General features: G+C 37.1%; 2 protein-coding genes across 6 annotated transcripts; both read right to left on the reverse strand.

Annotated features, from left to right (window-relative positions):
• Positions 1 to 22,177: 22,177 nt before the first annotated feature.
• Positions 22,178 to 29,942, reverse strand: VCPKMT (valosin containing protein lysine methyltransferase). Of its 2 annotated transcripts, XM_019451879.2 has the most exons (6): positions 29,141 to 29,942; positions 28,934 to 29,044; positions 28,693 to 28,765; positions 27,757 to 27,876; positions 26,395 to 26,499; positions 22,178 to 23,291 (listed from the first exon to the last, which is right to left on the reverse strand). In XM_019451879.2, exons 1-6 carry the CDS (start codon positions 29,404 to 29,406, stop codon positions 23,277 to 23,279), a joined length of 690 nt encoding a protein of 229 aa, XP_019307424.1. In that variant the 5' UTR covers positions 29,407 to 29,942; the 3' UTR covers positions 22,178 to 23,276. The 2 variants fall into 2 exon arrangements, with proteins under 2 accessions (XP_019307424.1, XP_053745382.1); XM_053889407.1 differs by lacking the exon at positions 28,693 to 28,765 and having other exon boundaries at positions 28,945 to 29,044.
• Positions 29,943 to 30,055: 113 nt separating this feature from the next.
• Positions 30,056 to 121,294, reverse strand: SOS2 (SOS Ras/Rho guanine nucleotide exchange factor 2). 4 transcript variants are annotated; one of them, XM_019451875.2, is made up of 23 exons: positions 121,089 to 121,294; positions 95,513 to 95,638; positions 92,751 to 92,882; positions 91,694 to 91,858; positions 87,486 to 87,689; positions 84,182 to 84,325; positions 81,158 to 81,268; positions 77,264 to 77,362; positions 65,001 to 65,128; positions 63,629 to 64,284; positions 62,097 to 62,178; positions 60,592 to 60,714; positions 56,836 to 56,939; positions 54,790 to 55,012; positions 51,496 to 51,615; positions 51,165 to 51,327; positions 47,338 to 47,455; positions 46,178 to 46,350; positions 42,953 to 43,069; positions 41,411 to 41,672; positions 40,841 to 40,882; positions 32,384 to 32,493; positions 30,056 to 31,791 (listed from the first exon to the last, which is right to left on the reverse strand). In XM_019451875.2, exons 1-23 carry the CDS (start codon positions 121,173 to 121,175, stop codon positions 31,282 to 31,284), a joined length of 3,999 nt encoding a protein of 1,332 aa, XP_019307420.1. In that variant the 5' UTR covers positions 121,176 to 121,294; the 3' UTR covers positions 30,056 to 31,281. The 4 variants fall into 4 exon arrangements, with proteins under 4 accessions (XP_019307420.1, XP_019307421.1, XP_053745374.1 ...); XM_019451876.2 differs by lacking the exon at positions 77,264 to 77,362; XM_053889399.1 differs by lacking the exon at positions 40,841 to 40,882.
• Between the last annotated feature and the right edge of the window lie 602 nt (positions 121,295 to 121,896).

A 121,896-nucleotide genomic window follows, 5' to 3' on the forward strand; every position in this document is an offset into this window, starting at 1 on the left:
CCCTCTGATCCCAACATTGCCACCACACACCTGAACACACACACACACACACACAACACACACACACACACACACACAGTAAAATAATAACAGCTCCCATTTACTGAGTGCTGAGTGCCAAGTGCTTTACATACGTCATTGCACTTAATGCCCATGATAAACCTCTGAGGCAGTTATTGATTTTTCAGACACCCAGAGAGGCCAAGGTGAAAGCCAAAGAGGAAGCCGGGATTCCAGGTCCTCCCAGCTCTGTATCATTCTCTGTATCTAGATCAGTGGTACCCTCAGGCCTTCCAAGTCAGCCATGTGTGCAGTGGGGGGTCCTGGAATGGATCCCATGGGACTGCCCCGACATTCAAGGTGTGAAATGGCACCATCACCCTTGGATTTCTACTTTTCGAGTTTGTTTTGTTTCAGCCATGCTGGTGTTAGGAAGCAGCGTCCGAGGAGTTCTCCGAGAGCCCTCCCAAGAGTCTCCGCGGCAGAAGAGAGATTCTGCACATTTGATTCCAAACCTCTTTCCTTCCTCGCAAAAACTCAGAGCCCTCCACAGTTCCACTCAGGAGGGAGATGCAGCCGAGTTCCCCTCCTGTGAGTTCCCAACTTGCGGCAGACCTCTGGGCAAGGCTGACCCAGAGTGTGGAGGGAGAAGACCTCACTTTCCGTGTCTGGCTACAGTGCACAGATTTGAGTCTTTGATTTTACCGCAGCTGCACATTTTCTGAACGTTTATCCTCCTTCCCAGCCTTAAGCATTTCAGTCTACCAGCCAATCCCTCTCTCTCTTTCTCTCTCTCCCTCTCTCTCTCTCTCTCTCTCTCACACACAGACACACACACACACACACACACACACACACACACTCATATCCTCATTCATTCTCTCTTTGAGGATGTTTCATAGCTGAAAATAAACACATCAAAATTAAGACTGTTGCCTGTGACAAGAAAGCGTATCCGAAAGAATTACAAGCCAGAGTTCTTAAAACCTCAGTCATTAAGGAATGTCTCTGGAACCATCCTCCTCTTTACAGGGTAGAGAGCTGCAATAAATAGAACTCATCAGAGACTGAGACATACTCAGAATAAGACATGCACACATTTATTATGAGCAGCTGCATTCAGCTGAGTTCCTGGAGGGATGTGGGAGAAGTCTGGCATTCATTCACTGCTCTGGAAAAGGCTGATACCAACAGCACCCAAAGGAACAAGTTCCCGGCACCGTGGGTGGCGCCCATCAGGCAGCAGCATCCACACGGGCGGGGCCAGCCTCTCCCTGGGCCTTGGTGCCCTGGGCCTCCTCGCCCCCACCACTCGGCTACCCCGGGTCGGTCACCAACCCTGCATCCTCCTCTCAGGCCTCCAGCTCCTCAGAAGTGGGGTGGACTGTGAGGAAGGGCTTCCTGAGCCGCTCCCCTAAACCCTCTGATGAGACCGTCCAAGGGCCCTTAGATGCGGCCTGCCCGTGGGGTGGGAGAGGGGCAGGGCCCAGCCAGGCAGCCTGCAGCCCTCTCATCAGCCACTCAGGAAGGAAATCCTGCCATTTGCCACATGAATACACCACTTCACTTCCCACTGGGCCTTCACTTCTGTGGGGCCTTACCTCTGGATCGCGATGAGCCACAGAAATAGAGAACACCCAGCTGAATTTGAGTTTCAGATAACAAATAATGTTTCAGTATGAATATGCCCCGAATACTGCATGGGCAAACTTATGCTAAAACACCTTGTTATTTATCTGAAATTCACATATAACTGCGTGTCCTGTGTTTTATCTGGCAGCCACACCTTCTTTGTAGTCTTCCCTCCCTCCAGCCCTTCCCAGGGAGTGTTTATTCTAGAGATGGGCTCTTAAGCAAAGATTTGTTCAGTTCTGGTTCTCTGCGGATTCCTGGTGGAAAGGAAAGGCTTCAGGACACATCTACTGAATAAAATCTCCATGGGTAGGTCCCAGAAATACACATTTTATCAAGTTGTTATTCAGGTGATTCTGATGCACATTTGTATTAGTTATCATAGCTTCTGGGCAAATTACCCTCAAACGCAGAGGCTGAAAACAACCAACATTTATTATCTCAGAGTTTTTATAGGTCAAAAATAGGGAGTGACTGAGCTCTGTGATTCTGGCTCAGGGTCTCTCATGATGCTGTGATCCAGGTGTTGGTTCAGGCTGTAAACATCTCCAGAGTCCACTGGTGCTAGAGGATCTACTCTTAGGCTCACTGGCATGGCCTTTCGTAGGGCTTCAGGTCTTCTCTGGCTACCAGCTGGAAACTTCAGTTCCTCACCACATGGGTCTCTGGCTTTCCCCAGAGCTAAGGATCTGGGAGGGGGGGAGGAGGACGTCCCCAAGACAAATCCAAATCTCGACTACACTCAGAGGAAGAGAATTACACAAAGTCATGAATACCAAGAGGCAGGAGTCATTGGGGGCCACCTCAGGGGCCGTCTACCACAATGTTCAAGTTTGATGATTACTACAGATCAGTCCTCAACATACTGCAACCGAGATCACATGTTAAAAATGGGAGCAAATGTCTTTCTTCACCTATTTTTTTCCTGTTTCTATCCTTCTTCCACATCCACCCGTTGGATATTTGGGGTAACAATGGAGAAGAAATGGAGAAGAAAAAATAGATTGTCAAAATGACAATCTTAGAATAGCAAAATATTAAATTTTAAAATGCTTGCAAATATTGTTTGAGTAGAAGTAAATTACATGCAAATCGCATGCATATATAACTGTCCTCTTAAAAATTTTACCATTCAATGTGGCTTTTGAAGAATATCCTATGAGGACTTCTGGTAACATAACAAGTAAGGTGACCAGCTGTCTCAATTGGCCCAGGAGTCTCCCATGTCCTGGAAACCCTTCAGTCCTGGGCAAAATGAGATGGTTGGTCTCCTTGACAAGGAGTCAACAAGGAATCCCATCAGCCACTCTACCCCTCTCTAGAGACTGAGTGGGTCAACCTTGTGCTGAAGTAGAGAGAGCATGGGCTTTAAGTTAGAATGTGTGCCCCAGGGGCACCTGGGTGGCTCAGTGGGTTAAGCATCTGACTCTTGATTTCAGCTCAGGGCATGATCTCACAGTTCATGAGTTCAAGCCCCCCGTCGGGCTCTGTGCTGACTGTGCAGAGGCATTCTCTCTCCCTCTCTCTCTGCCCCTTCCCCACTCTCTCTCAAAATACATAAACAAACAAACAAACAATGTGTGTCCTTAGTTGTGGCCTTACATTATCTCATCTAGAAGATAGGGACCATATGTCTGCTTTAGTGAAGCTTGAATATAATGATGCACATGGGATTGCCTTGTAAACTGAGAGGTGCCATACAGATGATGCTCTTGAGTGCTATTCTGAAAAAAGCCACTCCTAGCATGAAAGGGGAGGACCAAAAAGGTCACCCCTTTACACTGTTGCAACCAAATCTGACATTTTCTCGTTCAACTAGGCTGGCTCTGCTGACTCCCTGAAAAGGTAAACACAGCCCACAAAAGCCACATTACACACCTTAATTTTTGCTTTAATTTGCAATTTAATCCCCCGATTGATTTACTGTCTCCTCTGGAAAACGCTCAGCTACCAAAAAGGACAGTCATGTCTATTGTATCCTCAATGACAAGTTTCCCAGAAAATCCTTGTGAAGCCTTGATAGAAAAGACATGATTCATTTTCACAGCTCTGCTGGTGTGACTCCCGCCTCTCAGGGAGAAAACCTGTCAGCAGTGCTGCTCCTTCCGCCACCCTCCTCCACCTCAACTCCTCAAGGTTTGGGAGATTTTTTTGTTGGTGAGAAAAGCAGTAATCTGCAAATTGTGTTAACATGCTCATCCTCTATTCTTTTCTTCTGCCTTTACCGCTTCTGGGCAGCCCTGCACATTTACAGGATGCAAAGTCTCTAGTTCAAAATAGACAGTGCCATTTTTGAACGGACTTCCTTTGAGGTGGGCCTGTTAGCAAAAATGGCCTTAATTTACTTTTTGTCCATTATTCTCCTCCCACTCGCCCCTGTATCCTGGCTGTGTGTCCCAGGCACCCAACAAAGATGCTGGATTGAATGTGATGTTACAGAAAGACTACGTGGGTCTCATCTCTTCCCTGCCATTGTGCAGCCATAGGACCCGGAACCTCTCTCAGTCTCAAGAAGAAAAATGGTGTCTTGGCCTTCCTGCATCATGGGGGTGATTAAATATAAGGGTTTTGTTTTTATTAGAGTCCTTCCTCTGGCATGTTTTAGATATCTGGCCAGCTGAGTATTCCTATAACATTGTTATTTGCATTGTTTACTAGATGACAGTTTCTACCTACTGACCTTAGCAAGCTTACCTAATAATTATAATAATCTTAATACTGCCACACAGCTGTTGCCTTATGATTTCTGTTTTATAGTTTTAACACTTAAAAAGCTGATTTTTGCCCCTTGCACTGTAGTCCGGTTTCCAAGGTGCGTCTTCCCCTGACATTCAAGATGGTGAGATTTTAGTTGATGCAGACTTTAGCTTTGAGTTTCATACCCTTTCTACATAGATACAGCGTGTTTAAAAAAAAAATCTTTTTTTTTGAAGTCAGCAGTTCTACCTCAATAATATTGATTTTTAAAAAAATGAGCAATTGCTTAAGCAAACCTTAAGCAAGTACCATAATTAAAGAGAAGATTATAAACACATTTTCCCTCTGGTTCATTAAGTTGCATGTTAGCTTATAGTTAATAAATAATGAAAACATTACAACCATATCAAAAGAAATGATGACAGAAAAAAAAATGTTCACCTACAACCCTACCAGCCTGATACAACACAGTAAATGGTTTCATTCCAGCATTTTTCTTCTGTCCAGAAAAGATGGAGAGCCGGACTCAAGACTCAGACTTCTCCCGCAACCCCTCCTCCCCTTCCCAGGGCATCAGGGGCATAGGGTGAGGTTCAGTGACACATGTAAGCTCTCAGGAAATTCTTGATGGAGCTGAGCAAAGACATCGTGATGGTTAGTTAGTCTTTTATTTGTCAACTTGGCTAGGCCACAGCGCCCAGATATTTGGTGAAACACCATTCTGGATGTTTCTGTGAAGGAAGATTTTTGGAGATTAAACTGGTGGACTCTGAGTAAAGCAGATTGCCCTCCTTAATATGGGTGGCCTTCGCCAATCAGCTGAAGGCCTAAATAGAACAAAAGACTGGAGAGCCCCAACTGAGTCCCTCACTCAACTTCTCTCGGCCTTGATTTCCTCATCTCAAAAACTGAAAGCACTTCAGAAACATTGCTATATAATGTCTTATGTTATACTTATCATATTTCCTAAATTGATAGCGATAGCTAACATTAGAGGACTTTGTACGTGCCAGGCTCGGAGCCATGCACATATACTGTTTCATTTGATCCATTCGACAAGTCCATCTGGTGAATAGTAGTATTGTTCCCATTTTATACATGAAGAAACTGAGGTACAGAGAAGCTAATCCACTTGTCTTAGGTCACACAGTTGGGACTTAACCTATCTAGAACTATCAGAACTTGGGAATGTTCTCCCTAATGATTAGCTCTGTGACCATGGGGAGTTATTTCACTGCTTTAAGTTCTTATATTCTTGCACGTACCACGGGATACCGTCTATCTCCTAAGCCTGTTGTGAGAATTCAGGGAATCACATTTGGGGTGTGCACTCAGGAAGGGCAATGAGAATTTCCATGTAGACCCCCCACCCCCCACACTGTCAGCCCCTCTGTACAGAGGGCCGTCTAATCGCACGTACGCACAGGGGAAGCAGCCAGATTTGCTGTAGATCAATGACCAATCTGCCACATTTATCAAAATCTTGGTTTAAGAAATATTCTTCCTGCAAAGAATCAATGATTTTGAACAGATTTATGTGAAGATTTTAAAAATGTTAAACGAATATCTTCTTCTTGAATATATTTGAGAAGACTACTATAAAACTCAAGCCTTTTGACAAATTCAAACATTCCTTTAAATACTGAGGAAATATATCTTCTATTTTAAAATATAGTTATAAGATTATTGTGTTAGTTTGCTGGGGCTGCCTTAACAAAGGACCACAGACTGGGTGGCTTATACAACAGAAATGTATATTCTTACAGTTCTGGAGACTAGGAGTCCAAGATCAATGTGTTGGCAGTCTTGGTTTCTTCTGAGGCCTCTGCCCTTGACTTGTAGATGGCCGTCTTCTCCCTGTGTCCTCACATTGTCTTCCTTCTGTGCCTGTGTCCTAATCTCTTCTTGTTCTTTTTTTTTTTTAAATAAAGTATAGAGACTCTTTTTTAAAAATTTTAAATGTTTTTATTTATTTTTGAGAGAGAGAGAGAGCAAGTGCATGAGCAAGGAGGGGCAGAGAGAGAGGGAGACACAGAATCTGAAGCAGGCTCCAGGCTCTGAGCTGTCAGCACAGAGCCCGATGCAGGGCTTGAACTCATGAACAATGAGATCATGACCTGAGCCAAAGTTGGATGCTGAACCGACTGAGCCACCCAGGTGCCCCTCTTTTTCTTTTAAAGACACCAGTCCTATGGGGTCAGGGTCTACTTTAATGACCTCATTTAACACCCTATCTCCAAACAGTCACATTCTGAGGTATTGGGCATTAGGACTTTAGCATATGAATTTTGGAGGGGCACGATCCAGCCCATAATAAATACATGTTTATTAACTATAGTCACAATAAAAATACATTCCTATTTGTTGAACATCTTCAGAATCATTGACTATGCATGAAGAATATATTTATATTCACTGACTCTATTTGAGAAAAAATATATGCATGCATATATTCATACAGAGAGTACTCCTTGAAACAAGCTTTGGGAAGTTGGTTATTTTGGTAAATTTGACAAGTTGGCCATATGGTAAATTGATACTTCGTTGAACTGTCTCTCTGAGAATTAACAATTGGGTATATTGATCCAGAGCTGATGTAAAGTCTGTGCGAGCCAAAATCTAATGGGACCTCCTGACCCGCCAAGAATATCACACTATTATCTGAGAGAGAAAAGTACCCAATTCCATGAGCTACTGAAACAACAGCAACACTTAGTTGACAGGTAGAAGGCAAGGGGCATTCTGAGGGAAGAGGGGAGGTTGGGCCTGGGGTACTTGGGAGCCTGGGGAAGGCCAGTTCAGTGGAGTGTTCCCTGGGAGCTTCTGGATCCTGGTACGTGGGGTGAGGGCAGGGGAGGGAGGGAAAGATGATCCTAGGGATAACTCTGTTTCCCAGCTTTGCTTTTCTTTCTCTTCCCTTTTTCCGGATCTCCCCCAATCAGGCCACACGGCCATTTCTGTGTCACAGATGCCACTGCCAACTCACCCCAGCCACGGAGCCTTAGCAGCATAAGCTCCTTAATGTCAGGACTCATGTGCCTTTGATTCATTTAGCAGTGAAAACCCAAGGACATTAGTGGTGATCCCCTTTCCCCTCCACATCCATGTCCAAATGTAGCTCCATCCTCTTTCCTTCCTTAGTCTACTGAAAGGGTGACCCTCTTCTTTCCAGAATCAATTCATCTGTCTGTGCTCTGGATCTCATTCCTTCTGTCTGGGATCCTCCGCATCTCACTTCATAGATTAGGTAGCCTCTCTGGACCCCGGTAAACCTCTTTTGTCTTCAGCTACCACCCCTCCCCTTTCACCCTTTCTTATCTGCCTTCTCTCAACCCTAACATTCTCACTCACACCAAACTCTAAAGCTACTACTCTTTTTCCACTCCATTGCCTCACTTTTCACTGACATCTGTTCATGTCTGTGTTCTCTCAGGACCTATTCAACACACCGTAGGAGCTCAAGAAAAGATAACTGGAGTAATTACTGAATTGGACAATGGAATATTCCTCTACAAATAAGTGCAAGGATCCTAGAGGATGCACGATATTGTTCTTGTATCCAAGGAGGGGGCTGTGGAGTTAGCAAGACACATGAAACAAGACACATGAAAAACTGTCACCAAAGCCACACTGTGAACAAACAGAACACAATCTTTAAAATGGAGGAGGCATCTAGAGAGGCCTCTGGGCTAGACAAACACCTTCCTGTTTCCACCCAGCACTTACGTAAATGCAAATCAACAAAGTCATAGAGAAGTGCAAGGACCAAAGGGGAACCCCAGCCACTGTGCCACAACCGGGGGTTTACATAAAATGAATATAATACGTATTTTGGGTTCTCTTTGGTCGAAAAGAACGGTGTCCTAGGAAGGAGGAAGGCGCCAGTGGACAAATGGGCTCTGAGCAGTGGTCAACTCAGAGCATGAATCAGCATCCGCCGCACTTGCTCAGTGTCTGGAGGACTGAAGTGGGAACCAGGAGCCGGCTGGTCCTGGCTCTCCCTGGTGGGGTGCCACAGCCTTGCCAGCTGCCAAGGGCGGAGTGGTGCTTTGAAGACCGGAGCGTGCAAGGCAACCTCAGAACAATTTGCACTCTGCACAACGTCCTCCACCCCCTGCAGGACCCGCCCTTCCAGGCAGCCACAGAACTTCCTCTCTGAGCAAAGTTGGCAGCTGAGAGCTTACCCAGTGGGTTCCTGCAGCTGAGCTCTCCTGTGAGCTTCAGCCCCAGGGAGAGCCCTGTCCAATGAGCCAGGCCCTGAAGGGCCCTGGCAGCCCTGCAAGCCCAGGGTCGAATGCCTCGGTCTCTCCAGCAGGGTTTCCAATGCACCGGGAGCTCCCATAATCCAAAGCAGCGTTTGATAGCCTGCCTTGGTGACCTGCAACCCTAATTTTTTTTCCAGAAACGATGGAGTAAGACACAGTGTTGAATTGAGGAGTCCTCTCATTTGATAAGCTGGAGAAGTCAAAGGAAACATTTGTAAAAGCAGGCCAATCCTCTATGCTCCAATACTACGATTACTACTACTAGTATTTATAAAAATGGCTGGCATAGCTTGGACTCTGTCCTACAGCATCTAACTCCTTTCGGGAGCTGGCTCCTTTACATGCCAGCAAGCAACTACAGCTCGCTGGCCTCCCCGGCCCCCACCATGAGTCCTGGCCCACTGAACACAAATGAAGAGAGATGGTGACTCTGTCTCTTCATTCATCCTGTGAAGAGGAAAAGTGAGGGAGAAGATTGATAAGATCTGGCCCAAGATCAACTAGAGTCTGAGAGGAAGAAAGCCTGAGAAACCAAGGGGAACTGATCCATAGTCTTCCTCCACTCGCCTCTGCAGACCTTCGGCTAAGAAGCCCTGCTCATTCAATGATGCAGCAGATCCACAAACAGCTGCTGAGAACCAAGAAAGCTAGCGCTCCTGGAGAAATGACTGTTCCCGAACGGAGCGTGCTGGGCTGAGTAGGGGGAAGAAGGAATCACGCCTTTTGTCAAAGGTGAGCACCAAAGGCAGTAACTCACATTTCCATTGGGCTTTGAGGTTGACATTTGTCTCTCACACCCATTTTCCTATCTGAGCATCTTAAGAACTCCGTGGGTGGACAGAACAAATGTTGCCACCACCACCACCACCACCACCACCATCATCATCATCCCTATCTTACAGATGAAGAAACAAAGTCAGACTGAGGGACCTGCCCAAGGACTCACAGCCTGTCCACAGCAGAAGTAGGAGCTCAGCCTTCACCATCTGGTCTTCGTCTAGCCCAGAGAGCTTTCCCCAAAAGGTGCTGATGGAAAATCTTTAATCAGGAGAGGGACAGTGTGACCTGAGGGGACTCTGCAAATCACAGTCAATGCGTGGTAGCAAAACGCTCTGGGAACTCATGGATCAGCCGGAGAGTCATGTGAACTCTCCTGTGGCTGGAGAAACATTTCTCAGGAGATACATAAGCTGGAGCCATTTTGTTCTCCTCCTGAGCACAGGAGGGTGGGCAGGCCAGCATCCTTGGGTCTCTCTTTAGAAAGAATTCCACCCTCCTTGCCAGGTCCTCATGGAAGGACAGCAAACAATGCCATTCTTTTTGCTCTGGAGTAACAGTCACATTTTTCAAGGCTATCTGGCAAGATGTGACTGTGCTCCAGACACTGGTAAGAAAAATAAAGCTGTAGAATTCTTCCAGCCTTTTATCAACTAATTAAAAACCTGCTTATAGCCTCCACCCTTCCTTATACACACATACCATCATTCTCTCTGCTCATATTACACAGGTCTGGGGAGAGATCTTTATCTAAACGCAAAACTCTGAATTGCTAAGTGGCGATATTAGCTTGAGTCTTATGTTAGCCCTGATCACATTAAGCAAGATCACATCAAGTGGCACTTATATCATTTTTGACAGTCCTGAGCCCATCCATATGCAGCCCCAACATTTAATCTGGTTTCCTCCTGGTTGGTAATTTAATTCTCCTATAACTGCAGTCAATCATCTGTCAATCATCAAAGCTGTATTTAAAATCAATCTAGGGCTCCATTGTGGGAATAGTAAGTGAATGGTTCTTTGGTCTTTCATAAATTACCCCTTATGAGACTCAGGGATCATTCTGGAAACTTTTAAAATCATGCTTTTATTTTAGTTTTTTTTTTCTCTCAATTTGGTTTTAGGATGCCATGTAGTCGCAACAGACAAATTTTAGACAGCCCATAAAAGAACTCACCATTTTCAAAACTACCTTACCAATTTATTTGGAATAATATGATGTGAGTATAAATTGTATTGACAGCTTCAAATCTGGTGATAGAAAAAAAAATTAGGCTCATTGCAATCTTTTCAAATACTTTGCTCTGAACTAGTACATCTGAAGTCCAGTAAAATATGTATTGTATCTTTAACATCTGCATCCCAAGGGTCAGCTCTGCATCTATTACAGGGCCCCCCTCTGGCATATACTGGGAAAGGGATTTTATCTCTGAGTGACCCACCAGTGCAGGTGCTTTCCCTAGTCCTTCCAGCTCTGCCCTGTCCATCAGTAGGCTCTGCCTGGCCTTTCCAGACCTGTCCCCATGCAGAGAATGCTGCTTCCTTCCTGTGGACATCCCCAGAGGGAAATGTGGGCAAATATGTTCCTTACACTGGCTTATTCACTTTCTGCCACCACAGGTAGGCTATACCCAGGTGTTGCTTTCCTGAACCCTGCGTAACTAAAAGGAATTACAATAAAAGAGATAAAAATTGGGGGCGCCTGGGTGACTCAGTCGGTTAAACATCTGACTCTTGATCTTGGCTCAGGTCATGATCTCATGGTTTGTGAGTTCAAGCCCTGCCTTGGGCTCTGCACTGACAGCTAGGAGCCTTCTTAGGATTCTCTCTCTCCTCCTGTCTCTCTGCCTCTCCCCTGCTCATGCTCTCTCTCTCTCTCTCTCTCTCAAAATTAATAAATAAACTTAAAAAAGATAAAAGTGAAAACTCCATGCTAAATGTGGGCTTTTCCTGTAACCCAGGAGAAAAGCAGTAAGGAATTTTAAATCTTTCTGAGATGACACTTCCCATTCCTAATGTTGCTCTCTGGATCTCCTTACTGCCTAAGGACCTCTCCCGATGCATGTGGTAACTTTCCCTCCACTTTCCAGGCATTCCCTAACCTTGAGGGTTAGTCCAGCTTCAGAATCTACCCTCTCTCCTGAGCAATTCATCTTCTTGAGTTAATCCCTCTAAATTATAATCCCAGGATTGGGATAGAGGTGGAGCCTTGAACATTTTCTGGATGCAAAGTGCTGGATTTGCTCTTTTGTTAACACATTAAATCAAACCATTCCCACAATGGGTTTTTTGTTTCCTCGCTTGTGCTTTCTGACTAGTTTTGTGATGTTTACTTTTGTAGTTTGATAGGTTAAGATTTCCATAGTATTACCAGCAATGAACACTATTCTAGAAGGCTTGTAAATCAACTGCTGACATAATTTGGCTGGTATTATGGACTAAATGAAGACTTAAAAAAGCAGATCACTTCCTGAGAAACGTAGTCATTGAAAAGGATCTTAAGATAGGAGTAGGGTTTAAAGAGCAGAAAGATTTGAACACTCCACCAGTTAGGACCTGCTCCACTACAGGGAAGAGAAACCTGATCCCAAACCAAAGCTAACAAGGTTATATAACTGGAGAGTCCAGAAAGTATAGCTGGCTTTAGGTGTGACTAGTTCCAGAGGCTCAAAGTGAATCCCAATTTCTCTTTTTGCTTCTGGACTCTGCTTCCCTCTGTGTTGGCCTTTATTCTTGGGTAGCTCAAGGCTTACTTTATCATTAGCATTAGCTATCCTGGAAAAGAAGTGCTTCTGATCCAGGAGGGCTCTTTGGGGTTAGCTTGGGTCATGTGACACCCATCCCTACACTGCGATTGGGCAGGGTTTGGTTACAGGGTGGGCAGAGGGGTCAGTGCAGTGGGTTCTTCTTAGCCATTTGGTCTTTATCAGACAGTTGGGAGAAGGTCTGCTGGAGGACAGAAGGTATTGCTACAATTGGCCACTACGTGGAAAGATGATGGGTAAAGACAGAAGCAGGAAAACACACTGTATATCCAGAAACTTTGGTAAGAGAGCAAGAGGCAGGCAGATGTATTGTAAAGGGTACTGAACACCTGGCAGGGAGTTTCTACTTAACCTAGCAGGCTCTGGGGAGGTTTCCAAGCAGGAGGATGAACGGTTTGGAATTCCCAAATTAGGACAGTGCTCTCCCACCATTGTTTGCACGGATGTGTGTGGAAAGATACTCCAAGTGGGAGCATAAATTAGAGGTAATGAGGCCCGACCTGAGGTGGTGGCAGTAAAAACAGAAAGGGGACAAAGACGGTGAGTCTCTCTGATAGGGCATCCTAAGATACTCCAGTTTTAGGTAGAGGCAGAAAGAATTAAAGACCATGTGAGAATGATACTATTAGTAAAACTAGAAAACAAGGCAGGAGAGTCTAAATGGCAGAGATTTTGCTTGAAATGGACCTACTGCTGCTTGAGCAAGCAGAGGAGGAGATCAGGCAAGCAGCTAAGAGGCGAGGCCGGAGCTTAGAAGAAGGGGCAGAGCCAGAGGTCAAGACAGAGAGAGAATCTCCAATGAGCTTGTGGTTGGAATCACGAGAACTGCACCATCCGTGAAGGAGAGTATGTAGAAGTGAGCTGTCGAAGGACAGAAGTCTGGGCAATCGTGAGGCAGGCAACAGAGAAGGAACAGGGACTCAGAATGGTGACTGAGAAGGAGCCGCCAGACGCTGGGCAGAAGGAGAAAGTAGAACCTACTGAAGTCAAACAGGAAGGGAGTTCCATTCCCAAAGAGAAAATGAATTAGATCTCCATGGTCAACATCAAGATTTCCAGTGTTGGTTCTGTACTCTTTATTTCACATTTTCCTTGATCCTTTTTACAGTGAACTCACAACCAAACTCAGTCCAATGAGCAGCTGTGGACGCTAAAGATTTACAGCTTTCTGAGAACCAGTATTTCCACTCTGGTCTAAGTTGCATTAATTTGAGACCTAAGCATCCTATCATTAGTAACACCATATTCTCTTTTGGGTTTTCTCTCATTTTTATAGCATGTGGACCAAGTATTAAAATAATTATTCGCTGTGCTGCAATGAAACTATTGACCAGTAAGCATTAATTACTACGTTGATTTGGGGACAGAGGTACAGAATCTGAACTTGGCACATGAAAGGCAGGTTAGAGATCTTGGTGTTTGAAATACACAAATAGGAGTTATATGACCATCAAATCATTTAAATTGAGAACTGCTTGTTCCTGAGGCCAAGGGAAAAGACATTTCCAAGATTTCTCTTTTATTGGCTCCCTTCTTTCCAATTATTCCTTGAATTCAGATATTTCCCAGGATATTATCTTGGATGTTTTCTTCAATCTATACATTTGGAGTGATCTATAAGACCTTGCCTTTCACTATCTACCCTCTCCTGTACCCCCAAACCTATATATTTAGCTGCCTATTACATTATACCTTACCAGGGCTGCAATGTGTGGTTGTTCAGGTTGTGTACTGCAAAAAGCACCATTGAAAGGGGACACCATTCACATTGTGGATATTGTTTTGAATAAAAAAAAATTTTAATTATAATTTGATTCCAAATTTATACAATTTGTATACATGACAATTTTCTGGTAGATGACAGTAAAATCTCTAGTTCGATAAAATTAACATATTACAACACTTTTCAAATAGAAAGTATTAAAAACATTTTTTTAACATTTATTTAGTTTTGAGAGACAGAGCATGAACAGGGGAGGGGCAGAGAGAGAGGGAGACACAGAATCCGAAGCAGGCTCCAGGCTCTGAGCTGTCAGCACAGAGCCTGATGTGGGGCTCGAACTCACAAACTGCAAGATCATGACCTGGGCCGAAGTCGGACGCTTAACTGACTGAGCCACCCAGGTGCCCCAATACAAAGTATTTTAAGGAAAAAGAATCCTATCTGATGTGCACAAGGGCACTATGTGGGCTGTGGAGGCCCTGACTCTACCAGGATGCGCCATGGTCACCTTTGTCATTTCTTGCTCTGCCTGCATCCACAATGGCTCTCAAATCCATCCCATCCTGTCCATTCTCACTGCTACTGCCTGAGTTGAGGCCCCTTACTTCCACCCCAACATCTCTCTGCTGGGCCATTTTAATGCCTCCTTCTTGATCTCTTGGCCTCATGTTTTGTCCTAGAGGTTAGTGTCAGAACATCCTTCTAAAATGATTTCACTTGACTAATTTCCCGTTTAATATCTTCTCATTGCTTAGAGAATTCGACTTACACTCCTGAATATGCTATATAAGACTCCCCATGTCCTTCCCCTGCCCTCCTGCCTACCAGTCAGTCATCTATACACCTTATGCTCCAACAACACCAAACCTCATTTGATGCAGTTGAAGGTGCTGGTTTGGAGCACCTGACGGTGCATCACATTATGGATGAGGAAGCATCTTAAGGGTATAGATCGCATTTTACCAATTTGTTTGCCCCTAGTACCTAACAAGTATTGATGTGTATACTGGACACCTAAGGGATACCTGTTTTGTTCCTGCTTCTGGACCTAATTGAAAGAGTTGAATAAAATGTGTCAAATGTTTCATAGAAACCACGGAGGGTGGATTTGATAACAGGAGAAGGGAAGAGAACTTAAGTGTTTTGAGGATCCTTTTACATCAGGTGTTATTCTAGATACTTTACATATGGGACCTCAGCTTTCAGTTAAATGTGGAAGCACAGCAACAGGCCATATTTCACTTGCTGTTCTCTTTAGAGTATTTTGAAGAGTCTCCAGTAACTTCTCTGCTAAATTCTGCTTCTGCTAGTCTGCAGCAATGGGATCTTCATGGCTTCAAGAGGCTATTTCTCTGTTTCGTTTTGGTTTTACATTCTGCTGGGAAGTACCAAACCAGTAATGCCTAATAGCTTATTAAAGCCTTACAGGGTTTTTTGTTTTTTTGTTTCTTGTTTTGGTAAGAGCAACCTCTTTTCTTCTCCCCCATGACCTCCTACTCCCTTCCTGTGAAGGTGGAGTTAGAGAGGAGGTGAAAAAGTCAGAGTGGGACATAAAAGTAATGGATAGACATACTGCCAAACAGAATCGCTTCTTTTTGACAACTGAGGCTTTGTTTTCCCCTGGACCATGTTATGTGTTGTTTACTTGGGATGACTTCTTTCACACTTCTCCAGTTTGCAAGAGTTGACCAGTCTCAATTTTCAGGAGAAGCCTTCCTCCCTGCTCTCGTGCCCATATATTACCTGGTTTAACCGTCACCACAGTGCCGGCCAGTGTGCAGCATTCTCAATTTATGGAAAGGGACATTAACATTAAGAGAGGTCAAGTTGCCCAAGGACATACAGCCAGATTAGGTAGTAATCAAGTGAATGATTTTTCTCAAGAGAAAAATAATGTCCAAGCGTGGGTGCATAAAGGGAAAATGACTGGACACAGAATGGAACTGGGGCTGTCTTCCAGGGCTAATGGGGGATTCTGTTCCTACTGGCCATACTAGGCTGCTACTGGGCTCTCCTCTGCCCTGGGATCTCAGGTTAACAACCACTTACTTTGGACAGAGTAACAGACGAACGTGGGTGTCACATACACGCTTGAGAGTGCAAAGAGAGTTTTGAAACAACAAAAAAATTTTTTTAAATATTTGTGACAATATTTAGAAAGAAGATAGCTATTTTAAAAGCATATTTTTTGTACCTACGTTCATAAACGTCACAGAAATCCAAAGACATGCTCTGGTTAAACAATGAACACACTCACATGAGAGTGTGACTTGTTTTTCCTGTTTTTAAGTTTCAAGAAACCAGGCCTACATTTGATGTGAATTATATGCCACAAGATTATTCTTTACACTCATTCTAAATGTAAGGATAAACCTTCTCATCTAAGTTTTGGATAAAATATGCTATTTGTATTTGGAGCACCCCAATACTCAGCTGTACCGTGCATTGCAGTACAAGCGGGTTTTCAGGACAGATTCCTAAAGAACAAAGTCAGGTACTGAATGTGGACACATGGGAAGTTTGTACTGTATACTCTTAACTCCAGCAATCATTTATTAATTTATTAAAGCAATGATGAGCCAACAGGTAGACCTGAAACTCACCCTGTTGATGCCTGGATTTCAGTAAATTAACAAAATGGAATAAAAGTTAACTTAAAAAAAAAATTACTCAAAAGTGTTTAAAAGCACTGACCCATCAAGGGTTTAATAGACTGCCAGTAATACTTTATTAGAGCTAATAACATGAAGGAAATCTGATAACTATTCAAACATTTAAGCCTGTAAGCTCTACATCTATAATAGTTCTTTTCCAAAAGTCTTAATTTTGCTCTGCAAGGAACAAATGTCAGTTTTCAACCTTGTGAATATTAAAAAGTGCAAATTACTCTTCATCAAAATAAGTTAGTGCATTATAGGTAAGTAATAAATGCTCCTAAAAATTAAAACCAGCTATTTAGGGTTCATGACAATCTTTTCCATCACTTAAAAATAAAAAGACCTTGGAAATTTAATAAATGTAGGTAGGCCCATGTGCCTCTTTACACTGGCTGATGAGGAAGCAGATACAATTCCTTTGCGCTCTCTCATTCTTGTCTGTTGGTACATCGTCAGGTAGTTTGAGGGATTAGTTAAGCTAAACTCCTGGAACCCATCATTCACATGACATGGTAAAAAATTGTTCATCTGGTTGGTAACTGCTACAGAAGTGTTTTAGACTCACCTTGCTTTTAGAGTTAATACATCTAAACTTTGAAAATAGTTATGTGGATACATCAAGTCCTAGACTTCAGAAAAATGGTCTGCTGCTATACGTTTAATTACCTATTACCTAACTGGTCTCAGTTTAACAGATATGATAATAAGAATCACAGAGCAAAGAAGTGGCTAAAAGTCCAGGGAGGTGGAATGTTAATCCTGGAGCACCAGACAGCAAGATCAGGCTCCTGTATTTAGAAATGAGGAATTCTATTTGAAATGAGGATTCCTTTGAATGCCCATGACACATACTTTAAAACCATAAGAATGAGGGGCGCCTGGATGGTTCTGTCAGTTAAGCTTCCAACTTCGGATCAGGTCATGATCGCCCAGGCTGTGGGTTTGAGCCCCATGTTGGGCTCTGTGCTGACAGCTCAGAGCCTGGAGCCTGCTTCAGATTCTGTGTCTCCCTCTCTCTGCTCCTCCCCTGCTCATGCTCTGTCTCTCTGCATCTCTCTCAAAAATAAACAAATATTCAAAAAATAAAATAATACCTTAAAATGAATAGCAAACAGGGGTGCCTGGGTGGCTGAGTTGGTAGGAGCATCCTACTTCGGTTCAGGTCATAACCACATGGTTTGTGGGTTCAAGCCCCACGTTGGGCTTTGCCCTGACAAGAGGGAGCCTGCTTGGGATTCTCTGTCTCTCTCTCTGCCGCTCTCCCACTCACACACTCTCTCAAACATAAATAAAATATTAAAAAAAAAAACAACAAACATGAACAGCAAACAAATGTTTTTCTTCCAGTCCATTTTCTTCCTTTTCCTAAAATTGCTTACGTGTTCAAATAACAGTGCTGTGGAACAGTGCTCTCAACCTCCTCCTACCCCAACCACCATTCCCACCATGATGGGGGAGTGATGTTTACGCGGATCCTATACTCTCAAACAGATGTCCAGACTTTATACTGTCATATAGATAAAAATAGATTTATACCATACACATTTTCCTAGTCCCTACACGTAAAGTAATTCCACCTCTACTATAATCACGATATATATTGAACACTTACTACGTGCCAGGCACATGAGTGCATTTCGCATATTAAACTGACTTAATCCCCATGGCAAACTGTTTGGTGGATACTATTATGATCCCCATCTTACATATGAGAAATCAAGCACACGGAGTTTAAATAACTTCCTCAAGATCACACAGCTAGTAAATGGCAGAACTGGAATTCAAGCCAAGATAATCTGGTCTCTAGGCCTGTGCTGACACATGGTTTCCAGAATGCATGAAAAAAACATTATCATGGAGATAATTTGCTCTAACACATTTTTAAGTCTATTGTTTGGAAACTATCTTGTTAATAAAAATTTACATAAAATCTATCTCACAATTGATGGGCTCACTAGATCTTCACAAAACTCCAACTAATACTTAAGAACCTAAGACAATGTCTTAAATGACTCCAAGTATGTAACAGTTTTAACCTACCTAATTGGTGTAAATGGTTTGAGAATTCACTGCTTTCTTACTCAAAACTATGTAAAGTGAAGACTTTGCTTTTCCATTACTTTTCAGTCAGATTTTGTTGCCACATTTTTTTTTCTGTATTTGAATTAGCTTGAAGGTCTCCATGGTATGAGAACTGAATATTCTACTTTTACAATGTTTATTATCAACGAATCAAAAACTCTTTCAAACCCTGATGTTCCTTGAGGAGAACGAGAAACTGAATGTCAAGAAGCTGGCCTAAGCCTACAGGACGATGGTACAGCCAGACAGAGCTTCAGTCTTGTGATGCAAAAGCTACTTATTACTCTAGTGAAGAAAGTACACTGGTTTGAAAAGCTAATTAAAATTAATTAGAAGGTTCAAGTACCTCAAACATAAAATCATGCATTATACAAAAGGTACTTTCAAGGTCAATTTTTCAGAACTTGACCAACTAATTTAGTTTCTTAAATGTCTCTCACAGAAGATATCAATAGCAGGGAAATGGTTTATGAATTGCAATTTCTGTAGCTTTAGGAATAACACTCAGAAATTCAAAAGGTATATCAGAATGCAATCGGGGCACCTGGGTGGCTCAATCAGCTGAGCTTCCAACTTTGTCTCAGGTCATAATCTCATGGTTAGTGGGCTTGAGCCCTGCATCAAGCTGTGCACCGACAGTGTGAATGAAGCCTGTTGGGATTTTCTCTCTCTCCTTCTCTCTTCCCCTCACTCACTGTGCACAAGTGCTCTCTCAAAATGAATAAACTTTAAAGAAAAAGAATGCGATATACATCACGATAAATCAAATATAATTTTATAAGAAAAAATTCCACTTTACTTACACTGTTGTTACGGTCTGAATGTTTGTGCTCCCCTCGCCCAGCCCAAAATCTTATGTTAAAACTTATTCCCCCAATGTGATGGTATTTGGAGGTGGGCATTTGAGAGATGAGTACGTCGTGAGGATGAAGCTCTCAAAAGTGGGATCAGTGCCCTATAAAAGAGACCCCAGGGAGATCCTTTGTCCCTTCTGCCATGTGCAGTTACCATGAGAAGACAGCTGCCTATGAGGAAGTTGATCTTGGACCTGGAAGCTGCCTTCATCTTGGACTTCCAGCCTCCAGAACCATTAGAAATAAATTTCTGTTGTTTATAAGCCTTCTAGTCTGGGATATTTTGTTCCAGCAGCCCAAACACACTAAGACAACCATGTTATACTGGAAAACAACTCATGATAGGTAGGTTTATTTTATTTATTTATTTTTAAGTAGGCTCCACACCCAATGTGGAGTTTGAACTCATGACCCTGAGATCAAGGGTTGGATGCTCTACTGACTGAGCCACCCAGGTATGTTTATTCTTTAAAATCTAATTTGGTTCTCCTTTAAAATGCAAGTGTGATTCTAATTCAAAATATTCTATTTTAGCAACTTTCTTTTTATAAACTGTTTAAAGACAAAGTCAAGCAATGCCATCTACAGGGAAACTTTAGAACAACAGTCCTATTTCTATAACCCACGCTTCTTTAAATTAATAGAGCATTTATAGTCTGAGTTATAATACTGCATTTGGTATCATCTGGCAAGAAAAAAACAGCAGCTGTGTAAAAAAAAATCCCACTAACAATCATTCTGGATTAATATTTCCTAAAATAATTAAAAATAACCTAACTTCACTCCCAAGTTTATCACACTTTGGTTATGAACCATACCTGATTGAGATTCAAGTTATGCAACCTCAAGAAACTTTAGTTTTAACTGGTATGCAGGGGAGACTCAAGTCATTGGAGACTGACCTGCAGCAATCTCCTTTTTCCAACTATCGAACTCCCCTCCCCCTTCCTCTTGAGTAGCATCACCTTCCCCTTATTGGATTCTCTAAATTTTCAGGTAAATAGTTTCTAAAGTTCAGTCCTGTTTAAACCCTATTTCACAGACCAGTCCACATTGGATTCAAAGCTCTTTCCTTCCCTATGCAGTACAGGCCCACTCTAATCATGGATGGGTTGTTTTCTTATTTCTCCTCCTTTTTCTCTGCTCTCTTTCTCTTGGGAAGTAGATGCTGGAATGCAGTGGTTCCCAATTTATACCAAACACCCAAACCACTTGGAGCCCTTTGACAAAAATTCCATGCCTCTTACTTAATTGAACTGGTACCTGAACATGGCTTTCGTTTGCTTTTAATTTTCTAGGTGATTCCATATGCAGCCTAGTTTGAGAATCACTGCTTTACAAAAGGGGCTCCCTAATTGGCGACAACTGCATGCTGATAACGGGCCTATAGGTTTCACGGTGCACAGTGGCAACCCCTCCTTCCCCTCCCCTGCAACCCAGCCCTGGCAGTCCCTGGAGGTTTGAGAGTTGGCTACATTCTGGCTGATCCCCAGTCCCTGGCATCACACCTCTCATTTATAGCACCTGCCCCTGAACTTCCTCATGTGATTGCACACGTCCTTCAGCCTCCAACTCTTAGGCTGACAGGACCCATCTTTAATACCTCCCTGCCTGGCAGCCCCCGCCCTCCAATTCTATTCCTGTGCTCTGGAATAGCAACACAGATATGCTAACCTGCTGAGTAAACACAAATCCAACCAGGTGGAGAAAATGCTGGGTTCCCCTTCTTAAAGGCATCCTGAATCTTAAGGTGTTCCCTTAGGCCTCCCTCTCGTGGTTTCTGAGTACAGATGCTCCCTGTCCCTTCTCTCATGACAGCCCAAAGGACTAAATCCCATTCCCCAACACTGCCTCCCGCTAGCCTCCCAGCTGTCTGTGGAATGGTGGTTCGGGACAGGGCGTTCCACGAACTGGCAGCCCTCGGTAAGCCCTGCAGTGCTCATGGGTCCTAACCACCAGTGGTGCCCTGATCTTACAACGTGGAGACTTGCTACCTTGGTACCTTTTAGTCTGTTTTGGTCTTACTCCAGAATAGGAAAAGAAAAATCCCATGATTTAATGTTACAAATTACTTAAATCTGCAGTCAGTAACTTACGTCAGTTCTCTAGAACAGATGTCAATGAATGTATGCGAATGACTTATTAAGGAAGAAGGAGTGGGAATAGGACAGGGAAGGAAGCACGCCCAAGCAAAGGGGTGATTCTGACCAAGCAGTAGAGGCTGACCTCAACCCAGCTCCTCCAGAGAGTTCCGGAGTGTAAACGTACACCTAAGTGAGGTAATGGGAGCTGGGCTTTCATACAGAAATGTCAAGGAATACTTCAGGCCGAAGACCCGGAGGTACTGAGTATTAGAAGCATAGTGAACAGGGGAGGAGGGTGAACAGGGATCTGAGGAATCTGGGTGGATCACTATAGCTGGTCAATGTCAGACTTACTTTTACAAGTTCTACAACGTTATGAAAAAGGCTAAATAGACTTCACTGATAATAACTGGTGCTATCTGTAACTAACAAAGTACCATATATTTAGTTTACACTGTTTCGTAAACTGCTTAATAAAATGCTAAGGGCAGTATGAACAATGTATTTTGAGAAAGAACAGCAAAACAAATTTTAAAGACTGAAGGAAGCCTGGAGGAAAGAATGGTTCTTTTGCTGGAAAGCCTGCTTTAGACATTCATTTTCTTCAAAACTATCTCTGAAACATTCACAAAATCACAGGATCTCAAAAACAATGTTTATTTTAATACATAAAATGTGCCACCAAGCACCAATGCCTGTAAGTACCAGAATCCCATCCAGTTAGTATTACTCTTCACAACTGGTATGACTGAAGTCCTTGACAGATCCGAGTCTGAGCAGATGATTACCATCACTAACATAAAACAGACGACACAGAACCAAAATCATTTGCTAAATGTATACAGAACTACATGTGTAGTTACTTAAAAACCTTTCTCTGTTCCATGTAAAAACACCAGTGATTTTAGTCATTTTCCTAGAAGATACACACAAGGAGAAGTGCAAGAGCCACATAAGTGCACAAGCCTGAAAGTGGGCTTTTTATTCTCACTCCATTCTCAAATGGAAGATTCTGTAAAGATACCTTTCCCCACTCCTGATTTCTTACTTTCATTCTTACCAACTCATTACAGTATAATTTACTATCCAACTCACATAGACATGTATGGTGGAGGAAAAGAATAAAACTTTGGCTAATTTAAATATAGAAAACAGTATTTTTTTTTTTAAATAAAAGAACATTTAAATACTAAAGCTATCTTAATAACGGCAATGAAGTGGAAGGTATATATAAAACCACTGCAGAATTATGTTAAAATAAAAATCTTTTTTTAGATTTATCTATCTTGAAGACAACTAAATTTTACTAGTTCCAATTTAAACATAATTACATAGTAATAGATGTCTCTCTTTAGAAATTGGATCAATTTATCCCTGGTTTCCTGAAGATACACCAAGTCATGGTTATGCTGCTTCACTGTTTATTTCTGGCAGACTTTGGCAAATCGCAATACCTATTTTCATTTGAGGAGTGACTGATATGCAATTTTCTTTTAAGCAGAACCTGATGCTGAGCTAAAAGTAAACTAAGTTGGATTTCAGGCCCAATGGCAGGCAGGCAGTCAGTAATCATTTTTCGAATTGCAGGCAGCCCATGGTAGTTTTCATTTATATATCAAATCTCTATGGATATGCTGGAATAATCTGTGAACACAATCTTCCCATGCTGTATTCACATGCTCCACTCACATCTTTAGCTTACCCAGGTTGTTAGAGACTTGGGTAAGATGACTAAAGATTTCACGATGGAGATTTCTATAAGAAAAAAAAAAAAAAGAAACTTTAAGTACTTACTGGGTACTTAATACTAGGTAATATGCCTAGTAATGGCTAAATGCAATTCAAAGGAATAGCCATGCATAATTTTTGGAGATGGTTCGTTGCTGATACCTAAATGCAAGCAACCAAAGAAAAATGACATACACTGGACATCACCAAAATTAAAAAGCCCTGTGCTTCAAAGGACATACTATCAAGAAAACAAAAAGACAACTCACAGAATGAGAGAAAGTATTTGGAAGTCACGTTCTGGTAAGGGTCTAGTATCCAGAATATATAAAGAACTGTTACAACTCAACGATAAAAAGACAACCCAATTTAAAAACAGGCAAAGTACTTTTGTAAAGATATACAAATGGCCAGTAAGTACATGAAAAGACATTCAACATCATTAGTTACTTGGGAAATGAAAATAAAAACCACAATGAGATACCACTTCATACCTACCAAGATGGCTAGAATCAAAAAATTGACAATGACAAGTGTTGGTGAGGATACAAAGAAATTAGAACCCTCGGCTATTGCTGGTGGGAACGTAAAGTGATACAGCAGCTTTGGAATACAGTTTATTAATTCCTCAAAAAGTTAAACAGAATTCCCATATAACCCAGCAATTCTACTCTAAGGTACATACCCAAGAGATCTGAAAACACAGATCACACAAAAATTCTCACATGAATACTCATAATAGTATTATTCATTATAGCCAAAAAGTGAAAACGACTGAAATGCCTATCAAGTGATGAATGGATAAGGTGTAGTATATGCTTGCAAAGAAACATTAAAACTATATTTAAAAAAACATATTATACTTAAAAAAACTGTAAGGAGTTAAGTGCTGATGATGTAGGCTCCAACATGGGTAAACCTTAAAAACACTGTGCTGTTAGAAGCCAGATACAGGAAGCCACACAGTGTGTGGTTCCATTTATAGGAAATGTTCAGAATAGGAAAATCCATAGAGAACAGACTGGTGGTTGCCAAGGGCTAGGGAGAGGCAGGAATAGGAAGTGACTGCTAATAGGTATGGGGTTTCTTTGTGAGGTGATAAAAATGTTTAGAATTAAAAAGTGGTGACAGCTGTGCAACTCTGTGAGTATACTATAAAACCAGTGCATTGTACATTTTAAAAGGGTGAATTTTATGGTGTGTGAATGTTACCAACTTTTTCAAAAGAAACTGATTCTGGGGCATCTGGGTGGTTCAGTGGGTTGAGCATTGGACTCTTGATCTACTCAGGTCATGATCCCAGGGTTGTGGGATTGAATCCTGCATCAGGCTCTGCACTGAGTGTGGAGCTTAAGATTCTCTCTCTCTCTCTCTCTCTCTCTCTCTCAGGGCCCCTGGGTGGCTCAGTTGGTTGAGCTTCTGACTCTTGATTTCAGCTTAGGTCATGATCTCACAGCTGTGAGATCAAGCCTGTTGGGCCCCAGTGTGGAGCCCACTAGGGATTCACTTTCCCTCTTTCTCTGCCCCTCCCCTGCTCATGCTTGTGGGATTTCTCTTCCCCGACCCCTGCCTGTGCTCTGTAACAATTAACAATTAAAAAAAAAAAAAAAAAAAAGTGATTCTTTGGGGGAAAAAAAAGGAAGCCTGTACATTTAGGAAACACAAAATCTTTATGCCTCAAAAAAATCCTACTTTCAAAACTACACCACAAGGGCACCTGGCTGGCTCAGTTGGTAGAGCATGTGACTCCTGATCTCGGTATTGTAAGTTTGAGCCCCACGCTGGGTGCAGAGATTACTCAAAAATAAATCTTTTTTTTCTTCTTTTAAATGTTTATTTATTCTGAGAGAGACAGGGAGAACGTGAGCTGGGGAGGGGCAGAGAGAGAGGGAGAGAGAGAATCCCAAGTGGGCTCCGTGCTACCAGCACAGAGCCTGATGCAGGGCTCAATTTCACAAACCATGAGATTGTGACACGAGCTGAAATCAACAGTTGGATGCTTAACCACTGAGCCACCCAGGTACCCCTAAAAATAAACCTTTAAACAAACAAAAACCCTGTACAACAGCCTGAGCTAAAACCACATTCCTTAAGACCTAAAACATTTTTAAATTTATCTTTATATCTCCAGCACCTTGCCAAATAAAAGTTAGTAGATCTGAATTACTAACCCCACTAGTCCTCTTTCTTTATAGTCCTAACACCTAGCCTTGATCTCCCAAATTGCAAGTTATTTGCTTTTGGCTAGAATTCACATAATGAGAAAACTTCATCAACAAATTCAACAAATTCAATCAAAGCAAAGAGAACAGAAACAAGTGGGATTTACTAAATTAAGCATCTTTAATGCATAAACTTGACCATGTCTTTGCTTTATACTAGTCACATATACAGAAGGTGATACAAAAATGGATGAGACACAATTCTTCCTTTCTACAGGTTCAAACTCTAGGCATCACAGAGGCAACTTGCATAAAATATAATTACTGTAACAGGTAAAGAAAGCAACAAAAAAGGGAAACATACATAAATTCTATTTAACAGAGTGCATTTTTATTTACTGTACAGACCTACCTTATTATATTTTACTTTGACAATTTAAAAGAATTTGGGGCGCCTGGGTGGCTCAGTCAGTTAAGCATCCAACTTCAGCTCGGGTCATGATCTCACAGTTTGTAAGTTTGAGCCGTGAGTTGGGCTCCGTGCTGACAACAGTGCAGAGCCTGCTTGGAATTTTCTCTCTCCCTCTCTCTCTGCCCCTCCCTCACTCACTCAAAATAAATAAATTTAAAACAAATTTTGAATGATTGGAGAAAGTTCACAAAAGTCAGAACTAATAAGAGACAATACAAACTTATAAATAGCTGAGTTCCTTGCTTAAGCTGATGCCCAATTATAAACCTCTATTACTTACAGATGGAAAGGACCTTTATAAAAGCAGCCTGCCTAATTTTAAAGGAAGAATCCAAGGCCAGGGAGATTATCTTAACATTGAAAGTGCCTTAGTTCAGTGAGTTATCAGAGCAGTTTCCCCACATCACAATCAACATCTACACCACACATTAGCTCAGAGACCATGCCCAGCTAATGAAATCTCCTCAGAGGATAAAGGAGCTAGGAATATATTTACCGGTTTTTTCTTTCTGATGTATAAAATATGAATATCTTCGCTTCGATATTCTTCATCATGTTTCTCCAAAGGAATTTTTTCAAAGTCAAAGTCTAGTTGGAGTAGCTATAAATTTAAAAGAGATATACTTTAAATTCAGTAATATGAAGTGTCCTGTGGTGACAGAAGTCAGAATGATGGTTAATTTTAGAGTACTGACTAGGGAAGGGCATGTAGGAGCCTTCTGAGGTCGTAAAAGTGTTCTATAGCTTTATGTAGGGTGGTGGTTGCTTGGGTGTATACACATGAAAAAGTGAGCCGAGCACTGGATATATGTGCATTGTACATGTGTTTTAATTCAACTGAAACAGTTCAGCAATATAAAATTTTCAATTATACTCTCAAAAGTTCATTAACTTTAATTGTCAAGAAAATATAAACCATTTTGGCACATATCTGAGGCAGAGTCATATATTTGTTTTCTCATTTAAGTAAAGTAGTCCTTTCAGGGCTGTGTAGATGTACCCTCAAGAGGAGTCACTTGTAAAGTGATGGACTTTTGCCCATCAAAAGCGTTTGGGTGACAACCAGGGGAAGATGGGTGAAAGATACATGGGACTCTATATACTACTCTTGCAACTTTGTGTGAATCTTTATTTCAAAGTAAAAAGTAAAAAAGAGGGAGAGGGGGAGAGGGGGAGAGGGGGAGAGGGGGAGAGGGGGAGAGGGCGAGAAACTGAAAGTAGATAGGTTTTCTTCCAGGACACGTGGGTGGCTCAGTCAGTTAAGTGTCTGACTCTTGATTTCAGCTCAGGTCATGATTTCATAGTTCATGGGTTCTTGGGATTGAGCCCCATGCTGGGCTCTGCCCTGACAGCAGGGAGCCTGCTTGGGATTCTCTCTCTCACACTCTCTCTCTGCCACTTCCCTGCTCACTCTCTCTCAAAATAAATAAGTAAACTTAAAAAAAAAAAAAAAAAGTAGATACGATATCTTGGTCAAAGCTTTCATAAAAACATAGAGAAAACCACAGAGGTAAAAACATATCACATATCAATGTTTCCATGATGTATACTCCAAAAGTAATACATACATCAATATGTTCCCCAAAGTTAGCACAGTGTTTAATCAAGAAACATTATTTTAGGTTGTTCTCTAAATACCAGATCACCTATTTAGAAAGAAAAAGAAATAAAGGATTAGAAAAGATGAAAAAAGCAGACGGCTTAATAGAACGGTGGGCAATGCAAGATCCTCTCCTTGGGTTCATACAACCAGAATGTTTTCCCCACTCAAGAGTACCATAATATACTTGAACACACAGTCACATACAGCCTCACAGAAGGGTAATCAGTACAAAAACATATCTAGTACAGTACTTACCTCAAAATACTTTTTCTCAATTTCTGGATTTTTTCCCATTGTTCGTTGTTCATAACAACATATAATACAAGTCTCAAATCCACTAAGATCTTTTAGAGTTTTCAACAATGGCTCCAAAGACTGTTCAAAAAAGGATATAGTTTTTATTTACGATTTTTAAAAATTTATATTTTTACTATAAAAAGGGGGCAGGGGAAGTGGAGGGTAATTATAATTCCCCTCCAACTTATCCATCTTTGAATCAATTCAACAAAGTACATGTGGTTAAAGCTCTGTAACTAATGACTGGTAAACTTCTCTTAACTAATCAACCATTACAATGATTTCAATTTCCAAAGAGAGGAGTTAAGTGATGGCATTTTGGAATGCCCATGGGAAAAGAAATGGAACTGACTTCACCCTTAAAAAATTAATTTTATTTAATCTATTTTAATTTAGGATTTTGCCCACAAAGGCAAGTCTGACAATACCTTGAACATAAGTTAGCTCAACCCTCGTTATTTTAAAAATGAGTGATGCCCACAATGCTATGCAAACGGATTTTTAAAAATCATTCTGAATAATTTTGCCACAGAAAAATGAATTCTTTACAAAGCAACTTAATTCTCAATGTCATGGTCAACATGTTCACTAGGAAGAGCTTTAAAAAACTTGGCTTTTCATAATATCCAAATGGCAAAATCCTTTTAAAATCTTACAGAAGCTTCTAGTAAAATGCACATGACACTTTTCTCAACTGTTTCAGAGGTATGTATGTTTATCATGAGTGTACATATACAGTTCCTTAAAACTTATTTTCTCTTTACTGTGTCATCAACTTTAGGACAAATATCCTGCATTTAGAGATGTTAAAATGTGAAGAAATGTGCACTATGAAATCCACCAGTCATGGTACCACTTCTAAAGGAAGGGCACTTCGCTCCACTGAGTACTTACCTCTTCGTAGTATATGCAGTCAGCCATCAGTATGTAGTCTGGTGGAGAAGACAAGTCTTCTATTTCTTCCCCCCTTAAAAATGTCAACCAAATATTTTAATTGTTGCTTTAATAATTTAAAATACAGTTTTTATAAACAAGGCTTGAAAAGTCCCCTTCGTATTAACTATGCTTTTAGTGAAATGCAATTTAAAGTAAACTACAAATCATTACTTAAAACAAGCTGAAAGGCCATACAAACCATTTCAGTACCTTGGCTTGAATAGAACCAGTGACAAGATGCTCGTTCATATTAATATTCATCTTCAGCAAATCTTGCAATTCTTCAAGATCTGTGACTACAACATCAGCCCTGTAAAATAAGGTGGATTGAGGTGTAGGCACAGTATGGTAAACCAGTAATGTGGGTTTCCCGAACAAAGCGGCGCCCCCTCCTGCCAGCTCTTACCCGAGGGTAGCGGCCATGAGCCCCACGGCCCCTGTGCCAGAGCCCAGTTCCAGCACCGACCGCCGGCTCAGAGCGTGGGCCCCATCGCCGGAAAACTCGGGCGTTTCCAGGTACTTAGAAAGAACAATGGCAGCATCCCAAACAACGCAGCCCACGCCGCCAGAGCCATACTGCTGCAGTCGTAACACTGTGCCATCTCGCTTCTCCAAAACTCGAACAAAGTTCCGCAGTGGGTCCTCCACGGAGGACTCCAGGGTAGCCGCCATCGCTGCCCGGCAACAAGAGGCGGCGTGCGCGGTGACGTCACATCCACACGCACCGCCCCAAGGGCCGACCTGAAGAGGGCCCGGCGCCTCCTAGCGGCGAAGTTGGGCTCCACAGCGCGTGCGCAAAGGCACAAAGCCGGGAAGGCAGCATTACCTGGGCGTGGTCGAGCACGAGGCCACCCGCTTCCCCAGCGTGCTGGTCTGCCTCACTCCGCTCAATTACAAGTCAGGCCTAACAAACAGGTAGTTTAAATCACTCTTCCAAAGCTAAGGTTATAAACTGCTCTTTAAAAAACAAAGGCAACCTCAGAGTGTTTTTACCTGGAGACTAATTCACATGGTAGTTATTGGCCTTAAACCCAGGCAGGTTCCAAGATCCTACCAAGGAAGGCTACAATCCTTATCAAAGTTCCCTAGCATGTTTCTAATTTTTCATCTGAATGCATAAAAATAGTTGCTGGAAGCTTGCTGACTGCATTTTGACGGTTAAGACAAAAGTAATCCCTCTAAAATTTACATCACTTAAATTCTTTGGGATTATGTAAGGTAAATTGCACAAAATATTGTAAATAATGTAGGTGTATTTATTTCCACAGAACTCAACAATCTCTCCCCTTGTTTCTTAAAATGAAAACACATACTTTAAAAATCTTTTAAAAATTAAGACTGGGGTAATTTATTAATCTTGTTAAGAACTCTGATACAAAGCACAGTAAAAGGCCACAGACCAGTAAATAAACAACGTGGCTTTTGGCTACTTTACAACTGCTGCTACAACACTATTAGCAAAACATGCTTTTTCATCACTTTGAACCCAGGAGTCCAAATGGCAAATAAAAGTTTTATTCACTTCTCTGAATAAAAAGTTTAATAAAGCTTTAAGTATTTGCTGGTTTAAATGTTACCAATGTAAAAAAAAATATTTTAAAAATTTTTAGTTAACATGAAATTTATAAAGTTACTAGGTTTTGAGGGCAAAGCAGTTGGTTCCTATGCCATAAGAATTTTTACTCTGAATTTCTGAATTAGTAAAGTAGCAGATTGTATTATAGGCCTCGAGTCACTTAAATTTATATAGGTTATTAGCATTATCTTTAAATATACAATATAAACAAAACTGTACATACATGGCATATTAACTTTGTTTTCCAAAACAATAGGCAACTCATTAGCTAAAGACACCATAGTCTGCAAAAACAAAAGGCACATCTGAATGAGATACATGCCCTTTCTCCCTCTATGATTGGGTTAGGTAGTCTCTGTATACATTTTGACAAAATAATAAACACTTACAGTGCATTCTACTATTTTCATTCTATTTTTCATTTTTGTCTTCAGCAGCAAATTCTGGCATTTAAGACATGGCATTAAAGAGTTTAAGAACAGTGGGTGTTTTTCACAATTCTCCTACATGTAAAAACTATAAGTAAAAACTAGAAGATGGTCAAAGAGTTTTAAAAATCAGTAATACCATACACCCCCTAAATCTGTGTAAATTCATTGCCTTAAAAAGGCATCTATTACTCAAATTTGAAAAATTCCACAAATGCACTATCCCCTTTTTCAGTGCAATCAATGTCACTTTAAACCATATTTTAGCAGAGTCTACAGTGCAAATATAAATTCTTTATACTGGCCTTTTGGCAGCACTGAGGATCCAAAACAAGGCAATGCTACTGATCACCTGAGGATCATGGTAAAGGACTTCTGTATTTTTATTTTTCTGATTTTTAAAAGCTTATTTGATCAGTAGCATTTTTGTAAGAGCATTATTTGTAAAAAGTACTAAAATACTATGCCTTTTTCTGAATAAATTAAAAAAAAAAAAACCTTTACAAATACCATTCCAGTGTCAATGACTACATATGGCTAAGGTCATTGAGGAGTTTCTGCATTTTCTAGCAAAGGCAGTCTGTACGATGGGGGGTGTGAAAGCTCCCGTTTATAAGTCTTTGGTGGCAGTTTTGGTAGGTGAGGGCTTGAATTCTGCCTTGGTGGAACAGGGGGAGCTTGAGGATGAGCAAGGTTATTGTGACTGGAACTGAGCGCATAGCATCGTCGTGGTACTCTTGGAGAGGGTGTGCTAGGAGGAGTATTTGGTGAATTTGGACAGGTACTAACGTCTCTGAGCCACTCTGGATCTCTGTGAAGATGTCCTAGTGGAGGTGGCTGAAGATTAAATGGACAGTTTATAAAGTGTTCTGGAGGCCGAAGGGGAACTGGTGGAGGGGTATCAGGAAGAGGATCTCTCGGCGGTGGTGGAGGTGGACTATGCAGAGGCCCGTCAAATGCACCAGTAGGAGCAGGAACTCTGGGTTTTACCTTTGGAGGAGGAGGTTGTCTTGGTGGAATAGCAGGGGGGTCATCATCAGATTTCGTATTTCCCTAAAAAAAAAAAAAAATTAAATTATACCTCCATTCTCCTGAAAAATCTGTTAAGAAAGGTTTCAAAAGACTGAAAAATTCTTATGTGTTCAGTTAAATCCAGAGGTTCAAAATAGGTTAACCTAATTTAATGATCAGATTTATCAATAAATTACTTGTAGTATAACTTGGGGCCCAGTTTAGAACTTGTTAAAAAATGCAAATTGTTGCCCACCCTAGACCTACTCAATCAGAAACTCTGGCAATCTGGTTTTAACAAGCCTCCCAGGTGATTCTGAAGCAGTAAAGTTAGAGAAGTGCTGGTTTAAAGTTTCAAGAATGCTTTGAATACTAAAGTTTTTTCCATTTCTACCAGAAAGAAAACATACTTCTAAGTATATGTGAATCTGCCCAGCCTCTTTTTAGAAAAAAATATTCCAAGAATTAAGCAATTATTTAAAGTATTTTTCAAATAAAACCAAAGTGTTTTAAAACCTTAAAGGGTAGCCAAATTATAATTGACAGACTTCTTATAAGAACAAGCACTGTTCTGAAGATTCACAACTTTGAATAAGTTGAGTAAGTTAAGGCAAACCTAAGTCCTGTTGACTACCTTGGAATTTGAAGCATCGTGATCAAACTTTTTTCGAGGAGGAAGTGGAGGAGGAATCAGTGGCTCTTCATTTAGTTTATGTAAACTACCACATGAACTGAAGAAAGACTCTAGGGGTAAAAAAGATTAGTTTAACCACAATTCACAGTGCAATCATAAGACAAGACTTTATTTCAATACGTGATCAACTCTGCTACAGCAAATGTCAGAATGTATTGTAGCTGATGGTTGGTTTACCTATCCTCTCCACTAAAAACCGTAAGCTTTTTGAGGGTAGTGTGTATTTATTTTTGTATCCCTAAGCACTAGTACAGTGGTAGTGCTTGATATATGGCAGGTACCATGGCTATATGAAGACATACAATTTAATTAAAATTAATGATGAGATTCTGTATCTCAAAAGCCTTTTTAAAATCTAAAACAAACAAACATATTTGCATATATTGTAGTAACTTCCAGAGAAAGAGCATACATAATCATACATAATTCTGAAGCAGCTAGTATCAGATACATTTCTACACAGGTAATAAAACCTCCAAATAGGAGAGCAAAAGGTATGGTTGTATCAAATAACCCTTTCTCTTTGTTAAGTTTCTCACTGATAAAGGACATGTTATATAACCACATTAAAGAGAATTAACAAGATGATAAAGTATTCAGGAGAAAATTCTATGCCAAATAGACATAGAGTATGAACTGTTTTCTGGGGCGCCAGGGCGGCTCAGTCGGTTAAGTGTCTGACTCTTGATTTTGGCTCAAGTCATGATCTCATGTGAGATTGAGCCCCGCATCAGGCTCTGCACTGACAGTGTGGAACCTGCTTGGGATTCCCTCTCCCCCTCTCTCTCTGCCCCTCCTCCACTCTCTCTCTCTCTCTCTCAAAATAAACAAACAAACATTAAAAAAGTACTATTTTCATTTATTTCTTTTGTTTTTCATATGACAAAAATGCCTATAGTTAAGGACCAAGTCTGTTTGATCTCTCTCCATAAACAGTTGTTATAAAAGCAGTGACCATGTCTCATTTATCATTATACTAAGATTGAGTTCACAGGAACTAGTTGGGAAAATTGACGAGTTTAATTTTAAACACATTGTGTGTGAACTGCTTATGCAATATCCAAGTAAAGATGTCAATCTCGTTACTCCACGTAAAAAACTGCTGTCCTGATCATGTGACTCTGCAGTCACCTCATGGGTCTTGTTACCTCAGGGTGTCAGTAGTGGAAAAAGTATGCCTATGGGGTCTTGGCAGATGCTGTGGGATGTTAGGCAGAGCACTATGTGCTGTGGATATATTCCTTTGGCCTGCCCAACATCCTTTGCCCTGTCTTTGGATGCAAACTACTCTTGGTGATAGTGAGTCTATCTCATGTGGTTTAGTTGGCCAATTCGGCCTAGTGCACCCCAACTCCAATCAGAGAAATAACAAGTGTTGGTGAGGATGTGGAGAAAAGGGAATCCTTGTGCACTTTGGTGGGAATGTAAACTGATGCATCCACCGTGGAAAACAGTATGGAGTTTCCTCAAAACATTAAAAATAGAAATACCATATGATCCAGTAATTCCACTACTGAGCATTTACCCTAAGAAAACAAAAACACTAATTGAAAAAGATATATGTACCCCTGTGTTCAGTGAAGCATTATTTACAATAACCAATATATAGAAGCAACTCAAGTATCCATCAATAGATGAATGGATAGGGATGCCTGGGTGGTTCAGTTGGTTGGGCGTCCAACTTCGGCTCAGGTCATGATCTCACAGTTCATGTATTCAAGCCATGCATGGGGCTCTGTGCTGACAGCTCAGAGCCTGGAGCCTGCTTCGGATTCTGTGTCTCCCTCTCTCTGCCCCTCCCCCACTCATGCTCTCTCTCTCAAAAATGAATAAACATTTTAAAAAGTAGATGAATGGATAAAGAAGATATGGGGTGCACGTGCGGGCATACACACACACACACACACACACACACACACACACAGGAATATTACTCAGCCACAAAAAAGAATGAGATCTTGCCATTTGTGACAATATGGATGGACCAAGAGGGTATGCTAAGTGATAAGTCAGACAAAGAAAAAGCAAATACCATATGATTTCACTTTTATGTGAGTTCTGGAAAAAAAAAAGCCAGAAACAGACTCATAAACACAGAGAACAGACTGGTGGCTGCCAGAGGGGAGGAGGGTAAGGGAATGGACAAAATAGGTGAAAGGGATTAAGAGGCACAAACTTCCAGTTATAAAATAAATAAGTCCAAGAGATGAAAAAAACAGCATAGGGAATATAGTCAATATTATAACAACACTTATGGTGAACATGGAGCAATATAGAGAACTGTCAAATCACTACGTTGAATATCTGAAACTAATATAATACTGCATGTCAACTATACTTCCATAATAAATACTTTTTTAAAGTAAGCTCTATGCCCAACATGGGGCTTGAAATCATGACCCAAGATCATGAGCTGCATGCTCTAATGACTGAACCAGCCAGCTGCCCCAATAATAAATATGTTTTTAAAAGTAAAAAGGAAAACAAAGAAGGGGGCACAGGACTCACTCTTTTAACATGATAGATTTCTAATCTACCTTCCTTTCATACATGTAGCCCTGTGCTTCAGGGAAAGCTGACCTTATCCCTTAAGTCTGGAGATGGGGCCTGATTAGACCAAATCAATAGAGTAATCCAATCCTTCAGCCACAGTGACTGGTTTAGCTGAAGGCATGTGACCTAGTTCACATTTGGAAGATGTGCTAGCAACTACTGAAAACAAAGTTCCTTGCCCTTCTGGAAAAGTACTCTGCCAGTCTGTCTCTCTTTTCTGTACCTCTCTTTTCTTCTTACCTGATGGAATAAAGAAGCAAAGCACACAAACTGTTATGCTCCCGCTACCACTCTTATGACCTTGAAGAAAAACAGTCTTAGATAAAGCTGGTAATTTAGCCAAAACAATGAAGAGTTGAAAAGAAACCTGGTCTTTGGTAACATCACTCAGCCACTGATTCAACAAATCTTAAAGTAGCTTTCCTCTAGACTTCCAGTTATGTGAATCAGAATGTTTTCTTACTGTTTAAGTCAGACTTAGGTGGGTCTTCCCTTCCTTACAGAAACACACACTCATGGAAGTGAAAAATATCTAAATGATGGTAGAAAAGCTGTGAGAGCTTCTGAATATAGGTCTGACTCTACAGTCAGACCACAAAACCACTATGTTATACTTCTCCATAGCAGGCAGTCAACAATCCTAGCTGAAGCATCAACACAATTTTATTTTTCTATCAAGAACACTTCCTTGGGGCACCTGGGTGGCTCAGTTGGTTAAATCTCTGACTTGGGCTCAGGTCATGACCTCACAGGTTATGAGTTCAAGCCCCATGCCTGGCTCTGTACTGACAGCTCAGAGCCTGGAGCCTGCTCATATTCTGTATCTCCCTTTCTCTCTGCCCCTCCCCCGCTCATGCGCTTGCTCTATCTCTATCTCAAAAAAATTAAAAACAATAAAAAAAAAAAAACCCACTTCCCTACAAGATTAGTGTTTGTGAGCATTTTAAGTAGCTTCAGTGTTTAAAACTAGAATGTAGGATAATTTACTAAACAATTTCTGTAATATTAGCTATGTAAGTTACTTCCAATTTTTTTGCCATCCGTCCATACATTTATTCAACAAATACTTATTGTGCACCTGCTATAGTGCCAGGTGCTGTTCTAGGCACTATGGCAATATAGTAGTGAACCACAACAGGCAAAAATTCATGTCTTTACAGAGCTTATATTCTGCATTGGGGAGAGAAAGTGGACATGGTAAATAAGTAAAAGTATTATGGTCATAAATTAGAAGAAGATATATTAGGTAGGGAAGGAAGATAGGAAAAGATAGGAGGGGAGCAATTTTAAATAGGGTGACTAGGGAAGGCCTCACTCAGGTAACACTGGACAAAAGCCTGAAGGAGGCAAGGGAGCCTGCCATGAGGCCAACTGGGTAAAGAGCATTCTAAGCAGAGGGAATGGCAAAGGCAGAAGTCCTAATGTGGGGATGCATCTATTGTGTGCATCAGGCAGAGTAGCTGGAGCAGAGTGAGTGATGGGAGAAAACAGTAGGTGGTGAAGTCTGACATATCGAAAGAGGCTAAAATGCATAGGACGTTCTGGGCCCTTTGAAAGAACTTTGGCATTTACTTTGAGATGGAAAGCCACTGGGGGGCTATGAAACAAGTCTAACTTACATTCTAAAAGGACCTGGATGCTATATTGAAAACAGACTGTGGGGAAGGTGGGAAGTTAAAATGCTACTACAGCGGTGGCTTGGATCAAGGTGACAGCAGTAGAGATGGTGAGAAACAGTTACATTCTGGATATATTCTGAGGGTAAACAAGACTTATTGATGAATCACATTGGGGGTATGAGAAAGAGAAATAAAAGATAACTCTAATATTTTTGGCCTAAGCAATTAGATACAGTTAAAGCTGGGATAAGGGGCTATGGGAAGAACTACTTTGCAGGGGATGAAAACAAGTTTAGTTTTGGAGAAGTTTGAGATTCTTATTCAATCTCCAAATAGAGATGTCGAAGGTCACTGAGTATATGAGTCAAAAAGTCAAGTGGTTCCAGGTAGATTAAAAAAAAATGGGGAATTATCAATATAGAGATAATATAAGACTGAATGGGCCAAACAAGTGAGTGAGAAGAGGTCCAGGGACTGAATCTTGTAACCTTCCAATCTTTGCTGACTGGAAATATGAAGAGAAACAAGCAAGACAGACTAGTGAGCTGAAAGTAAAATAGAAGAACCAAGAGAGTGGGAGGAACAATGTGATCATGTATGTGACTTCTTCCCAAAATTGGTATCTTGTATTAATGAAGGCAGAAACTTGATCTTTCTGGTTTGCCACTGAATCTGTAGTATCTAGCAGGGTAGCTGTTACAAAGTACTCAATTCCCTATTGCATGAGTAAGCCAAAGGGTATGAACATTTTTATGGTTTGACATATTGTTTACAGATTTCTTTCCAAAAGGGTCATACTAATACACCAATTTACAAGGGATAAATAACATATGAGAGTACCTTTTAACATAGGCTTGCTCCTACTTTCATGTGAACTGTCTATTCATGTCCATTGTTAATGGAGTCTTGCTGTTTTACTCACTGTATGTGAGCACTTTTCATATGTACAATGTTCTTTCTTTCAGGATTTGTTTTAGGGAGTCAGAATTTTATGCAGCTATTCTTAACATCCTCCATTAAATTTCAAGATGAAATTTTCTTTACCATATGGAAAGCATATTTTATTGCCATCCAAAATAATGTCTAGAACTGCTGGTTCTAAAATGGCATGGGGGCGCCTGGGTGGCTCAGTCGGTTAAGCGGCCGACTTCAGCTCAGGTCATGATCTCGTGGTCCGTGAGTTCTAGCCCCACGTCGGGCTCTGTGCTGACGGCTCAGAGCCTGGAGCCTGTTTCAGATTCTGTGCCTCCCTCTCTCTGACCCTCCCCCGTTCATGCTCTCTCTCTGTCTCAAAAATAAATAAATATTAAAAAAAAATTTTTTTTAATAAAATTAAAAATAAATAAATAAATAAAATGGCATGGTGTTATGGTTTGAATTGTGTCCCCTCAAAAGATATGCTGAAGTCCTAACCCTCAGTACCTGTGAATATGACCTTATTTAGAAATGTGGTCTTCACAGCTATGTAATCAAGTTAGGATCAAAGTGGGCCCTAACCAGTATGATTGGTGTCTTTATAAGAAGAGGAGTAGGGACAAAGAAACAAACAGGGAGAAGATGGCCATGTGACAACAGAGGCAGGGACCGAAGTGATGCACCTATACACCAAAGGATGCCAAGGATAATTAGCAAATACCAGAAGCTAGAAGAGGCAAGGAAAGACTCTCAAAGGTTTCAGAGGGAGCAAGGCCCTGTCAACACCTTGATTTTTGGACTTATATCCTCTAGAACTGTGTTCTTTTAAGTCATTCAGTCTGTGGTACTTTGTTATAGCAGCACTAGAAGAAACAAATATACATAGTAAAAACATTTCCACCACAGAACAACAAGGAAAAAAAGAAACATACAAACTTCACTGAAACCAAGAAACAACTGAATCTTGAAGTTTCAGTACATGAAGGTGGACTACAATGTACATGAAGGAGACAAATGGAGGAAGATGAAACCCAAATGTCTATAGTTAGTGATACTGTCAAACAGCAGTTAATGTGTCCACAGAATTAAAGGAGGGATCAGGACTTAAAGGCACTTGGTATAATGGAAGGCATGGACATGAAAACAAAAGACTTGATTAAATCTATGTAAGGAACAATTAAAACTTGATAGGAGATTGGGGATTTTACTTTCTGGTGAATCTAAACATTGGGCTGTGCTGATAACACAGATTTTTATATTAAATGCTGAGACCACCCAGGCAGAAGACTTGAAGATCTTTCTTTGGAAAAACTAAACATACCTAGAGAAGAGGCCTCACAGATTCTGACATTTGGGGATTTCCTAAGTAAAAATTTCTCATCACTCTATTCACAGTGAAACCTAGAAGTCAACAAGCTTTGCCCATGGATATAGTATTTCCCATCACTTTATCTTGCCTCACTCTAACATATGAAAAGCTAAGGATACCAAACAAGAAAAGAAAACCTCTAATATGAAAGACAAGAGACTACAACTAATAGAAGGAACTCAGAAAGGAAATAATATAAGAAACAAAGCAAAAATTTTTTCCAAAAAACACCAAATCCTACAGGAGATAAGACAGTGAATCCACAAAACCAGGACAACAGGGTGACATAAAATTGGCATGATCAGAGGTAACTAGAAAGAATTTCTCGGAAATTCAAAATCATGATAGATGAAAAAAAAAAAATAGAAGAGTTGGAAGATTAAATGAGGAAATCTTGTGGAAAACAGAACAAGAAAACAAAGATGTGGACAATAGGAGATAAAAGAAAGTTGGAGGCTCAATCTAGGATGTACAATATGGAAAAGGAGCTCGAAAAAAGGAAGTCAGAGAACTTGTTTGGGAGGAAATTATTAGCAATGATACAAGGAACATTTTATAGACATCAAAGACATGAATTTTTTAAATTTAAAGGGCTTAATAAGTAGACAGTAAAATTAAAGAAAAAAATGACCCATATCAAAGCAGATCATTGTATATGTGTAGAACATTAGAAATAAAAACAGAAGATCCTAGAAGTTTCTTGAATATATTGTGGTAAACACTGCTAACTGTCCCCCAGTGCACCTTTCCTTTTCTTCCTTTCAGTAATAGGATCCTATGTATTTTAGCAAGACAAAAGGCTTCCCAGTTACAGACAACATCTCTTAGCCTCCCTTGTAGCTAGGAATGTCTGTGTAACTAAATTTTGGGAAGAAAGCAGAGTAATGTGAGACAGCAACTCCCAGATCACGTTTTTCTAACAAAACTCCTTGACCTTCACCTTCTTGCTGGCTGGAAAATGAACCAGTTGGTCAAAACTCAAAGATGGAAGACCCACTTTGAGAATCCTGAATTGCCTTGCTAGCTTGTGGAGCAGAGTTGTCTACTTGGCCTGCAATTGTGAGAAACAGATTTCCATTTCATTTAAGGCACTGTATTTTGGGGTCCCTTTGCTACCACAAGTATACTCTAGTTTAAAAAAAAAAGGACTGAAACTATAGGGTCACGGACAGAGGATTTCTGTTTATTTTGTTCAGTGTTCTATCTCCCGTACCCTAGACTAGTGCCTGCACATAGGCCTTTAAAAACTGTGCATGAGCGGTGCCTGGGTTGCTCACTCAGTTACTGATTTTGGCTCAGGTCATGATCTTATGGTTTGTGAGTTCGAGCCGCACATTGGGCTCTGTGCTGGCAGTGTAGAGCCTGCTTGGGATTTTTTTTCTCTCCCTCCTTCTGGCCCTCCCCCTGGCCCTCCCCATTCTCCTCCTTCTCAAAATAAACTTAAAAATATAAATAAAAATTAAAACTATGCATGAATAATTTATGAGTGAATGACATTGTACTTCTAAAAAGCAAGCACGAAACCAAGAGGACAATGGGAAAATGCCTTCAAAATTCTGAGGTTTTTTTATTAAAAAAATTTTTTTAACACTTTATTTATTTTTGAGAGAGAGAGAGAGAGAGAGAGAGCACAAACAGGAGAGACGCAGAGAGAGAAGGGACAGAGGATCTGAAGCGGGCTCTGTGCTGACAGCCCAATGTGAGGCTCGAATTCGTGAACTGTGAGATCATGACCTGACCCAAAACTGGACGCTTAACTGACTGAGCCACTCAAGTGCCTCCAAAATTCTGAGTTTTAAGCAAATAATTACACTTATTTATAAGAATTTTATTCATTTATTAAAAAATTTTTAATGTTGCCAAAACCCAAATACCCATATACAAATTTAGTCAACCCGATTATTATCTGTACAGTCATTTCATTAGAATCAACTCACTTACTTGAATGTGGCAAGAGGACTGGAGCAAAGATGCTATTGCTGCCTATTGGAATGAGAAAAGTTAATTTGAAAAGAGAGGTAAAATGTATGGTTTTACTTTAAAAATATGTTTGCATAAAGTAACAAATGTAGTAACAGAGAGAGTACAGAATTTTATCATCCTCTATTGCCATATTTTAAAAGAAATGAACCTGCATAGTTACCTTTGTAGGTTGGATGTTTTTCCTTTCTTAGCATGGGTAGTTCTCTCTCTAGCACAGACTCTTTTTAAACTTCTTTCAAAACTTATCTCTTGTTTTCTTACTGTCTATTGCTCCCTTTAGAGTAGTAGTGGGGCCCAAAAGGTACTAAATAAGTATTTGTTTAATGAATAAATTAGAAAATAAATGCATAAACAATACACAAATGATGCTTTAGTCCCTTGTGTTAATCATTATTTTCACATTTAAATGCCACTTTCCACACTAATATAGTGTGCAAAGGATTCTAAAGTTCCCTAATTAAAATGATGAGAAGAATTATCTGAAACATAAGATTCCTTTTTTACCAAATGGTTTTATCAAATACATACCACAGGAACTGTTGAGATCCACATCTAAAAACACACTAAGGTCTGAAGAAGCAGATACCGGTGGAGTAGATGGCGTATTTGGAGAGGTTGGTGCTGACACAGTTGATTCAAGATCAGTTTCAGCAATCCGACTAAAGCTTATCTTATATGGTTCTCTTTCTAATGGTGTTGGATGACCTCGTAAAGTGCCTGAGGTAGAGCCATGTCGGCCTGTATTAGGCCTTGTTCCAGGAGATTTTAAGGAGAAAGTTGATTTCCTAGGCTAGGAAAAGCAAAATAACTATCATTACTAATTTGCATATACTTTATTTTTAAGGCTTAGCACAACCTTATTAATTCTTATCATATAGTTAAGACAGTACAGTCAAATCCCAATCTGCAAAACACCCTGTAACATTCTAGTAGAACACTTCAGAATTTGATTGCCTTAATTTTAAGATGGACTTGAATACAAGTAAACCTCTTTTCATACTGCAGAAATAAAAATGTTGAAAATCTGTGTGAAAACTTGTTGCTCCCCAAACAATTCAATTCTTCAATTCATTGATATCAATTTTACACATATTTACTGTAGACACAATATATGCAATCTATGTTAGGTGCATCAGGAAAAAAAAAGGTCTTTTTTTTTTTCTTCCTAACAGTAAATCGCCAACCTCTATGATGGCACTTTAAAGTCTTTGGCAAAAATGCTATCATTGTCTCCTACCCTCAACTTCCACCCCTCTTTTTAAACTCTCACAGTGGTAACCTAATAAAAAAACATGTAACTCAGATTCCAGTAACTTGAATTAAAATCTCAACTGTGCCAATATCTAGCTTTGCAGCCTCGAGAAAGTTATTTAACTTCTTTGAGCCTCAGTTTTGAGATTTGTAAAATGAGAATAAGATCTATATTTACAATTGCTGTCAAGAGGAGATAACATGAAACTACTATGCTTACTTCTTGGCCTAAAGTAGGTGTGTTATAAATGATTTTACTTTCTCCCACATTTTGCTTCCAGTTCAACTACTTAGAACTGGTCTTCCACTACTTCTGTTGCCACTATAAACCCAGGAATAACTAGGAACTGTAGCAGCAACTTTTAGCACGAAGTTCGTTCCACTGGCAACAATGGACTATGGTGCTCTAACGACAGGAGTCATGGTTAAGCCAGAAAAACCGGGATACACTTGCTCACTCCTTTTCCCAGGTCTTTTCATTTCCTGTTCCATTCAGCTTATCTATCATTTTAGGTTTTCACTTTCTCACAACTTTCCCCCTTATACTATAAAGGATTAAAAGCTGACAGATAAATAAGTCCTACTAAGATGAACGATAAACCAGATTTTATCAAAAGGCTAATAACATTGCCCCCCCACAATATATATAACTTTAGAAATAGTATAGTAGTGTAAAACAAAAAACTGAAAAATAGTTATTCAAGTAAATTAGAATTTTAACGGTAGTGTTATATTAAATATTGAAAACTGTTGTAAAAAAACAATTTTTCCAAAAAAATTTTAAAAACCACAATTTTTCCAGAATTGTAATGAACTTACAAATCGAGGTGGCTGTTTGCAGTTTCGGGGTTCAATTTCTAGTGACTTATTGAACAAATAATCTGTAAACTCCTTTTCAGAAGCACTTCCCATGGGGTTAAGGTTTTCAAAGAATCTCTGGAATTAAACAAATTTCTGTAAGTATGTTTTAGATCTTTTTGGAATATGCATTTCACCAGTTTAAAACAAAAAAAAATTATCAACATACTAAGGGATCATGTCTTAGAGTTCACAAGATTGTTCCAATCTCCCTCCTTTCAAATAAAGTTGTATAATTTCTATGGGAGCTGTATATTCTAGTCTTCATTTTCTATAAAGATGAACAGATTTTTATTTATTACCATCTTAATGGCTCAGTATCCCTCAGTTAACATTACTTCTATTCAGTATAACAACAAGATGATTATCACCAATAAGCTATCAAAAGTGTTTAGGGGGCTCCTGGGTGGCTCAGTCAGTTGAATGTCTGACTATTGATTCCAGCCAGGTCATGATCCCAGGGTTGTGGGATGGAGCCCTGAACCATAAGGGTCTCTGCACCGAGCGTGAAGCCTGCTTGGGATTCTCTCTCTCTTTCTCTGTTTCTCCCACTCTGTGCCTCTCCCCTGCTCACGCTCGTTTTCTCTTTCCAAAATAAAAGTACGTAGGGGCACCTGGGCCGCTCAGTCAGGTAAGCATTTGACTTCAGCTCAGGTCATGATTTCATGGCTCGTGAGTTGGAGCCCTGCGTCGGGCTCTGTGCTGACAGCACAGAGCCTGGAGTTTGCTTCAGATTCTGTCTCCCTCTCTCTGCCCCTCTCTGACTTGCACTGTCTCTCTCTCTCTCAGATATAAACATTAAAAAATTTTTTTAAATAATAAAATAAAATAAAAGTATTTAGAACAGAATTATAGTTAAAATTCACAATGAAACTTTTTTTTAAAGAAAGATTTTAAGTAATCTCTACACCCAATATGGGGCTCAAACTCACACCTCCAAGAATAAGAGTTGCATGCTGAGCCAGCCAGGTGCCCCACAATGAAACTTGATAATTGGGGAGAAAAAAAAAGATGAGTTGGATTAAGTTCTATTCAAATTCAAAAGTAATTTCAAGAATAACTATAAACTTATCTGTGTTAACCTCTAGTAAAATAACTTTTCTTGTCTTTAAGGAAAAACATTTTCTAAGCTTAAATTTAAGTTTTTAGGTAGGAAATTTAGATGATTTAGCAAAGGGCAAAAAGGAATATAAATAGCAATCTCACTAACCAGAGATCTGTTAACATTTTACTAATAGAATATAGTTCCAATGTTTTTACTGTGTGAATATATGCATGTATACATATATTAGTTTTGGGGGGTTATTTTGCAAAATTGGGACCACACCACAGTTATTGGTGGCTTATTTATAAAACACAAATTTTAGCTCTAGTGTATTTAATCATATGGATGTTCCAAAATATATTTCACTTATCTCCACATAGGCAGTTATCCACAACAGTGCTGTCTAATTCTTTGTTATTACAATAATTAGTATTATTATTATTAACTTCTTGTGCATAGTTTTCTGTACATTTCTGATGATTTCCTCTGAAAAATTCCTTAGAAGCAAATCATTAGATTTAACTTTATTTAATTTTGAAGTGATTTAGAAGCATATGTAAAAATAAGTATTGTTTTTCACTTTAAGGGTAGGAAAAATGAGCTTTAGAATTTCTGATATAAAATTCTCCAATTTTCAGGCTTTCTGCCAATGTCAAGAAAATTATATTACTCTAACAATATTGAATCAACTTGTTCTTATATTCAGGTTAGCCAAATTAAATCATATGAACCAACAGTAATTTAAAGACTTTAATAAAGTTATAATAGCAATATTCTTGATTTTCTCACCCTTTGCTCTATTTTTAAACACCACTTAACTATGGCTTGAAAAGTGAATAGCTACTTTGTCTATGTTTAAATTTACTTTGACTTAATCATAAAGAAAGCATTCTTTGCTCCCACATCTCCAAGAAGAATGCTATAAATGATGGTAGGAAGTCTAGACCAGATCACAAAAAACTATTAGGAGTTACTGAGATATGAATGTTAAAAGTTCTATTTGAAATATACCCAACTACAATTTAACATTATTTCTCTGGGAAAATGTATTATAAACTCTAATCTGGGCTTCAAGAACGTATTTCTTTAGACCTATGAAGTTGCACATCACAGAGGGCTGGCCTAATGTTGAGGGAAGAGAATGAAATATGGGACCACCAGCATCATTTTCTTTAAAGCAGGTATCTGTCTATGTTTTCATAATGGCATACCCTAGGTCATTCTTTCTTAGGACTAGGGTATTTTGTTTTGAACTCAGAACAAAGAATAGTTACCATCTTATAATTTAGGAGGGTGGGAGTCATGGTGGCCATTTTCACTTAATATGCCTAACCTGCAGATTAAGTCTGAAAGTTTAACACAATTTTTAATGTGACAGGTGAACTTATTCCAATAGCTATTATTTGTTCTGAATTTCAAATAAGTGTAACACAATAAAATTCATTTAACATAAACATAGTATCATAATTTACTATGAGTTAGACGCTATCCCACATCTTATAGTGCTACAGAATCAATGTTATGAACCACTGCTCAAAATAGAATATCAATTGATAGAATGTTAAAAAAAAAATAATTTTTTGCTATGCATACATACAACCAACCTCTTCCCCTATTTTAAACCCAGCGTTCTTATGAAGAAATTAATTACTTAATGTTACATTGGCACATGTAAAATATCTAAAATGGCTATCAATCAATGATAGCACTAGTAGCGGACTTTCTCTTTACTACATGGACATCAGAGTTACATTCCATTTCGTCACTCATTTTTTGAACGTATTATTTGAAACAATTGCACAAAGAAGCAATACTCTCATGAGAAACTATCTAATATATGTATTTTTAAGATTTTATTTTTAAGTAATTTCTACACCCAACTATGGGGCTCGAACTTACAACCCTGAGATCAAAAGCCACATGCTCTACCAACTGAGCCAGCCAGGCCTCCAGTACCTAATAATAATTACTGCATATTGTTAGCACAGAACATCTAATATTTACTTCTATCTATTAATTATTAACTTACTATATTATTTTTATAGTAAAATAGGTGGCATAACGCGTGGTTATGATATTTCTTACAGATTGCAGAGGATTTATTATGTTCTCTTTTAAGGATAAGCAAAGAAAATATTTACCCTCATTTCTGGTTCTATCCGTAAACAGTAAGGTTGATTCTGATACTGCTGAATTTCTCCAGTAATTTCAGCTACTTTCCTCCTCTTACTGAAATTGATTAAATCTTTCCCTTTCTTTTTTAAAAAATCATTATTCCCTTCTTCAGTTTTCAGAATATTTGTTAAATATATTCCTAGTAAAAAAAAGTATTTGAAGTTATAAAATTTGTTACTTAATCAACCATTTGAAAAAACAACTGTTCTAATAAAGTTGAAAGACATCCTATAATCCAGCAATTCTACCCCTAAAATGTTAAGTCTCTGATAGGCGTATTAATCAATTTTACATTAGGAATTTTTTTAACATGGGAAGAATTAAAAATAAAAAGAAAATTAGGGTTTAGAAAAGGCTTAATTTCTTTCTTAGACTAATAGCCTAAAATAAAAGGATTCATTCACAAAGTCTAAATTATAAGTGTTATATATGTTCTAACCATTTTAATATTTGATTATAAATATTTAATGCCAATGATCTTAAATAATGATCAATAAATAAATTTTAAGCCAATTCTGGTGATAAGACTACAGATTTATAAACTAATCCTCTGTTTTCCCAAAGCCCATAATTTAGATAGAAAAAGAATTATTCCTCACTCTGGGATAGTAAGAAAGTTTTTAGCTCCTTTTTCATACATAATTATGGGTTCATTTAAATCAGTAGCTCTCAATGGGGGGGACAATTTTCTCCTATAGGGGATATTTGGGATTGGCTAGAGATGTTTTTGGTTAACATAACTGGTTGTGTATGTGTGTATATACACAGGCATACATGTTTGTTCAAAATTCCTATGTTGAAATCCTAATGCCCAATGTGATAGTATTAGGAGATGGGGTCTTCAGGAAGTGCTTAAATCATGAAGATGGAGCCCTAGTGAATGGGATTAGTGCTTTTATAGAAAGACTCTACAGAGCTCCTTACAACTCTATGAGATAATTTTTATAACCTTATGTTAAAGACAGGGAAGTAGAGACTTTAAGTTTTATTTATCAATATGAACAGCTACTATCTGAGATATGCTCAGTTATAAAAATTGGGACAATCTGCCTTTAAAGGCTGGTATCTCTTGGCTACAAAAAACTGTACCTAAAATGTAAGCATAAATCTATATTTAGTAACTTACCAAAAAAAGGCACACAAGGTGGATTGATTGACTTAAGTTTTACTAGATATTTTTTAAAGTGATCTTGACTTAATTCCACAGCTTCATCCAAAATTCTCCTTTTTCTTTCCTGCAATGCCTTTAAAATATATAAAGTGAATATAATTTGTTTTTTACAATTCAATCATATTTTATGAACACAGAGTTTGGAATTTTATAAAATTCTGCAAATATCTGAAAAATAACTTTTTAAATTAAGGATGTGTAGTATTTCTTTCTGTACTTGCCTGAAATGATTTATCTATAAATATAAAACTTTTTAGTTTTTTTGATGTAAATTAGATGATTAAGCAATAAAAAATTCTTCCCAAGACCTTATTAGTTATATTTCTGATTAGCCAGAGTTTCAAGTTATAGCTATAGGAGAGAAATATAGTCCCAAAGCATTCAAATATTTTTGTACTTTCTACTGAAAGGTCTTTTGGGGTTAAGGGTAAGATTTTGCTAAGGAGGAGAAGGGTGTGGGAGGGAGAGAAGAATTGAATGAAAATTTAGTAAAGCAAGTAAGCAGAGTCATTTCTTTTATATTTCATTATTACATTTGTTACAAATTAATTTATTTTTAACCTTGTAAGTACACACACACACACACACACACAGGGCAAACTTTATACTTGACAGAAACTGTTCAATGCATTTCCTTTAACTTAAGGAAAAAGCAAAGGTGACTGCATTGTTAACTTTTATTCAGTACTATACAGAAGTCCTAACTAGCATGAACAAAAAAAATAAAGTTCTAGAAAATGAAAAGAAAAATTGTCAGTATTCACAGAGGAAATAACTGTCTGTGAAGAAATAAATCTACATATAGAGTATTAATCAGAGAATTTAGCAAAGTTTCTGGATATAAAACTAATAGGCAAAAATCAATTGCATTTTTAGATATCATCAATAAAGAAAACAAGATATTAAAAAATATTCTAATATAAATCTAACAAAAAGGTATGAGATCTTCATGAAGAAAACCATAAAACTTTATTAAATGAATAAATAAATGGAGAGATACACATGATCATGGTTTGGAAAACTCACTGTAAAATTGTCAGTTCTTCATCAATTGAACCAACTGCAATTTATATAACCAATGCAATTCCCATCAAACTGTCAATAAATGTATGGAAGCAACTGGCTAGCCAGCCATATGGAACAAAACATGAAATTGAACTTCAACCTCACTCCATACTGAAAACTTATTTCCAGCTATGGCGGCGTACCTGGGTGGCTCAGTCAGTTAGGCGTCCAACTTTGGCTCAGGTCATGATCTCGCTGCTGGTGGGTTTGAGCCCCACAAGGGGCTCTATGCTGACAGCTCAGAGCCTGGAGCTTGCTTCTATGTCTCCCTCTATCTCTTCCCCTTCCCCACTCAGGCTCTCTCTTTCTCTCTCTCTCTCTCTCTCCCCCCCCCCAAATAAATAAACATTTTTAAAAATGTAATAAAAACTTATCTTCAGCTGGATTAAGGACTTAATGTGAAAGACAAAACATTAACATATTAGAGGAAGATCAATTAAACAAGACACCCAAAAGCACAAATTATAAAAGACAAAATAAATAAATTTGACTACATTAAAAACTTTTGTTCATCAAAATACATTTTAAAAAAGATGAAAAAGGAAGATCTGACAAGAGATATTATCACACACTAACTGACAAAAGACTAAGTTCCAGTATATAAGAGAACTCATACAGATTCAAAAGAAAAACTCAACAATTAAAAAGTCAAAAAATTTCCATAAGAAGAAATACAAAGAACTAATAAATGTTTAAAAAGAGGTTCAAACTCATTAGAAATCAGGGGCTTATCAACCAAAACCACAAGACTAGAAAATGAAAAGGACTGACAATGTCAGTACTGGTGAGAATGTAAAACAACCAGAACTCACACATTTCTGGTGGGAGTATAAACTGGTACAATTACTTGGGAAAACAATTTGGCATCTTCTAGTATAGCTAATGATACCCATATCCTATCATCTAGTAGTTCTAGGTAAATAACAGAGAAATTTGTGCATGCATGCACTAGGATTTATTTAGAGAATGTTCATGGCACCATAACTGATAATAGCTTCACACTGGAAACATGCAAATGGCCATTAACTAATGAATAAATACTTAAAGTTTGGTAAATTTATTCTTATAATATGATACAGCTATGAAAAAGAATGAACTATAGCAGCAAGAAACAACCTGGATGAATTTTTTTTTTAAGTTTATTTATTTGGAAAGAGAGAAAAAGAGAGCGTGAGCAGGGTAGGGGCAGAGAGAGAGGGAGAGAAAGAATCCCAAGCAGGTTCCACACTATCAACACAGAGCCTGATGCGGGGCTCTATCTCACGAACCGTGAGATCTTGACCTGAGCCAAGATCAAGAGTTGGATGCATAAATGACTGTGCCACTCAGGTGCCCCAACCTGGATGAATTTTAGGAAGATAATGTTGCATAAAAAAAGCATTTGAAAAACTATATTCATATATAATTAAGAAACATGCAAAACGAAATAGTACATTGTTTAGAGATACAAATAATAAAACTATAGGAAAATAATAAGCAACAAAATTCAGAATGGTAATTGGCTCTGAACAGATGAAAAAGGAGATGGAATTGGGAGTTCTTAAATTGGATACCAGGTATACAGGTGTTGTTTGTATTTTTATTCTTTCGGCTTTAGACATATTTTATAAATATTGTTCTATACCTAATATTAAGAGACTAAAACTTAAACCTCTCAAAATAAATACATTACACTTTAGAGTTTTTCAAAGTCAGAATTAAAATTATTAATCTATTAAATAGATTAATATTTGGCAATAATCAACTGTTAATATCCTTCATATATGAAAAATTCATACAAATAAATAAAATGCAAACACCCAAATAGAAAAATACATACACGAAAGCAGTTTGCCTTCCACTCCCCTCTAATCATAACCAACTGAAAGAACCAATGTTAAGAAAAGAGTATGTATCTTTCCATACTCTTCTCAATGCTCATGCAATTCCATTAACATGTTTAGGGTTTGCTCTGTTTTGTTACATAAAAATGAAATCGTATAATACTCATTGTTCTGAAGTTTTTCCCCTGTAATATTACAAATATTATTTTAAGACAATACACAGATCCTACTCACTTTTTTTCTAGAGCTGAATAGTATTCTACACTGTTGGTGTAGAACAATGTATTCAAGTCATTCTATTTATGGACATACAGGTTGTTTCTACTACTAGTAGTACTACTACTACTAGTGGTTTTCTGCTACTACAATTAACGCTGCAGAAACTACATCTTTGTACATTAACCACACAGTCTGGCACTTTTATTTCTGGATCCAAGAGTATGTGTTTTGTAACATATACTTTCTGTATCTTCTGAATTTTCTATAACAAACACTAAACATGTACTCTTATATATAATTAAAAAAACCAAATTTTAAGTTTTAGAAAGACTTCTCTCCATGTTTCTCTTTCTTTGACTGTATACATTAAACTAAAGGTAATTGAAGTAATTTGTATACTTATGTTTAAAATGCTTGTCATTTATTTGAAACAATCGATGTGTCACTGGAAAAATCCGTTTGGAACTTCATTACATTTAAGTAGCATATTAAACAGAGTCTCAAGCCTCACATTCCTTGAAGAATCCTAGGCTTACCAGTGTGTACTGATACATTTAAGGGAATAAGATGATCTATAAAGGATTCATTCAAAACTACTGGTGGTAGAAGCAGTGTCTTTTACATCAATTGTATCTCCCCCCCAAAAAAGATAAAATATTTAAGCCTAAAACTTACCTCAAAAGTATGGTCTAGTCTGTACACTGACACTGAATTTACTGCACTGACTATCTCCAGTACACCATTGAAATTATTCAAATCTTGAAAAACTTGCAGAATTTCTATAATTCTACTTAGTACTGCCACCCGTTCCTCAAAATTTTCTGCTTCCACAATGCACCTGACCAAAAAAATAAAAATAAAAAAAATCATGGCTTAAAATGCAATTATGCAATTTCCTCGCCTCATATAGAAAAGAAGAAATGTATTTTTAGCCAGAATTTAAGCTTATAGATGACTTCTATTATGATTATTAAGAAGTAATAAGACAGAATAAGTAAACACTCACTTTTCAAACCAGAGGGTGAGATTTGTGGTATGGCGAATCATTTTTAATAAATTTGGAGAATTTATTTCTTTATCTTCTTTGGTCCACACACTCCCTACAAGTTCAGAAGGCTGGACTTTCCTGTGGAACCAAAAATCAGTCCAACTTAACTTACAAATGATTAGTATCAAAATTATTTAAAGATCTCCTAAAACTTAGTAAGGAAAAGACAACCCAAAAGATAGATGGACAAACATATAAACAGGTTTAAATCACAGAGGACTGGACCCAAATAGTCACATAAACATGAAAAAAAATTTTATCTCTTATTCAGGGAGAAGAACATTAAACCACAACAAAATGCCATTTCACTCCTGTCAGACTAACAAAAGTCTAATGATACCAAATGGGTAAAGATGTGAAAAAAACAGCACCTTTCCAACACTAATGTGCAAGTGAAAACTATAACAATCACCTTGTAAATAAATTTAGCAATTTCTCAAAATACTGAAGATATACATATTCAATTACTCCACAATTCTATCTAGGTATATATTCTAGATACACCAGGTTATAAGAAAACATGAATAAGAATATTCAGTGAAGCAGTCATTATTTCCAAGAGTGAAAAATCACAAACAACCTAGAGGTTCATCATCAAGAGACTAGATAAATTATGGAGCATTCATATAATGGAATATCACACAGTAATTAGAATAAGCAAACTAGAGCTGTATTCACCAACTTGAATACCAGAAACAATTTAAGTGCAAAATATGTTGCAGAATGATACATAAGTATAAACTATTTTAAATCTGCAAAACAATATTATATACTGTTGATCAATGTGTGTATGTATATAAATTATAAAGACATACATAAGAACAATAAACACCAAATAAAGGATAGTCGTTATTGGGAGAAAGAAGAGGAATGGAATTGAGAGGAATTAGTGTAAGGATTTCATTTTTGTAATGCTTTTGTTGTTCATGAGCCCTCCTTATGTAATTTTCTACATTTTTTTTAAATACTTGAATTACTTCATTAAAAAACCGGACATAAAAGCAGATTAAATCATTGTATACAGTCAGTCAGGATTACATATTTAAAAAATTGACCAGTGGCATACCCATCAATGTCCTACAGACTGGCTATTAATTAATTAAAAAAAGGTTTTTAATCAGTAGATTCAAGTATACATGGATATTTGCTAACAGTTTTTAAAATAAGTTTTCTTATGTGGTTCTATTATTTCACCAGAAATTCAGTTTACAGTGTCAACGTTTTACATGTTAGTCTTAATCCATAATACACATATCACTTAACAAACCTATTTTCTGTGTTCTGAAGGCAGGTCCACATAGAGCTAAGTGTTTTTGTTTTGTTTCTGATGTCCACTCATGTAAAGTTACTTTATGAAGAAAAACTTGATACAGTACTATTTGCTTTTTAATCTCATGTAACAAGTCCCTCATTCCTACCTTTACAAAAGCAAAAAACAACCTGAACTCCAAATTACTTAAAATACAACACAACACTCTGAATCAGATGTTGACAACTTCTGATGTGTGTGCTAAATTCTGAATGGCACAGCCAGGGCGAACCAGAAGCCCAATTCTAAAGAAGGAAAAGTTTTTATCTCTGCTGCCTTCCTACATTCTCCATTAGCACTAAATTTTGGATATTCTTGCTTTTCCCTTTAAAAAAAAATGGCTGCCAATCAGGATAACTTCTTAAAGGTATTTGTATTTTGGAAGGGATTCCTAAATGCAGAAAAGTTTTTGATGGAATGATAGTGGTGGGAGGTCATTTTTTGACAGAGTTGGGGGAGGATGCAGTTACCTGCAAGGCCTGTACTCTTCATAGGAGCCTGGGTTGTAAATGAAAGAAGAAAGCTTAAATTAGGAAGAAGACAGAATAGGGCTAATGTAATGGGAAAGGGACAGTGGTTTAAAAAAAGATGGTAGAGGAAGAAGCTGATAAAAGCAAGCTGAAAGGAGAGAAGACTATAGTTAGAAGCTGCTTGAATTAGTAATTTTGAAATAAGAATGATTTGGAGTGATAACAAGATATGGAATATGACCACGAGAGGTGTTTTGATTTGGAGTGGAGAATGACATTGGAAGTGATGAAACCATGAAACTGTAAAGGTTAGGTTGTGAATGGGTGATCTGCATGGATACAGGGTAATGGCAGGAAGTGTTTTACAAGTAAAGACATGATGGGATACAGATCAAAGTAAACAGCCAAGCACATTTCTAACGAATTTCACAAATGAAAGAAAGTGGTTCAGAAGTTTTAAGCATGGGTCATCATCACACTTAATAACTTTTCTTTAAAGTTAATATGAATTTTTAACTTAAATAGAGGGGCAGAGGGAGGACAGAGGATCTGAAGTGGGCTCTGTGTTGACAGCAGAGCCCAACATGGGGCTCGAACTCACAAGCTGTGCGTGAGATCATAACCTGAGCTGAAGTCAGATGTTTAACCAACTGAACCACCCAGACGCCCCTTAAGTTAATACTGACTTCAAACAGCTGAAATACTTAAGACTCCTTTCAAAAAATAATGGAATCTTTATTCTTCTAAAAATTTTGTTATTCAATTGCCTAGCAAACCTAACTCAAACTCCAAATTAAAATTTTGATTATGTAGAACCTGAAAAAAGAAAATAAAGCTTGTCTCACTCAATATTCTATTTACTCAGCTGCCTTTAAGAGTCTACCAATCCATACTGACTGATTTAGCTGAACCAACTCCAACTAAAGCAATCTGAGAAAGTATCAGGAGCAGAAGCTGGGTGACTGCCTTGAAAGTGTTGCTATTCTGCTGCATAGTTTCTCTCCACCACTACTCTAGTGAAGGATTTTTAGGACCTACTCTAGGCCTAAACAGCAATATAAGACTTTTATCTATAGAAAAAAATTGTAGTTAAAAACTGTGCTGTGAGCTTTCTTCCAAGCCCACAAGAAGACATGAGGCATTTTTTAAAAAAAATTTCTTTTAATCTTTATTTATTTTTGAGAGAGAGACAGAGTGTGAGCAGGGGAGGGGCAGAGAGAGAGGGAGACACAGAATCCAAAGCAGGCTTCAGGCCCTGAGCCATCAGCACAGAGCCTGACGCGGGGCTCGAACCCATGAACCGTGAGATCATGACCCAAGCCGAAGTCGGATGCTCAACCAACTGAGCCACCCAGGCACCCCGACATGAGGCATTTTTAAGCATTCATAAATAATTTGCAAAATGTTCTGAAAATAGACAGAGGTATGTTTAAGATTCTTGAAAACAGCAGCAAATGAACATTAATTGTTTACCTGTAGAGATCAGATTCCAAAAGTGTCAGCTGACGTGCAATTTCTATTGGATGAAGTGTCATAAGATCAAATGTTTCAAACTGTCCTGGTCTGCTAATATGCCATTCAATTGGTGGAGGTGGACTCTCAAAGGTAATATTATGGCTTATTCCATTTGCCTGAGCTTGTTTCTTCCTCTTGATGATCTTAGCAATTGACTCTACCCACTTCTTCATAGCTTTCCCTATGTTTGTGTTGCAGAGTACAAATAAAAAAATACCTTTTACTTGACAGACTGACTGCAAATCTTTGTATAATCTCTGATCTTCACCCAGCTTCAATAATTATCAACTCATGGCCAATTTTGGTTTCATCTAACCCCACTCATGCCCTCCCTCCACCCCCATGTTATTGTGAAACAAGTATATCATATTATTTCATTTGTATTTAAGTATGTATCTAAAAAATTAAACACTTTTTTTAAATGACCACAATACCATTATCATATATAAAAATGACAATAACTTAATATCATCAAATCTAATTAGTGCTCAGATTTCCCTGATTCTCTCATAAATGCTTTCTAATAGTTGGTTTCTTTGAAATAGGGTTTTAACATGAACTATAAATTGCACTGAGTCAGTGTCTCAAATCTCTTTTCATCAATCTACAGTCTCTCCTTTTCTCTCTCATTTTTGCTTGCAATTCACTTGTTAAAATGGAACCATCTGCCTTGTGGTATTTCCCAACTCTGAATTTTTCCAATTGTTTTTGTGGTATCTCTGTTCCCTTTTTTTTCTGTAAATCATACACACAGAGATGTGATACGATATAGGATCAATTTTTTGACATGAATACTTGCACGAATAGTTCCAACAGCCAGCATATAATGTCCAGTTACTTCTCTTGTTACAATATTATTAGGGAGTTGAAAAATAGTAATATTCTAATTCTATCATTCCTTCTCCGTTTATTAGTTAAAATATTTTTATAAAAAGAAACTTTCCCTCATCACTATTTGGTTATGCTGTGGTATAACTTACTTCAGAAAGGCCTTACGACATCAACTTTAGACATTAACATAACCCTTTACTTGCTTTATTCTAATACATATATGTATTTTATTTTTTTATTTTAGAGAGAGAGAAAGAGTGAGTGTGAGTGGGGGAGAGGGACAGAGGGAGAGAGAGACAATCTTAAGCAGGTTGCACACTTAATGCAGAGCCCAACACTGGACTGGATCCCATGACCCTGGGATCATGACCCGAGCCAAAATCAAAAGTCAGATGCTCAATCCACTGAGCCACCCAGGTGCCCCTACATATATGTATTTTAGGAGTTTCTTAGATCATATATAATTTAGTGTCCTCATTAAGAAAATAATATAAAAAAATTAATTTACTACCAAAAACAAGTATCAAGGCACACATGATGATAATGTATCTTAAACATCTCAAAGCTGAAACAAAGGAATCACAGTCTCTATTTTAAATAAAATCCCCCTTAAGTAAAAACAAGCAGGAGAGAAGTTAGGTTTAAACTATTCTTAATTAATGCCTTATACTGTTAGATAAATGATCTTGATTCAATAATATACATTTGCTTAAATGTTCATGGTGCAGAATTTAATTTCATGGGCTGTGCTCTGAAACTTCAGATAGGAAAGTCCTATCTTTCAGGTGCTAAAAATATACAAAGACTTTTCCAGAAGAAGTAAATATCACTTTGAAAAGCTGTTAACCATTCAAAACTAAAGAATAAGATTAAGGAGAACACGAAAATAGATAAAATTAGTTGAAAGAATGGAAACCTTGAGATAAAATTTTAAATGTTTATTAAAGAAGACTTATAACTTCTTTTAAAGAAAGATTCTCCTAAAAAACTTGAAAAGGTAAGGTTCTCAGACTTCCAGTGGCTCTAACATGTGAGTTCCTTAGAGTCTATAAACCATACCAAATGTTATTTCAACTGCTAAAATACATAAAATAGTTTAGCTTATTTAAAAGTCAAATTTAAAAATCAACTCATGTGCAACATAAGATTCAATCAAACCTTTAAATAATATACCTCTTACACTTGAAATGAAGGATTCTAGTCTCTCAAGCAACTCCAAATCTCTTTCAAAGTCATAAAAATGATGTTCAACCCAGTGCCGAAACACATTTAAGATCCTAAAAAAAAATGGAAAGAAACACATTTTAGCAAAACCTCAGCTTCTTCTACTTCTCTAATATCATAGTGACAACTTTATATACAAGGGCCAATATAACACTCAGAGTCTCTATTTTGTATTTAGTTAAAACCTTAAGTACTTCAATGATGTGAAAACCGGTCTCAAGACTAATTTATTGTTTTAAAATTATACTTTAAAAATATTTATAAGCATAAAAATTGTAGTTTCCATATTTAACCACCCCTTTATGCTTAGGAAAAGTAACTTTTCTTTATAGATATGTAGAAAATTCATCTTCTGTACAGTACAAACACTATTTTAAATTCTTAAATTGAAAAGGATTTTTTTTAAAGATCTAAATTGATATATTTTTCACATAAAATGGCAAATCAAATAAGATTAGTGTATTTGTTTCTAAACTCAAGTGCTATCATCAGACTTCTGTTATCTACAGTTATGCCCACATTTCCTTATTTTATGTCAAGATAAAAATATTTCTGACAGAGCTGTTTTGTTTTGTAGTACCTCACAAATGACTCTTACAACCTTGCAAACAGAGATTTAATCTATCTGTATAAATATAACATTATATATAACAAATATAACACTACATAATGATAGTGTAAATTAATTACTTTAGAATTTTTTCTTCATTATTTTAAAAAATGACCATTTGTAGGTTAGCTTCCCTCCCCCCCCAACCCCACCCGACTTTAGTTTTTCTCCCAGTTTTTTTTTAAAGAAAAAACTTTAAATTCCCAATCTCTGTCATGTTATCTATAATTAAGCAATCTTAAGTTACTGTGTGCCTGGTAGACTCAGTGGCTTAGAAAATATTTCAAAGAAACAAAACTGTTAACTTCTAGTTCACACTTAGGTTAATCTGTTGCCAATTTCTGTCCTTCATAATTTCTACAGCAGCTAATGTAATTTTAAAATTAGTATCATGTACAGGAAAAAAAATCTCATAAGTAGACTTCATCAAAATTAAAAACTTCCATTGACCAAAAGACATTATTAAGAAAATGTAAACAGATGGGGCACCTGGGTGGCTCACTCAGTTAAGCGTCTGACTTCCAATTGGGTCATGATCTCACAGCTCGTGAGTTCGAGCCCTACATCAGGCTCTGTGCTCAAAGCTTAGAGCCTGGAGCCTGCTTCAGATTCTGTATCTCCCTCTCTGTCTGCCCCTCCCCCACTAGTGCTCTGTCTTTCAAATATAAATAAATGTAAAAAAAAATTTAAAAAAAGAAAAATGCAAATTAAAACTACAAAGACATACCACTATACCCCACCAGTTCAGCTAAAATATAAAGACTGACATAACTAAATGTTGGTGAGGATATGGAGCAACTGGAACTCTCATACATTGGTGGTAAGAGTGTAATAAAGAACAATCACTTTGGGGAAAGATTCGGCAGTTTCTTTTAAAACCAAAAATATAAATACTCTACAAAGCTAGCCACTCCACTCTGAGTTATTTACCCAAGACATATGAAAAAATATATTCACAAAAGATTTATAAAATAAAGTTCATAGCAGCTTTATTCATAGTAATAAAAAACTGAAAAGAACCCAGGTGTCCTTCAGTGGGAAAAAAAATTGTGGTATATTCATATTGCTACCTTAGCAATAAAACAGAAGAAACTACTGACACAAGCAAAAACATGCTCAGAAGCATGATGAGTGAAAAATGTCAGACACAAAAGAGTACATAAGAATCCGTTTATATGAAATTCTAAAACAGGTAAAACCAATCTGTGGAGGAAGATGAATAGTGCTTTGGGCAATGAGGACAAAAATTGATTAGAATGGGCATGAGGAAACTTTCTGAGGTGATGGGAACATTTATATCTTGAAAGGAGTTTGGATTATAGAGATGTATGTATTTGTTAAAATTCAACCAAAGTACATTTAAGATGTGATTGTTTTGGGGCTACTGGGGGGCAAATGGTTGAGCAACCAACTCGATTTTGACTCAGGTCTGAATCTTAGCTTATGAAATCAAGCCCCACATCAGGCTCTGTGCTGACAGCTCAGAGCCTGCTTGGGATTCTCTCTCCTCTTCTCTCCTACCCCTCCTTCCACTCATGTGTGTGCATATGTATGCACATGTACTCACTCTCTAAATAAACTTAAAAAAAAGATGCAAAAGTACAATAAACAAATAATGCACTTTTAATGATATACAAATTGAAGTATTTAAGAAGTGTACTTTGAAATACATCCCCTAAATTTGACGATTAATGGACCAAAAGAAGAATAAATATATATGTGATAAAATAAATATAGCAAAATTAACAGTAGATCTAGGTGGTGGATGTATGAACTCTCACTGTAAAATTCTCTCAAATTTCATATGTTAAAAATTTTGCAATACAACAATAGAAATGTTACAATCGTTATAAAAATTACCATCATTGCTAAAAATCCTTTAATGTTTGTAGGACTGTTTTAAAAACTTGGCTTGTATTTCAAGGCCATCTTGAATTCCACCCCATTCATTCCATATAGTTAATACCATCTACTACTTCTTGCAATACATTGTCTTCATTTCTGTTGAGTCAGTTTCCTTACTTATTTTGTCTGCACACCATTCTCACTTTTGTCTTCTTGCCTTTGTTCATACTATTTCCCAGGACCTTGAATACCTATGGTCATTTTCTGCCTACCTAAATCCTATACACCCTTTAGGGTCACTCAGATTTACCTCTTCCAAGATGGCTTCCCCTAGCTAATCTTAGCTATTGCTCAAATTATATAGGGATATATTTTTTAAAGCCACTTAAACATTTAAAATAGAATATATAACTATTATTACCGAACACAGAGCTCAAATTCACAACCCCAAAATCAAGAGTCGCATGCTCTGACTGAGCCAGCCAGGTACCCCTTAAATTTTTTAAAGTTTTGGCTGAGAGTCATGTAGCTGGGAACTCTATCATTTCTCTGAAACTACATTCATTTGTGGCAATTATCCTGGAAAATAAATCATATACTCAGTTCCAAAGTTGTAATTTATTAGTTAGCAATAATCAAGGAATCTTAATATTTACAAAGAAAAAAATATTTAGATCATGTACAATTAGGGATTGTAAAGAAAGCTAGTCAAAGGAGCTTCCAATTTCCAATCTCAGTGGTATAAAAAACGAACACGGGCTTAAGAAGACAGAATGGAGTCTGAAACCTGTCCTGCTGTTCTCTTTATATGACCTATCTCAAATTACTTTATCTTGCTAAGTTTCAATTTCCTCATATAAGTTTCAATTTCTTTCATATATAAAGTAGTAACTGTGTTATGAGGATGAGATAAAAACGATAAGGCATTTAGGTACACAGAGAGTACCTAACAGCTAGCAGCTGCTATTATCAATTAACATTTTTAGAAATTGCTGAAATGATTTTTTAGATGAAGTAATAAATGTCTATGTTTTGTGTGAGAATAATGGGGAAAGAGCTATAGATTCCATAAATATCATAAACTATAAAATAGCCCAGAATCACTAGATGATCACAAAGGAGGAGGAGCAAAGTTGACAGTAGGCACACTCACATAAAATTTTATAATTTTTACTTAATAGGTATCCTGGTATGTTAACTGTATATTGAAAATTGAACAGCACATAAAAAATAAAATATTCAGGCCAAACCTAAGTTGTACTGGTTGGACATATTCCTTGCGAAACCTTTTAAGGTCTGCACTGATTGGCTGTTCGCCTTTCTCTACTGCCAATTTATCTGCTTCAGTAGGTTCTGGCTCTGGAATTTCAAATCTAAGAAAAAAAAGAAGCAAAATGAGAGAAATTTTTTGTTTCATATACAAACGAAAAGGATTTAAAATACAACAGAAAAAATATTGTATTTAAGCAACTTTCTTTCCTATCATTTATGTGAAAAGTACAATTACTGATAAACTTTCCCCGAAGTATTACATACTGTAAGAAATTGTTCTTTAGCTACACAGTAGGAAGGTTTAATATTCTTACTTTTATCAAAACAAGTTTGATAACTAGCACTGATCAATACAGAAAAGGTCAATTTAAAAGATCAAGCTATATAAAAATAATCTATAAGGAGAAAAACTGTCTTAAATGATGTAACAGAATTGTTAATCTAATAATCTGTCCTTAATATTTATTTTGTTAAAATTAAAGTAGACATAAACTTCCTTAAATGACTATACATACAAGAGAAGGCCCAAACTGAATTTTAAACAATATTTGAAGAACACACTTAAGTGGATAAGGTAACAATCAAAGCTAAAACAAACAAATAAAAGGAAACCTTGCCCAATCATAGGAAATATAGCTGAAATAGGAGTCTAAGAAATGTGCTTTCCTTATTTTGGACATGGAAATACAACTAACTAGATCTTCATAGCACATTACACTGATTCAGTCTGGTAAACTTAGTTTCACAGTACAACATAATGATACAGGTGAAGATGTAATTCTGGTATATTAGGTTTTTATATGTGAAACAAAAATTATTTTGGAGCCCAGACACTATCTAAAGAGGAAAAATTCAATCCAAAACTTAGAGTTTTTAAAAAACTAATCATAATGAAGGAACTGTTAATTTTTTTACATATAACAAGACTTTAATTATGTTTTTAATAAGAATATTTATCTTTTGGAAAATGAAAATGAAAATATTTACAGATGAAATATGTTGCGTAGGATTTACTCCTAAATAATCCTGGGTTAGAGTATTGAAGTCAGTAGGGAAAGAGATGAAAAATGGGTTGATAATTACTGAAGCTGGATGATGAATAAATGGGGTTTACTGTACTCTTCCATTTACTCTTTTATATGGTTTGAAATTTTCTTTAGTAAAAAGTCTATTTTAAAGTGACAAGTAAAAAAGTCTCTTTTAAGGAAGTTTTTATTGCCCCCCCAAAACTCATTTAAATACATACTCAAAATTGGGTCTTTTTGATTACCACTATAAATATTGCTATGATCTGAAGAGATCTTTTTTATAAAAGATATTTCAATGAGCACATTGTTTGAAGAGAACAGTAATACTACTAATTTAATGCCAAATATATTATGTTCAAAAACTAGCTGAGCACATACTAGGTCCCCATCACTTTGCAAGGAACAAAGTAGTTAACTTTTTATAAAGTGTTAAGTAAAATAAATATTTTTCTTACCGTTCAATCAGTAAGCTTAGTAATTCCTGTGGTTTACAAAATGAACGGTATGTAGTAAGAAAAGTACGGACAAAATTGGGATCTGAAAAGATAAAGAGTATAAAATGGGACGTATGTTCAATTTATTCAGTTTCATTAATTCAAAGTAGCATATTTTGGAGGACTTCCTTCTTTTTTTTTCCAATGTTAATTTATTTTTGAGAGAGAGAGTGTGAGTGAGCGTGCACGCGTGAGAGCAGGAGAGGGGCAGAGACAGAGAGGGAGATACAGAATCTGAAACAGGTTCCAGGCTCTGAGGTGTCAGCAAAGAGCCCAATGTAGGGCTTGAACTCTGAACAATAAGATCGTGACCTCAGCAGAAGTCAGAAGCTTAACCTACTGAGCCACCCAGGTGCCCCTTTTCCTTTTTCTTTTTATTCTGGTTCCTCCCACCATGGTCTTCCTGCCAATTATGGGATTTATTTATTTTTAATTAAAAACAATTTTTAATGTTTATTATTTTTGAGGGACAGAGAGAGACAGAGCACGAGCAGGGGAGGGGCAGAAAGAGAGGGAAACACAGAATCCACAGCAGGCTCCAGGCTCTGTCTGAACAGAGCCCGATGCAGGGCTCAAAACCCACAAACCGTAAGATCGTGACCTCAGCCAAAGTTGGATACTTAACCAACTGAGCCCCCCAGGCACCCCATGGTATTTCTTGATAAATGAGGACTGTTTTCCAATTTAAGAGTCATACAATTTTTATGAATATTTAATAATTAATGAAGTCAACAATATTATACATATATATTTTTAAGTTTATTTTCAGACAGAGACAGGGAGAGAGAGAGAGAGAGAGAAAGAGAGATCACAGTGGGGGATGGGCAGAGAGAGAGAGGGAAAGAGAGAAAATCCCAAGCAGGCTCCGCACTGTCAGTGCAGAGCCCGACATGGGGCTCAAACCCATGAACCGTGAGATCATGACCTGAGCCAAGTCAGACGCTTCACCAACTAAGCCACCCCATGTGCACCAACAATACTGTATTTTAGAGACATTTAATTAGTTATTTATTCCCTTTGATCCTATGGAATTCTTTTTATATTTTAGAAGCAATCCCTTTTTTTCCATGCCTCAAGCATTTTTTTCTTTTTGCTTCAAGTTTTTTAAAAAAATTCTAGTTAATTAACATACAGGGTAATATTGGCTTCAGGAGTAGAATTTAGTGATTCATCACTTATGTACAAAAACTGGTGCTCATCACAAGTGGCAAACTTTTTTTTTAAGTTTATTTATTTATTTGGAGAGAGACAGCACAAGCAGGGAAGGAACAGAGAGGCGGGGCGGGGGGGGGGGGGGGGGGGCGGGGGAGAGAGAATCCCAAGCAGGCCCTGTTCTGTCAGCACACAGCCAGATGTGGGGCTCGAACTCACAAACTGTGAGATCATGACCTGAGTCAAAATCAAGAGTCAGACTCTTAACAGACTGAGCCACTCAGGTGCCCCCAAAACGGCACAACCCAGGTAAGTAAGCATTTGTAATGAGTTTCACATACCTGCATACATATGATATGTTAACCTTTCAATTAATTTCACCACAGTTCCTCCTTTAATGATGGGAATTCCACTTCTACTTTGCAAGTTGTCTTCAAAAACAATGTTTTCCTCAGAGTCTTTTACCACAAAACGATACATTTCAGGACTTGGTAATCTCAATGGCTGCTCATTTTCTTCTTTCAGTAACACTGAATCTAGCATTCGATCTAGTGTACTACGGTAGTGAAGAGAAATAAGTGCGGCCATCCAATTATTTTTCTCTTCAGCAGACTTAGCAGCAAATATTATGCTGTTTTCATCTTTGGATACTATTTCAAAAGCATGTTTACACTCACAGGTATCTTCTTTATCACATATTTGTATTTTCCTCATGACAAATTTTTCTTTTAATCTGTATTCTGCACTACTGTAACCTGGAAGGCGTGACTGGCTATGATTGGGCTTACAGCTAATCATTAAGCCATCAAAGAGAAAAATATGCCGTTCATGTTTAGCACCAATTCGTGTCAATGGACCTTCCATAATGAATTCATTACAACACTGTCCAATATCTTTGCCTTCCCATCCATCTATGTTTTTCTGAATTTCATTCATTTTTTTAATAGCCAGATGCTTGCTTCTTAAGTGACGATTATAAAAAGGGCAAATAGGATCCCTAAAAAAAAAAAAAGATAAATTTAGCTTTTTCAATGACTAAGCAATCCAAATTTCTTTAAGCTACCTCAAATCAAGTGATAAAAATATTAAATAATCAAACACTAGATTTTGCACTCAGCATTACTTCCTCCTACTAACTTTGCCACAACAGACACATGCCTCAATTTCATTATTGTGAAAGAAAAGTACTACAGAAACTGTATTTCATTCCAAATGCCATAAGAACTAAAGTTACAAAGAATCCTAAATTTATTCTATAACATACAAAAGTGACTATATTTAATAAAATTTTAAAAGATACACTATCTCAACAATATGACAATACCAATTAAATTTTTTTTTTAATTTTAGAGAGAGACAGGGAGAGAGAGTTTGAGTGGGGACAGAAGGTGGGGGAGAGAGGGAGAGAGAGAGCGAGAGAATCTCAAACAGGTTCCATACCCAGTGCAGAGCCCATCACAGGGCTTGATTCCAGGACCCTGAGACCATGACCTGAGCCAAAATCAAGAGCCAGACGCTCAAGTGACTGAGGCACCCAGGCGCTCCTGACAATGCCAATTTTAAACTCAAAGACCAAAAGAAAAATGTAAAACAAAAGTATAACTTTCAAGAATGCAATTATCACTATGAATAAGACTTCTTTTAAAAAATTAGGCATCAGATCTATAAATGAAGTATGCAGAAGCATTCATATTTTCAACAGTTTGGAATTACCCAGGTCGGCGTCTAGGTGAATACTGCTTGTAAATTCGGTCCATACTACCTTGGAGATTCATAAGAGCAGTAATAGCTTGGTTCAAACATTCTCTGTCTTCCTGCTCTTCACTACATGCTTTCAATTGCTAAAAAAAACAAACAAATATTAAACCTGCATTGTTCAATTCTTTCTTTTCTTATAGTTAGAGGAAAGAGCAACAAAAATTATTAACTCTAAATGAATTTTAAATATGCTTAATAATATGCTTAATATATGCTTAATAAAACCAGTTATACTTTTATTTCATTACATACCTGATCTCTCAAAACCAACTCTCTTTCTACATACGTAAATATAACACACATATAAAGTACTACTGCCAGAGCAATCAGAAAAAGAAGCAAGTGTGGAAAAACACTGGGACATTTTCCAGATACATAAAAATAGTTTGAAATATGCAAAACATGAAGCTTACAGGTTGCTTTTGTTAGTAACTATAAGATAACCACATAAGTTATTTCATATTCTTGAATGATTAAGTTCTTATGTTTCAGAAATGTCTAAAAGCTTGCATATCTTTGTTATATAACATAATCATGTATACAAAATTTAGCAAACCAATCCATCATAAACTTTTCTGCAAACAGCATCTTTGAGATTCAACTGGTATCTTTTACAACATAAAATTCAACCACTGTAGTAAATATCAAGAAACCATGAAAGCCAATATTCTATCTCATTAACACTTAGAAATAAGGTTTATAAATTTTTAACAACTCTGGCTTTATTGGACTTATCCAACATTTCTCTCGTATCTCACTCTCAAAATGAAAGAAAATTTACCTTGTAATAAATAATTCAGTTTGGATGATGATCCAATGTTTTTGGGTTTTTTTTTGAAGAAAGAGCACAAGCAGAGGAGAGAGAGAGGGAGAGGGAGAGGGAGAGGGAGAGGGAGAGGGAGAGGGAGAGGGAGAGGGAGAGGGAGAGGGAGAGGGAGAGGGAGAGAGAGAGGGAGAGAGAGAGAGAGGGAGAGAGAGAGAATCCTAAGCAAGCTCCACATTCAGCATGGAGCCCGACATGGGGCTCAATCCCACAATCGTGGGATCATGAACTCAGCTGAAATCAAGAGTCAGACATTCACCTGACTGAGCCACCCAGGCACCCCTCCAACATTTCAATTTGTTTGACAAAAGAAGTCAAAGTGGAGCGTTATGTATATATTATATACAGATTATATAGATACAAAAATACATTTATGCAAGAACAAATATGGAAAACTTATAATCACTTTTCAGAAAATTTTTAAAAATTTAAACCTATTTCATTATTTTAAACTACCCTACTAGAAATTTTGTGATAAATTTTCCTGATATTCCAAGAACAGTCTGAAAACCATTCAATAATGATCCCCCTTCCTCAGCAAGGAACTGAATAAATATTGTTTGAGTGCTAGGTCATTACCTTTTTTAAGTTTATTTATTTTTTAGTAATCTCTATACCCAACATGGGGCTCAAACTCATGACCCTGAGGTCAAGAGCTGCATGTTCTTCTGACTGAGCCAGCCAGGCTTTCCTAGGTCCATTACCTTTCATTTATATATCCTAAAAATTATTCTCCAGAGCGCAGAACCATCTGTGGCATGTTTTGAGATACATGTAGAAGTCTTATTACCAAAAGATCAGCAATATAAATACTTGAAGAGACTATCATTAGAAATAAAGCCTTAATTTCTAGATTAAGAAATAAGAAATTGAGAGGATGAAAGTAAAAGAGGCAAAATACCAAAGAAATTGGAAAAGGATCAGGGCTTGGTCATTCGGACCTCTAAAGGTGAAACATTACTAGCCAAATCACTTATTTTGCTGCTTTAAAGATTTCTTGCAAAAAGATTCTTCTCAGCTCTACTCTAAAACATTTCCTTAGTAAATATGGGTATTGATGATATAAATTGCTTAATTACAGTTTTTTTCTTACTGCTTCTGTCAATCCAAATTTCAAATTATCTCTAACAATGACAGTCTACCAAAATGAGAGCTGCTCTTCTATTTAGGTGTATGAGGATACTATTTCTATAGTCTACTTAGTCTTCAGGCTGCTCAAACTCATCTATATAAATGGCCATGTCATTTCTAAATATCCATGTTATAATTAAAGGCTGTCAAGGAGCAGGAAAAAAAGGATATTTCAAGGATATTTCAGGGTATTTAAAGCATAGGATTTCCTAGTGATCAAAGTACATAAAGCAGTGGCTCTGTTTGCCATAATCTTAGTTCACCAATTTGCTAAACATTTCCTGAACCTTAATTAAGATCAGTGAGATTTAATAAACATCAAATAAATACCCAAGCTGTCTACAGACATTTGAAAGAATGTATTTAAACATCTTACGGCAACACAGAAATTACCATACTGAACTACTTACAAATAAGCCAAGCTCTTTCACATCTCTATGGCTTTCTATAGGGTTTCTCTGCTCCTCCTTATCCACCTGGCAAATTAGCCTCTAGGACAGCTCAAATGCCTCTTCTCTATGAAACTCTTCCTTTTTCTCCCTCCTTATATTCTCTTAAAATAATACCAAATTTATAAAAAATTTATGAAAACAATACAAATAATTCCTGTATAATAGGAGTAACCAACTTTTAACATTTTGCTACATATGCTTCCTTATTCTGTGTGAGGGTATGTGCACCATTTTACCCCTGAACTATTTGAGAGTAGTGTGTGATGCTATCCTTTCAGTTCCTTGCTGAGGAAGGAAAACCGCTGCTAGTTTTGAGATGGTTTTTGGAATGCAAGGAAAACTTAAGAGATACACAAATTACTCTCAAATACTATCATTCCCCTTCATTCCTTTAATATGCCAGCAGTGCATCTTATAGCAAAGATACTCTTCTATGGTAGTGAATGACTTCAGGAGATGTAACATTCATGAAGTTTTATTATCTAATTTTGTGCATATCCAATTTTGTCAATGTCCTGACAATCCTTAGAGTAATTTTCTCTCCAATACAGGATGCAGTCAGGTTTCTACTGGCTCTCTCTTTTTTCCAGTTTTATTAAGATATAATTGACATACAGCACTACCTAAGTTTACCATGCATAACATGATTTGATTTACACATATTGTGATTTACTGCCACTCTTAATCTGCAAAAGCTCCTCAGCATTTGCCTTTCATTGCTCCCCAAAATAAATTACACACCAGAGTAGGATAAAAATCCCTACATCCCCAAAGCCCATATTAATTTTTTTCTTACTTCCCTAGACATTGTTACTCCTGCCTCAGCAATTCCACAGTACTACTTCTTAGACACTTAATTACATTTACTTGTTGTAATTATTTGTTTAATGTTTATTTTCTTCACTAAGCCATAAATTCCTTAAACCCTGGGATATGTTTTATTTACTTTTATGTTTATTTATGTTTTGAGAGAGCGAGTGAGAGACAGAGTGTGTGTGCTCAAGCAGGGGAGGGGCAGAAGGAGAGGGAGAAAGAAGTCCCAAGCAGGCTCTGTGCTGACAGTGCAGAGCTTGACACAGGGCTCAAACTCATGAACAGTGAGATCATGGCCAGAGCTGAAACCAACAGTCAGACACTCAACCAACTGGGCCACCCAGGAGCCCCTATTCATTTTTAGTATACTACATGGTAGATATCCAAAGGTAATTAGAATGAATGACTACTGTATAAATACTTATAATTTTGTTAAATGTTTAGACAAATAACAGCAATACACATTTACTTGGTTCTTACTCTATGCATGCTCTCTTTTATGCATTACCTTACTTAATCTTTGGTACAACTCTGTAAGACAGGCTCTGTGATTATACATATTACAAATGAAGAAACCAAGGTACAGAAAGGTTAAGTAATTCACCCAAGATGAACAGCAGAGTGCATTCAAACCCAGAAATTCCGATTCCAGGGTTCATGTTTTTTGCTGCGCACTACACTCACTGCCTATCTACAATGATCCAGACACTATGCAAAACACTGGTTTCTGCCTAAATCTGGTGACCATGAGTTGAAGGGGACCCCCTCAATGTTAAAACAAACTGGATAATTACACAGTTTAAGAAATAAAATGAAGTTGGTGTGCTTTGGAAAAGAGGTCAAGGAGAGAAATGCCCTTTCAATATATGCCTAAACTAAGCAATAAAGTGGAAATGATCTTTCATTAAGATGTAGTATCTTATTGGGAATACAAGCTGGCACAGCCACTCTGGAAAACAGTATGGAGGTTCCTCAAAAAACTAAAAATAGAACTACCCTACAACCCAGCAATTGCACTACTAGGCAGTTACCCATGGGATACAGGTATACTGTTTCAAAGGGACACATGCACCCCCATGTTTATAGCAGCACTATCAACAACAGCCAAAGTATGGAAAGAGCCCAAAAATGTCCATCGATGGATGAATGGATAAAGAAAGTGTGGTATATATATACAATGGAGTATTACTTGACAATCAAAAAGAATGAAATCTTGCCATTTGCAACTACGTGGATGAAACTGGAGGGTATTACGTTAAGTGAAATTAGTCAGAGAAAGACAAAAATCATATGACTTCATATGACTACAAAAACAGGGAGGGGGACAAAACAGAAGAGACTCATAAATATGGAGAACAAACTGATGGTTACTGGAGGGGTTGTGGGAGGGGGGATGGGCTAAATGGGTAAGAGGCATTAAGGAATCTACTCCTGAAATCACTGTTTCACTAAGTGCTAACTAATTTGGATGTAAATTTTAAAAAATAAAAAATAAAATTTTTTAAAAAGATGTAGTCTCTTATGAACTTGACTAAAGAATATATTCCTTGCTTACTTGATAATCATTATTCTCCTTACTTGTCTATAAGTATATCCCGAGATTTTACACACCATGTAAGTTTTTTCTTTATGAGACTTCTTGAAATACTTATCATGATTCTCTTGAATTCCTATAAAAATGCTGTATCTACTATGGATGTCTGTGTGCCTGAAGGTAAATTATAATAAATTATAAATTTGTTTCTAATTCATTATACTGGGAATGCAGTCTTGGTGTGAAATAATATATGTGATCAATTCTTTTTTTGTAATAATAAAGTTCTCTCAACATTTTCATAAAAATAGTGTTTTAGTAATTTGGTGAGAATTCAACTCATTAAAACCTATCACTTTTCTTTATATGCTTTGAAAAAAAATGCATTATCTTCCTTAGGATGTCCTTGAATCATGTGTCAGCACTGAAAGAATACTAATTATGTAGCAAAATATTTCTTGTAGTCTTTTTCAATAGATAGAACATTTCTCTTAATAGAAATTATCTCAAGGTCTTAATGTTATAATACACTCACACACAGGAACACAAAGCCAGTGACAAAGCAAATGTTACATAGTCTTAAGAATTAGTGAACCTAGGTGAAGGGAGCACACTATACTATTTTTGCACCTTTTCTCTGTTTTTCAAAGTAAAAAAGTATTTCCTAAAGAAACTCAATCGTCTCATATCAAAATATTGTCTTCTCTTTCCCAATGAGCCTCATTAGAATTATTACTAATAGGTCTTCCTGTTAAGCTTTAAATTAAATTAAGAAGGATTATGTTCTCTTGACAGGACACTTTTTATTCTTTCCATGACTAAATTTCCAAGGAATGACCAGAGAAGCAAAGAATGTTACTTGGCCTTGAACACATCAATTCTGAAGTGAGACCAGATAAGTTCTTACCAACAGAAGAATAAACATAGAATATGCTAGAAAATAACAAAGTTACTTATAAACCAGGAAATGAATTATTTTTTTCTTGTTCCTCTTACATAAGGATTGAATTATGTATTAAGAAAAAAAATCTATAATTTATCTGAGGAAAAAAATTAAAAAATGAAAGTAGTTTGTCATCAACCTCAGAAAGATTAAATTTGAAAAGAACCAAAAAGAAATATATTACCTATAAGATGAACTTTAAAGTACTGCTACGAATAACAATAATATAACAATTTACTGTAAAGTAATTTCAAGTAAACTATATGTGATATACCATAATTTCTCTTTATGTAGTCATTTTCTATTTTGTTTATCATAAATTCTGGTTCTGGGAAATAAAAGTTGAATAATATTTATTTATTTTTTTAATTTTTTTAATGTTTATTTATTTTTGAGACAGAGAGAGACAGAGCATGAGCAGGGAGGGGGAGAGAGAGAGGGAGACACAGAATGTGAAGCAGGCTCCAGGCTCTGAGCTGTCAGCACAGAGCCCGACGCGGGGCTCGAACTCACGAACTATGAGATCACGACCCGAGCCGAAGTCGGATGCTTAACCGAATGAGCCACCCAGGCGCCCCAAAAGTTGAATAATATTTAAATGCTATGTCCACAAATAAATATTCCTTGGTATATGACTGAAGCAAATACTTCAGATTAAAACAGGTTTAAAACTGCTCCAGGATTGTGCTTTCTATTCCCTAAGGAATGTGACAGCCTTAAGTTACACTGGCCTAGCTTTCTTTCTTATGGTTCTCTTCCCAAAGGAAGCTTAACATGAAATGAAATTTCATTTGGATGAGTACTTGAGCCAAACAATATCACAAAAAGGCAATCTACAGAATGGAAGAAAATATTTGCATCTGATATATATGATAAAGTACTAATATCCATAATATATAAAGAACTCCTATAACACAACAACAAAAATGTAACCCCCCCCCCAATAGCAAAGGATTTAAATAGGTATTTATCACAAGAAGATACACAAATGACTAACAAGCATATGAAGAGATGCTCACCATTACTAATCATTAGGGAAATGCAAATCAAAACCACAATGAGATACCACCTCACATTCATTAGGACAGCTATTATAAAAAACCAAAATTACAGGGGCACCTGGGTGCCTCAGTTGGTTAAATGTCTGACTTCAGCTCAGGTCATGATCTCATGGTTAGTGAGTTCAAGCCCCATGTCAAGCTCTGTGCTGATAGCTCAGAGCCTGGAGCCTGCTTCAGATTCTGTGTCTCTGTCTCTCTGTGCCCCTCCCCGCCATGCTCTCTCTCAAAAACTAATAAACATTTAAAAAAATACAGACAATATCAAGTGTTGATGAGGATGTGGAGAAACTGGAATGCTTGTGCATGGCTGATGGAGATGTAAAATGGTATAGTGCTATGGGATAAAGTACAGTGATTCTTCAAAAAATTAAAAATAGAATTACCATCTGATTCAGCAATTCCATTTCTGGGTATATATCTCAAAGAACTGAAAGCAGACTCTTGAGGAGATATCTGTGTACCCATATTCACAGCAGCATTATTTACAATAGCCAAAGAATAGAAGTTACCCAAATGTCCAGTCACACAATGGCTCCATAACAACATACTTAGCATACTTAAAATGGTTAAGATGGTAAGTTTCATGTTATGTATATTTTACCGTAATTACAAACAATTTTATGTTTTAAAGAACCAACAGTATCAGGGGCACCTAAGTAACTTAGTTGAATGACTCTTGATTTCAGTTCGGGTCCTGATCTCACAGTTCATGAGACTGAGCCCCATGTCGACTGAGCCCCACATTGGGCTCTGTGCTGACAGTGCAGAACCTACTCGAGATTCTTTCTCTCCTCCTCTCTCTCTGCCTCTCCCCAACTCATGTCATCTTCTCTCTCTCAAAATAAACAGCAAAAAAAGAAAAAAAAAACAATAGTATCACAGTCAGAAAAGATTTAAGAGTAAAAAGTAGTTTCTCATCTGCTCATGTGATAATCCATTTAGCTTGTGTTTAGAAATACTCCTTATTTCAGTATTTTTCAAACTGCCTGTCATAATCCATTAGTGGATCACCACCATTTTTTAAAAGAAACAGAACAGAATATAAACAGACACAGCACGAAATGTTAAGTAGCATTTCATGAAAGTTTTTGTTTCATACGTTTGTGTGTGTGTGTGTACACATACGTACATATACACTGATCTGATGTTATATGCATTTCTTATTGTGGATCACTCCCACTATATAACATAAAGAATGATTCTCACAGGACAATAAATGCTAATAACTGGACCACATTCTACAATATTTGGGCCCTTGTGATCCCACTAATTGAATCGTATGCTTACCAAGAATCAGTGTATGTTTCAAATATGTTTATGCAAGTTGTGCCTATATCGTAATTATGTAATTCAATTACTCACTACATAAGTCAAAGAAATAGGAGTATAAAAGGAGATATTTATACAAAAACTCAAATAATTTTAAAGGCAAGCTCCTTTAAAAAGGTATAAGAAAAATGACATAAAAATTTTGGAAAAATTATGAAAACCTAGGTTTTTGCACTCAGATTGTTTTACAAACATCTTCAAGTTCATGTACCATCTAAAAGAAATGGAAAATAGAGGGGCACCTGGGTGGTTCAGTTGGTTAAGTGACGGACTCTTCGTTTCAGCTTAGGTAATAATCTCACAGTTTGTGAGTTCAAGTCCTACATTGGGCTCTGTTTTGACTGTGCTGACAGTGCAGAGGCTGCTTGGGATTCTCTGTCTCCCTCTCTCTGCCCACCCCTCCACCCTTCTCTTTTTTTTCTCAAAATAAATAAACTTAAACACGCATTATAAAAAATAAATAAATGGAAAATAGAAATCACAGAAGATAATTTTTGTGATATAAGAAAGATTCACAGTCAAAGAAAAGATTTTATCCTAAGTCAACAGATTAGCGCATAAATACATACAAATGTTGATCTATAGGGGTTTTGTGTGTGTTTATGAGAATGAAATGTATATAATATTCAAAATGACCGTTTAATTAGCTGACCAACTTCAGTCCCAATTACGAGGACATGGAATCCAGTGATTAACTGGTGGCAAAACAGCTACCAGGATCAGTCTCAAGATAAGTCAGTTTTTTTTAATGTTTTTACTTATTTTTGAGACAGAAAGAGACAGAGCATGATCAGGGGAGGAGCAGAGAGAGAGGGAGACACAGAATCCGAAGCAGGCTCCAGGCTCTTAGCTGTCAGCACAGAGCCCGACGCGGGGCTCGAACTCACAGACTGAGATCATGACCTGAGCCGAAGTCGGACGCCCAACTGACTGAGCCACCCAGGCACCCCTGAACATTTTAATTTTTTTAATGTTTTATTTATTTTTGAGAGAGAGTGAGAGTGAGTACAAATGGAGGAGGGACAGAGGGAGAAGGGACAGAGAATCCAAACTGGAGTCTGTGCTGACAGCAGTGAGCCCAACACAGGGTTTGAACCCACGAACTGTGAGATCATGACCTGAGCAAAAGTCAGACGCTCAAATGACTGAGCCACCCAGGTGCCCTAACCTTGAAGATTTTAAAAACCAATCATCCAGATAGGGAAAAAAAGTAAGCTTCAGTTATAAAGTCAAACAAGGATTTTAAATATTGGCACATACTAGAAGGCAATTATAAGACTAATGATAGGACTTCCAATTAGACATGAACATTCTCCAAAAAATTTTAGAAATCTAAGTATATACCTAGGGCAGACAATATATTATTCATAATGAAGGCTGCAATTATTTTTATGAGCTCTTTAGAGATCCGTTTGTCTCCACAGAGACATTGAGAATAAAGATGTTCACCAATTTGTGCTCAAAAACTTTAGCATCACACATTATGGGTAATAAGACTTCATAAAGAAGAATTCCTGAGGGGCACCTGGGTGGCTTGGTTAGTTGAGCATCAGACTCTTGGTTATAGCTCAGGTCATGATCTCGCTGTTCATGGGATAGAGCCCCACATGGGATCCCACATGGGATTCTCTCTCCCTCTCTCTGCACCTCCTTTGCTTGCATGGTCTCTGTCACTTTCAAAATAAATCAATAAACTTTAAAAAAAAAGAATTTTTTAAATCTTTGCTTATTTTTGAGAGAAAGAGAGACAGAGTGCGAGTGGGGGAGGAACAGAGAGAGGGAGACACAGAATCCGAAGCAGGCTCCAGGCTCCGAGCTGTCAGCACAGAGCCCGATGCGGAGCTCGAACTGGTGAACTGCGAGATCATGACCCGAGCTGAACTCGGATGCCTAACTGACTGAGCCACCCAGGTGCCCCCAAAAAGAATTCTTGAGATAGCTTCTCACTAGAAATCATCAAATGAATTCCTTGCCTAGGTACCTACAAGATACAGAGTTATTCTGGCTTTAATATTATTACTAAAGAGTTAGATGGAAAAAGTCTGAACAGGTTATCTAAAATAACAACTTGGTATCCTAAAGGAGATGTACAAAATACTTACGCAGAAAGATGCCTAGCTTCTAAAAAGTAATTTAAAATGTGGAAGGGGGTGCCTGGATAGCTCAGTGGGCAAAACGTCCGATTCCTGATTTCAGCTCAGGTCATGGTCTCAAGGTTTGTGAGACTGAGCCTCACACTGGGCTCTGCGACAGCCGGAGCCTGCTTGGGATTCCCTCTCTCTCTGCCCCTCCCCTGCTCACACACTCTCTCTCAAAGTAAATAAGTAAACTTTAAAAACTTTTTAAAAAAATGCTGCAGAAGAAAATTTTACTAAGCAAGATATTTTGAAATTACAAATGAAAAAGGGAACTAATCTGAAAGTAGACAAAAGTCCTAGATGTTAGCTGGAGTCAATGAAGATCAGTAGCTAAGACATAGAGAAATGAGGATGTATGGTACCCTGAAAATATCTATCTCCACATGCTGACTTGGGTAACAGTCCTAAAGATCAAGTTAAAGTGCAAAAGGAACGTGGAGTAGAAAAAGAAACATACACTCACGAATTGTGATGCCTGTCTAAAGGCAGCAGATATTCTTTTGTAACTAAGTAGTAGTGCTTTAAAGGCTTCAAGGAATAAATAATGAGAAACCACCCGTATCTCATCAGTGAAACTATAACCCTTAGATTAAATATAGAATATACTCACTTTTAATTAATGCACAACAATAATAACAAATAGAAATATGGAATGCAAAGACAAGCCACAGGAGAGAAGATATTTAAAATGGCAAAAGACTTCAATAAAACTACAATAGTTATCTAGAAGGCCAATAAACATATACTCAAGCTCATTAATAATCAAGAAAATATAAATTAAAAACACCGGATACCATTATAAATATACAAGATGACCATTAATTTAAAAGTCTGAAAATATGCATAAAGAGCAACATAAACACTCATCCATTCTCTTAAGAGTGTAAAGTGTACAACCTACTTTGGAAAACTGCTTGGCATTATCTATTACATTTGAAAATATGCACATCTTATAACCAAGCAATTTCATCTTTTAGTATATACTCTAGAGAAATAAAATGCATGCACATATGTACCAAGAGATATGTACAAGAATGTACATATCAAGCGTTATCAGCAATAGCAAAACACTGTTCATCAGCTAGGAAAGGATAAATAAATTTGCAATTTATTCAAACAATGGAAGAAAAACTAGAAAAACATACAATATCAATAAATTTTACAAATATTACTTTAAGAGAAGATACAAGACACAAAATAATATATATAATATGAACTAATTTATATCAAGTTCAGAAACAGGCTATATAATTTTTAGTGATATATATATACATAGATGTATATGTATACATACATATATGTATACATATATCTATGTATATATATGGTTAAACTGTAAAGAAAAGCATGTAAGTAAGTGCCATTCAAGTCGGCATTGTGGTTTACCTCTGGTGTGTTTATACATTCATTTATTATATAACATGTTTATATTTTACATTTTTCTACATGTAATATAATTTACTAAGTTTAATAAGTTTATACTTTATTTGTTAGAACCTTTAACAATTCAATATATTTTTATGTTTACTGATCTTTAAAAAGAGTTCAAGTTTTACTGTAATTCTTTTTATATGTTGCTTGGGTTCTAGCTACGAGAGGAAGAATACTATACTGTATGGAAAAAAGAAGTGCTTTTCTTAATAAGTTAAAATGATGGAAATTTAGACCAATGTTTTGCATTTTACTAATTAACGTAAGAGGCAAATCACTGTTATTGTGTGCCTTCAAAAATTAATGAAAAAGTAATCTCTATATTAGTACTTTGAAATTCTGTATTACGAAATGACAGATAAAGACATATTTTCCTCTCTCTACCACTTGGAAATGATATGAAGACAAGAAACATAGGCTTTTATCCATGGAAAAGAAAGTAGACATTTAAGGTACTTTTATTTTTATGAATAGAAAGTATGAAAAATAATATGACCAGATTAAAACTAGTTCTTAAGCCTCATAAATGCAAGTACTTTCGGTTCAGGAAGACTTCATCTTACCTTTAATAATTCAAAATAGTGCCAACAATGATATACAGGCACCAGCATAAGGCGTGGAAGGACATAACGAACTGCCTCTTTAAAACCATCAGCAATGGACTGTAAAGTAAAAAGATGTAACAGTATATCTCTGGTATCAAGAATGTACAACAGCAGTGCCTAACACAAGTAACTTTTTATTTAAAGTTTATTTGTTTTGAGAGAGAGAGAGAGCGCGTGTGCAAGTGGGGACGGGGCAGAGAGAGAGAGGGAGAGAGAGTTCCAAACAGATCCATGTGGTCAGCGCAGAGCCCAACATGGAGCTCAAACTCAGGAACCATGAGATCATGACCTGAGCTGAAGTCAGACGCTTAACCGAATGAGCCACCAAGGTGCCCCTTAACACAAAAAACTTTTAAAGATATAAGATAACAGACTTTACCAAAACAATAATGGAAATCATGTTCTATATGGAAAGAGAAGCGCTATAAAGTCAAGGGTTTTTTCGTCCTTTAAGTTATTAGATATATACATTTCTTCATCTCTTACACAGCCAAAATAACTTTCACAATAGTCCTATACAACTTTTTTTTCAAAAGTTTTGGCTTCCCGAAACCCTAAAAGATTTTTGAAAGCTATGTATCCTCTTGCACATTTTTGTTATCATCATTTGAAATATTTTAAGTGATTACAAAGGATGTATTTTTTGGAATGTTGCATACTATAAACGTGATTTAAATATGTTTCACCAAACAATGATTAAATAAACTTCAAATTTACCTTATTTTATGAAAAACATCTCTCATATAACTACATTGACAAAGCCAATCTTCATTGTCAAAATAAACAGCTAGATCAGACAATGTCTTCAAAAAGTCTTGGCTGCATTCTTAAGTTCAAATACACGTTAATGTCACAGTCTCAAGTACAGAAACCATCTGAAAGAATCTATAACTGCTTCTAACATAGTGCATCCAGGTATGAGAACGTCACAAGCCTTCCCTCTCCATTATTTCAATGTCCAATGAAAGATGAGGTACTCTTCGGGGTGCCTGGGTGGCTCAGTCGGTTAAGTGTCCAACATCAGCTCAGGTCATGATCTCACAGTTTGTGAGTTCGAGCCCCGCGTTGGGATCTGCTGACAGCTCAGACTCTGGAGTGTGTTTCAAATTCTGTGTCTCCCTCTCTCTCTGCCCCTCTCCCTGCTCATGCTCTGTCTCTCTCTCTCTCAAAAATAAACAAACATTAAAAACTTAAAAAAAAAAGATGAGGTACTTTTCTTTTAGGAAGTTAATATTCACCCTTGTAACAGACATCTTACTTCTTAATCCTCGGATAGTTAGATACAAGACAGAGATATGACATGACATTTTAGCTACTGAGAATTTTTAACACAATTAAACCCACCTCCTGCTATTTGAAACCTTTTTGTTTTGCACTCAATGAATTCTTCAAAAGCAAAAGTTTTGTGTTCTCCCTGGCTGGGACCCTGCAGGTTTTTATACTTTGGATCAATGCATAATGGGAAATTAAATATTGCTGGCAAGGGTAATGTGTAAGGAAAGTTGGAAGAGAAAATGCAAAAACACAAACAAGGTAGCAGGTAGGCTAGAAACTGATTCCCTGAAAGCTGTCTGTGCCCTTATATCACCTGAAAAATCTTAGTGAATAGCTAGGGTTAGGTATATCCCAGTTTTGAAAACTAATCGTCCACAGAATAAATGATTTTTTAAAATTTAGAAGGGATTTACAAGTCACTCATATTGATTTTAAATGTCATTAAGGTTGACTTAAACTAGTATTTCTCCTCATTAGATAAATATAGAAAACAGCAATAAAGGAGGAAAAAATCTCATATGATGCTTTTGAAAGTATCCTCATAGGCAAGGGGTGCCTGGGTGGTTCAGTTGGTTAAGTGTCCGACTCTTGACTTTGGCTCAAGTCATGATCTCACGGTTCGTGAGATCGAGCTCCATCTAGGGCTCTGTGCTGAAAGTGTGGAGCCTGCTTGGGATTCTCTCTCTTTCTGCTCCTTCCCTACTCACTCTCTCGAAAAATAAAAATAAACTTTACAAAAAAAAAAAAAAAGTGAAAATATCCTCATAGACAAACACTGCCATCATTCTCATAAATTGTTCACTGAAGTTAAATTATAATTTGTTCAATGGACTTGTTAACATAAGATGCACAGTCAACTTACTTTCCTAAAGATTAATTTCTTTCACCATTCAATTAATGAAAGTGATGTCAATCACTCGATATATTTTCATATATTTTATATATAATGCTTTAACTGGAACCAAGATGAAACTTAAAATTAAGTCTACAAAGATCATCTATATTGTTAATTAGCACTGAAATGGCTACTAAAGCATATTCTCAAGTGCTAATGCAATGTATATTTATAGTGTAAGAACTATAAATCACACAAGCAAATGTTTGACTATTTAACATGTGCCAAATGTGCTTAGTGTATTCCCATTTGGTTTTTACAGTTTAAAACCATAAGAGATATACATTATGATCATTTCACAAATGAGCAAACAAAGTCTCAGAGATTAAGTGACTTGCTCAAGATAACACAATTACTGACTGGCCCAAAGCCAGAAGTTCTAACTCCAGAGCTCATGTTCTTAAAGTGTGCTATACATCTTCTAAACAAGTTTTTTGTTTTCTGTTTTTCTTAACGAAGCATTACCTTCTTCACTTTACACTGAATGAGTCTTTTTAAAGTTAATACAGTACAAGTGAGTTTGGCCTGAAAAGGGTTTAATCTAAGTCTTTGAATTTCATTTCATATCTGCAGCAATAGCTTAAATAACTGGGTCCTAAACATTCAAATCGCACAGTAAGAACTCCTAATAAAATAGGAATGAAACAAGAAATGCAAAGATCTTACAGGCAGACTGTCCCATTTACATAATGTTTACTTTATGGCTTATATGAATATAGAATATTTAGCTTAAGAAAACTATTCCTTCATTGAAGTAAATTTTGAGAATTAGGTGTCATTTTTATTCCAAGTTGACAAATTACTCAGTGTTGAGTAGAAGTAGGAGACAATAAAGGGAATTCACACTGATGAAGGCAGAGGGATGGTAAGTTCAGTTTTGAACACATTATATTTGAATTGCCTGTGAGACATCCAAGTGAATTAGCTCAAAGGGCAGCTGGTTATATGAAAGTGTACAGTCACACGCGCGCGCGCGCACACACACACTGCTCCAAAGACAGCAGTTTGAAAATACAGATAGGAAGTCATTAGCATATAGTCAACAGCTGAAGCAAAATGTACAGATAAACTTACCCAAGGAAAGCACAGAGGGGCAGAAAAGCAGGGGCTGATAACAGAAATTGGAAAACATCTACAATTAAGGAGACTAAGAAGAAATCAACAAAGTAAGATAAAAATGAGGACAAAGTATCATGGGAGCCAAAAGAACAAGGAAGGGACTAACAAATACTACAGGCATAAATATGAAATAAAAATATCCACCGGACTTGGATAGTGTATGGACATTACATGAGGATATTCTCCACTCTTTATGATTTCTGTTCTAGGGAATTCTCTACTCTTTATGATTTCTTATTCCTGTGGGGAGTAAGATCCTGAAATAGCTCTGCATATTAATCTCTATATCCCAGACCTAGAATGTGCCATATTCTTGTAGCAATCAGAATGTATAATAATATTCTAGAAAAGATTTCTACATTAAGGACAGACTGAAAGAACTCAAGACAAAAATAGAAGACAATCTAAAATAAGCTAACAGTGAACATATTTTGAAGTACTTGCAAATTATTTCCTTATGTGCTTTATGAAAAGATTCTAGAACTACAAATATTTGAAGGATAAGATGGTGAAATATTTCTTTAGTTGCTTTATAAAAAAAATAACATTCAATTTAAGTTTACCTGAAAGTGTAGAGCCACTGCAGGTCTGGCCATCAACTTACTGAAATGCTCATTAAATTTTGGAGACAGAATATCCTGTGATAATGTTTCATAAGGATCAAATGCTTGCTCCTATTTTGTTTAAAAAGGAGAATGTGTTAGGTTTAAAAGAACATCTTTTCTACTAATATGGCACAGATTACTTAATGGCAAATTTTTATCAAGTCTTCAACTAAGTTTCAGAACTTTTTGCTCTCTACTTTTAAGGGGCAAACAATAACCAGGAAATTTTTTTAAATGTAAGTAATGATCTTGAGTGATAGATGCTGAGGTCTTAAAATAGGTGACTGAATCTGTGGTCAGAAGTTATCAAACTTAGTGCTTATGCACATTTATCCCCAGTAAATAGGGAGGATTTATTAGTAAAAGAAGGTTGGGATTTGAAATTTCAGTTAGGCTTACCTAGATTGAAATGAATTTATACTTAGGATACTTCCAAGGAAGCAAAATGTACCACTGTTTTATCCACTCCACACTTTTCAAAATTAGAAAAAGAAAGCAAAGACTAATATACAGTAAAATAACAAAGCAGAAACTCCCCATATGTTGTACAATGTTTATATTTAAATACATTCCTATTATTTGATAATAATCCGTATCCTCAAAGTATAGAACTCAGAGATTTGTTTCATTTTTGTATTTTAAAAATATAGTATGTTTTTCAGAAAATAACAAATATTGGCGAGGATGCATAGAAACTGAAATCCGCATCCACTACCAGTGGGAATATAAAATGGTGTAGCCCCTGTGGAAAACAGCAAGTTCCTCAAAAAGCTAAACAAAAATTACCCTATGACCCAGCAATTCTACTACTGGATATGTACCCAAAAGAACTGAAAAAAGACTCAAACAGATACTTGTATGCCAATGTTCACTGCAGCAATATCCACTATAATCAAAAGATGGAAACACCAAAAGTGTCCATCATCAAATAAATGGATAAACAATACATGATATATACATACAATGGAATATTATTTAGTCATAGAAAGGGATGAGTTCTGATACATGTCATGATATGGTTGAACCCTGAAAACATGTTAAGTGAAATGAGCAGACACAAAAGAACAAATATTGTTATGATTCGGTATCTAGAATCAGCAAATTCACACAGACACAAAGTAGATTAGAGGTTACCAGGGCTCAGGAGGGAGGGAAGATATAGGGAACTACTGCTTAATGAGTTCAGAGTTTCAGTCTGGGCTAATAAAAAAGTTTCGGAAAAAGATAGTGGTAATGGTCGTATAATATTGTGAATTTAATTAATGCCACTGAATTGTACACTTAAAAACGGTTAAAATGGCAAATTTTATGTTATATATATATATATATATATATATTTTACTACAATAAAAAACAAAATGAAAATTAGAAAATACATGTTTTTGAATAATGATATCTTTAAGAAAACAGCAAGCAACCAGACTACAGATTAATATGCTAAGATATTATAATATAAAAACTTTCTAAAAAGAACCAAGACTGAATATTTGGCTTAGGTATCAGTAACTGAAATCTTTCTATACTATCAGTTTCATTATCTACAAAATGGATATAATAAAAGTAACGTATATTTTCAAAAATAGAGGCAGAGATTATAAAGTAAGAAAATCTTTTTACATGAAAACTAAAGAAAGCGCTTTTAAAACCCTGTTTTCCAAAAGCAATAAAAATGGCCAACGAGTATACAAAGATGTTCAACATGATTAGTTTAAAAATTAAAACAAATTGAAGAATGAGGCTCTTTTTTTTTTTCTCATTAGACTGACCAAAATGAATGGAATAACACCTGGACTTAGTGAAGGTGTGGGGAAAAAAGAGCCACATATACTAGAACTTACCTGTAAGTAAATTTGGCAAAGTGTTTCCAAGTTCTAAAAATTTCCTAGTCTTTAGTACTACAATTTCATTTCTAGGAATACATCCTAAAATAATTATTAGACTATGAAGACAATGTAGATACGTTTGTTACAGTACTGTTTACAATAACAAAAAATGGAAACAACTTACATGCTTATTAATAGTAAGGAATTAAAATATGTTATTGTATCTCCATATAACATGTTACTAATTCAGACTTCAAAAACAGTATTGAAGGAAGGGTAGTGGGACTGGAGAAACAGGTGAAGGGGATGTGGGGCACAAACATCCAGTTATAATGGGAGCAAATCACAGAGACGAAAAGTATAGCATAGGGAATATAGTCAATAATATTACAATAATGTTGTATGGTGACAGATGGTTAACTACACATATAGCAGTGAACACTGTAATGTATAGAATTGTTGAGTTTACACATAATCTAATGTAACATGTCAACTAATCTTCAACTAATATATAAAAAAATTATGTGTAAGTCTATTAACATGGAAAATGTTCATGATGTATTGAGAACAGCAGATTATATAATAGCAACAGCCTATTTTTGTAAATAAATGAGTTTGTATGTACATATAGAAAAACATTTTTAAGGATTAAGTAATGTATGTTGTAAGGATAAGTTATCTCTGGGTGTTGCAAAATGGAGTGATTTTCATTTTATTTGCCTTTATTTTCCTGAATATTTTTACAATGAACTACATTACTTTTATAATCATTTAAAAGACAAATGATTTTCACTTTGGGGAAAAAAAAATTGAAACATAAACTTCCTTTTCAATTTTTGGAAATTAAGACCAAGATCTACAAAAGCTAAATAGCTATGGTCAATAAAATTTATTTTCTTTCACCTTTAATGCACATGCCATTTAAAAAAATCCTAAATGCTACTACTCAACCAACTTTCACTATAAATAGCATCATAAATACACTATAAAAAGTGTCACTAAAAATATAGACAATTTAGTTTGCTACTGACTAAACCTTAAGTATTGTTTTACAGTAGTCAGCAATATCCTCTAATTTTCACAAAGAATATCTTACTAAATTTCTTAATACACCATTTAGGACTTTAATGAGAATTATCAAGTAGTTTTGTAAACTTACTTCTGCCAAATCTTCAAAACAGCTGCCAGCTAATGGATGAGGGCTGCTTTCATCAGTCATTTCAACTGTGTCTTCAATAAGACCTAGAAGTTTCACGGTCAATTCATGTATATCTGAAATGTTACTGAAAATCCTTTCAATATCCTGAAAAAAAGAAAAAGGTTAAGATATGTGAAGTTGAAATTCTGTTTAAAAATTATAAAATATAAGTACTATAAGTGTTAAGGGTTTATTTTCACTCAATGCATACTAATATATTACAAGACATGATATATTCTATAACAAAGCAAAAGTTAATCATGAACACAGAAGTGAAATAAAAAACTTATTGGATTACACATAGTAAATTCACTGTAAAATACAGACTGTAGATAGTTTTGTTTAATAATTCTAAAACTCATACTGTGGATGAATCTATGCATTCATAAAGAATCCTGGCATCTGAGTATTTTAAAATTGGTTAAGAGGCTAAAAATCTTGATTAAAGTCTTATAGAGCTGGTTAATGACAAAAGCTGGGATCAAAATGAAGGTCTGATTCCTAACCCAGATACAACCCAGTTTCACAATTTGCGGTCAGCCTATCTCCTGAATTTGAGGAGGAATTAAAGACTTCATTCAAGCTTTCATGTGTGAATTACATCAGGATTAAGAAATGTTAAGTCCTTCGGACACAGACCCTATACTGACTGTGCAGGTTATGGCCACCTATCATTCACTCTTCCATCTTTTTTTTTTTTAAGATTTTATTTTTAAGTAATCTCCACATCCAACATGGGGTTCGAACTTAAAACGCCAAGATCAAGAAAGAGTCTCATGCTCCACTAACCAAGCCAGCCAAGTGCCCCCCGCTCTTCCATCTCGTAATGGAAACATCACAGGCTATAGAACCTGACAGACCTCAGCATGGATCTTAGCCCCGCACTTGCTAGATAAATGACTCTGGATTAGGTCACTTAGTATGTTTCAGGCACTATTATAAGTACTTGACATGTAATCTCACAACAGCCTTATTAGATAGGTACTATCATTATCCTCATTTTTACAAATGAGGAAACCAGCTCAGAGCAGGTAAGTAATTTGCTCAGGATCACACAGCTGGTATACTAACATCTACCCTCATAAGGTTCTTAATAAGGTTCTTAGTAGGATTAAATAGATGATTTCTACAAACTGCTCCTGGCATATATTAGGTCCTCCACAAACTTGAGCTTTTTGAAGACACACGGGTAGAGCCCAAAGGAGTAAATTAAGATTAGTTTTAAGTCATTCATTCTTTTAATATTAATCCTCCTCAAATATTTGCTGAGTACTATGCTCTGGTCTCAGGTGGTCTTTATCTCAAAAGTTTAGTCTTTTGAGATTAAAAAAAAATACGGTGGAAAAAATACAGTAAATATAGATAATTTATATCTAAATGCTAAAAAAGGTACAGTAGATCTAGAAAAAGAGAAAAAGGGACTGTCACTTTCTCTTGAGCTTTCAGTATAATAGAAATTTTCTATCAAATCAGCACTAACTCAATAAAAAGAGATCCCATAAAAATTAATTCCTGAGGAATGAAAACTAATGGGACACAGAAAAGGCAAAGAAAATAATATTAGCTATCAGCATCTGTTAGGTTTTTATTCTTAAGTAGAACTCAATGACACTGTGGTATAAAAGAACTCAAATTCAAGTTCAGCCTCTGTAACTAACTTACCAAGTCATAACCATCCTGTGTCAATTTCTTTACCAGTAAGTTAGGGATGATAATACTCAGAGGAGTATTATAAGGGCACATAAAATAGGACAGTATTTTGAAAATTACAAAATGCTGATTACTTAAGTCCAGTGGGAGTTATTATCAAACGTTAAACTAAACATACGTACAAAAAAAAAAAAAAAAGGACAGATGTCAACTAAAAAACCTTAAATTATCACTGAAACTCATGATTTTGGAAAATAATCAAAGAGGCAAAATCACATCTTAGTCTTAAACACTCAGTCACTGCACATTCGTTCACATAATAGTCATTTGGGGGAGGAAATCACGAGGTAGAAAAAAGGCTGAGTATTTAAAGTGAAGGGCAGACACACAGATATCTAAGGAAAAATGAATCATGGGATAAAGGAAGGAAAGAAAAAAAATCTTTAAAAAGACAGATTTTAAGAGTCTCTTATGGTTTGGCTTCCACCCTCTCTAATTTTTTTTTCCCCCTTCCCCTCCCCCATGGTCTTCTGTTAAGTTTCTCAGGATCCACATAAGAGTGAAAACATACGGCATGTCTTTCTCTGTATGACTTATCTCACTTAGCATAACACTCTCCAGTTCCATCTATGTTGCTACAAAAGGCCATATTTCATTCTTTCTCATTGCCAAGTAGTAAAACTGAGAATTAACTGCGGGTTGATGGGGAGTGGGAGGGAGAGGAAAGTGGGTGACGGATATTGAGGAGGGCACCTGTTGGGATGAGCACTGGGTGTTGTATGGAAACCAATTTGACAATAAATTTCATATTAAAAAAAAAAAGAGAGACAGGATTTGTCTAGCTGGATTCCTTAAGTTGACTTTAGAAGCTACATAAGTAAGAAAAAGATGACAAGGTTCCCATCCTATTCACACCACTCCTACCCCGTTTTCCAACAGCAGCTCTACTTGTGTTTATGTGGCATTCTGCATAAACTTTTTTCTTAAAAAGTTCCACTGTTGGGGCGCCTGGGGGGCTCAGTCAGTTAGGTGTCCGACTTCAGCTCAGGTCATGATTTCATGGTTCACGGGTTTGAGTGCCACGTCAGGCTCCGTGCTGACAGCTCAGAGCCTGGAGTCTGCTTTGTGGATTCTGTCTCCCTCTCTCTCTGCCCCTGCCCAGCTCATACTCTGTCTCTCTCTCTCTCAAAAATAAATAAAACATTAAAAAAATAATAATAATAAAAAAAGTTCCACTGTTGAAACTTTAAGCCTCTGCCTTAAAGTATTTACCAGAAGATATGAAAAAGTATTAAGTCTTTCTTTTGTAGACCATACATCTTTTTCACTATCTTCAAATGAAGGACTATAAACCTCAAACAGCTCATAGCAGAAAAAGATTTCATTCCAGTGTAGTCTCCCTTTCTAATAAGGGTAGCTGTATGCACTTGTGTCTAACTATCATTGTCACTGGCCTTAACGTAGTATAACAATTCACATATTTTAAAAACTATAAATACCACATAAAAGAATACTGGTTTACATACTCATAAAGTATAAAAAGTTACTATTTATGATTTTAAGCTGCTATTTAACTTTTGGGGTACATAGTATTTCAAACGAAAAAGGTACTTACAGAAGGTTTAAATAGCTTTCTGTCAGAAAGGAAAGCTTCTCGAAACACTTTTATAATCATATTTAATTCCCGTAGATACTGCCTTTCTTCTGCAATTTCAGTTCTGACAAGGTCATAGTAGTTTAATTCACCTGAAGAACTCGGTTCATCTTCACAGAGAGAAACCAAACCTATGTCATCCTGATCAAACATGTCCATCAAAACCTGAGAAATATAAATCAATAACGTATAAACTTGTTTTTCTCACTTTTATAAAATGGTCTCAAGGTACTTGGAATTAAAACATTATTAAACAATGAGTTTTGTGTTTTACAGGCTAATTTATATAAGAAAATTCAAATAAGAGAAATATGAAAAGTTGAAGGGAAAAAATGTTCAAATAAAACTGGATATGCAAAAGTAAATAAACATTTATGGAAAAAAGATAAACCTAGTAGTGAAATATATGTGTGTGTGTATACATATATATGTGTGTATATACATACATACACACACATAAACACACATATATAAAAGCCAAAAAGAGCATACCTTTGAAGAACAACAATCTGAGCCAAAATCCCGGTTCAACCACTTACTCACCTGTGATTACAGACAAGTTATTTATTCTTTTGAAAGCAGATTCCTTACATGTAAAATGTAACTGATGAAAAAATTCAATGAGGTAATGTACATAAAATGCATACTATTATGTCTGGCAAATAGGTGTTCAAAATGGTAGTAGTTCCTTGTCCTATTGTTTTGGGGTTTTTTTAAATTTTTTTTTTAACGTTTATTTATTTTTGAGACAGAGAGAGACAGAGCATGAATGGGGGAAGGGCAGAGAGAGAGGAGACAGAATCGGAAGCAGGCTCCAGGCTCTGAGCCATCAGCCCAGAGCCCGACGCGGGGCTCGAACTCACGGACCGCGAGATCGTGACCTGAGCTGAAGTCGGACGCTTAACCGACTGAGCCACCCAGGCGCCCCAGTTCCTTGTCCTATTGTAAGGAAAGCTGTATGCACTTGGAGAAAAATGAAAGGACACTATTGTAGAAGCACATGATAGAGCATAGTATGATGCTTTTCTAATGCATATTTACTATACCAGTAACTGGTACTAAGGAGTTAAGAAAGGTGCCTATACCAGTGTTATTAGATAGGACTGTCAGATTGGTTATGTACAGGAGAAGTGATCAAATAAAATATATTAAAAAAATGGGAGCCAGATTTCTCAGTGTCAGAGAAGGCAGTTACAAATATGAAAAAGGGGAAGCTAAAATGAACCCTGTGGTAGTAGTTTTGGATTGGAGAGATCTGTGAATTCATATAAAGACAGATAATACTTTTTCGGTAGACACAAGGTAGTCCTTGAGTTACAAGCATAAGCCCAAGAGAGGGGCACCTTGGTGGCTTAGTTGGTTAAGTGTCTAACTCTTGATTTCGGCTCAGGTCATGATCTTATGGTTCATGGGTTCAAGACCTGCATCGAGTTCTGTGCTGACAGTATGGAACCTACTTGGTATGCTCCCTCCCTTTCTCTTTGCCCCTATCTGGCTCCCGCTCTCTCTCTCAAAACAAATAAGTAAACTTTAAAAAAAAAAAAAAAAAAAGAAGAAGCCTAAGCCTAAGAGAAGGGTAAAGCAGATTTCCAAAAATGTTCTACTTCAAAACTGTTCTACCACTCAAAAATAGGTAAATAAAATACTATCTTTTAAGCAGAGCTAAATTACCACTTTATAGGTCCACCTCCACCTAAATGTAGATTAGTGCTAACGTATCACCTATGTCGGAAAATAAACAACTTGTATTAGTTTTCTTGGGCTACCATAACAACAAAAAGATGGAGAAGAAATAAATACGTATGTGTATGCATGTATATAATGTATACACACATACACACACACACACACACACACACGCCCCAACTCTGGCCTCTAAGAGACCAGAGCATTTACACCCTAACAGCTTATGTAGCACCCAGATTTTGGTTTCCAAGTACCATTCTCCACTAAAAGGAACCAGGAGTTTTTAGAAAATGCCTAATTCCAGGTTTGAGCAGCATATAAAGAAAAGTTGAACCTGGAATATCTGTCAAAACAAAGTATTCAAAGAAGGATACAGACAGAGAAGCCAACTTGAAGGAGTTCCCACTGGCCAGATCTGGGACAATTTGAATATCAAAACAAGTAATGAAATAACAGATGACAGCACATTAAGTAAGAATCCATGGGTCTATATTAAAATAAATGAATACATTTCAAGTACAATGAGGAATAAGATATTCACAATCTCAAAATATTCCACAAAATATTTATTAATTACAAAAGGGAAAATAGTACTTCAAGGTAGAGAAGCCTGGAAGACAACCCCTTAATCAAGTGATCAAAATGAACAACATCAGTAATTGGACACATCAAATTGTGTGGCATGTGAATAATGCAATGAGAAGAGTACAGCATTACTTCTATGATAGTCCTGCCAAAGATCTATAACCCAAATCTAATAAAGAGAAAATTTCAGAAAAAACTAAAGTAAGGGACATTTTAAACAATAACTAGAGTAATCCTCAAAAGTACCAAGGTCACAAAAGTTAAAGAAGAATGAGGAATTATTCCAGACTGAAGGATACATGACTGATTCTGGACTGGATCATTTTGTTATAAAGGACACCAATGGGACAACTGGCAAAACCTAAATGGGGTCTGCAAATTAGATAGTATAATGTATCAAAATTAATTTCCTGGATTTTGATTGCCAGACTGTGGTTATGCAGAAGAATGTTTTCATTTGCAGGACACACTAAACTACGTTGGCAACTTACTCTCAAGTGGTTCAGGGCACAGGGAAGTACTTGTAACTTATCTAAAAGTCTGAGATAGAAAAGTAAAAAACAGGCTGCAATCATAATTTTAGAAGTCAAAATAGAAATATCAAGGAATTTCTACTATTAAATTCAAGTGAAAAATCATTTTTGAGACTATCTCAGAGTACAGTAGATCTCAACCATAACTGTAAATCAGAATCACCTGGGATGCTTTCAAGCTATTTCCAGGCTTAGAGTCCTAACCCAGGCCAAGAAAATCAGAACCTCTTGGGAGTAAGATACAGTCATCAGAATCTTTAAAAGCTTTCTTGTAATTCTGATATACAAAGGAGAGAAATACAGGCATGTGCCAAGTCGTAGGGGTCATTTACCCTTAATGGTCTAATTTAGGCATCTTCTCAATGAAGTGTTCCTGGTCTACCCCATGCCAGAGTTCAACACTTTCTATACTGCACCTTTGACTTCTAATAGTTTTAATCACACTGTGCTGCAATTTTTTTTTTATATTTTTATTTCCCACTAAAATAAACTCCTTCTAACACAAGGGACTGCTGTCTTATTCAGTATTTTATCATCACTTGGGACAGTGACTGGCATATAACAGATACTCAAAAATTTTCATTTAAAATGTAAAAAAAGATGGGGCGCCTGGGTGGCTCAGTCGGTTAAGCGGCCGACTTCAGCTCAGGTCACGATCTCACGGCCCGTGAGTTCGAGCCCCGCATTTGGCTCTGGGCTGATGGCTCAGAGCCTGGAGCCTGCTTCCGATTCTGTGTCTCCCTCTCTCTCTGCCCCTCCCCCGTTCATGCTGTGTCTCTCTCTGTCTCAAAAATAAATAAAATGTTAAAAAAAAATTTTTTTTAAATGTAAAAAAAGAAAAAGTAAAAAGGAGGAGAGAGGAAAATAAATAAGAGACTCAATTTCTTCCCCCAGTAGCTTACAGCCAGGAAGGAAAAAGGTAACTAACAAAATAATTTATCAAAAGGAAGAAACATTAGTACTGAAGTCTTTTGCTCTCTACTTGTGCCCAAAAGTATGTTTTTCAAAATTGCTTCTGTTTAAAAGTACCTGAATGCTCTGTGTAGATTCTCTTTATATTCTCTTTCTAAAAAGATAAAATTCAAACTATTTTTCCTAAACTGGTTTGAGGCTTTGGATGTTTTTTTCCTATAGGTAAAAGACTCTTGCCGGGGGGAAAAAAAGAGGAGGGGGATTCCCATCCTGTCATATGCTGAAAACCTGGAAATATCATGTTTTATCTAAAAAGCTAGCATTTTTATGTATTCCAATACAAGGAATTATAAAAATTACTAATGTATAAAAAAGAGATAGAAGTGACATATAGTCACTATTATTCAAGTTAAGTTAAAAATACAAGTGTTAAAAATACCTTTTAACACTTACCTTATCTGCACACATTGACACTTTAATGTCCTGCTGGGATATTTCATAATGTCGGATATTAAAAACATAATTACCAGCCAACTTCAAAATATCAGCTGAGATATACTCTAGTACAGCCACAATATACAGGGATACATGATAGTCCACTTTGTACCCTAAAACCTCCTGTGGAAAAAAATAAACAATTTAATTCCAAAAAATGGGACTACCACGTATCAGTTAAACACTTAAAAAAATTATCCAATATTTTTGCTTATAAAGAACTTTCTATAGACCAAATGTCTAAACTTACAGATATCAAAGGACATAGAATGAGCCATAGGTCCCAGTGTCAGAAGTTTTTTTTTTTTTTTTTTTTAAAGAGACATCTAATCTAACAAATCTGCCTTTAGTATCAAGTAAGAAGAGATTATTGATTCCAATATAGAAATCTTGGTCAGGACTTCATGGAAAACCTCTTAAATTAATACATTACCCAAACCCATTGGACAAGTATCTACTATTTTCAAGGACCTGTAACCAATATTTCCAAATGCCAGTGGTTTTTATTCAGGGGAAGATGTGTGCATGTGACGGGGGGTAGTTAGGGGCTCTCAAAATTGCTACCCAGGGGCATTCAAATCCATATACACCAAGTATTTTCTATTGACTAAATAATATTCCCTAGTCTACTTTTTCCAATGTATGTATCTGTGATATATTTGAAAACAGTTCTGAACTCACCATAGCTTTTGACAATATATTATTTTCTTAATCAACAAAAGGTTGAGAGTCAGTCAGGGGTAGTACTCATCAGAAGATGACACAAAGATGCATTATTGCTTATCATTAACTTTTAATATTATTTGAAAGGCAATATGATTTTATTAGAGTGTGTTTATTTTTATTTGTACACACATTAAGAAATATATATATACATATGTATATGTACAAGTATATACACATACACATTAACAGACTTATATAGGCCGTGCTATATAAATACTAAATAAATACACCAATACTTTATAAATTGCTATTTGTTATAAAGAACTCCCCCAATGTTTGTTTTTACTACCTTCAATGAAGGATGGATTTTGTCCACAGGCAGTAAGAGAGGATTTCTTCGTTTTCGTTTTTCTATGGCAGATTGTGCATCAGCAATAGCCCACTTGTCAATTGGATGAGGAAACGTCTTCTGAACACGTTCCTGTTAATATCATAGCAGTACTATTGTTAATTGAAGTGTTCGTAACTAGAAAATTCATGCAAAACTAAATTTTATTATCATCTTTAATGCTAGCAGATAACAGTGCCACAACATGTTTTGATTCCTGTAAGAACTACTTTTTTAAAAGGATCAACAAGACTTTCAAAATTTTTTCCTACATAATTCCCATGAATAAAGATAAAGTGAATTTTAAACAGAAAGCTTTAAGTATAAGCATAATTAAAATGGAACTGGAACTAGAAGAAAGCAGTAACATTAGGAGAGATTAAAGCCAGCATGAAATACTCATCAGTGATTTTACCATAAGGCTCCTAGGATTAAAACTATTTACCTGGCAGAAGTTGTTAACTCATTATTAATAATTATTATGCAGTCACTTTCCCTTTGCTAACCTTAGAGCTTTAATATAAAGAATTTTAAAAATAAGAGATGTCATGTACCTGTTAGAGGATCAAGTAGGTGACAAAGCTCAGAATGTCTTAAGGAAATACATCTCTTGGCAAAAATAATCTAAGTCTTATAGGTTACTATTATGGCTCAACTAATCAAAATTTAACCAGTGGTTAGCATGAATAATGAGAACTAATGATAACTGAATCAAACTCCAATTTTTAGGACTTCCTATTTTAAAAATTATACTCTCATCTTTTAGCATATTTAGCTATTGAGAAGTTTGCTTTTTTTTATACTTAATGTCTAATTCTTAGAGCTGAGACTAGGGAACAAATACTCTAATTCCAAGAGTCCCTGAAAATATTAATAGCTCAATTACTCCAAATTAAGATTTTCCTTCATACTGGAAGTTGTTGCCTTATTACAGAAACAATATTCAAAAGAAAGGATGTAAACAGTATAGTAAAAAAGTTAATTTTTGAAAGCTGTGCTGACAGGTATTTCTAAAAATCTAAAAATACTCCCATGTAACTGAGCCAATACAAATATTTTAGCACTAATTTACACATCTTTTAGAAGTGTGTCTGTATATTAATCAAACAGTAAATATCCAAAAGATTTTTATTAGTCCTTTATTGAAGCAGTATTTATATGCAGTAAAATGCACAGATCTTAAGTGTACAATTCAACACATTTTGAAAAATGGTTACACCTGTGTAACCATCACCCTAATAAAGATTCTAACATCTCACTCCCACCCCTCATAGGCACATCCTGACTTCTATCACCATTAATTTTAGCGTTTCTGAACTTCACAGAAACGTATCCTACTATATGTACTCTCTGAGGCTTGGCTTTTTTGTTGTATATAATATCTTTGAATTATAGATACGTTATTGTACATTATCAATAGCCCATTCTTTCATTTTATTACTGAGTAGTATTCCATCTTATAAATCAACCACAATCTGTTTATTCATCTTCTTGTGATGGAAATTTGAGTTGTTTCCAATTTTTGGCTATTATGAATAAAACTGCTTGGATATTCATGTATAAGTCTCTTTGTGAACATGTATTTTCATTTCTCTAGATTCAACACTCAGGAGTAAAACTGTTGGGGCACAGGCTAGATATACTGTATATTTAACTTTATAAGAAACTTTGTAAGAAAAAATAAACATTAAACTTTATAAGAAACTTTTCTAAGTGGTTATACTGTTTTATATTCCTATAGCAATGTGCTGAGAATTCCAGTTAGGCTACATCTCATTTGGTGTTATTAGTCTTTAATTTTATCCCTTGAAAGAGGTGTGAAATGGTATCTCATTGTGGTTTTAATTGCTATTTCCCTGTGATTTAAGAGCTTGAGCACCTTTTTCATGTGCTTATTGGCCATTAGCATATCTTCTTTTTATGAAGTGTCTGTTCAAGACTTTTACCCATCTGGGGAAGGAGGGGGTCTTTTTATTACTGATTTGTAGGAGTAAACATCTTCTAGATATAAGTCATTTGTAAGGAATATATATCACAAACATTTTCTCCTGGTTGTGACTCACACCTTTTTCATTTTCTCGATAATTTTATTCTTTAATACTTAACTGTGTTTTGACTCCTCTGTAAAAAAAAAAAAAAAAAAAAAAATTGCTTAACGCCAGGCTAAACAAATATTCTCCTGCATTCTCTTCTAAAACTTTATAGTTTCAGCTTTATGTTCAACACTATGATCTGTCGTGGGGTGCCTGGGTGGCTCAGTCGGTTAAGTGTCTGACTTCAGCTCACAATTCATGGGTTCGAGCCCCGCCACAGACTCTGTGCTGACAGCTCAGGGCCTGGAGCCTGCTTCAGATTCTGTGTCTCCCTCTCTCTCTCTGCCCCTCCCCCACTCATGTTCTGTCTCTGTCTCTCAGAAATAAATAAACATTGAAAAAAATTACAAAAAAAAGACTATGATCTGTCTTGAATTAATTTTTAAGTGAAATAGGTTTCAAGGGTTTTTTCCCCATAAATTTATTCAGTAGTTTTAGCACTTTTTTTTGCTGAAAAACTTTCTTTCCCCACTGATTTGCCTTGATATCTTTGTTGAAAATGAACTTAGCACACACCTATCACACATGATTTCAATGGTTTTAGTTTCCACAATAATTCAGAATGATATAGATTTAAAAATTCATTTGTACAATGGTTCAGTGACTTTGAAATATCAAAATAGTTTTTACCTCCACATCTTGAACAGTCCTTGGCTGAGCCATGCATAATTTATTAAGCAGCTGAAAAATCAGCTCTTCAATATAATAGAGAGACTCTTCATTAGCTGAGAGATTGGGATGTACTTGCTCCTGAACCTTTAAAAAAAAAGTTCTTAGTTAAAGTACAGGCCAAATTATTAATGACAAACACCAGAGAATCTGCTTTATAATTAATATTTTACTAGACTAGTCATTCAAATACAGACATAAAACACAAAAAGTGGGAAGAAAAACTCACCTCTATTTGTTACTCTCTATAAACTTTTCTGAACGTATAGAGTAGGGTTCCTTAAGCTTTTTTATACTCTATGAAAATCTATTGAAAGCCACTGGCCCCTCTCTACTCCTTACTGCCAAAAAAAGCATATACAGATAAAATATTCTATATAATTTCAGAGGAATAGTAGATACCCATACCCTTAAGGTACCTAATATATCTACTAGAAGTCTTTGAACACTAGGTCATGAATCCCAACAATGGAGATATCTCTGAAAAACCAGACTACTTTACAGAGCTGCTCTGTGAGGTAGGTGCTAGTCAGCTTTCTTCTAGCATGGCACAGACAAACCTCAAAGATATTCTGGTTTCAGTTCCAGACCACTACAATAAAATGAGTATCACAATAAAACAAGTCAAATAAATTTTCTGGTTTCCTAATGCATATGAACGTTATATTTACACTATACTGTAGTCCAGTAAGTGTAATAGCACTATGTGTAAGGAACAATGTATATACTTTAATTTTAAAATATTGCTAAAAAATGCTAATTATCATCTAAGCTTCCAACAAGTCATCATCACAGATCACCATAATAATAAAGTATGAAATATTGCAAAAATTACCAAAATGTGACACAGAGACATGATGTAAGCAAATATTGTTAGAAAAATGGCACCAGTAGACTTGGTTCCACACAGGGTTGTCACAAACTTTTAATTTATAAAAAATACACTATTTGCAAAGCCCAATAAAGCCAAGCACAAAAGAAGGTGTGCCCGTATACATTCCTTATTGCTGCTATATAGCTGTGGTGAGCCTTTTTGGTTGTTAATTTTTAATTAGAACCTAGTAAACTATCCTAAAAAAGAATCCAATAGAACTGGATACGAAGAATAAGGTAAAAAATGGTGTTTAGCACATGGTAGGCGTCATGTAAATATTTGTTTAAAGAACAGTTGAGAGAAAGGGGTGCCTGGATGGCTCAGTTGATTAAGCATACAGCTTTGGCTCAGGTCATGATCTCACGGTTTGTAAGTTCGAGCCCCGTGTCGAGCTCTATGCTGACAGCTCAGAGTCTGAAGCCTACTTTGGATTCTGTGTCTCCCTCTCTGTGCCTCCCTTGCTCATGCTCTTTCTCTCAAAAATAAGAAAAATAAAAAAAACATAAAAAAAAAGAATAGTTGAGGGAAATAAGTATTGCTCTTTTTATGCCATATTAGAAGATATCAATGCCACTGACATAAAAATAGAAAACGTAAGTAGTCTAAGATCTACTTTTACAAAAACAAAAAATTGAAAAAATAACTCACAGATTTTAATATGGAATATTTTTAATCATCCAGTTCAAAATAGCTTCTAATTTCCATTATGGTTTTCCCCTTTGACTTTTAGAATTTAGAAGTTTATTTCTTAATTTTTAAACTTACAGTATTTTTTTACATTCTTTTTTTTAATTCAAATAACTTTTATTTTTTATTTTTTTTTAAATATATGAAATTTATTGTCAAATTGGTTTCCATACAACACCCAGTGCTCATCCCAAAAGGTGCCCTCCTCAATACCCATCACCCACCCTCCCCTCCCTCCCACCCACCATCAACCCTCAGTTTGTTCTCAGTTTTTAAGTCTCTTATGCTTTGGCTCTCTCCCACTCTAACCTCTTTTTTTTTTTTTTTCCTTCCCCTCCCCCATGGGTTTCTGTTATGTTTCTCAGGATCCACATAAGAGTGAAACCATATGGTATCTGTCTTTCTCTGTATGGCTTATTTCACTTAGCATCACACTCTCCAGTTCCATCCACGTTGCTACAAAAGGCCATATTTCATTCTTTCTCATTGCCACGTAGTATTCCATTGTGTATATAAACCACAATTTCTTTATCCATTCATCAGTTGATGGACATTTAGGCTCTTTCCATAATTTGGCTATTGTTGAGAGTGCTGCTATAAACATTGGGGTACAAGTGCCCCTATGCATCAGTACTCCTGTATCCCTTGGATAAATTCCTAGCAGTGCTATTGCTGGGTCATAGGGTAGGTCTATTCTTAATTTTCTGAGGAACCTCCACACTGCTTTCCAGAGCGGCTGCACCAATTTGCATTCCCACCAACAGTGCAAGAGGGTTCCCGTTTCTCCACATCCTCTCCAGCATCTATAGTCTCCTGATTTCTTCATTTTGGCCACTCTGACTGGCGTGAGGTGATATCTGAGTGTGGTTTTGATTTGTATTTCCCTGATGAGGAGCGACGTTGAACATCTTTTCATGTGCCTGTTGACCATCCAGATGTCTTCTTTAGAGAAGTGTCTATTCATGTTTTCTGCCCATTTCTTCACTGGGTTATTTGTTTTTCGGGTGTGGAGTTTGGTGAGCTCTTTATAGATTTTGGATACTAGCCCTTTGTCCGATATGTCATTTGCAAATATCTTTTCCCATTCCGTTGGTTGCCTTTTCGTTTTGTTGGTTGTTTCCTTTGCTGTGCAGAAGCTTTTTATCTTCATAAGGTCCCAGTAATTCACTTTTGCTTTTAATTCCCTTGCCTTTGGGGATGTGTAGAGTAAGAGATTGCTACGGCTGAGGTCAGAGAGGTCTTTTCCTGCTTTCTCCTCTAAGGTTTTGATGGTTTCCTGTCTCACATTCAGGTCCTTTATCCATTTTGAGTTTATTTTTGTGAATGGTGTGAGAAAGTGGTCTAGTTTCAACCTTCTGCATGTTGCTGTCCAGTTCTCCCAGCACCATTTGTTAAAGAGACTGTCTTTTTCCATTGGATGTTCTTTCCTGCTTTGTCAAAGATGAGTTGGCCATACGTTTGTGGGTCTAGTTTTGGGGTTTCTATTCTATTCCATCGGTCTATGTGTCTGTTTTTGTGCCATAAGTTCTCTTTTTTATTGATTTCTAGAATAATCACACTGTAGTCAGAAAACATACTTTCCAGGAGTTCAATTTTTTGAAATTTGTTGAGACTTGCTTTTATAGCTCATTATATGGGCCTAGATGGCTTCACTGACAAACTTATTAAACATTTAAGGAAGAAGACAGAAAAAGAACAAGAGACTTCCCAACTTACTTTGAGACTACCTTGATATAAAAATTTAAAAAAGATGAAAATTAGAAGCCATGTTTACTCATAAGCCTAGAAATAAAAGCCTAAATAAAATATCAACTAAATTCCATAATATATATAAAAAATATACGTGACCAACCAAGTGAGTTTATCCCAGCAATGTAAAGTTGGTTTAAAGTTGTAAAATCAAGCAATTTACCATCCTAACAGATTAAAAAAGAAAATATGATAATATCAATAAATGTACAAAGAGCATCTAAAAAATCAACATTCATTCATAATAAATTTTCTAGTGAAATTGGGGCGCCTGGGTGGCTCAGTCAGTTTAATGTCCAGCTCTTGATTTTGGCTCAGGTCATGGTTTTGCAGTTCATAGATCAAGTCTTTCATCGGGCTCTGCACTGATAGTGTGGAGCCTGCTTGGGATTTTCTCTCTCTCTCTCTCTCTCTCTCTCTCTCTCTCTGCCCCTACCCTGCTTGTGTTCTTTTCTCAAAATACATAAATAAACATTTTTTAAAAAGTCTCTAGTGAAGTTAATTTAGTAAACGGATAACTACAAAAAAAACCTACAATAAACATCATAGTCAACATGGTGAAATACTGAAAGCTTTCTGTTTGAGATCAAGAAAAAGGCAGGAACAATTGCTACATCATTTCTATTCCACATTGTACTGGAGGTCCTGGATAGTGCAGACCATCAAGAAAAAGAAATAAAAGTGTAGGAAAATAGATTTACAGATGATTTGATTGCTCATTGTGATAGCTAATTTTATGTGTCAAATAGCCTGGGCCACAGGATGCCCAAACATGTGGTTAAACATTACTTCTGAGTGTGTCTATGAGGGTTTCTGGGTAAAATTAACATCTGAATTGGTAGAAGTCTGAGTAAAGCAGACTGCCCTCCCTAATGTGAGTGGACCTGCCTGAATAAAAGGGTGAGTAAGAAAATTCCTTCTCTCTGCCTGTCTTTGAGTATTTTGGTCTTCTGCTTTTGAATTAGAACATGAACTACAACTTGAACTAGAACTATAACGCCAACTCTCATGGGTTCTCCAGCTTACTAACTGCTTATCTTGGATTCCTCTACATCTATTAGAGAGAGAGAGAGAGAGAGAGAGTGTGTGTGTGTATGTGTGTGTGTGTGTGTTCCTGTTCCTTTGGAGACCCCAGACTAATACACCCATGAAGGAAAATCAAATATTGTATAAATATATTATTTTAATTTATAAAAAATAAAATTTTATTCCTGTGTAGCAGCAACAAAGTTGGAAAATAAAAATTTTCAATAATATAATTTACAATGAATAAAAATATGTATCATGTACCTTGGAAAATATCTTAACAAAAGAAGTACAGGATCCCTAAGGAAAAAACTATAGACTCTGAGAGGAATTAAAGATCCAAATACATGAAATGTAAAATCATGTTCGTGAATTATCAGACTTAATATTGTAAATGTATCAATTCTCAAACGATTTTATGGAGATAAAATCACAGTCAAAACCGAAAAGGTTGTTTGCTGAAACTGACAACATAATTTCAAAACTTATATGAAATGCAAAAGGCTAAGAAAACCAGCCACTTAATCAAAGAAGTGTAAGTACTTGCTCTAATCATTATTGGGATTTATTACAAAGCTACAGTAAGAATGTGATACTGTTATAATGACAGACAAACAAATGAATGGAACAGAATACAGAAGCAAGTCCACATATATATATGGACCCTTGATTTACAACAAAGGTAGTTCTACAGAGTATGAGGATGGGGTCATGGGAAGGTGAGGAAGCCCAGAAATAGTAAACAACTAGATACCTATATGGAGAAGAACGAAACTTAACTCCAGTTCACACTTTACACAAAAAACAATTCTAGTTGGATTTTTTAATAAACTTCTGATAATATAAAACAAGATATTATCTTCATGACCTCAGGATAGGAAAGGATTTCACAAAAATTACTATCCGTAAAGGAAAGGATTCATAAACATAACTATATTAAAATTTAAAACTTAACATTCATCAAAGTTAGCACTGGAGAAGAATAATGTAACACATAAAATAAAAGGGCTCATATCCAGAACACATAAATAACTCCTAGAAATTCAGTAGACGGGCACCTGGATGGCTTAGCTGGGTAAGCATCCGACTCTCAGTTTTGGCTCAGGTCATGATCTCGGGGTTTTGGGAGTTTGAGCCCCAAGTAGGGCTCTGTGCTGAAAGCAGGGAGCCTGCTTGGGATTCTCTCTCTCTCACCCTCTCTCTTTACCCCTCCCCTGCTCACGCTGTCTCTGTCTCTCTCAAAATAAATAAATAAACTTAAATAAAAGAAAAAAAGAAATTCAGTAAGAAAAAAAGTATAAAAATTCCAGTATAGGAGTGCCTGGCTGTCTGTTAGTAGAGCATGTGACTCCTGACCCCAGGGTCATGGTTCAAACCCCATGTTAGGCATGGAGTCTACTTAAAAAAAAAAAAAAAAAAAAAAAGAAAAAACAGGCAAAAAAAATCAGCACTTCATAATAGAAGAAATTCAAATGACCAGTAAGAGCTTTGGCTCTTTAGTAATCAGAGAAATGCAAATTAAACCACAATGAAAACTATTACCCACTCACATCAAACTGCAAAACTAAAATGTCTGAGAATACCAGTAATCATGTAGAACAATGGGAAAAAAAAAAACAATGCGAACTTCAGACACTGCAAATGGAGTGCAAAATGCCTCAATCATTTTATTTTTTTTGGCTCAATCACTTATGAAAACTTAGCCATTATCTACAAAAGTGCAAAATATGCAATACCCTGTAGTCAATAATACTGTAAAAACTGTGTATGTTAACAGATGGTAACTAGACTTATTGTGGTGATCATTTCGTAAAGTATATATACCTGAAACTAATACAATACTGTACATCAATTATACTCAATTAAAAAAATAAAAAATTAAGGACACCTGGTTGGCTCATTCAGTACAGCATATGACTCTTGATCTTGGGGTCATGAGTTTGAGTCCGGCATTTGGTGTAGAATTTACTTAAAAATAAAATCTTATATACGTAGATAAATAAACAAATAAAATGTTTAAAAGGATATGCATACCCTATGTTTAAAGCTATGTAGACCAACATAGCAGACACTAGGCACCTGTGGCTACTGAGTACCTAAAATGTAGCTCCACTGAATTGAAATGGGCTTTAAGTATAGAATATATGCCAGATATCAAAGATATAGTATAAAAAAAGAAAGTCGAATATCTCAATGTTTTTACTGTTTATATGCTAAAATGATTAGATTTATTGGGTTAAATAAAATATATTACTAAAATCAATTTCATCTGTTTCTTCTTACTTTTTTAATACAACTATGAGAAAATTGAAAATTACATATGTTGTTTACATTATATTTCTATTGGACAGCACTGTTCTAGAGAAATTAGCATATGGGTTTACTAGAAGACATGTACAAGAAGGCTCATAAGCAGCATTACTAGTGATACCACCAAACTAGAAACTCAAATATCTAGGGGTGCCTGGGTGGCTCAGTCGGTTAAGCCTCCGACTTGGGCTCAGGTCATGATCTCAGGGTTTGCGAGTTCGAGCCCTGCGTCGGGCTCTGTGCTGACAGCTCAGAGCTTGGAGCCTGCTTCTCATTCTGTGTCTCCCTCTCTCTGCCCCTTCCCTGCTCTTGCTCTGTCTCTCTCGGTCTCAAAAATAAACATTAAAAAAAAAATTAAAAAAAAAAAGAAACTCAAATATCTATCTAAAGTGGAATAAATTATAGCATAGTCATACAATTGAATATAGGAGGAAACATGAGTAACTACAGCTATGGATATGTCTTCAAAATAATGTTGGCAGAAAGAAGCCAGATAAGGAGAATATATACCATGGAATTCTACCTCAAGATCAGACAAAATTAAACTATAATGTTTAGGGACACGTTTAAAAGGTAAAAATATAAAAGAAAAGGGCAGTGATTACCATAAAAGTGGTTACCTTCTGGAGAGTTCTATTGAGAAAAGTGCTAAATAAGTGTTCCTTAAATTGTATATTTATGTTTTATGCATTTTTTATTGTTTTACCACTTCACCATAAATAAGGTTTTAAAATGTTGGAGAATCATCTAGCAAACAGAAAATTAAGGGGTGAAATTACAAAAAAAGTAAGTCAAAAGGACCCTCCTAGTCACAAGCTAATAAATGAAATTAAAATGTCAAGGGTGCCTGGGTGGCTCAGTTGGTTAAACATCTGACTTAGGCTCAAGTCACAATCTCACAGTTTGTGAGTTCAAGCCCCGCAATCAGGCTCGGTGCTGATAGCTTGGAGCCTGGAGCCTGCTTCAGATTCTGTGTCTCCCCCTCTCTCTGCCCCTCCCCTCCTTATGCTCCGTCTCTGTCTCTCTCTCAAAAATAAATAAACATTTAAAAAAAAAATGTCAGAACCCTGGAGACAAAGAGAATATCCTACAAGCTGAGGGTGAAGGAAAGAAGCAGGTCCTATACAAAGTAGGTATTAGACTAGTTCCAGACTTCAACTGTAATACTAGAAGCTAGAAGGCAATAATTTTCATCCTAGAATAATATCCTAATAAACTATCAATCAAATGTCATAGTAAAATGAAGACATGCTTAAGCATAACAAGGTCAAAAATTTTGTCTCCCATGCACACTTTCTCATTAAGCTTTTATAGTTTGTAACAGTAAAACAAGAGTATGAATCAAGGAAGAGAAAAAATGGCATACAGGAAATGAAGGAACTAATACAGAACAAAGGCCAAAGGAGTAACCAGCATGAAGTGAAGGAAAAATGTGAGAGTTGTACAACAGGCATAAGGTCACCAGTCCAGACTGCAGATCAGAATACTCTGGGAGAAACTATCTCAAGAAGATGAAATCAAGGAGCACCTGGCTGACTCAGTCGAAGAACATGTGACTCTTGATCTCAGGGTTGTAAGTTCAAACCCCATGGTGGGTGTAGAGATTACTAAAATAAATAAAAACTTTTAAAAAAAGATGAAATTGATAAGAGTATCTGATGGATCTAAAACTCTTAAGAGGCTATTTAGACAACTGGTAGAGACTTTAATCTTGAATTAGAAAGTACAGGGGCGCCTGGGTGGCGCAGTCGGTTAAGCGTCCGACTTCAGCCAGGTCACGATCTCGCGGTCCGTGAGTTCGAGCCCCGCGTCAGGCTCTGGGCTGATGGCTCAGAGCCTGGAGCCTGTTTCCGATTCTGTGTCTCCCTCTCTCTCTGCCCCTCCCCCGTTCATGCTCTGTCTCTCTCTGTCCCAAAAATAAATAAAAAACGTTGAAAAAAAAAATTAAAAAAAAAAAAAAAAAAGAAAGTACATAGACAACTACACAAATATGAAAACAAGACAATTATTAACTCCAGTAAAAGGTTAGGTAGAAAAGGAAAAGCAGTTTAACTATAAACAACATTTACAGTCATAATTATGTAAACTGTAAATACTGATCCAAACAAAACTAAGATATAACCATGGTGTGGGGTGAAACAGGAAATATGTTATGTATGGTAAGGTAGATGTGTATGGGGGAAGGAGGGAGATGTATATGTGTATTAAAGAATATTAAATCTTTATCTTCCATGGTAGGAAGTTAACAGATAATGGCCAAAACAGAAAGATCAAGAAACAGTAATTTTTTTCCTGAGAGATACAGAATACTGAAACAAATCACTTTGAAAAGTTAAAAGTAATTATCTCTGGAAAGCAGAAAATTTTGTGAATGGAGAAGAGATACTGCTATTTTTCTTACAAGTTATTTTTCTTGTAAGTTAGTTATCTTTTTATTTGCAGGAATAATTTTGATAAAATATAAACTAACTTATAAAGAAATATAATCTGAACTGGGGAAGTAGGAAAAAAGAAGGATACATAAAACTAGAAATGATAAATACTACTTTTTCAAGAACTTTGGATAAGAAGAGTTTAAAGTAAGGCAGTTAGATATTTATACAGGACCACATCCAAAATGACAGGCTTTATAATATTTTTATAAATTCAAAATAGATTTCAGGGAAATATTTTCTCTTACATCATGCACTTCTTTAACATAACAAGAAGAAACTTAATTATATCTTACCATATGTTTCTATTAGATCAATAGAATAAAAATTTTCCTTTTTTAATAAAAAATAAGGATTGGGGTGCCTGGGTGGCTCAGTTGGTTAAGCATCTGACTCTTGATTTTGGCTCAGGTCATGATCTCATGATTCATGAGTTCCAGCCCTGTGTCAGGCTCTGAGCTGACAGAGCCTGCTTGGCAGTCTCTCCCTCCCTCTCTGCCCCTCCCCTATGCCCATTCTCTCCCTCTCTCTCTCTCTCTCTCAAAATAAATGCATAAACATTAAAAAAAAATAAGAATTTACACTGGAAGTTTAGCAATGGCATTCATAAGACTGTTTCTTATAACATCCTTCCATAAAAGCCAAGTGCCCTACTCAGTAAAAGTGTGCATGAGAATTAAAATAATGTCCAACTGGGATAGATTTTTTTTCCTGTGATTATGATTTTGGTAAATAACCTGCAAAGCAATTTTAACATTTAGCATCAAAATTTCTTATGCCAAACTTCTTAAAGTAAGTGCAAATATGAAAAGTCATAAAAATATATGTTAAAATCCCACACATAAATACAAATAGGACATCAAAATGACAATAAAAGATAACCCTACTTTGCACTTCCACAGTGTTTACTATGTCAGCACCGTAAGAGACAGTAAAAATAAAATTACCACATCAAAACAAACTCACCTATCATATTTTCCTGAAAAACTAGTCAGAAAAAGAGCAATTAAAATAATTTTCAGTCCTTAACAGTAGATCAACAAGTCAGACCTGCATTTTAGTTACACCATTTTTTCAAATTGCCAGAAAGTATTTCCCTATACATACACTGTAAAAAGAATAGTCATGATTCTATATATAGATTCATGCACAAAAACATTAAACTTTAAATTTTTTCCTACTGAGATAAACACTATACAAACTTCAGAAATGTCATTTCCTAATTTGTATCTTTCAGTTCTGCATATTCACAATCAAATAAAAAACTCTGGCTAGTGCATTTATTTAATCAATTAACATTTGAGTTTTTGTACAATGTAGAAATAAATCCCTTTGGCCACACAGTATGACATTTATTGATGCCAAATTCTTCACTCCATTGCCAAGATTTTTGCAAGGATGCAAATATCTCAAACATCAATATTAAGAATACTGGAAGTTTAAGGGGCACCTGGGTGGCTCAGTCAGTTAAGCATCTGACTTTGGCTCAGGTCATGATCTCATGTTTTGTGAGTTCCAGCTCTGCATGGGGCTCTATGCTGATAGCTCAGAGCCTGAAGCCTGTTGGGATTCTGTGTCTCTCCATCACTCTCTGCCCCTCCCCCACTTGCTCATGTGCTCTCTTTCTCTCTCTCTCTCTCTCAAAGTAAATAAACATAAAAAAGAATACTGGAAGTTTTTGTTGTTGTTATAAAAGAGTTAAAATTCAATTTAGTGGCACCTGGGTGGTTCAGTTGGTTAAGCATCCGACTTCGGCTCAGGTTGTGATCTCGCAGTTCGTGGGTTCAAGCCCTGCGACCGCTCTTTGCTGACAGCTCAGAGCCTGGAGCCTACTTCGGATTCTGTGTCTCCCTCTCTCTCTGCCCCTCCCCTGCTCACGCTCTGTCTCTCTCTCTCTCAAAAATAAACATTAAAAAAAATTCAATTTAAAAAGGAAAAGCAAATTTCATTCTAAAAATATATGCAAGGGGCGCCTGGGTGGATCAGTCGGTTGAGCGTCCGACTTCGGCTCAGGTCATGATCTCACAGTCTGTGAGTTCCAGCCCCATGTCGAGCTCTGTGCTGATGGCTCAGAGCCTGGAGCCTGCTTCCGATTCTGTGTCTCCCTCTCTCCCTGCCCCTTCCCTGCTCATGCTCTCTCTCTGTCTCAAAAATAAATAAAAACATTAAGAAAAAAAAATTAAAAAAAAAAATATATACGCAAAAGACTATAAAATATTGCTGACAAATTTTAAAAGACCTATGTAAATGAAAAGATAAACTTTATCAGCTGGAAGACTCAATATCATTAAGATGTCAATTCTTCTCAAATGATCTATCAATTCAACACAATCCCAATAAAAATTCCAGGTTTTTGCATAGTAATTGATACCCTGATTTTAAAATTCTTATGGAGGGGCGCCTGGGTGGCTCAGTTGGTTAAGCGTCCGACTTCGGCTCAGGTCATGATCTTGCGGTCCGTGAGTTTGAGCCCCGCGTCGGGCTCTGTGCTGACTGCTCAGAGCCTGGAGCCTGTTTCAGATTCTGTGTCTCCCTCTCTCTGACCCTCCCCTGTTCATGCTCTGTCTCTCCCTGTCTCAAAAATAAATAAATGTTAAAAAAAATAAAAAAATAAAAAAAATAAAATTCTTATGGAACTACAAAGGCCCAAGAATAACCAAAACAACTCTGAAAGAGAACAAAGTTGGAGGGCTAAAATTACCTCATTTCAAGAATTTTTATAAAGCTACAACAATCAAAACAGTGTAGTATTGTTGTAAAGACAGGCAAAAAGGTCAATGGAACAGAATAAAGAATCCAGAAAGAAAGCCATAAATATACAGATGAATAATTTTTTTTAAAAGATCTTATTTTTAAGTAATCTCTATATCCCATATGGGGCTCAAATTCACAACCCTGAGATTAAGAGTCACATACTCTACTGACCTAGCCAGCCAGGTGCTGAGTGATGAGTGATTTTTAATACAGGCATAAAGGAAAGGACAAAACTTATCAAACTGTACATTTTAAACATTTATTTCAATAAATGATAGCAGAACAACAGATATCCATATGGAAAAAAAAGTAACATACAAAACTATCTCATATGTAAAAATTAACTCAAATAGATCGTAGATCTAAATAGAAAACCTAGAACTATAAAATTTCTAGGAGAAAAAGTAGAAAATTTTTATAACTCTCAGTTAACTAAAGTTTTCATAAATATGACACCAGAGGCATCGTCCCTAAAAAAGCAAATGGGTAAACTGGACTTCATAATAATTTAAAACTTTTGCTCTTCAAAAGATAATATTAAGAAAATGAAAAGACAAGTTACAGACTGGAAGAAAATCTCTGTAGAGCATATATCTGATACAGGATTTGTATCAGACATATATAGAACTCTCAAAATGCAATAAAAAGCAAACAAATGGGCAAAATGGGCAAAAGATTTGATGAAACACTTCACCAAAGAAAACAATGGATGGCAAATAACATGAAAGATGTTCAACATCATTAATCACTAGGGAAATACAAATAAAAACCACAAGGAGATACCAAGACAGACCTATTACAGTGGCTAAAATTAAACACCAAATATTGGCAGGAGGAACTGGAACTCTCATACTTTGCTGGTGGGAATGTAAAACTGTAAGAGTTTGAATGGAAAAGTTTGATAGTTACTTAAAAAGTTAAACATATGTCTACTGTCTGATCCAGCCACCTTTGGTAATTACTCAAGAAAAAAGGAAATGTATGTTCATATAAAGACTTGTACACAAATATTCATAGCAGTTTTATTTGTAATAGCCAAGACTGGAAAACCAAATGTACACATATAGGTAACAAGATAAACAGTGGTATACACACAATGGAATGCCACTGAGCAATAAAAAAGGAATGAACTATTAATATATGAAGCAAAATGGATGAATCGCAAGACAATTATTCTGAGTAAAAGAAGCCAGACAAAAAGAGTATATATTGTATGATTCCATTACTATAAAACTCTAAAAAATGCAATCTATAGTGATGGAAAGCAGAACAGTAACTGCTTGGGTACAAGAAATGGGGAGGGAGGGTTGGGAGGGAGAATTAATGAGAGTCAGGAGGAAATTATGGGGCTGAGGATATATTCAATATTTTTTGTGATGGCTTCACTGATATATACATACACAAAAACTTATCAAACTGCACACTTTAAATATATGCAGTTTATTATATGTCAATTATACTCCCAATAGTTTTAGAAAATAAAAATATAACATTTTTAAAATAAGGTAGCATTTTCTTTAACTAGGGTATATAATGAAGAATTGAAACTGCAGCTGTACACTATCAAATCTTTAAGGTCAGAACCATTTCTTATGTTTTTGGTTTCCTCTTATTTCCCCACCCTTTTATTTCTAATATACAGGTAATCTAGTGCCACGTTTTGCCTAAGGAAAGCACTCAGTATATACCTGTTAAATAAATAAATTCACTGTAGCAAAGAGATTTCTTAGCCTCACTGAAATCTGGCCATCTGGCACTGGCGAAAATTGAGAACTCCATAAAATTAGTTTTTATTTCACTGGATATGCACTGGAGACTCAATTATCGCATATAACATTACAAATGAGATTTCCAATCTATGTTCCTCCGTTCTCACTATCAATATTCACTTCTCAGATTCAGTGCTCTTAGGTGCTTTCTTGAAGGGTTTTCTTTTCTTTTCTTTTTTTTTTTTCCTTAGAGAGAGAGAGAGAGCAAGAGAGAGAGGGAGCGTGTGCGCACCCATGAGCAGGGGAGAGGGAGATAGAGAGAGAGAATCTCAGACAGGCTCCACACTCAGCACAGAGCCCGACACGAGGTTTGATCCCATGACCCTGGATCACGACTTGAGCTGAAATCTTGAGGGGTTTTCAATGTAAGTTTTTTTTAAAATGGAGATAAGTACAGGACAAGAATCTTATTCTATTCAGCTTAATATTATGTGAATTCAGCTTAATATTATGTGAGGGCTTACCATAAAATAATCAAAACATGTAGAGAAAACTATTGGTGGAAGCTAACATTTTGTCATTAAAATTTTCCTTAAATGGAATGCAATGGCATATGATCTGTCATGTGACTATTAAGTACATTCCCATACAGGCAGGCCATTAGCCTATAAAGCCAAGAAAGTGCAGGCTAGATCAATGGTTCCGCGATGTTTCAGGGACAAAGCATTTGGAAGTTACACTGCTCTTAGCAGAATATGAAATATTAAGTCACTTATATTTCATCATAGAGAGTAGGCGTAACATTAGTAAAAATGACTACAAAACTGAAAACTATAGGCACATGTTTGTAAGAAAAAACAAAAAGTGCCAAACTTTTTCCTGCAAAATCTCTGTATCTCTTGTTCATTTGTGTTACTATCTTTCACTACTCATTAGCAAGTAAACTGTAGCAGACACACCATAGGCTTAAGAAAAACTCAGGAGAGAAAAATAAAATTGAAAAAAATTAATATTGGCTTTTTTCCCCCTGTGAACTAGGAAAAGGTCACTATTCTCAATATGCTTTTATTCAAAGGATATTTACTCCTAGTGCCAAATACCCACTTCCTTCAGCATACTACCAAAACTTTTAGTATGTACTCTTTCTTAAAGAAGATCTGCCTGACAAGGTACCTGCACTCAAAGAGTAAACAGGCTCTCCTTTCCCACCTCTTCTCAGCTGCCCTCCCACTTTGCTGAAGAGGCAGATCTCTAACTTACTCTGAATGTCACTATGGTGTGTTGTCCTGGGGTGCAATAAAAAACTAATAACTAAATTCTAGGACACTAAACAAAGAGACAATTACAAATACTTTTCATTAAAGTACCCTGCTTCTTGGGGTGCCTGGGTGGCTCAGTCAGTTAAGCATCTGGCTTTGGTTCAGGTCATCTCGCGGTTTGTGAGTTTGAGCCCTGCATCGGGCTCTGTGCTGACAGCTCAGAGCCTGCAGCCTGCTTTGGATTCTGTGTCTCCCTCTCTTTCTGCCCCTCCCCCACTCATTCTCTCCTTCTCTCTCTCTCTCTTTCTCTTTCTCTCTCTCTATCTCTCAAAAATAAATAAATAATTTAAAAAGTACCTTGCTTCTTCCATTTGCTAGCCTACTATCAAAAAACACAGCCTAAGGAGAAAAACTCTTGAAAACAAAGAAAAGAAAGCATCTTTAAGAAATATTAAAAGGCAGTATTACCTTATCTCATTCAGGAGAAAAAAATTCAAAGCAAGTTTTCACACTTTATCTACTTTCCTATCTTACAATTAGAATTCAGAAGTGAGATGGCTGGCATGTGACATGTATTAACACATTCATTTGAACGCATTCATTTGAACTGAAAAATTAAGTCAGACTTTGTCTCAAAGAAGATAAATATGATGAGGCTGGTTGGCTTGACAATTAAAACTAACCTTGGCAATTTGGTTATGTGGTGGATATTTTGCATTAAACAAATGAGCGTGGTACTCAGAATTCTAAGGTGGCCTCTAGGATTCCCACCCCGTGATATACATGCTCTGTGTACTCCTCTTGAGTGTGGGCAGGACCTGTGAATGTGATGAGGATATCACTATGATCAAGCTACCATATAAGGCAAAAGTGACTATGATCCCTAATCAGTTGACTTTGAGTTAATCAAAAGATTATCACTAAATCAGGTGAGTCCTTTAAAAGAAGGTCTAGTGTATGAGATAAGAAACAGCACCAGATACATTCCTGTTGGCCTTAAAGAAACAAACTGACATGTCATAGGGAGGGTCGTGTGGCAAGGAATGGCAGCAGCCTCCAGGAGCTGAGGGCCTCAGACATGTAGCTGCAAGGAAATGAATTCTGCCAATAACTACATGAGCTTGGAAGAGGATTACCAAGCTTCAGATGAGACTGCATGCCCAGCCAAAGCCTTGACTGAGACCCTAAGCAGAAAACCCAGGTAAGAGCTGTGCCTAGACTTTTGACCTACGGAAACTGAGACAATAAATTTGTGTTGTATTAAGCCACGAAGCTTGTAATAATTTGTTACGCAGCAGAACATGAATACAATGAACTAGATCTACAGCTCCAAGAATTCAATGAAAGTATGTTTAAAGATGAGGCGTCTGGGTGGCTCAGTTGTTAGTTAAGCATCCAACTCGTGATTTCGACTCGGGTCATGATCTCACGGTCATGGGATTAAGCCCCTTGTCGGGCTCCGTGCTGACGGCTCAGAGACTGCTTGGAGTCTCTCTCTCTCCCTCTCTTTCTGCCCCTCCCCTGCTCATGCACTCTCTCTCTTCCACAAATAAATAAACATAAAAAAAAAAAAGAAAATGTTTAAAGAATATGATAAGGTAAAATATATTTTATTAGTAAATACTGTCATAGCTAAAGTGTACTAAAGTTAATACTGTTTTCATTTTCCCAATTTTTCTTAGATATACTGGACTAAACAAACTACTTAGAAGCAAAAAAGTGAAAAAGTAACAGTTATAATTATTAGTCATTTGATACGTTCTAGAAAAGCTAGAAAATAAAAAAGTGAATAGCTCTAAATACCAGGCAACAAATCATTCTGCAAGTCAGGTGGTTTCCAACTTTTTACTTTAAACAAAAGGAGTTTAAAGTAAATGAGTTGCTGGGTGACATGTCATTAAGACTCTTTGATAGATCACAATATAATTTTTGGCATATAATTTTGAAAGAAGCTTAAAAATGAGTTTGATTGTTTTAAATTCTTCTATTTATGTTAACAAGGGGTCTCAGGGCTTACATCTATAGAAATCGGAAATAGGAATAGAACTAACACTGAACTATGATTCACCTCTGCAAGACCCTATCTTATTCTAGCAGTAAGTCATCCACAAAACATGAACTAATTTAAAAACAATGCAAACAACTACATAGGTGTCACTGAATAATGCATATTCAGTAAAACTTTATAAGTACTAATTGTTCAAAATCCATGACATACATGTTCTTTTGATCAACCATGTCCTGCTAGTAATTCACCCTAAAAGAAAGATCTTAACACCTTATAGTCACTGAAGAGTTTTAAAAATTCAATATGTAGACACTTTTGTTGAGGAAAATGTAACTATAAAGAAGAGATAAAAGACTTTCAAGCATAAAAATAATATATTAGACTATAATTATGTGGAGGAAGTGGAAGGAAAAATTCAGAGAGAAAAAAGAATGATATAAAATTTCCAGCTGTTAAAAAAAAGCACTTTGTCCCATTTGCAATGACATGGATAAAACTAGAAAGTATAATGATAAGTGAACTAAGTCAGGGAAAGACAAATACCATGTGATTTCACTGATATATGGAATTTAAGAAACAAATGAGCAAAGAGAAAAAAGAAAGAGAGATCAACAGATTCTTAACTATAAAGAACAAAATGATGGTTACCAGAGGGGAGAGAAATGGGGGGATGGGTCAAATCGTTGATGGGGATTAAGGAGTGCACTTGTCATGATGAGCACCAGTTACTGTATGGAAATGATGAATCACTATCACTATATTGTACACTTGAAACTAATATAACAAAAAAAAAAAAAAAAAAGAAACTAATATAACACTGTATGTTAACTAACTGGAATTAAAATAAAAACTTTTTTAAATATATATATATATATTTTAATGTTTATTTGTTCTTGAGAGACAGAGAGACAGAGAGACAGAGCACGAGTGGGGGAGGGGCACAGAGAGAGACTGGGAGATACAGAATCTGAAGCAGGCTCCAGGCTCTGAGCAGTCAGCACAGAGCCCGACGTGGGGCTCGAACTCACAAACTGCGAGATCATGACCTGAGCTGAAGTCAGACGCTCAACCAACTGAGCCACCCAGGCGCCCCAAAATAAAAACATTTTTTAAAAAGAACTTTGTCATGTATATTATAAAAAGATGAATGGTGGATATCAACTTGTTATGGTATTTAGATTTCACTGGATATATTTAAAAGACTGATAGAACTGTTTTATTTTAAAACATCAGTATTTAGGGGTGCCTGGGTGGCACAGTTAGTTGAGTGTCCAATTCTTGACTTCAGCTCAGGTCATGATCTCAGAATCATGGGATCGAGCTCTGTAAACACAGGGCCCCGTGCTGAGTGTGGAGCCTGTTTATGATTCTCTCTATCTCCCTCTGCCCTTCTCCCCTACTCATGCTCTCTCTCTCTAAAACGAAAACAAAAAAAGTCAGTATTTAGAACATATATATATATTTTTTAATGTTTATTTATTTTTGAGAGAGAGACACAGGGTGTGAGTGGGGGAGGGTCAGAGAGAGAGGGAGACACAGAATCTGAAGTGGGCTCCAGGTTCTGAGCCGTCAGCACAGAGCCTGACGTGGGGCTCGAACTCACAAACGGGGAGATCAGACCCGAGCGGAAGTCAGATGCCCAACCGACTGAGCCACCCAGGCGCCCCCTAGAACACATATAAAATTGTATCTTCTGCAACTATTTGAACGTGAAAATTTTTATTAAATGTCAACATAAAAACATGCAATTAAAAAATTTCTTTTGGGGCAAACCCTTTAAGAGACTCTTAAATACAGAGAACAAACTGAGGGTTGATGGGGGTGGGGGAAGAGGGGAAAATAGGTGATGGGCACTGAGGAGGGCACTTGTTGGGATGAGCACTGGGTGTTGTATGTAAGTGAGGAATACATCATAACTGCATACACTGCATGTTAGCCACCCTGACAATAAATTATACATATAAAAACATTTCTTTTGGGGATACATAGCAATAAAAGTAAAAAAAAAAAAAAAAAAAGCAAAACAAAACAAAAAACAAACCCTCTAATTTAGGAGAATCAAGGCTCCATGCTGATTAGATTTGAGCCTAGTGTGACACAGAAGGGAAGGATGATGACCAGGTTTCTGGCTTGAATATATCATTTATACTGGAGGTTTTGGAAGATGATAATAAACTTGGATTGGGTTATGTTGTGAACATCTGCATAGGAATGTCCAGGAAGCAGGGGATGTAGCAGTTTTAAATAGGCTTCAGGAGAAGTCCTCTTCAAGATGATGTTTGACTTAAAGGAGATACGAGGACCAGTCATGTTTTTAATCTGCAGGAAGGTTGTTCTAGGCAGACAAAACAGCAAATACAAAAGCCCAGAGATTAGAATACGTCTACAGATTAGAATGTCTCTATCTGTGGGTACAAGATAGCCACTATGGGCAGGAGCAGAGTAAAAAAAAGGGACAGTAGTAAATGAAGTCAGAGGCGTAAAGGTAAAGGGCAGCATAGAGTGCAATAACCTATTGAGAGGACTTAGACTTTTATTCTGAGAAGCAATGAGAGTTTTGAACAAAGGAATGACATGATCTTACTTATCTCTACTATGTTAAGAAAAGACTGAATGGGGCAAGGGCAGAAGAGAGGAGGCCAGTTATAGGGTATTTTAATACTCCAGGAGATTGATGATGACTTGGTCTCAGGTGGTAGAAGGTGGAAGAGTAAGAAATGGTGACTGAATGAATATAGCTACTGTTTTCGAAGTACAGCTAAATGGATTTTCTGAGAGATTAGAGAGACAAGATTTAGGAATAACTCCAGATTTTTATTTGGAGCAACTAAAAGGATGGAGTAGCCATTTACTGATATAAGAAATACTACAAAAGGAGCAGGTTTTGCAGGGGAAGAGAAGGAGCTCAGTATTGGCTGAGATGCCTATCACAAATACATGTGGAGGTATCAAGCAAGAAGTTGCTTAGGCTCAGGAGAGAGGTCTGAGTCAGAAATAAAAATATGGAAATCATCAGATATGGATGACATGCGAAGCCATGAGGCTGGATGGGATCCACAAGAAGTGACTGTAAATAGAAACAAAAGTCCCAAAACTAAGCTCTGGGGAAGTCAGGATGAAGTAGTTAGGGAAGATGAGGAGGAATCAACAAAGGGAGAAGACTAGAAGGAATAGCCAGAGGGAGAAAACCTACAGAGGTTGGCATCCTGGAAGCCAAACAAGGAAAAGGATTTCAAGAAAGAGAAGTTCAACCGCCAAATGCTGCTAATGGGTTACTTAAGAAAGCAAAGTGCTATGTAAGTAAGAGGTAATGTTTGAGTTTACAAAGGGACTTAAGAAAACAGGGAGACTGAAAACTTTCCTTGGAAGAGACAATACTAGTGCTCATATCTACATCTTGATGTTATTTTCATTGTATTGCCTCATCTCCACACATTAAAATGTGAAGTGCACAACACTTCATACATTACAAAGGCTTTCTACTGTCATATGTTCTTACATAAAAGAAGAAAAGTTTCAGGTTGTTAATTTTTAACGTGACTACATGAGATAATGCTAAATCCATTAGTTCCATTAAAATTCCTTCCTGATTCAAACATACAGGCTAACAGAGGATATAATCAAACTACCGTTCCCTTGAAAGAGAGGCCATGGTTAATATAAAAGACACATAGTGGATTTATGTCAAGTGGTAACACAGGTAATGCTTTGGATAGTCAGCATAAAACACTTTAATGGAATATTATCGCTCCAAATATACCATACCAAAATTAAACTGAAAATGGAGGACGACTACTAAATCATGGCTGACAGGGAACTAAATGCAGCAAGTTAAAATGCATTCCTAATGCTCATCCAGTTCTGGCTGAACCCCTTGGGTCAGTTTGGGTCATTATTAGTTTGGAATAATTCCAAATGACTCCCTGGAGTTCTACTTTTATATTCACTGGCTTTAGGAAATCCAGAACAGGACTGACGTCACAAAAAATCATAGGATATCCTATTTGTTGCTAGCTTTCAGTTGCAGTGATCTTTTAAAAAAGCAATTTGATCAAGTTAATCTAATTATTTTGTTACATAAATAACACTACAGGACTTCGTATTTTCAGGCAGAAACGTTAACCTGGTCTTACCAACTAGCCTCTTCTTTTCACTCCATCTTGGTTCTTTAAAACAAGTCGTGTTTCCTACCTTTCCCTCAGTCTCAAACTCTTTCTCCACCCCCACCCCCTTTCTTTGTCAACTCCTATTGATCTTTCAGATAATTGCTTACTTCTTTATTGTCTGACTTTCTCAGTCCTCTCCCACACAGCCATTTAGAAGGGAAGCTTTATGAGAGCAGGGGCCTTACTACAACCTCAGTATCAAGAGTAGCGCCGGGAACCTATGAGGCACTCAATAAATATTTGAATATATCCTCCACAACTCGGCACGGATGTTACTTCCCTAGAAAAGCCTTCCTTGACCTTCTTATGTTAGTGACACCAAGTTTATTTTCTCAAAGCACCCAATGATTTTTTTCTGGGCCCCAGAAAGATCCAGAGCAGTCTTCTAAAATGGCTCCAGGAGACATTAGTACAAAGGCAGAAACACTATATCTTACAGAGTTCACAAAAGCATTTCTAAACCAAAACCCCCGACCCTCTTTTTCCTTGCCACAGACTGCTGTTTAATTAACTCAGACGTTCTCTCATACCTCTTATATTTTAGACAGCTACCTAAGAGCAAACTGTAACATTTGGGGTGGGGAGTTCATATTTAACCTAATTAAGTTAGAGTCAGGAACAATGTAATTCAACCAATTCTTTCTATGACATTTGTAACTACAGATAGTAAGACATCAGATATTTTTTTTTCCATAATTAGCCTGGTGAAGAACACCTGAAGGAAAAGACATCCACAAGGGAAACATCAGGGACTAAAAAACCTGTTAAAATGGTTTTAAGGTATGTTTCCCATACGTAGAATGCTTACACTGATTTTTCTCAGCATACAATCAATAGCACATACACAAAGTACCAAAGGCATTTCAAAGACATAGGTAATAAGCTGCACTTACAAGTATACTCCTGTGCTCTTTTTTCCTCCCAAGTAATATGATAGCTTCAATTTTCTTAGGGAGTAGTGGTGAAGACATTTATGTTTCTTGCTCTTTTAGGGAAGATACATAATTTAGCAGTAATGTTAACAATCATGTATCATCCATTAGTAATGTCATTTCGCTCTGCTTTACCCTCTCTAGTTCTTTACGTATGTAAATGCTCTACATGAAGTTCTGTTATAAAAGTTAAATAACAACAACAAAAAGTGAAAGAACAAAAACAAAACAAAAAGTGACAGAACACATTTTTATTTTCAAAATCATTTTTCCATAAATCTATTTTTCAATGTTAGTGTTTCTATGTAGCGAAATACATATTTAAAGTTGGTTTAAAAAATGTGGTTTTGGGGTGCCTCAGTGGCTCAGTTGAGCATCCAACCCTTGATTTTGGCTCGGTTTATGATCCCAGGGTTGTGGGATCAAGCCCTGAGCTGGACTCTGACGTGGATGTGAAGCCTGCTTGAGATTTTCTCCCTCTCTCTCCCTCTCCCTTTGCCCCTCTCCCTAGCTCGTGTGTGCGCTTTCTCTTAAAAAAAAAAAAAAAAAAAAAAAAAAGAAGACCCCTGTAGTTTCCAGGGCCAACAATGGTGACTTTACCATATTATTTGATTTTCATAAAAATTAGCCAAAAGTTGAAAATAAGCAAAAGAGATTACTAGGTGTCTTTCAGTACAATGCTGTCCTCAAAGCTCTGATTACTCCGTAATGACTGCATTATTTTAGAAATCTGTAAGATTAACATAGAGATGTTTTGTCTGGTACAGAAACAAATAATTTCAAATCAACAGAAAAGACAATCCACAACTCAGTGTTTATATTCCTATAGGATATTAACTAATTTTGTATCTTACCCAACAATCTTATCTTAATACTACTTTTAAATTATCTATAAATACCTACCTCCTAAAATTTTCATATGAAGAAGCCTTAACATCTTGTGAGTTCCCTCATTAAGGAATGCATTAAATCAAACTCACTAACACATGTTCATTTATATTTGCATGACAGCTATGATTTTACTTTTCTGAAAAGTATACTTCAAGTTTTCGAGGTTCCACCAAGATGCCCAAGTAGAATCTGATAGAGCCAATTGAACTACATTGCTCTTTTCACACACTCACATACACACACACACACAGATATTCTTTACATAACTTTGAGTTCCTAAATGCTATCTTATTTATATAAACCAAAACGAGAAAGTTTAGAATTCTCAGTGTAGATGGTAAACACTTTTAGAGTGGGGCCCCTGCTTTTATTCATCTGTGTAATTTTAGCTCCAGCATGGTGCCAAATACCTAAAATGTGTTCAATTAATGTTAATTGCAATTATACTTCAATTTTTAAAAATGCAGGGATAAAAATAAAGTGCAGTAAAAAAAGAAAAAAAATGAAGTATACCACATGTTCAATGGAGGAAAAACCAACTGGAGGAGAAAAATCCTAGTGGCCTAAACTACTGCTACAAGTCAATTACTAACCCTGGTCGTCTTTATAACTATTTGTCAGCTGAAGGAAGCCAAAGTCTAGAGGCTTTCAATGTAAAGGCAGAGCGTCCCAAGAAATGGCAGGATTTCTCATTGTACAAAGGTATGGGTGGCAGGCACATACCAGAATGTAACACATCCTACAAAGAAAGAGTGAACCTTGAACTCTTTATGAACTGTAACTCTTAGCAGGCACTACAAACCTACATGTTGCAATACCACAAATACCCAAATGCCACAAAACTGAACGTAATTCAAATTACTAACACCAAAAATTTTCCCAAAATATGAAAAATGTCTTCCTTAGGAATATATCTCAATTCTATAATAACAGTAAATTAATGAATTAAATAAAAATTGCTTTTTGAATTCAATTCACCTCCTAAGACCACATTTTCTTAGATGTATTGATTCCATAAGCATGGGATATACGAGAACTGTGGTATAAGACAATACAAGTCTACAAGACACCTGAGCTCCAGGTAAACAAGCACAGAAAATAAATGCAAAATAACAGTCTCAAAGCAATGGACTAGTAGGCTTGTTCTGGCTTTGTTTCTAGCCTAACCTGAAGAAGTAAATCTGTGCATGCAGGATCATTAGGGTAAAAGCTACCTACTGAATAAGTTATGCAACATACATTCAAAGACTATTTGCTACCAGAAAGTACCTGTAGGTAGATACGTGCGTCACACTGCCAACAATACATGCCTACCTGATAACTGCACTCACACTTCTGCTGAGTGCAACTGTTCATGGACAAGTCAATTACTATCTAAGCATATCCCCCTTTACTTTCAACTCAGGCCAGAGTTCATTATCACTACTCAGCACATACCCGTTTCTTTCCCCCTCCGTTTAGAATCAGGCTGCCCATGGAAGTAAAGTCAATTTAATACTTCAACACCCAGCATGCCAATGAAATGATAACTGCCACTGGTTACCTCCACTAAGTTCTCTAAAAAGACATGACTTGGTGTTTGGCCCAAGGGAGGCAGTATCTCCTTGTAAGAATTATGAAAACAATGGAAAATCTAAAACTGAATGCAGGTGGAAAATGTTTTTACTTTTAAAATATACCTCTTCCTTTCACTTACAGAAATGTATTGTATGGACATTTATTTTCCAAGTGCAGTCTTTTAAGTTAATGTTTATTTTTCTTTATTATTTTGAAGTTTATTCTTGGTTATTTTGCACAAAATGCGGATGGGGCTAAACCTGCATCAATGGCAATGGAAGCCCATGTTCAGCAGGTGTCCTGTCTAATCCTGCAGTCTCTGTCTTGACTTTACAAAAAGGTTTATTTTAAAAATGACAGTGTGATTACTATCTAAATGCACAAACGAAGACCGACATCACCTACAGGAGAGATGCACTCAGGCGATATACACCCAAACTTGAAAGAGTGATTTTTATGAGCTGCCCCTTTTTTGCCCCCTTAAAATGATTCCAAGTTCTAAACTGCACCCAGTGAAGAAACACCAAATTTTATAGGGGAAATCTTTTGTAAACAGATAAGACACTTCTGGCAGGAAGTTAAGAAGGCACTTTAAATTTACCTCAAGAATTGTAAAAGGAGTCTTACGGCTCACTGACATTTCACACGTGAAACACATTCATATTACAAAACAGTACTGCCCCTTAAGTGAGTGGACACCCTTGACAAGCAAACTGCCTAGGGGAACACCCCCAAAGAACCTGATTAAAAGTAATTACCAGGTCTGGAAATGAACTTTTGTTTTAGAAACTATGTAAACACCAGCGAGACTTTCTCCTGCCCGAATCCAGCCTGAGGACAACAAATTGGCCAACGGCGGAAGTCGCCTGACAAAATGACTGCAACATGAAATCCATTTTTATGATCATAACAAAACCTTCCTTCCGGGGCCAGGCAAAAACTTGAGAAAACGTCCTTCTTGATGCAACAGGCGACTGTTGAGCCCCCCCACAGCCAGCCATTGAGCAACAGCTGGACCCGCGGGACCCGGGCACTGGGAGGATGTGCAGCTCTCCGTTAGAAGCTCGCAGGGGGCCCCGGGCCCGGCACCCCCCGCCCGCCTGCTGCCGGGCTCCGCAGACGCAGCTCGCGGCCGCCCCGGCACCTCCCTGGGCCCCCGCGGCCGCCCAGGAGCGGCACTGACCTTCCGCAGGGCCGAGACCAGCAGTCCCCGCCATTTCGGACTGTTCTCCTCGCTGAAGAACTCGTACGGCTGCGGCGCCTGCTGCATGGCCCCGGCGGCAGCGCCTCTGCATCAGGGGCGGCCCGCGGACCGAGCCGGGCCGGGCGGGTGGCCTGACAGGCAGGGCGCGGGCCGCCTCGCCTCGCCGGCCGCCGCCGCCCGGGCCGCAGCTACGGCCGAGGCGGCTCGGGGGCGGCGCCGGCGGGCGGGCGGGGGCTCCGGGGGCGGTTTCCTCGGCCCGGGCGGCCTCGCCTCGCGCAGAGTCCGCAGAGGAAGCGCGGCGGCCCGAGAACCCGGGCTACCCCCAGCTGCGACCGAGACGTCGGCCTCCTTTCCCGGAGGCGTTGGCCCGCTCCTCGGGCGGCTCCTCCTCCTTTGTCTGGGTTCGCAGTCCCGCGCGGGGTACAGCTGACCTCGCCCTCGCCCCCGCCCCAACTACCGCTACGGCCGCGGCAGGCGGAGAGCGGCGGCGGCAGCTCGTCTCTTCATCGCCTCATTCCCGCCCTCCCAACAGGCAACGCTGCCCGGCCCGCTCGAGTCACCTCCAGAGGGCCCTGGGGATCGGGCGAGCGAGCCACACTCTCGCGCGCACAGTGCTGGCCACCGCCGCCGCCGCCGCCCCTTCAGACACCGCGCACAGCGCCCCGGGGCCGCCGCCGAGCTCCGGGCCCCAGCAGTCGCCTCTCGGCCCGCCCCCTCGGCCCGGCGCTCATTATCCCGGGTCGCCGGAGAAGCCCCGCACGGAGCATGCGCGCCGCGGAGCAGGCAG

Source organism: Panthera pardus, unplaced genomic scaffold, assembly GCF_024362965.1.
Source record: "Panthera pardus isolate Hobbes unplaced genomic scaffold, ASM2436296v1 HiC_scaffold_24, whole genome shotgun sequence".
NCBI lineage: Eukaryota > Metazoa > Chordata > Mammalia > Carnivora > Felidae > Panthera > Panthera pardus.

Coding starts and splice junctions, on each gene's coding strand:
- VCPKMT (XM_019451879.2), bottom strand. CDS start 29,406: ATGGCGGCTACCCTGGAGTCCTCCGTGGAGGACCCACTGCGGAACTTT. Junction 28,766..28,933: donor CAAGCCAAGGTACTGAAATG/GTTTGTATGGCC, acceptor GACATTTTTAAG/GGGGGAAGAAATAGAAGACT. Junction 27,877..28,692: donor ACTGCATATACTACGAAGAG/GTAAGTACTCAG, acceptor TTTTTTGAACAG/TCTTTGGAGCCATTGTTGAA.
- SOS2 (XM_019451875.2), bottom strand. CDS start 121,175: ATGCAGCAGGCGCCGCAGCCGTACGAGTTCTTCAGCGAGGAGAACAGT. Junction 91,859..92,750: donor AAATCCATCCTTCATTGAAG/GTAGTAAAAACA, acceptor TTTTTTCCACAG/GAGGTTTTAGGGTACAAAGT. Junction 84,326..87,485: donor GAAAGCTATTTAAACCTTCT/GTAAGTACCTTT, acceptor TCTTTTTTTCAG/GATATTGAAAGGATTTTCAG.